The 107,535-nt window shown below is 40.5% G+C and overlaps 9 protein-coding genes across 17 annotated transcripts; 3 read left to right on the plus strand and 6 right to left on the minus strand.

The window, feature by feature from the left end:
- The first annotated feature begins 345 nt into the window (after positions 1-345).
- On the plus strand, positions 346-28,803 carry kat6b (K(lysine) acetyltransferase 6B). 4 transcript variants are annotated; one of them, XM_049563779.1, is made up of 17 exons: positions 346-623; positions 2,743-3,589; positions 8,270-8,378; positions 10,640-10,755; positions 10,974-11,055; positions 11,555-11,684; positions 13,088-14,049; positions 15,176-15,297; positions 17,235-17,347; positions 17,469-17,610; positions 17,748-17,909; positions 20,356-20,449; positions 22,021-22,252; positions 22,529-22,688; positions 23,114-23,395; positions 24,266-24,554; positions 24,678-28,803. In XM_049563779.1, the coding sequence occupies exons 2-17, from the start codon at positions 2,972-2,974 to the stop codon at positions 27,506-27,508; spliced, it is 6,444 nt and encodes a 2,147-aa protein (XP_049419736.1). In that variant the 5' UTR covers positions 346-623; positions 2,743-2,971; the 3' UTR covers positions 27,509-28,803. The 4 variants fall into 4 exon arrangements, with proteins under 4 accessions (XP_049419736.1, XP_049419739.1, XP_049419737.1 ...); XM_049563782.1 differs by having other exon boundaries at positions 347-623; positions 13,088-13,143; XM_049563780.1 differs by lacking the exon at positions 346-623 and adding an exon at positions 1,828-1,994.
- Positions 28,804-30,085: 1,282 nt separating this feature from the next.
- On the minus strand, positions 30,086-32,595 carry LOC125880941 (dual specificity phosphatase 29-like). Its single transcript, XM_049563788.1, has 4 exons — positions 32,439-32,595; positions 32,100-32,319; positions 31,797-32,020; positions 30,086-30,438 (listed from the first exon to the last, which is right to left on the minus strand). Exons 2-4 carry the CDS (start codon positions 32,279-32,281, stop codon positions 30,224-30,226), a joined length of 621 nt encoding a protein of 206 aa, XP_049419745.1. The 5' UTR covers positions 32,282-32,319; positions 32,439-32,595; the 3' UTR covers positions 30,086-30,223.
- Positions 32,596-36,276: 3,681 nt separating this feature from the next.
- Positions 36,277-39,381, minus strand: LOC125880944 (dual specificity phosphatase 29-like). The gene is made up of 3 exons (XM_049563794.1): positions 39,249-39,381; positions 38,805-39,022; positions 36,277-36,929 (listed from the first exon to the last, which is right to left on the minus strand). The coding sequence occupies exons 1-3, from the start codon at positions 39,374-39,376 to the stop codon at positions 36,715-36,717; spliced, it is 561 nt and encodes a 186-aa protein (XP_049419751.1). The 5' UTR covers positions 39,377-39,381; the 3' UTR covers positions 36,277-36,714.
- Positions 39,382-42,257: 2,876 nt separating this feature from the next.
- LOC125880942 (dual specificity protein phosphatase 13-like) lies at positions 42,258-47,380 on the minus strand. 2 transcript variants are annotated; one of them, XM_049563789.1, is made up of 5 exons: positions 47,038-47,380; positions 46,752-46,821; positions 45,307-45,492; positions 43,376-43,596; positions 42,258-42,617 (listed from the first exon to the last, which is right to left on the minus strand). In XM_049563789.1, the coding sequence occupies exons 3-5, from the start codon at positions 45,459-45,461 to the stop codon at positions 42,391-42,393; spliced, it is 603 nt and encodes a 200-aa protein (XP_049419746.1). In that variant the 5' UTR covers positions 45,462-45,492; positions 46,752-46,821; positions 47,038-47,380; the 3' UTR covers positions 42,258-42,390. The 2 variants fall into 2 exon arrangements, with proteins under 2 accessions (XP_049419746.1, XP_049419747.1); XM_049563790.1 differs by lacking the exon at positions 46,752-46,821.
- A 150-nt stretch (positions 47,381-47,530) lies between these two features.
- Positions 47,531-51,751, minus strand: LOC125880943 (dual specificity protein phosphatase 13-like). Of its 3 annotated transcripts, none has more exons than XM_049563793.1 (4): positions 51,479-51,751; positions 51,271-51,308; positions 51,091-51,171; positions 47,531-50,557 (listed from the first exon to the last, which is right to left on the minus strand). In XM_049563793.1, the coding sequence occupies exons 1-4, from the start codon at positions 51,604-51,606 to the stop codon at positions 50,343-50,345; spliced, it is 462 nt and encodes a 153-aa protein (XP_049419750.1). In that variant the 5' UTR covers positions 51,607-51,751; the 3' UTR covers positions 47,531-50,342. The 3 variants fall into 3 exon arrangements, with proteins under 3 accessions (XP_049419750.1, XP_049419749.1, XP_049419748.1); XM_049563792.1 differs by having other exon boundaries at positions 51,091-51,174; XM_049563791.1 differs by having other exon boundaries at positions 51,091-51,308; positions 51,479-51,745.
- LOC125880946 (sphingomyelin synthase-related protein 1-like) lies at positions 50,466-64,137 on the plus strand. Its single transcript, XM_049563796.1, is given in 8 exon segments — positions 50,466-50,495; positions 50,731-50,766; positions 50,768-50,838; positions 56,831-57,406; positions 58,492-58,587; positions 59,224-59,341; positions 59,437-59,587; positions 61,145-64,137. Coding segments are annotated over 8 exon segments (1,368 nt in total). The 5' UTR covers positions 50,466-50,480; the 3' UTR covers positions 61,450-64,137.
- Positions 52,533-55,462, minus strand: LOC125880945 (dual specificity protein phosphatase 13-like). The gene is made up of 3 exons (XM_049563795.1): positions 55,239-55,462; positions 54,942-55,159; positions 52,533-54,824 (listed from the first exon to the last, which is right to left on the minus strand). The coding sequence occupies exons 1-3, from the start codon at positions 55,385-55,387 to the stop codon at positions 54,631-54,633; spliced, it is 561 nt and encodes a 186-aa protein (XP_049419752.1). The 5' UTR covers positions 55,388-55,462; the 3' UTR covers positions 52,533-54,630.
- Positions 64,138-66,164: 2,027 nt separating the features above from the next.
- Positions 66,165-73,411, plus strand: LOC125880939 (voltage-dependent anion-selective channel protein 2-like). Of its 2 annotated transcripts, XM_049563783.1 has the most exons (9): positions 66,165-66,317; positions 69,107-69,178; positions 69,306-69,355; positions 69,724-69,876; positions 69,962-70,014; positions 70,122-70,349; positions 70,436-70,586; positions 72,409-72,466; positions 72,562-73,411. In XM_049563783.1, the coding sequence occupies exons 2-9, from the start codon at positions 69,112-69,114 to the stop codon at positions 72,651-72,653; spliced, it is 852 nt and encodes a 283-aa protein (XP_049419740.1). In that variant the 5' UTR covers positions 66,165-66,317; positions 69,107-69,111; the 3' UTR covers positions 72,654-73,411. The 2 variants fall into 2 exon arrangements, with proteins under 2 accessions (XP_049419740.1, XP_049419741.1); XM_049563784.1 differs by lacking the exon at positions 66,165-66,317 and having other exon boundaries at positions 69,131-69,212.
- A 90-nt stretch (positions 73,412-73,501) lies between these two features.
- Positions 73,502-81,907, minus strand: LOC125880940 (catechol O-methyltransferase domain-containing protein 1-like). Of its 2 annotated transcripts, none has more exons than XM_049563787.1 (7): positions 81,767-81,907; positions 79,445-79,569; positions 79,207-79,312; positions 78,362-78,480; positions 77,180-77,234; positions 73,984-74,117; positions 73,502-73,895 (listed from the first exon to the last, which is right to left on the minus strand). In XM_049563787.1, the coding sequence occupies exons 2-7, from the start codon at positions 79,547-79,549 to the stop codon at positions 73,743-73,745; spliced, it is 672 nt and encodes a 223-aa protein (XP_049419744.1). In that variant the 5' UTR covers positions 79,550-79,569; positions 81,767-81,907; the 3' UTR covers positions 73,502-73,742. The 2 variants fall into 2 exon arrangements, with proteins under 2 accessions (XP_049419744.1, XP_049419743.1); XM_049563786.1 differs by lacking the exon at positions 81,767-81,907 and adding an exon at positions 81,307-81,456.
- Between the last annotated feature and the right edge of the window lie 25,628 nt (positions 81,908-107,535).

Here is a 107,535-nt window from a genome sequence, read left to right on the forward strand (position 1 = left end):
TTATTGCTAACAACTATTGCTCTTCCTTGGGCGAGTTAATTAGCAGATTATGGTGTTAGTGTATGATATCCTATACTGCCCTGGGTGGTGCTGGACAGTGCGAGGAGTGGTTCTTTTTCAAATAAAATATGTGTTTATGTCAGATTTACATTTGATATCACTCACTGCACATCAATGGAAGTTAAAAATGCCCATGGGGGATAAATGTTAATATGACATAAAAGTGAAGCTAATCCAACCCCCCTAAAATGTGAGGTGTTAAAAAATGTCCCACTTGGCTCGATCAGTGGATGTGTTGATGGAGGGGGGAAAAAAGTGAAATTGACAATATCATTGTAGGAGCGCACTAAAGGGGCGACGGTCCGCTCACTACACTGAAGTAGGGATGTCTACAGTGGAAGAAGAAGAAGGGGGAGGGTACCACTTTGTCACAGGCTGCTATGTAGATTAACCTTTCAATTAGTTGTTATCAGGTCCTCTCCATGTCTCGGCGCAAGCTTTTCAGCCTTCGTTTCAAGAGATCAAATCCCACGAAATCGCTCGGATATGTCGCCGCACATGTATCCTTCGACGTTTCCCCGATAATGAAGAGGAGTATCCGAGGGGGGGAAAAACTTGAAGAGGTAAACTACCAGCAAATATTTACGCTACACTGTGCCCTCGTTTTTTTTTAAATATCTCTTCTTTCATACTACTTATATGTTCATCCTTGCATGAAACTTGGAATTTGTTGTGTCTTCTCGCCCACGGCGGCGACACATTACATAGGTAGGTCGCTTTTTTGCGTAACATCTAACACAAAAAAACGATGTGGAAAAATCCCGAGGAGGCTGTGTGTATCATTTCCTAATAAAATATGGAAAACGAGAGCGGAGCTGAAGCTGAGAAATGGGAGCTAAAGAAACTAGCGATACATAATTGAGAAGCAGTGATGAAGGAGCTACTCTCCCGGCAGTCGTGTTAACTTGTATTCCCCCCTGAACGTCTTTTTTCCCCCCTCCAGGGCTCACTATTTTCCCTCATTGGAGATATTTGATAGTTAATGGTGATAAAGAGGTCATGCCATCATTGCACAGCGCAACACAGGACGTTTATAACACCGCCTGGCGAAGACGTTGGAAGCGAAGCTACTTTTTTGTAGCTTAACGGAAGGTTTATTTATCGCCGCCAATTGAACGTCACACAGTTTAAACGTTAAATATCAGGAGAATTACGGCTCCTCTCGGGGAAATAATGAAAAGGGGAGGAAGATAAAGAGGAAGGGGGAAGGAAAAGGCGATAGCTTAGACACATTTAGCCTGCAGGAGTCTTGAATATGCTACCTGGAAGCTGATTTTTATTGAAAATATTAAACGTGTGCCACTTTAAATCAGCGCCGCAGCTTTATGCAAACAAATGATAGATTTAACAAACAGCCAATTAAAGTCTAAAATGTTCCAAATCACTTTCAAGTGTAACCAACTGTTTCAAGGAGGAATCTAAGTAAAGGTGGGCCGGCGTTAAACGCTTTGCAAATGAGGTTAAATATTTATCCCGTTTAATCGTTACTCGAGCAGTTCACGCCCGTTATAGCGTATTTATGACTTAGTAATGTCCCGTCGCCGCGGTTGGAGCTGTAAGTTCCGACATTATGAGCGCTGGAGGTAAATGATATCAATTCATCACTGAAGGCACCTTAAGAGGCGGGTCAATTGAGTGAAGTGACAGATCATACAGCCAGTGCCGTGCCTCTTAGAGTGAGCTCATACATAAAGATTGACATGTGCTTTATCAAACCAGAAATCGGATCTTGTCTTTACAGCCAATATTGAAGTTGCTAGGGAGGGCACATTAGTGTAGGTAAGGTTTAATGAGACTCCATTGGATTGTAATCAGCGTCATGTCGGATTCATGTAAACTACAACATTGTAACAAAATGGCGACTGTTTAGGTGACATCAGTAATGCTGGCAACACTGTCATTTATCAGCTCAACTCAGCGGAACACAACTCTAGGTTTGTCACGTAGTTATTACCGGTTCCCTCCGTCGTTAAACGGCTCGCGCAGTTGTTTGCGGACGTGCCTCGAGCGTCGTAACGGCAGCTGTCAGGAAGTGAACATTGATTATACATCTGTCATGAGAGGCTCGCGCTGATCGGTTCGTCGCTGCGGACGTCGAGCTGTCAAAAGTCGCGTGCGGACAAGTAACGGTTAAACTTTACGTCTGATACCATCTTCCTTGTTTTGTGTGTTGTTTTTTTTAAAGCAGTTTGTGTGTGAAATGTTACGGTGACATTTTGGGAAAACTGCGTGCTGCAGAAATAAAGGTGAACTTGTTTTTTTTTTTTTTTTTTTTTTTTTAATGGCGAAGGGAATTTGAAAATATGTACGTGTCAAACAGACTGTTTGTACTTTCCCAGAAGTCAGTAGAAGTTTCTAGCAACCTGTCATACTGTTAAAACTTATTACTTTCACGAAAATAGTCTCTTTTGAAATGGACATCTGGTTTGGTGTGTGGATTATGGTGTCAGACTGTGGATTAAGTCACTCGAATTTCTTTAGCAACCATGACAGCTCCTTCATCTGTTTTTATCCATCTGTTTCTCATGTTTTAACACATTTTTGACGTCCTGCATTCCTCTGCTTTCGCCTTTATGTCCAATATGTTGTAAAATAGCTTGTGAATGTGACTATAAGGAAATAATTAAAGGGGAGGCTGTATTTTACACATGTATTTGACCATATTTTGTTTCCTTCTTTTAGAATTGAGCTGGGATTAAATAAATAAACCTCCAGGTCAGCTACCATTGTGGAATTTACTTGTGCCAACTTTTCCTCAACTTCTACGTCACACACACCCAGGATTGAGATGTGGATGCAGGCGTGGAACATAACTTTTTGACCTTGTTAAGGATGTGGATGTACCCAGTGTTCAGCAGCAGAAAGGGGGAATCTTTATGGATCACATTTTTGTGAGTCTAATTGTTCAATCATGGTAAAACTTGCAAACCCTCTGTACACGGAGTGGATTCTCGAAGCAATACAGAAAATCAAAAGGCAAAAGCAGAGGCCCTCGGAGGAGAGGATCTGTCATGCGGTGGCCACATCGCATGGACTGGACAAGAAGACCGTCCTTGAGCAGTTGGAATTAAGTGTTCATGATGGCTCTATTCTCAAGGTTACAAATAAGGGGAGCGCCTCCTACAAGGACCCAGGGAATCCCGGGAGGGTTGGATCAATCCCGCCTGCAAACGTGTCTGTGCCATCAAAGGAATCTATATGGAATTCAAGCGATCTGCGCCATATTGATTGGAATAAAATACTTAAGAGGGCCATCGAGGGCCTGGATGATACCCATGGCTCCTCGCTAAAGAACATCGAGAGGTACCTAAGGAACCAGGACGACCTCTCAAACATTGTCGATAACCCTGCTTTCCGGCAGAGGTTACGACTGGCGGCCAAGCGGTCAGTCAACAACGGCAGGTTGCTAAAGAATGGCCCGCGGTATAAGCTCAGCCATGGCAGTGCGGAGGGAAGGGGCTCCAGGTGTCCAAGTGCTTCCCCCTTGGTCCTGTCATCAGTGACACTCCTCCCTCACGAGCGAGACCAGGTACACACACCTTGGCCTCTGCATTCTCACCCTGCATGTCACCCTGGACTTGGGTCTGTCATAGCCACAAGGCCACAACATGTCTGCCTAAATATTCTTGTTAGTAATGCGTTATTGATTTCAACCCTCTTACCCAGCCCTCACATGTAGGGAAGCTTTGTTTCGCGAGAACTTAAGACTTGTTTTGGAGGGTAAACGCTGGCATTTCCATGATGTCATTACCAAGGAGGAAGTTTGAAAGTTTGGGCCACCACTGAGCAGCATTTGCTTAATAGGAATTTTATGATTGTGGTTTTAATCTTTGCAACCCCAGCTTGGCAGGTCAGAAACAACGCCATCTAGAGCGTGTCCCTTTGGGGCTGTGTTGCTGTTGGTCTTCATAATATGAGAGCTTGGATAATCAGAAAGTCATGCTGACAGTGTGTGGTAGGCAGTCTTCTGTAGGCTTCCCACAGGTTATGTAACTCTAGCCTAATGACCTTAAGGGATGTGGCTGGCTGTCTTGTGAGTAGCAAAGCATTAGAGAACAGATTTGGGGTATTTCTTTTCGGTTATTTACAAGGGCACAAGCCGAAACTAGCCGTCACAAATAGCGCTGAGAAATGGCAGCTGAAGTATGTGTGGTAGGACAGAATATTCTCAGGCTGCATGCAGCTGGTGTGACCTTTGTGCTAACAGAGATGCCCCAGAGAGGAAATAAAACCATATAAACAAACTTCCAGGTCGCATTGTTTCTGCTGCTTTTGGCACCTCAGGGCTGGTTTATAGTTTGCAGAGATTGTGTCTCTATTACTGGCACTTAGCTATAACACACACTGCAGACAAAAGTCTATAAAATTACAGCACTTTTGTACTCGCTTTGCAATTTTAAGACACTGTCGAGCACAGGAAAAGTGTTTCATGGAAAATAGTTTTCATTGCGTGGCCCTAAAGTGCAGTGTACAGTCATTTTGATAGTTTGTCGTGAGGGTTTTTTTTGCAGATGGTGTGTCAAGATGAAGTGCGGTCTAATAGCTTATGCACAAGTTATGCAGCTGAAGCGGCTAGCAGCATCAGGCTATAGAGATGTCACCCTGCTCCTCACCAGTTTCACAGTGAATAATCAGGAAGCGACACCTTGATACTGCAGCCACAACTGTGACTGTGTCTGTGGTCAGGCCAAAAGTGAAACTGAGAACTGTTTAGAGACACAGTGTCCTGCGATGGTTCTCATAACTGAGGAGGGCCTGCTGTTTTCCATTTAGAACATTTCAACCTATTGCTCCCAGCCTGATGACATCACCTAGCCCAGTCCAGGTTTACCGTTCACTTCAAAGGATGAGACATCTCTGCCTGTTCAGTTGTTGAAGTGTGTGTGTGTGTGTGTGTGTGTGTGTGTTGAGAATAAGAGATACTTTGAGGTAAAAAAGAGCAGTCTTGGTTTAGAGTTTATTAGATTCTGAAGAGACTCTGGCAGGAACAAAGGCAAGGAATGAGTTTTTTTTTCCTTGCTGCGTTATGCAACCACTTGAGCTCTCTCTCTCTCTCTCTACCAGCAGTTTTCTAATAGGACCCCACCCCCTCACTCAGGACAGCCTGCTCTTTTGAAGCAGCATAATTTCCTGTAATGTACTTAATTTAGAATCCCCAAGTAAATCATCAGCATCTCTTCAGCTGTGTTTGTTTCTCTATTTTTCGCATTTTTTTGTGCTATGCAGATTGCAAATTGCTATTGGTTTTAATCACCAGGCCTGAGAATATTCCTGATGGAAATTAATTCTCCAGTTCCTGGATTAGACTTCATAGCTCAGTCAGCGGAGACTGTGTTATGAAGTGAAGTCTTATTAAAAAAAAAAAAAAAAAGCTTGCCTATCAGCTCTGAGCATTTCATCAGCAGTATGCACAGGCTGCATATTAGCACTGATGTCTTATTAATTTCAATCTCTTTACATTAATGTTCTTGCTTGTATCTATAATTCTCTTGTATAAATCATATCTATGATGTTTGTTAGCCCCAAATCTGAGTTTGAAGGCTCTCAAGAAAATTGTTTATTCATTGATTTTATGATTATATTACATGATAAAAAAATCAAACACACTTTTTGTACATAAACAAAAAGTTATAGCCACAATACTGAGGCCTTGTTTGGCTGCATCCTTAAGCAATGATAGCATAGAACAGCTTGTGATCAAGGGCAAAATAATAATGTTTCTCCATGTATCCCTGCTCTGGGCATATGTGATTTGATAAGCGCTAAATGGACAGACTTTGTGGAGTCCAGTAAACAAAAGTAGGGCTGCAACTACTTAGCAATTGTTTTCATGATTGATTGATCTTTACAATTCGTTTAGTCCATGTGATGTCTGAATATAGTAAAAACATTCTTCAAACTGAGTGTGTTGTCCGACCAACAGATTAAAAATCAGTTTATTACAATATAAACACAAAAATCAGCACATTTGAGAAGCTGAAAGCAGAGTATGTTTAGCATTTTAGCTTGATACGTGACCTAAACCATTTATAAGTTTATTAGCAATAGTTATGTCCATTTGAATTATGAAGAATACTTTCATTTAGGGATGTTACTTAGGACTAGTTTCCCAGATGTTTAAAGTGAAGTTGAAGCTTAGACTAGTCGAGTCGTCTAAAAGTAGGAATACCCTCATTAAACAGTCAAAATTAATGTAAAGCACTTTAATGTTAAACATTGTCCACAAAATATACCGTGTACTTTAAGAGTCGTCTGAAATCTTAAAACACATTTTTCAGTAACAAAATCATATATTAAATGCAGCTGACTTTGCATCATGTCTTTTGAACATAGCACATATCCTACAAAACATGACAACAACTCACCAAATAAAAGTTAACAATAGATTAACAACAATATTCTTTAGGAAAATATATATTTAGGCATTTTCATTGGGGGATTGCAGTTCCATAAAGTAATAATAGTTTTAATAATAGATTTAACCGACTAGCATCCCTGGTGTCAACTACCAAGGGTAGCAACCAACGTTGGAAATTAACTTTTGTGTCCACCTGCCACTGTGGCTGGTGGATTCCAAAATCTACCAGCGATTACCAATGGCTGGTGAGTGAAGCAGATCTAGCAGCGACTTGCATATTTCACCAGCCTTTGACTGGTGGCTGGTGCTAATTTACATGTAGCAACGTTTAATCGACTAGTTGACAAATCACCCACACACCTGCTCACCACCAGGCCTGTTCAGCAACATTGTTTGCCTGCCAGACCTGCCCAACTTCAATCTAAGCAATCATTACATTATTTGTCTTCTGTTAAACGAAACAATACCACAATCACCGATTACCTCTGAGCCACAGAGTTGCACTCTACAGGTGCAGCCTCATCACACAGTAGCATTTCACTGTTTTTACGTCCATAATCACAGCTGTGTGAGCAGCTTCTAATGCCAGTGCCCGCTTTCAAATATTGACCTGGCAGGTTGGAAAATAGAGTAATCATTGATGTGGCAGTAAACTGCTTCCCCTCTCCGTAACAACTAATTGATACAACAGCCAGGAACAATGACCAAATCCCTGCTGTGTCCTTGCTGCATTTCCCCCTGGGGTTTGTTTGGATGCTGTGGCAGGTTGAAAAGGATGCTCCTGTCTTGTGTTTGTTGACTAATGTAAAAGGGAAAAAAAGTATCGTAATTTAGCTGTGGGTCAGAAGGAGGTCGGGACCGATAGTGATTTGGAGGTTGCAGATTTTGTTGAGGTCAGGATGCTGATCTGCGTCATAGAAACCAGGAACTAATTATGGGCATCCCCAGAGTGCCCTTCAAAGCTCCAGTCAATTGACGAGGACTTAGTGTGTAAACTGATGATGAGGTGGGTTATTTATGGTCACACCCTGTGAGTGTTATTTTCCGTTAAGAACTTCCTCTCAAGCAAGGAAGGAGGCAGCAGTGTGTTTGATGCTCCTCTAGAGACTTGTGTATGTGATCTCATATTTAAAGGGACACCTTGTGAGAGCCATGTTGTGTCAGCGTGGGTCGTGATTTCAGCCAGAGATTGGTCTGATTCTGACTGGCTGTTCTACGAGGAGATGACACTAAGTCTTTCCCAGTTTCCTCTGTGTGAAGCGAGCCTCTCTTCATTGCGAGTGATCAATGGGGAAATCCTCTTAAACCTTGAGCTCATATTTTACTTCTTCTGAACTTAACCGTAAGCCCTTAAATGAGTGTTTGTTCTGAGACTTGCAACATTTACAGTGGATCATGGCAGCAACAATGGGAGCATGTTTTATTATTGAGGTAATTTGATTACATGCTGGTTAATCCTTTCAGACTGGAGTGCAAGCTTTAAGAATTGGATTAAGCCCTTAAACTATGATTACTAAGATCACTTACCCATTCAGATGTAATGGATAAAGGAGGTGGATCTCAATATCTCTGAGGATGAGACTCATTTATTATTCATTCCTGGTCTGTGAGAACTCCTTTTTTTTTCATTCTCTGAGCTTATGCTTGTAGTTCATATTTCCGTGGCCATTTCATTAAATCACATGCTGGCGTTATCATCCTGCATTAGCCAGCAATAAGTCCACAGTGATCTCAGAAATCCCGACATGATAAAACATCCGAAAACAAACAGGCTTTTTCAGCCACTTCATACACAGCCTGTGCCCGTTTCTGTTTTTTAAACAGTTTGTCTCTGTTTGTGTTCCCACCCAGCTCCGGGTCGACCCCATCCCAATATGCAGTTTCTGTCTTGGAACGAAAGAGTCAAATCGGGACAAGCGGCCAGAAGAGCTGCTGTCCTGTGCAGACTGTGGGAGCAGTGGTAAGTCGCCTTGGATGTTCTTACAAGCATACAACATACTGTAGTCTGGACAGAGCTGGTAGTATGTCAGCAAAGGCTCATGTGCAACAGTGTCCATGCATGTTGGGAATAGAGGTGGCCGATATAGTTAGAGTCATTAAAGGCAGTTATTCAGTATATATCACAATAGGGAACATATGTAAAATCCCATGTAAAATATTATAATAGTGTGTTAAAGGAGCTGTATGTGACATTGGGAGCATATCTATCATTCACAGTCTGGGGTGGAATTGACTGCACTTAGTTCTCAACATAGAGGTGACAGCTAACAGTGCTAACCCCATTAACAGAGCTAACAACAGCAACAGTGCCGGCGGGGCTAACTAATTGTCACATACAGCTCCTTTAAGTGCAGGGTTACTGTGTTACTTTGTTCTGCATTAAATCAGACAAAGCTCTTAAAACGTATAAAGCGAAATCTTGCTAGTTTTTAACTTAAATTTGCTTGAAATAATTTGGACCACAATATTTCTACAGCATGTAAAGACATAAACTTATATCATTGTAATTTTGTGACAGTAATATTAAATTAATACCCTTTCTTATTAAGAAATGGTAACTTAAAAATAGCAGCAAGTAGAGGTGGGTGATCTAGATTACATCTTCTATTCCATCTCTTATGGTAATTTAATATCACAATAGAGTTATATGCAATTATTGTATTGCTATGGAGTTATAGTATGATGTGTAGGGCTGTTTTTCTGTACCCAATACCTTAAAGGTATCGACTGAAATAAACCAAGCAGTATCAAAACTTCTCCAGTCAAGCTATACCTGCATTCGATTTAGAAAAAAATATATATATATTGTTATGGTTTTGCTTGCATCCACTCACCGCAGTTGTGAATAGATTTAATGTGACGTGATTGGCCCACTACCACATCAACTACAACCTATATGGTCTTTGGTGTGGTTAAGTTAAGCTCAGTGTGCTGACATGCCACCAAAACATTCAAAAGTATGGCTGTACTACACACCTGTGGCATCTTGTGGTTTTTTTACATAAGTAAATGCTTCCATTTATTGAATAAGGTAGAAAATAAATGTCTCAAATTAAATACTACATTGATATTGGTATCGCTTTAAGGGTACTGGTATTTTTTTTAAATACCCAGCTCTAATGATATTTTGCATTTTTTGGACATTTATTTGTCCAAATGTTTATAAAACCAAGTGAAATTGTCTGTTTTATCTGTCCATAATCACACTGATGCAAAAATCTTCCAAATCCAATTTTTCCACGAAGCACTCCTGCTGATAGATTTTCAAAATTGCCTGCAATAACATTATACAACCAGATTTATCAAAGCTATCTCTCTTGTATTATCTGACAATATACAGCTTATTAGAGTGTCACCCGACGCTGGTAGCAGCAGCAGTTCTCAGCATCGGTTAGGCAGATGTCACATTCTTGCTCCACATTTTTCACTTCCCTTTAAGGGATTTATTGGAAGAACAATGTTCAAATTGAGTGGCTGAAGGGATACAAATTGCTTGCAACCCTCAGCGGGCTCAAGAAGGGCAGATGCTCTATAAGTGGCCATTAGAATCTGAAATCGCCCAAGTCATTTTCGCTCAATTCAGATTCTTCTTATAGAGTGTGCTAGGCACAGCGGATCAAAGATCAACCCTTTTCCCGCTGCAGATTGGTGGCATTTCCTTTACTGTTCTTTTGTTCCAGACAAAACTGCTAACCCCCCATAAAATTACCTCTGCCAAGGAGTCATTTATGTTTGAACAATTATTTTAAATGCCGTAAGGAATTGTTCTCCTGGTGACATTTTTATAGCTCAAATTTGACTAAGTAGTGTCGAGGTGGTTTTCATTAACCGCTCGTAGTGTACACAAATTGTGCTCTCACTGTAAAACAGCTGTTTTACAACCATGAGAGGGAGCCGGGTGAGGGTGAAGGCAAGCTTTTACATGACTTTCATGGATCGGCTTCCATTAGAATGAGTGCTGCTACTGTTTCTGCCTCATTAAGATCAAATTATCTGTAATTAGCGGCTCAGATGTTTGATCATACTGTTTTTAGACACAACTTGTGGCGAGGGGAAAATAAGTGTTGCGGACACACAGGCCCCGGCATTGTTTTTGATGATGTAATGTGTTAATATTTAACCTTACAGTGTGAATAAATGGAAAGCCTTGTCTCTAGCTGTGTGTGTCAACGCTGGTGAAAAATGTGTCAGGCTAATATGTATTTTCGATTGCTCCTGAAGGGCATCCATCATGTCTGAAGTTTTCCCCCGAATTAACCTCAAATGTGAAGAGATTACGATGGCAGTGTATTGAATGCAAAACCTGCAGCTCCTGTCGAATACAGGGGAAAAATGCTGTAAGTATAATGTTGCATACATTTTAACACACACCATTATCTGTGTCGTTGGCTTGGAGGTAGATCCCATTTTGTGCATCCCTGAGGATTTGTTGGTTTCCCTCAGATTTGAAAAGCCCCTCTTGTGCTTATTTTTCCAAAAGACTTTAAATGACGGGGGGGTGTTAACATGTATGCAACAGGGACATCCCTTACACATGCCTGCTGTTCCCTTTCAGGATGAGATGCTATTCTGCGATTCATGTGATCGGGGCTTTCACATGGAATGCTGCGACCCGCCGCTTTCAAGAATGCCAAAAGGTGAGGTGTTTACACTGTCTGGCTTCTCTGTTTCCCTCTCTGCTGTCAATTCAAAGCCTTTTCTTCACAGACGGCCGTTTGGGGCTGTCACTCAGCACACAGAGAGGCAGCGATGGCTTATTAGAAGCTTTGCATGCATATCAAATTATTCCAGCATCCCCGGGGAGATTCGCTATCTCTGGATTACAGTACTGACCCTACAGCGAGGCTTGTAATGATGGCGCACGTACTGTAGTAGGACATTTGGCAGGCAATTCATACAAGTCACATAGCTTTGCTCAACAAGCTGACACGAAGTCTATTTCACTGGACAGAGAATTGACCCAATGTTTTTCTTATGGATTTTCGCTTTGTGCTGAGTAATTGATTGTCATTGTGAGCTGGCGGGATTCTCGCCAGCTCTCGGTATTAAAGGAAATGTTTCAAATGAATGTACTGTATGTCCTCTGAATTGATGAACCCACTCAAACGGTACTCTCTGTGTTTGGACACCCTCCAGGTACCTGGATCTGCCAAGTGTGCAGGCCGAAGGAGAATGGGAAGAAACTGCTGCACAAGAAAGCCGATCAGATCAAACGTCGATATGCAAAGCCAATCGGAAGGCCCAGAAATAAGCTCAAACAAAGAATGTAAGTGTGCAATAATCTGAATATTAGCAGTTTCAATTTGTTAAAGGTGTATTGGTAATAATAACGTTGTATTCTCAGTTAATTGTTAAAATCTGGCAACACTGCTGAAAAACATTGCTGAGTGCTGCGCAATTACTTTGGTGAGCCCAATGTTATCATGCCAGTCAAAGATTATGGTTAAAACTACTAAAATATGTTGTAATAAACTAGAATTATCCTTTACAGAGACTAAGAACACACCAACCAAACAATAAGTAATAAAAACAACAGTGAAATCTTTTCAAAATCATTTAGTGTTTATTTACTGAGGCGCAATTAAACTTCACAGTTTTTTGGATTCAAACTGTGTCAGTTTCTTCCAAGAAACACTTACTACTCATGCAGAAATTAAGAGTTAAAGAAACAACAATTTATAGTACATTACATTGTTTGATTTTTAATATAGTTGATGCATGAATGTGTAAGCAGTGTAGCTGTTTGAGGCGAAGTTAAACAACTTAATATTTTTGTTGGTAGGTTTATCTATAGCATTGCATCATATTTTAGTAGTTGGTATCATGCTTTGCCTGTAAAGTCCTAAGCTGTGAAGTAACTCTACAAGTCAGAAATATGCAATGGAGTAAGAAGAACTAGTTGAGTAGAAGGATAAAGCAGCATAAAATGGTAATACAGGTACCTACAATTTGAGCTTAAAGGGACAGTTCACCCCAAAATTAAAAATACATATTTTATCTCTTACCTGTAGTGCTATTTAACGATCTAGATTGTTTTGGTGTGAGTTGCAGAGTGTTGGAATATCAGCTGTAGAGATGTCTGCCTTCTCTTAAATGTAATGGAACTAGATGGCACTCCGCTGGTGGGGCACAAATTGCCAAATAAAGCACATTTTAAAAACTCAACAGCAAAGTGTCTTTCCAGAAATCATGACCCAGTTACTCAAGATAATCCACAGACCTTGTTGTCAGCAGTTTAATGTAGGAACAATTTTCTTTCTAGCAAACTACACCCACCAACCATATCACCACGCAGAAGGAGGTGTGCATCTACTGCTAGCTCACCTAGCACCACTGAGCTAGCTAACCTTACAGCTCAGCCGAGGAGGACGCCATTAATGTTTACAACTTGCACTGTCATGAGCATGAGCCTCCTGTCCATGAGTAGATGCACGCTTCCTTCTGTGCAACTATTCAGTCGGCAGGTGTAGTTTGGTAGAAAGAAAACTCACTCTCGGCAGCTCGCACCAAAACAATCTAAACTGATAAATAGTGCTACTGGTAAGAGGAAGAATATGTATTTTTGATTTTCAGGTGAACTGTGCCTGTAAGTACAGTATTTGTATAAAAGTTACACTCCACATCTGGCGGTGAGATCTGACCTTCCACACCAATTTCTTGTCTTCACAGGTCTGTAACCAGTGGTGACGGCTCCATGGTAGCACTGGGAGGAAGGGGGTCACCTGGTAGGGGTCAAAAGATTACCGTCTGTTCCACACCTTCATCTGGTCATGCTGCATCTGTGAAGGACGCCAGAGACAGATTGGCTGTTGCAGACCCCTGTTGTGCGGTCGACGCCACCCAATTCACCACTTCCACCCCCACCACCACTCCCCCCCTCACGCCCACCTCCACCCCAGCTACACTCACCGTTAACAAGAAAACCAAAGGGCTTATCGATGGGCTTTCCAAATTCTTTACCCCCTCCCCTGTGGGCCGTCGCTCGCGAGCTGTAGCCGTAGAGTCGCCCGGCAGACAGTTAAGCTCTAGAGACAAGGGTCCGCCCAAACTGTCCAAGCCACCAGAGCCGTTTGCCTTTGCTGCTGACGCCACTCAAAAGATAACCCCCTCGTCCTCTGCTCTTCCTCCCGCTCCCACGTTGCCGGGACTTAGCCCGCCCTCGCAGGTTTCCAGCAGCTCCACCTCTGCTAACTCGCCACAGAGCTCCTCCAGCCAGTCTAGTGTTCCTTCCCTGAGCAGTCTCTGCAATAGCAGCCAACTTAAGGGACTATTTGACGGACTCTCTCACATTTATACTACTCAGGGACAGTCGCGGAAAAAGAGACTACCTTGCTACGCGCCGCCTAAGCGCATGCACCATAAGCAGGATTCACCCCATGCGTCCAAAACGGGGCCCCAGCGCCTTGGAAAGAACGAGTTTAATAAAAATAGGTTACGCTCCACATCTGCTGGGCCGGGCCGACCCAGAGGACACCCATTTAAGATGGTCAGTCATTTCAAACGTAACCCTTTCCTTAAAAAGCACAGGACACTAGGCAGGCTGAGGTATAAAGTGAGCCCTCAGAAGGGAGCCCCCTCGCCAGGAAAGGGAGACATGACAGATGGAAGAATTAAGCCTGAGAATAATCATGGTAAGCAAGGCTCGAAACTCCAGCCAAGACCTGCGTCTCCACACCTTTAAGCTTCTTCTTTATTTTTTTAAAGCTTGACACTCGCAGTTATTTTTTTTTTTTTTTTTTTTCCAGACTAGAGCTAATCTTTTTTCTTTGAAAAGACACCCTCAACATTCTAACAGACTACTAATCTTCTGCCTAATTTGAATTCTTTTAGTTTCTTAACCCAGTTTCGTTGCGTTTTTTGACTTGGCTGCGGAGTTGACGTGGCTTCCATCCTCTCGCCCGTTGGCTTTTTGTCATAGTGCATGGCCCACTAACTCCCTCATGTTGCTCTTTGCTCTGTCCTTGACCCCTCTGCAGTAGTGCGCACGTTGTGATCACTACCTAGTAGAGGCTGTAGTCACATCAGCGCTCTTCCTCATCCCACCCTCACTCTTGAAATCACTGTCTCCACTCAACCTCACTTCCAGCGGTCATTAGACATATACAACCCAGTGATTCACCCACCCAAGTTGACTCAGAGCTGACATGATGATTATAGCCAGAAGTGCAGTAACCCTTACATTTCACTGTCTTCAGGGGTGAAGTCACAGTTTAAAGAAATAACACGCAGCAAAAACAAATGGATATATCTCTCAAGCAGCTTTAAACAATATACTGCACAAACACTACTTAGCCCAGCAGCACATTTCCATAAATATGTTAATGACACATCACGTCCACTTATAATGGGTTTTTGTTTTGGTGGTTATGTCATGGTGTTGATGTCTTTCATAAAATTACTGCCTGCTTTCCAACATCAGTTTCTTTTCATGTCGACACTCGCTCCCTTCACTGCATCTGCTTCTTCATTCATGGGAAACTGTCTTGGTGGATGACTAAGCACATGAAAGCGGTTACGCAATTAGAGTGATTTAGTTTCACTTCATTACATTAGGGATTTTCATATAAACATGCAAAGATGATACATTATGAAATTCCTCAGAGACACGGCCTCAAACAGGCTCAGCAGCAGCACTCACAGTATAAGCACATTTGCATAGAATGCATTTATGAGATTATTCAGCCACGGTTGCTTCAAACAGGCCGGTGCTGATGTGCTATCTGATGTGTTGATGTTGTGTTATTGTGCCTGTAACAGGCCACAACGGGGAGCTGCGTGTGAAGCAGGAGGCCCAGGCAGACTTTGCGGCCATGTCCAGAGACCACGTGACAGAGGAGGACATTGAGACGTTCACTCATGTCCAGGAACTCGCCGTGCAGGTGAGAAAACCAGGCAAAGGGCTGAACGTCTTACACATCAGCAGGAATTTAAGGGTTAACTGAGCAGTTTACAACTTAATTTTATTGATTATTTAAAATTAAACAGCGGGGTTGACACGGGCAACATGTGCAGGAACATGGTCTTTCAATAACATATCTATATCTTACATCTTATAGACACATTTATGTAGTCAAATATTTGCAGTATTTTACATATTCAAGTCATATTCTTAAAGTTTACTGAAGATAAAGTGTATTTTATCAACAATTTCCTACTTTTGAGAAAAGCTGACAGAAGATTGTGTCAGACTTCTTTATATGGTCATCTGCTCCAAGCATGCAACTCCAAGTGTTTACATGACATACCCTGCTACAGGTAGCTACATGCTAATGTCAAGGAAACATGTAATCTTGGTTGCCAGTGTTTTTGGATCTGATTCCTGCTGGAACAAGCTTTAATTAGTGATTTGTCTTGGTAGAAAGTGCCGCTATTCGCAGATACAGTCATTCCTAAGATGCAATGACGATACCCGATACCCCGGTTTAAAAACACAGGTGCTAAAATAGAGCGTTTCGGACGGGTGTTCCAGTACAGACAGTATGAGGAAAATGAAGTGTTTTTTGAACATTAAAGCATGTAAACGTGTTCTAGTAGAACCCAAAATACTTATTAATAATTTGAAAGAGATATTTATGCTGAACCACACAGTTATACAGGTATAATGTAACAAAAGAGCAGTCAGCTTCTTTTCCAAATGTTTTCATTTTCTCTTGCCAGAATCACAAGCCCAAGAAATATGGAAATAGCAGCCTCATGTTTATTTATTTAGGTTTTTTATTAATCACACTACCACCAGAATTGGTTTGGTACTTGAGAACCTTTTTGTGTAAAATTTTACAAAATATCATCATGTTCTTCCAGTTTGTAGTCCTAGTGTGGCTCCCCAAAATATCATACAGTCATCTTCAGTTATTTCCTTTGCAGATTCTCTCTCCTGTTCATTAGTTTTGTGGGTAACTGGACAGTTTGATGTGTTAAGGGTAGGAGTGGGTAACAAAGGTTCCTCAGCCGGCATTATCTTGATTTACTGTAAATCAAGATAATGCCGGCTGAGGCACCCTTAAAGGTATATGCATGAGTTGTCGGTTACTGTTTGTAAACACAGCATCCAAATTTGGCCCCTCCTCTCTCCACTGCTAGCACGTACACTGTAAGCTTTAGCTGTGTGTTTAGCTTTAGCAAGCTAGCTAAGCTAACTGCCAACACCTTCATGTCCAAAAGAAAACAGGCCAACTCTGCATTGCTCTACATCCCCATCCTGTCCTTCAGTGCTCGCCAGGGAAAGTGAAAGGGAACCCCAGATTTACTCTCGTTTTGGGACGAGCTTTGGATTTTTCCTTGCAATATTTGCGTTTTTTGTCACTGTGTTCACAATTTTTGTTGCTTCCTCTTGGATGTGTACTGCACATGGTCTGGCACCTGGTCGCTTGCGTTTTATAAGGTCCTTACATCACCTGTACACTGTTTTTAGCTGGGGGCTATACGCCCATAAACATCTTGAATACATTAAATAAGAAGAAAAAAGGGAAAATGATTGAGAGAGAACTTCTGCATGAGTCGCAGTTTTTATGTAAAATCTTGCATAGTTTACATTACTCATGTCCATCCTATGTGTTTTTTAATGTATCCCTATTCTAAAAGCCAGTTGATCTGAAGCTAAAGCAGTTGAAAAATTAGCATTTAAGATCTTACCAGGGACATATTTTGGTCAGACTGAATTTATCTTCCATTTAAACACGAGCACTGTGAGCCACAATCTTGATTTGAGAATTTTGTCACAATATCATTTTTATGGACTGGTTATTAGAGACACTGTGAGATTGAATTATCTGGGTCACCACATTTATCCATTTGCTTTTATTCCCTCTTTTCACAGAGAACTGGATCTCTGATGAACACAGACTCCGTGCGATGCCCTGCCCTCATTGAATTCGGAAAGTATGAGATTCAAACCTGGTACTCGTCGCCTTACCCTCCTGAATATTCAAGGTAATGTTGCTTTTACGTGACGAATAATGCCAGTGTCTTTGTTACTTGAGTTGCATTTCATTTCGGTGTCCTTTAAAAAAAAAACCTCTCATGCTGCAGCTCTTTCTTTTGTCTTTGTCAGATTACAAAAGCTTTATCTGTGCGAGTTCTGTCTGAAGTACATGAGGAGCAAAAACATTCTCCAGAGACACACAAAGAAGTGTGGCTGGTTCCACCCACCAGCCAATGAAATCTACAGAAAGGACGACCTTTCTGTATTTGAGGTCAGCTTCCCTTTACAGCAATAAAGCAATAACTGTATGCTGCATGAGATTTCCACTGAATGGGTTCTGGGAGGAGGAGGGAAAAAAATGGGAACTGTTTGAACAGTGTCCTCTTGGTCTTTTTATTCCGTGTTTAGGTTGATGGAAATGTCAGCAAACTATTCTGCCAAAACCTCTGCCTGTTAGCCAAGCTTTTCCTGGATCACAAGACCTTGTATTATGATGTGGAGCCTTTCCTCTTCTACATACTTACAAAGAATGATGAGAAAGGCTGTCATCTTGTGGGCTATTTCTCCAAGGTAAGAATTACAGACTGATTATATGGGAAATGAAGGAACACCGCACATCATTTCTGAATGGTGATACTGATACAGTGAGACCTCGCTGTAATTTGTCCACTTTTGTAACGTGGATTGAATTTATTCGTGGTGGTGGTTAAATGATGAGTCAGTTAATTGATTATCCAAGCAGAAATGCCAAACATTAGTCAGTTACAGCTTCAGAACTGTGAGAGTTTTCTGTTTTTGTTTAACATTGTTGTAAATTGATAACAATTATGTAGGAAAAAAGTAGATTTTGAGGCAAACTGTGATGCACATTTTTCACTATTATCTAGAGCTGCAACAGTTAATCAATTTGTGGTCAGCTATTTAATTAATCACCAACTGATTTGATAATCAACTAATCAGTTTTAATAATGGTTACTTTAATCCTCTATGAGAGTAAAGTGAATATCCTTGGGTTGTGGACAAAACAAGACATTTAAGGACATCATCTTGGGCTTTGGGAAACACTAACTGTCATTTTTGACCATTTTCTGACATTTTATATGCCAAACAACTAATCGATTAATAGAGAACATAATCGACAGATTAATTAACAATAAAAATGAACATTAATTGCACCCTTGCAATTATTTAGGGCTGTGTATTGGTTAGAATCTGGCGAGACGATATGTATCATAATACAGGGGTTATGACTCGGTATATTGCATTTTCTTTTTTTTAAACCTAATTTTTGGAAAACTGTCAGTGCTAGCATTGTACCCTTATGACTCTCAAGGTGTCTACAGGTCCTTTAAAAGTCCTAAAATGTCTTATTTTCAGTGTTACAACAATAAAGCCTTGAAAGTCATTAAATAGTCTTAAATTTGAATTTGTGAGGTCTTAACTACTACAAACATTTTATCTAATTCAATTTGTACATCTTTTATTGTCTTTTTGTGAAAATGAGTGAAGCCTTTCTACGTAAAAGTCCACATTTCTAATGTTACACATCTTTAAAAAACTATACTAGTCATTTTACTTTATACTTGCACTTACCTGTTTGCAAAATGTAGATAAACTTAACTTACTCTAATAACCATATTCCTATGTAACACCTGCCTCTGCACAAGACATATAAATCACATACCTGCAATGCTTACCTGCGATGCGGAAAATAATTAAGACATAATTACCGGTAATCGAAAACTCTGTCCTAAATTTGGTTAAAGGGTGTTTTGAACTTAACTATCTGATTCCTGTAGACACCCTGGACTCTGCCTGTTTCATAGGCTTGTGTTCCTTGTGTTTACACTAGCAATATATTGTTACATTGGAGGGGAAGAGTCAAATGGCTGAAGTTAGATTACAACACTTCTCGCTGTCAAGGGTTTAAACCATAGACTGTATAAAATGATGGACGTAGCCACTGTGGCATTACACCCATTGGTTTGTGGACTCCTGTTTTGAAGTCTCAAGTTTGGCATTTTTGCAGTGGCCATCTTGGATTTTTTGTAGACAAAATTTGACCATATTTGGACAAGAGGGTGATGCTAACCCTTACACTAGCTGCTAGCTTGGTTAGCACTGTGCATTTACAGTCTGTGGTTAACAGTGACAATGCTACTGCTAATATTTGCTAGCAAAAACAGGCTTAAAACCATTTTGAAAAAAATGCACTTACCAAAAATGAAACATCTGACTCCTTCAAGGGTTTTTAAGTACAACCAAATGCTGAACAAGACTTTTTAGACAACCAAATAACATTACAGTTAACTTTCATCACACTGAAATAGCAATAGCTATGGCTACACCCACACTCAACAGCCTGCCCTTCATTATGCATAACTTCACACCTTAATAACATTTAAATGGGTGAGTAACATGAAAAATCACCCCCCGTTCAGTTGTCATAAATGGGAAAATCAGGTTGTAAACATGTTTATTTCTGCTGTAAAGTTGGGCATTTTAAATGGGTGTCTATGGGGATTGAGTCAGCCTCAAGTGGCCATTATAGGAACTGCAGTTTTTGGCACTCCAGCATTGGCTTCATTTTCAGCCCCAACAGCTGCCGCTTGGTTGAGACACAACAAAAATGAACCACTGCCACGAATCTTTGCATGTTAACTATTAATTAAAAATCAATACAGTGTTTTTGAGAATATAGTACCACCAATTATATCACAATAATCAAATGTGTGCATATTGTCTTACACTCCTGCTATTATCTGACATTTTCTGAATCAAACAAGTAACCAAATAATCAAAAAAAATAATTGACAGATGAACAAGCAAAAACACAATTATCATTCGTGTAGCTACAGTTCAGAACAGAGTGATACTTTTTAGTGAAAGCTCATCACCCTGTGTGTGTGGTGTGCACGTGAGTGTGCACAGCTTTAGACAAGGACAATGGCAGGTGCAGTAAATTGCCAGCTTCAGCAGAGCTCTGACATACTTGATCTGTTTCTCCTTCCCTCAGGAAAAGCTTTGCCAGCAGAAGTACAATGTCTCCTGCATAATGATCATGCCTCAGTACCAAAGGCAAGGATTTGGAAGGTTCCTTATTGATTTCAGTAAGTTCCTTAATGCTTTTTTAGACCACTGCACTGAGGTTTGTTTTTTTTTTCACTGGTCTTTACAAACAATTTCAGATTAAGGGGTGAATTTGTAGCTTGTGGCAAGGTGCTGTTATTTGGTTAAGGCTTTGAAGTAGCCTAATCAAGAGCCTTCATGTACAGTGTTTAGGCAATCACAGAAGATTAGGAGTGAGAAATATTACATTCTGGCTGCATACGTTATTCGACAGCCAATAGTACTTCACCTAAACATTGCCTGCAGAGCGTTTCCGTAGAAAAATACCCCTGATTCTCTGTGCTTGACTCGTGATGAGGTGTAGATACTGCTTTTATGTTTTAGCCCCTTAAATGCAGCACATACAATATTTAAAGCCTTGCGGTCCACTTTTGAAAACAGTTGCTGCCTTGAGTGGATTTCTGTGTTTAGGCAGGCAGTTTTTTTTGTCATTATAGGCGTTTTATTGTTTTTGAAGAGTTGTCTCTTTGCCGAGTTTGTGTGTGATGAAGAGAAGGAAAAAAGGGAGCGAGTGTGGGGAGGGCGGGCGCTGGTAATGGAGCATTTGATTTCCTGTTCACTTTGGGAGCCATTGAGACACAGAGATGCAAGAGGATCTGTGATATTGAGAGTGTGCTGATAACAAAGACAGGGATTAAGGGAGATTGAACACAGCTGAGTTCTGAGCTCTTTGAAGGCTTTATTGGAAAATGTAGCTTTGGAGCTGGAAGTTGTTTAGATTAAGATTTTCTGTTATATTGGATTGTATTAGAGGAACACTTTGTCTCAGGTAGCTGTGAGAGCGGAGCATTAGCGGGCGCCTGTGTGAAAAATGTTCCCTTTCAAATCATAATTCAAAGGGCTCAGAGCAGCTCTTTTGTTTTGCTATATTAATGATGATATACTTGTAAAGTGACACAGAATGAAATATGACTTTTTTTCAATTAATTTATTTGAATATTCATCGCTAAGTGTTTGTTATCACAGGCTCCTCTTCTTAGCTTTAGTAATGAATATTGTCATGATTACTGGAATATTATGTGTTCACTGTTTGGTGATTAGATTTGCTTGTTTGGTTCTCGGTAGTGGGTGCACATTAAAAGGCATTAATTAATTTCATGCCACTCATAATGGATGACCCTTGACAGGGCCGCTATAAAACTAATTACACACAGATACATATTAGTATTAGTTTTTTTTTTTCCTTGTTGTTATCGCTCCTAAGTGCAGTCTCTTGTGAGCAATGACATCCAGCTGCTTCTCTGTTTCGCTCTGTCGCTTTGTTTCCTCTTTACTCCCCTCTTTCAACCTCCTTTGTTGCCCTTGCCAGCATGTATCATAGCTTCTGACAGAGGTTGAAGGAGAGGAAAACTGATTGCCTCGCCTCCCTTTATACTATTTGAAGGTGAAATCCCAACCAGGGTTTGGTGTCACATCCTTACATGAATATGTAATCCATAAGGGAGGAGGAGGGGGGGTTGGTGTAGGGATTGAATTGCAATCTGAAATAACCCAGCAGCAGCCTCCAGCTTGACTAAAGCATTTTGTTTTTGTTTGAATCTTGTCTTTTTAGGTTACCTTCTCACCAGGCAAGAAGGACAAGCCGGCTCCCCGGAGAAACCGCTGTCAGATCTGGGTCGCTTATCCTACCTGGCATATTGGAAAAGTGTCATACTGGAGTACCTTTATAAGCACCCAGATAAACACATCAGTGTTAAAGGAATAAGCAGGGCCACTGGGATGTGTCCACACGACATCGCCGCTACTCTCCAGCAGCTCGGCATGATTGACAGACAGGATGGCAGGTCAGTTTCCTAGCCGCAGTCTCCTTCAGCCCGCGCTGCCTCTTCTGTATGCTGTCTGACTTATCCAGGCCAGCGGGTATTTTTAACAGCGTATCCATTAATGCAGCTGAATATTGACAGAAGTAAGTCAGGTTAAGCACCCCCAAGGACACGGAGCACCTGCTGTCCCAAAGAGCTCGTCTTTGTGCTCGCATTTAACCACACATCACCTTCTGTCTACCTTCTGTCTAGCGCTCCACTCTTTTGTTGACATGGGCTTTTCTCGCTGTGACTTAGGATTGTGTTGATCAGAAGAGAGCGATTGATTCAGAGGCACATGGAGAGCCTGAGGGCTAACCCACGTCGGAATGAGGTAGACCCCGACAGCCTGAGATGGACACCTTCCACGACTCCCAACGCTGTCCTGTCTGAAGAGGAAAGGGAGGCAGAGATGGATGTAAGCTTCCTCGTTCATCAGGAGACACTTATTTGTTTACACTTGCCCGCAATGCTGTTATTGGATGTTTGTTTGATTAGCTAGAGAGTTCAAATAGAGGCCATTAATGGGGAAAGCATTATCACTGTCAGCAGGCATCTAATGTTGTGCAAAATTGCCCTAAATCAGTTCACTACATAATTGATAGTGCTGAATATTCCATGAAATGCAATCTTTCCACGGTTGCTTAACGGGGAACATTTCCTCCATGACGGGCAGACATCCAATCAGGACTCTGCTCTTATTATCAGGAGGAACCTGCAGTGATTCATTTGTCATGATGTTAATTCCAATCTCTTGTTTTCCCATTAGCCTCATTGCTCAGATGTTGGAGCCGTGCGTGCGCCTTTCCCAGAGATAATGCGTCTTGTCTGTTTAATTACCAGGCTGAGCGGCTGAAGGAGCAGGCCAGTTGCTGGGAGAAGGAGGAGAGAGAGGGCTTCATGATGACTCATGGCAGTAGGCAACCTCTCACGAAGGTCCACTGCAAGGTTCCGTACAGGACCTACGAACGTCGCCCCGCGCTGTCATGGACCAGGCGCATCCAGCAGTCGCAGGAAGTGAGCGATGACGAAGCCGATGATGACGACAACGACGATGATGATGACTCCGATGGCTCACCACCCATCCTAACAAAAGCCCATGCGATGCTTGCAGCCAAGAGAAAGGTGACTTTTATTGTTTGTTGATGTGAATCACCTCTTTTGCATCACCACAAGTCAGCTGTTTCCCCCTGCTGGGATCATCTCATTGATAATCTGGAGTTTTATTCCAGAGCAAAGTGGAATTGAATGTATATCATTAGATATTTTCCTTCATTAGAGGCTGTGTTGTGTACTCTGGTGAGATGGAAAGGTTTGATAAATATTCATGAATTCAGTGGAGGGTTCAGTGGCTTCCTCCTGTCATCTGGAGCCTCCCTGTGTGCCTGCAGCTGTAGATAATAGATTGTGTTTTCACTGCTGGTGTCGAGACTGTGCAGGCTAAACCTTGTACTATTGTCAATGGTCATGGTTAATTTACTGCCCTCCTCTGTGCTTCTCACATCTGTTCTGTCTATATGGCACTGCCCCCTTGTGCTGGAGATAATATTACAGCCGGCTGCATGATGTCAGGGAGACCTTTTCAACAAAAACAGTATGGAAACCAGGAAAGAACGACGTTGGCTGTTTGAGTTTATTTAGTGCATTAGTTACAGTATTGATTTCACATTCCTCTTGCGAAGGATTTCGGAGAGGAAAGCGGTTAAGTCGTAGGCAGCCGGTGGGAAACAACTGGAGAATGTAAAGTATAGACTGTGGTTTCTGCTTACTCTGCCCATCTCATTTGTGGTTTTCCACACCAGGCTGCATCGCTCAAACATTTAGTCTCACAGTGTGGTTTCAACATTTTACATTTAGCACAAAAGCCTGAATGAATTTCTGCTATTTCCTCATGGAGGTCATCCACCTAGTGCCCTTGTTTTCAGTCTCTACAAAACCGCTCTGATGGGGCTTTTTATTCTGTTTTCATTGGCTCTCCCTTTGTTTGTCTTGCAGAGAACCATTGTGCTCAAGAAGAGAGGGCGTAAAAGAAAGAGAATAAACAGCAGTGTAACAACAGAAACCATCTCGGAGACGACAGAGGTGCTGAACGAGCCGTTCGACAACTCCGAAGACGAGCGTCCTATGCCCCTGCTGGAGCGCACCTGCAGAGTGGGCGAGATGGAGGAAGAAGAAGAGGAGGAACAGGAGGACAAGACTCCAATTACACCAATGAAACGGCGGAGAGGTCGCCCAAGGCTGGAGAAAAATGCACAGAAAGACAATCTTGAACACTGGAATGAAGGTATTTGCATCTTGACTGTCGTAGAATTACTCTGTACTAAATTATCTCTCATAATTGTTTTATAACAGATTGTTTTATCTCTCTGGCAGAACAGTAAAGCATATTTTTATTTCTGATCTGTAGGAGCTGACGTCCTCTCTAAGAGACCGAGCAGACCCCGTCCAGTGAAACGGAAGAAAGGCTGGCCCAAAGGAGTGAAACGCGGCCCTCCCAAATGGCGGCTTAAGAACGAACGAAAGATGGGCTTCAAGCTCAACCTCTACACACCCCCTGAAACCCCAATGGAGGCAGAGCAGCACCATATTCACACTGAAGAAGCGAAAGAGGAACCAGACCAGGATATTGTCAGCGCGGACGAGGGCAGCAAAGCAGGCAGAGGCCCAGCAAGTCCAGATATAACACAAGAGAGGCTTCTCTCTGAGCCCCCGAGTCCTGTTGACCACGGCTCACAGAAGTCAAGCTCCCCTGAAGGATCGCCTGTGGCTTCTCCGGTGTGCTCGCCTGCCGCCTCACCGGGCGCCATGTCTCCCAGGCCTGAGGACAGAGGGGATTCCCCAGAACCACCTGAAGACGAACAGCAAGAGAGTGAACACGGGCAGGACTCCCCAGCCAAAGATGTGGAACACAGTGCAGCGGGTGTTGAATCACTAGAGAATGAAAATGCAGAGGAGGAGGAGGAGGAGCAGAGAACTCAAGTAGAGGATCAGGATGCAGATGATGAAGATGATAGTCACAGCAAGACAGCTGAACCTGAGAGCAGCAAGGAGGAGTTGGGAGAGAGCTCGAAAGAAGTACCCGAATGCACCCCACCTTTTTTAGATCCAAAAGAAGACAATGACTCAGAGTTGAGTCAGCAGGTTTCTACAGTGCCGTGTAGTGAAGAGGAACCAGCTACCGCTGCAGAAAGCATCCAGGAGGCAGTGACAGAAACGACAGTAGCAACACCACCACCGGAAGCAGTAGCAGTCGCTTCAGTAGCAGCTGTAGACTCTGATAATCCTGTAGACTCTGAGTCAGAGGAAGAGAGCACGTCCAGTCCTTGTCCGGATCACCCACCTCCTCAGCCTGCCGAGAGGCCACCGCTCAGTCCCGTGCTGAGGGAGGATCCCCCAATCTGCACAGAGATTGACTCAGAGACAGCCCAAGCTGTTCAGTCACTGACGCAGGAGACTGAGAGGGAGAATGTTTTCCAGGACTGTGTGGAGAGCCAGGAACCCTGCAGGACCCTGCAGACCTATGCCCACGTTGCCCAGAGCCCCCAGCTCACCTCGCTGGATGACTGCCCCCAGTCAGACCACAGCAGTCCCCTTTCCTCTGCACAGTCCCATCCCAGCCAGTCAGTACGCTCCGTTAACAGCCCGGCGGTCTCCATCCTGGAGAGCGGCTACACTCAGATCAGCCCTGACCACAGTGCCATCTCAGTGCCCTCGCTCCACAACATGGAGACCAGCCCCATGATGGATGTGCCGTCGGTGTCGGATCACTCACAGCAGGTGGTGGACAGTGGCTTCAGCGATCTGGGCAGCATCGAGAGCACCACCGAGAACTACGAGAACCCCAGCAGCTACGACTCCACCATGGGGGGCAGCATCTGTGGGGCAGGCCCCTCCCAGAACAGCTGCTCCTACGGCAGCATCCCCCCCAGCGGCCTGGCCCAGAGCAGCTGTGCCGTGAGCCAGCAAATGGCTGCCGTCAACCCCGGCAGCTGCGGGATGATTCAGCAGAACAGCCTGAGCTCGCCGCCGCACTGCAACGTCAAATCGCCGCAGGGCTGCGTGGTGGTAGAGAGGCCTCCCAGCAACAGCCAGCATAGCCAGCACAGTCAACACAGCCAGCGCAGCCAACACAGTCAACACAACTCCCACAGCAGGCACGGCCCACACAATCAGCACAGCCAACACAATCAGCATGGTCCACACAATCAGCTAAGCCAGCACAGTCAACACAATCCCCACAACCAGCATAGTCACCACCACAATCACCACCTGCAGCACAATCAGCTCAGCCAGCACAATCAGCACGCTCAGCATAGCCTTCACAATCAACACAGTCAGCACAGCCAGCAGCAGCCCATGGCACAATGTGCCATACCCACCAACTTCACCACCACCATGCAGCTGGCAGACATTCCTGAATCTGGCAACCCAAATTTCGCCCTCTATGAGAGGATCAACCACCAGGGGGAGTACGGCAGTGGGCACTACTCTCAGTCGTCTGGCCTCAGTCTGGCCAAACTGCAGCAGTTCACCAACACGTTCATAGACCACCCTCACTCGCTGCCTTTCAACCACTCGGCCTCACACCCCATCACATCTTATGCAAACACCCCCTCGCTGTCATCTCAGCACTCCAGCCTGGTCTCCTTGTCCCAGACCCCGCATCGAGTCTCCAACCCACAGGTGCAGGCCACCATGACCCCGCCCCCGAATCTCAGCTCCCCACCACCCATGATGCTGCAGCGCAACATGGGCATCCCGCCATCGCAGCGGATCCAGCCCCAAATGGCCTCCAAGAGTCACATCTCTGCACGCTCCAAATCCGCCCCGCTGTCACACCACCAGCAGCAGATGTATGCCCGGCCGCCGCAGACTGTGGCCATGCAGGCGCCATCCAGGACGCTGGCCGCCATGCCGCGCATGAACATGAGCGTGAACATCATGCCGGCACCAGCCTACAATGTCAACTCCATGAACATGCCCTCCCTCAATGCCATGAATGGCTACAGCATGAGCCAGCCCATGATGAACAGCGGCTACCATGGCAACCATGCCTATATGAACCAGTCACCCCAGTACTCTATGCAGATGGGCATGATGGGAACACAGCCATACCCCCAGCAGCCCATGCAGGCTCCACCACATGGCAACATGGTGTACACTCCAGCTGGTCACCATGGTTACATGAACACAGGCATGTCCAAGCAGTCCCTGAAAGGGCCTTTCATCAGGCGGTAACTCTCCGCAGGACTGAGCTGGTCCTTCTCACGTGCATTTTGCTGTTTGAAGATGCACTGATCTGGCCTTTTTTTCCCTTTTCTTTTTTTGGTGTCTTTTTCTTATTGTTTATTACTTAAAAACCAGCAGCAGCACTTGGAAAGAATGCAAAAATTTTCATCAGTGAGTAAACTTTGAAGCTAATGTTAAAAAGTATTTTTGTTTCTCCAGATGGGAAGCCTTACATCATTATGATGAAAATCTATTTAATTAGTGTTAGTGTCTCTGATGTGTCTTTAGAGCAGGCGGGTTCAGAGCTCAGCGGTAGAGATTTCATCAGTGGTCTTGCAGTCGTGTAGCAGCCTCAAATGAAGCCATTTAATGTGCCTGCTACAAGTGGAGTTAGTGGCTGTTTGAACCTGTTCAGTGTACCTGTCTAACAGTGCTGACAATTAGTTTGTACTATACTCATGCCTTTGTATATTTAAATTATTGTACTTATTTTGTAAAGTGACAACTAGCATGCTTCAGTCTCTGTTAGTGACAGTGCATTGAGTAGTACTGTACAAGTGTTGTGCTTAATAGCAAGCCATTTTAAAGATATCTGGCCTTTATTAGGTTTCCCTCCACAGGGAGAAAGATGAAACTATATTTTGTTAATTCTAATAATGTAAAAAAAAATGTAAACTTAGTCCTGTTTTCTGTTCGGTTTGAGAGGTTTTATTGCTATGTATGTATAATTCTGAAGTCTTTTTGTAACAGATCTCCTTGAGGCAGCTTTCTGTTTAATAAAGCAGACTGATTTCTGTCAAAATAACAAAGCATATCTCAGTGTTTGTACCCTGAAAATTCTAAAACATTTCAAAATGTCCAGAAGTGTGGCAGAATTTAAAAAGAACTAAATGATTATAACGATGAATAACAATAAAGAAAATATAAATTTAGTCCAAAGTTGATATTTTACATAATGCCTTTAAAGCTACGTTTTCATTCCATCTGTAGATTTGTTTTCTATCTTTATAAAATGTTGGATTTATATTTTACCGAAGTGTAGAAGAATAGAGCCTGTGAATAGACCAAACTAAGCTAATGGATTGCATGTAAAACGCAACTTGTACTTGTGTTTTTGTTTATATTGCTCTTTTGTAGCCTTTGTACCTGTACAGAGTTGCTGGTAAGAACAGGGGGGAAATACCTGGCTATGTGCACAAAAATCGGACAGAATGACATTCTTGTATTTATGACTTTTCTCCTTTTGTCAGTCACTTAAAATGCTGTACATTTTAGCATAAGAATAAATTATGATTGACCATGTACTTGATTGTTTTCCTTTAATTTGAAACGTTTACTAGCCCGAGGCGTGACACAGAATGAGAATGCAGTGATAGATTTTGAATTCGTGGTGATTCAGGCAGCTTTTTTTTTTCTGCGGGACAGTATTTTAAAATAAAAATAAGTTTTTTTGAAAAAGGGGGAGACTTGGACTTGAGATTGAGACTTGATTTACTTGAAAATAAACCTTGGTTAATACAACTTAAAAAGGAAAATGTTCAAATGCTTAATACTTGACTTTTCATAAATTACTTGAGACTCCAAGTGGATTTGTCCCAAATTACTTTTGACCTGACAAGGATATGTTTCAACTGACTTGAAACTTGACTTATTATAAATTACTTAAAACTTGACCTTGGACTTATCTCAAATTACTTGAGACTTTAATTGGACTTGATTTTATTGACTTAAGACTTGCTGTTATAGACCTGGCACTTGACTAGGACTTGTATCGAATGACTTGGGGTTGGACTTGGATTTGTCACAAATTACTTGAGACTCCAGTTGGACTTGTCTCAAATGACTTTTGACCTGACATTGATTTTTTTCAAATGACTTAGATCTCGACTTTTCATAAATTACTTGAGACTCAACTTGGACCTGTCTTGAATTACTTCAAAACTAAATTGGACTTGTCTTAAATGACTCGATGCTTGCTGTGATAGACCTTGCACTTGACAAGGACTTGTATTGAATTACTATGGATGGACTTGGACTTGTCACAAATTACTTGAGACTTCACTTTGACTTGTCTCAAGTGACTTGAATCTTTTCATAAATTGCTTGAGACCTGATTTGGACTTGTCTTGAATTACTTGAGGGCTAAATTTGACATGTCTTGAACAACTTGAGGGTTGTGATAGATCTGGCACTTGACTAGGATTTGGGATTAGTTGGGATTTAACTTGGACATGGCTTAAATTCCTTTCAGTTGTTTCAAATTACTTAAGACTTGCCTTAAGATTTGCTCTTATATACTTGAGGCTTGACTTTGACTTGTCCTGAATGACTTGAGATTTAACTTGAACTCGTCTCAAATAATTTGTTACTTAAATTGGACTTGACTCACATTACTTATGACTTGGCTAGAGATTTGCTCTGATGTACTTAAGTTTTGACGACTTGTCCTGAGCGACTTGTGATTTAACTTGAACTTGTCCAAAATTACTTTTTACTCGGACTTGTGTCAAATTACTTCAGACTTGACTTGAGATTAGCTTGACATACTTGAGAATTAGACTTGTCCTGAATAACTTTTAATGTGACTTAGACTTGAATGACCAGAGATTTTTATTAGTCCGACATAACTTCAAACTTGACTAGAACTTGTCTCAAATCTCTTGAAACCCAACTTGGACTCGTCTCCATAGACTCGAGGTTCAACTAGTCCTTGGAGTGCTAACATCAGCTGTCCTCTGTCGAGTCTTCCCCTCTCCCCAGGAGCTGCATGTCCAGCTCTCTCAGCTGTTTCAGGAAGCCCCAGTTGGGGATGATCCTCCTGCGTTTCTTCACGTGCTCGATGGCGTCGACAACCGTCATGTGCTCACAGATCATGAGGTAGGCGAGGAAAAGTGTGGCGGACCGACTTCTCCCCATCACACAGTGCACCAGCAGTTTATCTGTATATATGTGAATCATACAGTCAGGCAATAGCAGTGCACATTGCTTCTTATTTTTGTCAATTTAAAGGGTCAGTTCACCCAAATCACATGTTTCATTTCTCTACTTGTGGTGTGAGCCATGCAGAAAGTTTCAGTTTAGAAATATCCATCAGTGAGATTTCTGCCATATCTGCATGGACAATCCACAACAGTCGCTCTGAACAGTCCCTGTGAAACTATTGACAGCAGTCCGAGCACAATTCATAGAAACCAGCATTCAGAAACCTGAAATCTTGCAATTTGGTTATTTAGACTTGTGACGGTCTCACAAGACTTTTCATAAATTACTTGAGACTCAACTTGGACATGTATAGATTACTTGGGATTTGACCTGGACTTGTCTCAAATTACTTTTGACCTGACATGAATTTGTTTCAAATTACTTTAAACTTGACTTGAGGCTTGAGTTTTCATACATTACTTGAGACCTGACCTGGACTTGTCTAAAATTACATTAGACCTAAATTGGACTTGTATAGATTACTTGGGGTATGACTTGGACTTGTCCCAAATTACTTTTGACCTGACATGAAGTTTCAAATAACTTGACCTGAGACTTGACTCTTTATTAATTACTTTAGACTCAACTTGGACTTATCTAAAATTACATTAGACCTAAATTGGACTTGTATAGATTACTTAGGATTTGACTTGGACTTGGCACAAATTGTTTCGAGACTCCACCTGGACTTGTCCCAAATTACTTTTGACCTGACATGGATTTGTTTCAAATGGCTTTAAACTTGACTTGAGACTTGACTTTTCATAAATTACCTTAGACACAACTTGGACTTGTCCTGAATTACTTGGACCTAAATTGTACTTGTCTCCTTGCACACATGCTCACACACTATCTCTAGGTGCCATTGTCGGAGTCTGTCAATTGAGTCATCAGCTGATTCACAATCAGCCAATAGCACGGCGGCACACCTTCTCTGTCAGCCTATCAACTCCTTATTTTGGTTCCTTCTCTGCTGTAGTTCTTTCTTGCTGCAGTCATGCATGCCCTCCACCTCCCCATCAGCACCTAGTTTTGACAGGTTCATCAGCCCCATCTGCCTCAGCAGCCTCAGAGTCATCAGCCACCACCAGTGTCTGGACTCCATGGGGGAATTTATTCTGCTGCTGCTCAGATGTCCCTCGATCACAAAATAAGACTTCTGTTTAATCTTAATCCGTGAAATCATCTGCTAATCTGTACACATATTCTGTATGAAATATTATCTTTTCTTCATTCTTCTGTGTCTCCTGATTGAGCTAATCTCTGTGATGTGGCTGAAATGACCCTTTAACTTTCACTCTACGTGTAGTCTTACTCAGAGGATTGCTCAGCGTTTTTTCTATGAACCGGGAAGCAGAGAAGAAATACTGGCTGAGGTCAAATGTTGTGACATCTTCTGCTACCACTCCGTAGTAGACGATGTCCATGTCTCTGTAGTAACCAGCTCCAGTGTCCACGCTGTTCCACGTCCCCTCTGCTGCATTCAAGATGTGCGTAATCCCCAAGCTCCTCAGCTTATACTTGTCCCTCGCAGTGTCCCTGCAAGGAGTCGGCGTGAATATTATTTTAATCCTCCGTTATTTTATTCAGTTTATTACTTTAACACATTTTTACTCACTCGTCCCCGATGTAGACATTAGGCCAGACCTCGTTGACATGAGTGTAAGCCACACTCCCACGGTTTAGGATTTTCTCCAGCTCATAGCCCCCAGGTGTGACATATTCATCCACTGGACTGGATTCCTCCGCTGCCTTTCTAACATTTATCTTGGTGCCAGTCTTTGACTTGTGAGAAGCCATTTTCTCACTGTGGCTTCCTTTCACACATGATTTATTAGCTTAAGGGGGAAAAGAAATACCACACTTGCTTTTTTTTTCTCCCTTCCACTTTTCTCCCTCTGCAATCGTGACAAAATACAGTTTTGTTTTTCACATGCATCTCCACAGTGCCACTCACCAAGAGACTGAGGTCCTCCGTTTTCCTGCTTGGAAATTTTGTTTTCATCATTCTGGCAGCTTGTTGTGAAGCAGTCCTTAAAGGCAGAACATGGTAAGGTTTAATTCTGGCAGGCTCAAGCGAGGGCACAGATTGTATAACCGCTCTGTGACGGGCATCAAATGCTGAGGATATTTTTAGGGCTGTGATGTGGCGGGCCCTGACCTTAGCTGCCACGTTCCCTGCCTGTGGGGAAAACTTCCACCCAGCCAGTCGCAGCCATCCACTTCTAAACACACAACTTTAATCTCTTACTGCTGGCAGGAAGCTGTGCTAACCCAAACTTTGCACTTGCCAAAGGATACCCAAATTCACTGGAGTGAACAGGGCACTCTGAGCCGTGTGAGCGACTCCTTGAAATTGTGTCAGTCTCTTTTAGCCTTTCTGCATATCTTCAGACGCTGGGAGAGAACGTGTAAGCGCTGCCTCACAACACCCGTTAAGGATGTTCTGCATTTTCTGGAGCCTCTCAGGGCCAAAAGAGAACTGAAATGTGTCAGACTGTTAGACAGATGAGGTTTTCACAGGATGGCACATGTCTTTGATTCCCCGTTATATGATATGCATGGTCCATTCAGTGATCTAAATGCAAGCCCCCAAAGTGAGAGTGTGATGATGACTGTATTGCAGAATGGCTGGATGAAGCTGCTAACATGTCAGACAGAGTTTTCACACCATCAGACTCCTTTATTTTTCCCTCATATCTTCATACTCTGCCATCATTCATTCTGACAGTGAAATCATTAAACCTGTGATATCCAATTCCTTTTATTTTGACAGCATCTCTCCGTCTCTCTCTCTCTTTCCCTCAGCGTGCTCTGGAGAGCATCTCTTATTAAGATGGCTTCAGTGTTTCATCTCTTTTCAAAGTCTGACCTGAATCTGTATACACACTCAGAACCATGCTGGCATATTTTTATCATCTTGTATCAAGCCTCTTTAGACATCACAGTTTTAACTGTACAACGCTGGATTGCAGCAGTTCAGACGCAGTATTTTGAGAAATGTGAATATATAAGTGGAGCATTGTTTATTTATAGGAGTACACTGTCTTTGTGTTGTTCAAGAACGGCAGGGGGTTTTGGCAGTTGTGCTACATTTGTTTTAATGGCCTCTGTGATACTGACTGTGCTGTGTGTGTGACCACAGCTGCGTTTCTGTATGTTTCAGCCCCTTAACTTCAACTCATGTATACTTTACATTTCTGCTGACTGTTTTCAAATGCATGCTCTACACATTTATTTGATGCATTTTTCCTGACATTGCAAACAGACAGTGGTTTCAAATCTGTCTGTACAATATGAGAACCAGTCCACAGCAGATTTGGCTTTATCATTTTTTCATGTGAAGTCTTTGGAGACAAGTCCAAGTCAAGACACAAGCATAGACTGTATAAGATAATAGACATAGCCACAATGACGTCACCCATTTGTTTGTGGGCTCCCGTTTTGAAATCTCAAGTGTGATTTTTTTTGTAGCCAAAAGTGACCATATTTGGACAAGACGGTGGAGCTAACCTTAACACTAGCTGTTAGCTTGGTTAGCATGGTGCATTTACAGTCTGTGGTTAACAGTGACAATGCTAATGCTAATATTTGCTATCAAAAACAGGCTGAAAGCCATTAAATGAAAATCCACTTACCAGAAAAACTGAACATCTGACTCCTTCAAGGGTGTTTCAGTACAACCAAATGTTGAGCACAACTGTTTTAGGCAACTGAAAAACATTACAATTAACTTTCATGAACTGAAATAGTGATAGTGATAGCTATAGCTAGCGACCTGTCAACAAATAGAACCCATTTCTCACTGGAAGCGGCCCGCCCTGCCCTTTTAAGCCTTAATAACATTTGAATAGGTTGGTTACATAAAAATTCAAATCCTGTATAGTTGTCATAAATGGGGAAATTAGCAACATCGACCACAACTGCTTTTTGTACCAGGCTGTAAACATGGTTATGTTGTAAAGTTGGGCACGTTAACATTGGTGTCTTTGGGGATTGAGTCACTACTGGAGCCAGCCTCAAGTGGCCATTAGAGGAACTGCAGTTTTTGGCACTTTAGCATTGGCTTCACTTTTCAGCCCCAGAGGCTGCCACTTGGTTTAAAGACAAAGCAAAAATGAAGCACTGCCATGAATCTTTGCATTTAAACTATTAATTAAAAATCAATACAGTGTTTTTAAGAATACATTATCACCAATTATATCGTGATACTCAAGTGTGTGCATATTTGCTTACATCGCTGCTATTATTACCAGGCTGTAAACATGTTTGCTTTTGCTGCAAAGTATTTTAACATGGGCGTCTTTTGGAGTCAGCTCCAAGTGGCCATTAGAGGTACTGCAGTTTTTGGCACTTTAGCATTGGCTTCATTTTTCAGCCTTGGAGGTTGCCGCTTGGTCACAGAAAATCCCAGAACCCCTCAGCTATCAATATAGCCTTTGAAGGAATGGCCAATATATTGGGGTTTGCGGGTGCAGCCAGTAGTTACCCAGATAAGACTTCCTCCTTCGTGCGCTTTTCATTGTCTAACGCCCAATTAGCAACTTGAACAGATATCTGCATATGAATTCAGATAAACTAATGAAAGCTCACTAGTGATCATCTTGCAATGACATCACACCAGCAGAGATACAGCGATCTGTGACAGTTGAGATAAGCATTTCTCCTCCATCCTTTTTACTCTTGTTTTATCATGCTGCTCTTCCCCTGTATATCCTGTCTGTCCCTCCATCTGTCTGTGAGTGCATCTGTGTGTCTGCAGGGTGTGGCTGGCAGGTCTACTCCCTCTGCTTGTTCCCGCCTCCTCTCCTGCTCACACCTGCTGCCCATCATGCAAGCAAGACACCTGCTAACTGGTTTTATTGTAGGACACCAAACACAAGACACCAATTCAAGGACAAATTTTCAACTCGATACAAATGACAAAATGTACTGCTATTTTGGTAAGTCTCAAAGCCGATAAAGCTTTTGAATTTGAACTTTCTGTATCTAGTATTAGAGTGGTTTTGGATTCAACAAAGACTCGATTTTTGCATTTAAACTATGTATCAAAATCCTACTGCTAGATTAAAAAATGCTTTCTGGGCCACAGGGGATTTTTTTGCTGCAATACCACAAATGGCCACTGGGAAAATTGCTGCACGGCTTAGCAGCCTTCCTGGGCTTCTGGCCGCAACTAGTAATAAAAATCTAAATCTCTGTCAAACGGTAGCTGATGGGTTCTGAGATTAAGTTTCAGCCAGTGAGTTCCAGTTCATTTGCTCTCCACATAGACTGTTTACCTGCCACTCAAACATGTCAGTCAGTACTATTCGGACTACTAACAGAAACCAGAGCGCTTCAGATACCAAATTCTTGTCCCATTGCCTTTAGATTCTGCATTCACATGCAAATATCTGTTTATAGAGATGAAGTCAGAAGTAAATTGACTTTAGTCCAGGTCAACTCACATGTCATTTGAGATGAGTCCAAGTCACACCTGGACCCACCTAATCCTAACAACACATGTGATGGCCAGGTGGACCAACGACTCACATGTGACCTCAACGACTCTGTAAGGGTTCACACCCACACAGAGTACAAAGCCTGCAACTCTGCACCAGTCCGTTAGAACTGAAGAAGCCTCTTGGATGAGGTGAAATGTCTTCAAGACACTCAAGCAAGTCCAGTTGCCTACGATATAGCACTTAAGAATACCATGACCTGGATGGCTGAGAATCTTCACCAACATGTGGTTCAAGACTAGTTCAAGTCATCTGAGAGAAGTCAAACTAGTAATCTGAGACAAGTCCATGTAAATTCTCAAGTCAGTATTATTTGTACAGCACATTTCATATACAGGTAAACTCAAGGTGTTTTACAGTAAAATATAAAGGTCCTCAAAAGCAAATTTCAAATCAAATCAAGCTCTGAATGTTGAAAATAACACCGCATTTGAACATTTCCTCTTCAAAGCTGTTTCAATCTGAGGTGAATTTGTTTCAAGGACAGCCATGAAAATAATCACCAGTCCTGATACTCCTCATTTTTCTTTTGTGAATCTCAAGTTTTGAGTCGACGGCGCTCTTCTCTTCAGCAGGCTCTTGTAACTTGCTTGAGTCATGCCTGCGTGTACTTGTCAGTTACAATATTTTTAGGAGGTGATACAGTGTGAGACCTTTCAACTGAATCTGCGCTTAAACTGCACTGTACTGCAGTGACCTTCCAAATTCTCTCCACAGTGCTCTATTTCTTCACTCCTTGATGTTGTGTTGTTTCCTCTGCAGGGCCAAGGAAGAGTCCAACCGACAGAGCTGATTCAGAAATCCAACATTTGGAAGAATGTTTCTGTGTCTGCGAATGGCCTCCACCGCCTCAACCAGGGTAAGTCTTTCTTTGATCATGAGGAAGGCCAGTGCTAAAGTTGCTGAGCGGCTGATTCCTCGTGCACAGTGGACAAGCACTTTACCTAAACAGACAAGAAACAGAGTCATTTAAAATGTCAGGATGCTTACTGCAGCTAAATTGCTAGATAATCAGAATGTAACTAATTGGAAAGGACATTTTACTTTTGTTTTTATATTTCATTCCTCATGTCAGAGCGTAACATGACAGTGGTTTAATATTTTCAATATAACAAAGATGGGATGAAGACTGTACAGGCATAAAAAGTGAAAAATCTGATGTTGCAAAACTCAAGTGTCAGGTTTCTCCATTTATAACTTTTTTAAAATTGATTTTTTTCATGGATTTTGGTGCTAAATGTAAAAACTAGATTTTCTTAGATGAAAAAGCAGATCTTTATTGACATAAAATAAGTCAAAGTAATACAAAATGTCTGGATGAAAACATCTTCATGAAGATAAAAGAACAAAGTTTGAGTTTCTGGAGTTGCCAATCACCTCAGTTGGCCACAAACTCCCTTTTAAACCCTGCAACACAAACTTATTTTAGACTTTTTTGGAGAAGGAGATCTTTCATGTACACGTTGTCCAGCAGCAGCAGAGTTTTATTATTTGATATCTATATACTCCCTCTGGCATTTAAAGGGATAGCTTTTTGAAGTGGGGTAGAATGAGGTACTGATACATGATCAGTGTATCACCTGCAGTAGATGGCAGTCGGCACGCCTCCAGTTTGGAGAAGCAGGCAGGAGTACCACCACCACAGAAGCTCAGCAATACACAGCTGTGGATAGGGGTTTGCAGCAAACATATTTTAGCCACCTGAAAATGGACTACCTAAAAAGAAATTAATATCAGCTTAAGTGTACACTATATTTAGAATATTCTCTGTAGAAACTGGAGGCCCAGAGAGAGTAGAAGCTAACTGTGAACTGTAAATGCATGCTCACAGACCCAGAGAGCTGCTGCTGCCATTAGGATCATTCTGAATCAGAGAATCCCAGCACTTCACACTTTGCCTGTTTGGTAAGTTGTTACATTTATTTGAAGGTAGGTGTAATTTTACCTGATGGTTTGGTACAGCAGTGCTCTTTACCAAGTGTCTCTCTTGCTTATATGGCACTGGTTTTACTATCAATTTCCTTTATTTCCCTTTCCTGTCTTTCTTTCTTTTCTTTTTTAGAACCCTGATTTTTTTGTTTCTTGGGGAAAGAAATAAGCAGTATAAGCAGTCACTCACTTGGCTGTAGCTGAGTTTAGAGATGAATCCTAGTGCAGGGGCGGACTAAACCGTTTTGCGCCTCTAAGGGGAGACGGGCCTCCCAGAGAGCTTCCACTACTTTTTTTAAACAAGGTTCAGTCTTGCAGCTGATTTATTCAGCCAGTTTAAATATATATATGGCACCATTTTTGCATGCACCATCTTAGAAATCTTTACAAAAGTGAAGTTTCATTTCAGTCTGATCACAAACAACAGCTGCCTGCCAGCAAGGTGAAAATTTCCTCAATATAGTGTCCACTTAAACTGATATTGATTGTTTTAGGTGGGCCTTTTTGTGGGTGGCTAAAATCCATTTTGTTGCTGCCCTCGTCCACAGTAGTACATAGCTTAGCTACAGTACTCCTGCCTGCTTCTCCAAACTGGGGGTGCCAACTGCTATCTACTGTTGGTAACACACTGACCATGGATCAGTACCTCACACAGTCCCACTGTCCCACACAAAAAATCCAATCTATCCCTTTAATATGTAAAAACAATATCTGCCTTTTTGGGTCATAATTTTTCAGATTTAGTTAAAATTATAATCAGATTTTCAGCCTGACAATGCATCTTGTCACATTTTTATACCATAGTATTTTGTGCTATTATATACAGTATTATTACACCCTATACCAATGTGTCTTTTGTTTTCTCTGGATCTAATGGGCTCAAACGGTACCTTTCTGACTCAGAGCACCATGAATGAAATCAGCCGTCTCAGTGAAGAATGGGCTCAAGTCAAAGTCTTTACAGTCTGGTGCCTCTACTCCATGATACTGTATGTTGGTGTCTTTGTAGAAATGTGGCCCAGTGTCAATGTGCTGGGGGCCATCTGCAGCATTCACCACATGAGTTATTCCCAGATCCACTAACAGGGTTTTATGCTGAGCTGTAGCCCTGTGAACGACACAAGAGATGATACAACAAGTGTAGCCTTTAGCGGTTTCTCTCGCCTGTGGCCAGCTCTGTGAGCGTATGTTTGCAAATGCATCACTGGTGACTCAAATGTACAGATTTTATATTTGTCCCATGAGCTGGCCAAATACAGAACTTGTTTGCAGCAACAGTTTCACAATCAGGTCACCATATTGCAGTGGGGTCCCGAAGTGAGAATGTCACTTACGCGTCTCCGATGTAGAGGTTGGGCCAAACCTCGTTGACAGCTCCAGTGGGGCGTCTGTTCTTCAGCAGAAGGCTGAGCAGATCGCAGGTGGGCGGTGTCTGATACTCTGGCTCCTCCTCTGGGCTCATGTCTGCATCTTTCACTCCAGTGTCACTGTATAATTATCACAAAATATATTCAGCTCAACACTTAGATAACAGTTTGATACTTTTCCCAAAGACTTGATGTTCCTGGATGGAAGATTTGAGAAGTTGCTGCTGCTAGTTTTTCTTCTTCCTGTAGGCATTTGGAAAGGAAGCAGGGTAAACTCTAACCTTATTCGTACAGCTCGCTCTGTTTGCCATCTGAGCTGAGTATCAGTGTTGTTTAGAGGCTGAGCCCCGCTGGAACGAGACAGCTGAAGATGCCAGAGTCTGGGGCAGGAGCAATGTGGACTATTTATTCCTCAGATGACTGTGACAGAAGCCAGGCTGCTTGTGTTGTGACAACTTTAACTACAGAACCACAGCAGTGATTACAGTTGTAATAGTGTTAGTGATGGAAAGCATGCTAAGGAAGCTGTAGTGATGAACATCACAGTTTTATTTGCACTTTTATCCCCATTTCTGTGCTGGACTATTAATTCACTGCCTTAATTCATTGGCACTTTTATCTTATACCTGTACTGGGCATTTTTAACAGTTTTATTTGTTTTTAGGGACTGTGTTTGTTTCAGTGTTTGTTTTTACTGCAATTGTCTGTTTTCATACTAGTTTTATTGCTGAGGGTTTTTTTTAGTGTTCAGCGTTTGTTTTCAGTGCTATTGTTCTGTTGTGATGATATTTATGTTTGTATTTTCCACCTGAGATCTCTGAGAAACGCTCTCTCATTCTGCCCTGCACAATGAATGTATGGTGATATGACAATAAAGCTGTATTGAATTCAACTGAGCTCTTTTCATTGTACTGAATCACTGGCAGCTGTTCATTAAATAGATTTGTTTAAAAGATTTGTTCATCAGTTCTTTAATGCAGCTCCGACTCCCACTCATGCAACTGAAACACGGCTGAATATGCAGTTCAGCTCACTAACTAGTGAGCTGAGAATGTAGAATTCAGTTGGATAAAGATAACGTTTGCAAACTGAAAGCTTAAGTCCTGCTGTGTTATGTACAACACAGATTTTTACAACACCTAATTATTAAACAAAATATTTGGTACTACCTCCCACTTCAAGATATCAAGACATGAGAGGGAAGGAGAGGGTGAGAGGTTCAGTCACGGCTCACGTTCACTGTGTGGTACACTAAGGAAACCAATCACCTCACAGTGAAAGAATCGGAAAGAGTCTCAGAGTCAGATCACTTACTGGCATAGACATGGATGCTTGCCTCTTGCCTCTTGCCTCTTTGTCTGCTTTGCTAAATTTGTACTAAATTTAGACTCTTATGTCTATTTTGCATGTTTTGGAGATGCTTTTTGTGATTGGCTTGTGGGTGCGAGTCACTCATCTAGATGAGGCAATCAACTCACAAATCTGTAAACTCTCTGTCTGCCACTTAGCTAGCTGCTAGTTAGCCAAGTCGAGGTTTTAATATGTAAACATTAGTAAACATTGGGGAAAAGATGGACAGGATATGAGCACCAGCTGAACTAGCATCCTGCTAACCATTGGACAGGCATTGGAATTAAACCGAATGACATCCGTGCCACATCGGTTTCCAACAGGATATCAGAACTGTGATATCCTCTGATTCAGGGAAACTTGCCTAAATACAGGAAAGCGCTGTTCAACCAGGAGGCTCTTTTTCTATTTGCCGATCTGACAGAGTAGAAGACTCTGGCGAGAGAGAGAATATAGTAGTATAGTAATATCTAGCATACAGAAAAAAAGTGGTATCAGTCTTCTCATCTCTGTAAGAAAGCTAATGACCATATTTCCAAAAATGTTGAACTATTCTTTAAATGGCTTCTCTTTCACAGGGACTTAAAGGTTGTAGATGTGACATTCAGAGCAGTAATACAGCATGGTGTCCTGATCAGGGAATAAAGTTGCCTTCCCTCTGTGTGTTGTGATCCAAGCTTCTTTGTGGTCTGTTTTAGTAGCATTGTAGGCCATGCATGCATGTTAAAACTGACATCAAAGAACTAGTGGCAAAAAAAGCCGACTGCGTCAGCCAATAAGTTAAAATTGACAGACTGCAAAGACTACAGCCGATGGCCAACTTATGTTTTGCACCTGCATGACAGGACAGATTCAAGGCACTAGTTAGCCAGTTAGCACACCAGTTAGCAAAACCCAATGTTGACAGGACAAAGGATATTTATTGTGTGCTGTTGAACAATAACACAAAAAATTACACACTGTTTCTGTTAAAGAGCTCAAGGGCTAAAGAAAAATAATTTTATGTTATGTAACAAGTTTGTTGTGATCTCATGTCGTCTTGACTTAAGCTGTTTGTTTACTTTCCTCACTTCGATTTCTCTTCTCATGTGCTGTCTGCCTATCATTAGACATTAGACAAGTGCAACAGATACTCACGGACAGCCCAGCATTGACTGACAGCCAACCATCAGCTTGGTGTGTCAGGGCCTTTTAGTGCATATGAGTCCCTGCATGTGCATCCCACCTGCTAGCTAATCGCCACCACTTAACGCTGATATCAGGAAGGTGTTGGAATGGAAGCATAGCCCTGCCTCTGGCTCCCCTTAGGTTAACAATGTTAGCTCTTTTAGCACTGTTGCCATTGTTAGCACTGTGCATTGAATTAGCACCGTTAGCTCCTAGCCACCAGCTCAGCCAAAACTATTTCACTGTAAAGTCCATTCAGTAGCTGCTCTTTCTTTATACCTGTTGTGTTTATTGCAAAGACGTAATATGTCACCCAGTGCAACTTCACTGTGCTCTTATTTGTTGTTATTAGTTTTTCAAAAATAATGAACCTATGTCTACAAAGACAGTACTCTTTTTTGGATAGAGTCATCATTGGTTTTGTTAGTATTTGTTCCTTACAATAAAAAGCCTTGAATGTAATATAAATCACTTTAATTCTATCACAAAAAAATGGAATTTGTCTTACAGAGAAACTACAATTAGAACATTGTTTGACATTCATTGTAATATCTACTCAACTTCAAACTCAAGCTCAGCAATGGATTTTATCTCATGTCCGCCCATTGGTACTCCAGCTCCTCGATGATCCCTGGCAGTACAGCTTTTGGTCCAGCGCTCGTAGCTGCTCCAGGAAACCGCTGTTAGGTGAGATGTTCCTGTTGGCGCTGACAGCTTTGATGGCATCCACCAGCGTCATGTTCTCGTGGATCATCAGGTAGGCCAGAACCAAGGTGGACGAGCGGCTGATTCCCATCGCACAGTGGACGAACACTTTACCTGCAAGAAAGAAAAAACTCAACATCCACCCAGAGTTTAGCAATCCCCTACCAGCTCAACGTCTACATTTACAAGCATGCAATGACTGGATTATTGTGGTGAACTTTATTCTAACTGTCTAATTTGTTACTCCTCTGTGGATTAAAAACCATGCACATCACAGAGAGGAGTCCTTCTAACTCCTGACTAAAAGTTTTCAACAATATTGCAACAAATGTTTCTACACGCGGTAATCCCTGGTTGCTTATCGGGCCCGAGGATTAGGGCGCATAGGAGCACGTAATTGAACTGTCTTGGCGTCTGTGTATTTCTGCTGGGGATTACTGTAGGCCCCGCCACACACTGGAGCCCCCGATCAGCCAGCATGTGAATGAGGAGGCCTCATCTTATTACTGTCATGTCAGATACCGACTTCACTTTGCATAACAGGCCAGGCAGGCACAGGCCACAAACATAATTGTGTAATTTCCATGTCCAATAAAAGTGTTGCTTACAAATTACCAGGGCAATCCATTTAAAACCAATTTTCCTGGCCAAGGTCTGAGCTTATGAGAAGATTACCGTGGGGGAAAGATATTAGCTTGATATTATGTTTAGTGTTTGATTTGCATTTTAATGACTAATACAACTGGGGGCTGCTGTAATGGGAATTGACTGACAAATGCTTCTGTACTTTGGCTTGCAGGAAAAAAAAGTCTCCCTCAATTTAATGTGTAAAAATGATGAGAAATACCTTGAGCCCAGTGAGAGCTCCTCACCTGTGGGCGAGCTCAAAGCATTCTTGATAAAATTGGCCGCTGGGTAAAAGAAGGGACTCAAGTCAAAGGATGGCATGTCAAAAGCTTCCACTCCATGATAAGTGATTTTGGTGTCTCTGTAGAAGCTGGGGCCCGTGCTCACACTGTACTTCCCATCAGCAGCGTTGAGCACATGGGTGATGCGGTGAGCCTGGAGTGTCCTCTTGTCTTTGGCTGCATACCTAAATTGAAACAAGAATAATCATGTCAGTGCAGAGAAGTGAAAGAAGAATTCATTCTTTTAATGATCAAACATATGACCATTGTGCAATAAGAAATACTTAAATACTAAATTTTTCTTTTCAGCAGTTTTTCTTTTGTTAAACACCGCTAACAAATTTCAATTCACCTCCATCATATCAGGGTGGTGACAAGAATCCCAGAGACAGATACAACTAATAAAACATTAACTATCTTCTGTGTGAGTGCACCTGCTGTGTACCTTTTGCAAACATTTAGCACGTTAGCTTTATAGCATGTTCACGTGCTAATGCTACATCCATGGCTAATTTGTGTAAAGTTAAAGTCTTAAGGTTTAGCGTGTAGCTTAATGTCACCAATGCCATAATAAATGTTGGCATAGTATGTTTTTGCAAACTACAAATATGTTATATTTGTATCTATCTTTACTTTATGTTTCCTTACCCAGTTTTCAATATTACTATTACTTTTGTCTCCACAAATACAGCCAGAAATGTCCCAGTATGTCATTAAAAAATACCTGTTTTTGTCGCCTCAAACACGGCTGGAAATGTCAACACAATGTGTTGTTAAAAAATACCTGGTTTGATCGCCACAGACATGGCTGGACATGTCCAGACATAAAAAAATACCTGGTTTTGTCACCAACGGCCAGAAATGTCCCAGTATGTCATTAAAAAATACCTTTTTTGTCACCTCAAACACAGCTGGAAATGTCCTGATGTGTTGTTAAAAAAAATACCCGGTTTGATCGCCACAAACATGGCAAGACATGTCCAGATATGTTGTCAAAAAATACCTGTTTTTGCCACCAACGGCTGGAAATGTCCTGACATGTCATTAAAAAAACACCTGTTTTTATTGCCTCAAACACGGCTGGAAATATATCGATGTGTTGTTACAAAATACCCTGATTTGTCGCTACAACACAGTTGGGAATTTCCTGATGTGTTGTTGAAAAACACATGTTTTTTTCGCCACAAACACGGCTGCAAATGTCCAGACCTGACATCAAAATATACCCGGTTTTGTTGCCACAATGTGATTGGAAATGTTCCAATGTGTTGTTGAAAAAATACCCTGTTTTGTCACCACAACACAGTTGGAAATGTCATGATGTGTTGTTGAAAATAACTGGTCTTGTGTCCCAAACATCGCTGAATATGTCCAGACATGTTATGGCATCACAAGCGTGGCCGGAAATGTCCCAGCGTGTCATTAAAAAAATACCCTGTTTTGTCACCACAACACAGTCAGAAATGTCCCGAAGTGTACTTAAAAAATATCTAGTTTTGTCATTACAAACATGGCTGGAAATGTCCAGACATATTGTCAAAAAAATACCCAGTTTTGTTACCACAACACGGCGGGAATGTCCCGACATGTCGTTAAAAATTACCCGGTTTTGTCACCACAAACAGGACCGGAAATATCCTGCTGTCATTGAAAAATGGTCTGGCTTGGCAGCCATCTTGCCTGGTGTCACCCCATCCACCATCACCTTCTCCCTCCTGATGTCACATGTAATTACAACTATGTCACTTTAACATATCTGTGCTTTGCAGAGATGTACAATACCAACATTTTATTCAGGGACTGGGCTGACTTTTACCTTTAATGCATTATTGTTAATTGTTTTCTCAACCTTTGGTGACAATTTGTGTATCCTTTAACAGCATGCTTGGTCTCACATGTCTCCAATATAGATCCTAGGCTGAACCTCATCCAGACGGTTGCTGCTCCCACTCTTTGTCCACATCAGCCTCTGGAGCTCTGAAGCCGGGGGGGTCTCATACCTGCCGTCTGCCCCCTCAGGGCTCCCCAAGCAGCTGAAGCCTCTGGGCATGTCTGGATGCAGCAGTCTCTACTTTTACAACCTGTCGTGAAGAAGTACCACACATGATATCAACTGTGAGTTTAAACATCATTATTGAAACTGACAAAACTGCTCATTGATGTGAAATTTTGACCACACGAGAAGCTGAGAAGTCGTCAAAAGCTTTGGAGATGATTTTTTTCTTTGCTCCACTCATTAACAGTTAAGAAAGGAAACACAGAAACAGTTTCAGACACAATGTGATGCCCCTTTGAATGCTTAATAATTCTACTCATGACTTCTAATAGGCTTTATCAACTAAAGAGAGGTAGCACTGAAAGAGAAATACAATGCGGGATTACAGTGAGGATCGTTAATTAGAACATCAGGTAAAGAGGCCTGGCTATTGCCTTTAAATATAGACTATAATTACGCCAATAAATGCACTCCACAGCAGCAAAGGACCACAAGAACACATAATTGTAAGATGACCTTATGATGCTCTCATTATTTTATCTACAGTTCAGCAGCACTTGGGTTTATTTATCTCCAGAGATACAGAAAATTGGTATTCAAGGCCTATAAACATCAGCTTTTCATTTCCTGCAGGCAAGTCCAACCTGTGCATTTACAATTTACACACTGGGCTTGTGAGAGACTTATACTGTGCATACTGTATACATTAGCATCCATTTAGGCAGCTATGTGATTCTGCTCCAGGCTGAGGACGTACAAACGATGTGTATGCATTGTTATAGTAAAGAAACCCATGGCAGCGGCTCAGCTTCTTATTTGCATTCTGCTGGTGCGCGGAGACATAATGTGGCACTCAGGGTTTGGAGACGTATTGTCGCGTCCACAGGGAAGAGTCGTTGAGACCAAATCTGTTTCAGTGACCTTTTGTTAAGCTGCCGTGGCATATGGAGGTGCACTCAAACATCATGATGGCTTTATCCATCTCTGCATGGTTGCGTGTGTATGCAAGAAAAGCTGCATCTGACCCAGCATATGCTCCATGCATAGAGTAAAGTGTGTCTTTGCAGAAGTACAACATGTGCCCGGAGTACCTGAGGCTCTTCTTTCTCCTCATTGATCTATAAGTACAACCCTTCCCTCCCTCCCACAGTCAGGGCAGAGAACTGATTTCCCTGGTGCACATGTTGAGCTGCAGCGCTGCTTTCATAGCCTCCCCCCTTAGGCTAACCTGTCCTTCCTGCTCTACTTCTGTGTAATTAAAGATGCTATGTATGGGAAAGTGCCCACGGTTAACATGGAGGGCAAATAAAAACTGCTTTTTTTTCTCTTTCTTTTTTTTTTTACCTCCTCCGGGCCTCTTCTTGGTGGTTTTATGAATTACACTTCCCTCTTTAGCCTTTCGGATGTGGTTCGTCTGGATTTGTGAGCAAATTAATAAAAGCAGAAAGTGTGATCATCCATCAGGCAATGCATCACAGTACATCCTTGTTTATTAAAGTGCTTTACAAACATATTTACCTTGCAAACAAAGGTATACAGTACCATAAATCCACACACTACAGTCTAATAAACATTTCCCAACAAATATCTGCAACGAATTCGTAACAACATATTGTTAGCAGACACTTGCCTTGGCTGGAAACGTTGCTTTTCAAGGTCTCTCTGTACAAGAGCTACATGTAGGTCGACAGCACAACTGTCTGAGTTCTCCTTGGTAATCTACCCTGCAACCTTTTTTGCTATTTTAACATCTGAATCTCAGCCCAAAATAATTCTGGCATCATCTTCTACATTCCTTTAAGGTTACCCGAGCTACCAGGCAGCACAGGAGGGAGGATAGGACACGGCTTTTTCAATAGCAAGAGAATTAGATCAGTGCTGCTGAGCTTAAATCTCACACAGTCTCTACTGAGATTTGGCTCCACAGTTAAATGTGTGTTAAATCAACACCTGGATGTTTGGTCAAGTCAGGAGCTTCTGATCTCTTTTACTTTATATGAGAATGAAAGCATAAACACTGATTAAAGGTTCACACTTTAAACTTCAGTATAGAGATGTAAAATCTTGCCTAAAGCATAAAAATAGTACGTCAAGAAGAATTATTCAAGAAAGATGAAGACATGTACAAACAATACAAGCATTTATTTTTATCATGCAAAGTTCATTCTTTGCAAAACACCGTTGTATTCTGTTTCTTGCACCCAAATAAAATATTCATAAAAGAAATCCCCACTGTGTATCACATGTTGGGAGATAATGATTTCTAAAAGGTCCGTCAACCCAGTCAATTTTCATTTGTCACATGTAAACATATAAGTTACACTGACTATTTATTAAGTATGCAATCAACTGATGAACCATCCTAAAATCATTGCTGTCAGACTACTCTACAATAGACATGTGTGTCTTTTTGTGTCTGACGTTCCTAATGTTTCTACAGATGATTTCATAGACAATCAAAAGATCTGAAACCTTTTGATCTACAGCGACGATCATCTCAACTAGCTTGACGAATACACCAAAGGAATTTCACACTGTGAACACTGACGGGTTTTGTCTTGTTAAAGAGACGGATGAGATTGATTCCCATTTTGAGTTTGGCCGTTGAATTGCAGAAACAAGTATCTTTTCTGAGTCATCTACAGAGTTTACAAAAAAAAAGAAAAGACATTTGGTCCATTTTGCTGTAATACAAAGTGAGGTGCTAAAGAAAAAGACATCTGACAAGAATGAGAGGTAACTGAAAGACATAAATACTGTAGCTTTAAAATCTCCTTATCATTAGCATTCATTGTTCAGTCTCTGTTTTCACTTTGCATTGCATTAAGTCTCCAAACTGTCTTTTGTTAAGAAGTTCTTTGTTGTTGCTGTAAAAGTTTATTCATTAAGATAAACCCCTTGAAATGAAGCATCTTGTTTTCGATTGTGTCCTAGTATTCATACAGTTTGTTTTTAACATCGCTGCCTCCAAAAACATACAAAAATACATAAAAGTCTGTAGCCTAATCATGGTGGCAGGTTCACGAGAAGGTAATGCAGCTTATTAAAAAACAGACAACAAAACTGGATTCTTACTTAAAGACAACTCTCCAATTCTGTGTGAGATCTTTACCACTAGAAAGACAAGATATAGCTTGGTCTGATGGTGGCGCCAGAGGTAAGGCCATGTTGTAGCCAATGTATGTTTTTATCGCCACATCTCTGCGTTGTCAGATTTGGCACAGTTTTCTTCCAGTTTGACCATACAGTCTATGAGTTAAACATGCCATCTGTAAACCTTTACTGCACTTAGGGTCAGCTGTACACTGAGCTGAATGCTAATTTGTGTTAGCATGCTAACTTCCATCCTACTCCATTGCACGTTAACAATGAGCCTACTGGATGATAACCATGATGTTAATGTGCTGTTAGCAATAAGCTATATCATGTTAGCATGGAAGATGTTAAGATACAAAGGCAAATGAGAAAGTTGCACACAAACAGTTACTGTAGCTGCTCTGCCCTAAGTTCTTATTAGCATGTTAAATGTTGACATGCTAACATATTAACATGCTAAATGTCAGTGGAACATTCATACCTGTTAGCATGCTATTAGTATTGTGAATGCTGGATGCCAACATTAGCATGTGAATTTGCAAAAGTTTAGCATCTAATGTTTAGTATGTTAACATGTTGGTGTAACATGCTAATATTAACAATAGCCTCAAAAAGGTAATATGGGCTAAAACAATGATTATAAGCTTAATGAAAATAGTTAATAGTTATGAGTGTGCAGATTTAGGGCCTGTCCCAATACCCCCTCTTCGTTAGCTCGCACTATCTGGTGTCTGTCATCTGTCCTGTTCTGCAAAATTGTCAGTTTTTTACATTACGATAACACGCCAGCTAGTATAATTATGCTGCCTCATAATGTTAGCTGGTTAGCTAGAAGTCCCCGTCGTCTGGGGGGGTATTGGGATTGGGCTTTAGCTCCTTCTGTTAACTTTTAGCATGTAAATATATTATTAGGTCAGTGGTTCCCAACTGGTCCAGCGTTAGTCATTAGTTTGTGGTCCCCACAGTTTAATATATTCAGCGTCATAGTTGCGTTTAGCTATGTTGTCAAGCTAGTTTGCCGTCTCTGTCAGATAGCTGTCCGTTAGTCACTCACTCTAAAGCAGGAAACAGCACTTCAAAATAAACGCTTTGTGCTGGAAATCCACTGTACTTAAAAATAAAGTGTGTTTTTTACAAACTTGACACATTCACCAGTCACTTGCAGTCCATTCAGAGTGGACCCACGACCCACTTTTGGACCGCGACCCAACAGCTGGGAACCACTGTATTGGCTAAATTAACATGTCAGCTTTTAGCATGCTAATAAAAAATTGAGGGCTGAGTGAGATAAATGTTAAATGAGCAACTTTACTATTGTTTTTTTCTTAAAGGCCCAGTGTGGCAGATTATATTAATAATTATGTTTTTATTAGTGTATAATCACCTGGAACTAAGAACTGTCATGTTTTTGTCACCTTAGAATCAGCTTTATATCTACAAACAGAGCGAGTCCTTTTTCATGAGGTCCGCCATGTTGTTTCTACAGTAGCCCAGGATGGACAAACCATGCACTGGCTCTACAGAGGGCCTTTTGTGTTTTTGCTTCAGCCACTGTAGTTCTCCTGCATGCTTGGCACACAAGTTTCAGTCAGTTGCAATCCACAACCTCACCACTAGATGGTAATAAATTCTACACACTAGAACTTTAATGTTTAACACGCCAACATATTAGCTAATGTCAAAGTACAGCTGAGTTTGACAGAAATTCAGTCATTAACTGCACCAAATTTCATGACTGTCCATCAGAAATATTAGAGTCTGGACCAACAGACTGACCAGCCCCACCGTCCCTACAGACACCACGCTGCTGTGGGGCTGAAAAATGTCATCTTCCCTTGACTACAAGATCTGACATGTTTTTTTCTTCTTTCTCATCAGCTGGAGATCCAGATCCAACAGCAAAGCCAGAAAATTCCTGTTGGGGTAGATTGCTCTCTTCTGGATCAGTTTCTGCAGAGCCTGTTTGAGCGGGAGGTGATGGTAGATCATGAGGTACGCTAACACCAAGGTCGATGACCGGCTCATTCCCATGATGCAGTGCACCAGAACTTTCCCTGAAGAACAGACAAGATGAAGGCAGAGAGGAGGGGGTGTGAAGGAAGGATTAGTGAGAGGCCTCAGTCTTATTAATATCATACATGACTGCCCGTCTCATGCTGTGGCCTTTCTTTTCTCCCACTGTGAGCTAAAAATAGTGCCTACAATTCATTGCCTTTGTTCATTTAAGGTCCCTTTGCAGGCTGGGCCCAACTGTCTCTTTAATCCCAACTCGTCCTCTGCTTGATAGCTTCTTTGAAAGGAGCCATGGTCACATTATAGACATAAATTCTGCAAGGTAAGACCCTTATTACTACTGCTGGCTCAAAATACACTTACATACCTTTACAAGTTGTGTTAGTGTGATGACAGGTGACATTGAAAACAGCATGATGGGGGAATTTATGAGTTTATTAAGGATTTATAGGGTGAAATAAAAGGTGTGATGTGCAGAACTTCAAAAAAACTACCACATTTTTGCAGCAATTAAACCTCACAGTGCAGAAATAGGACGATTCGTGTGAAAAAAAGAAGCCTTGAGGAGTCTTACCATCAGGTGACTTCAGAGCCTTATGAATGAAATCAGCTGCAGGCTGGAAGTAAACATCCAGATCAAAGTGTGTCGAGTCATCTGCTGGAATGCCACAATACACAAAGCTGTTGCCATAAAAGCTTTGGTTCCCTATGCTGCCTTGCTTGGAGTGAGCAGCGTTTAATACATGAGTTATACCTAATTTCTGCAAGGCAGTCTTGTTTTGGGCTACTGCCCTAGCAACACAAAGAGACAGAAACAGGTTCAAGATGTATGTGAACGCTAAGCATCACAGAACAATGTTTTTGCACCAGAATAACACAATCATTTGCAAGAGCTATATAAAAAATACACAGGTTTCCACATATCCTTGTGAGCCAAAGTGTGAAATAAAATGTATACTTACAAATTTCCTATGTAAATATTCGGCCAGACCTCATCAACTTGACTGAGATGAAGCTTACATGAGTCCAAAACCTTCTGCAGATCCTTCACACTTAGATACTCTTTTCTTTTGCCTTTCAAGTTTGACATTTTAAGTCCAAATCCCCACGTCTTGGGTCGATTACGGTCCAAATGTTTGTTGTATCAAAGCAGTTCCCATCAACTCCGGCGCAGGATGATCTGTACGAGCAGGTGTTTGTCTGCTGTCACTGGACAGTTACCCAATTTAGTGCTTAACCTAGCGTGTAGTCTTACTCGTGCAGAGGGCAGAACAACAAACAGAGCAGCCTGAGCTCTGCTTTTCACACCGCGGTGGGACTCTAATTTAATAAGCCTCAAACAGAGATGAATCATCCCATAAAGCAGTGATAATTGGATGCAATTATGGACAAAAATGTTTAAGTGCATTGCTTATACTGGATGACAGAGAGTCCGGGGTAATGCGGCGTTTATGGAACCGAAATACTGCAACAGATTCATGCAGCTGGTTTACTGCTCTGACATAAATATCTTGTGAAAGCAAATTGGCTAAAAAAAAATTAAGCTTTGCCGCTGGCTGCACATGACATCAAACAGCCCTCACACTGCTGCAAGTGTCTCTTTTAACCCTCCTATTATGTCGCAGGTCAATTTTCAACCATCCCAGGTTTCAAATTGAAGAAAAACATAATTAACCTCCATGAAATGTAATGACCTCTCTTCATACGGGGTCATGGTTGTGTTTGTAAAATGTGGGTGTGATGATGTGTTGTGAAAAGTCAGTGCTGATGTTGTATACAGTATCATTCAATAAATGTCTCCGGGTCATTCCAACCTGCAGACAGTTATTGATTCATTATTTAAAGTGCAGCTTCTGCTTACTGATGTTTCTCCAGTGGTGTGTGGAGGGGGGGGCAAATTCCAACTGATATGTACGTACAAAAATAAAATCCAGACCTGCTGGTAAATGTGTGATTCTGGTAAGATCCAGATGCAGGTGTGGTCTGACAAAGTATAGCTGTGTGTCTGCTGTTATCAAAGCCTTTATTAGAAATGTTGAGTATAGACTAGAAATATTCCGAAACTTCCAAATCTTTGTTGACATGGGAGTTACAAGATGAAAAAAATTACATAAAATGATAAACATGAAATACCGTAAAACTTCAATTAATAGCCCGGGCTATTATTTGCTTAAATCACTCAAATCAACAGGCCTATATTTAGGACAGGCCTTTAATTCCTTTCACACAAAACTGTTGTTCAGCAAAAATCAGGATATACAATTAAATTTCATTTAAACCAGTATGAATATTACTTTTATAAAGATTAGACTTCGGATAATATATCAGGTATGAATCACTCATTTGATCTAGCTCAGACAGACAGCACATGAGAGAGAGAGAGAGTTATGACACTTGAGGGCTACGGCACTCGGCACACTGACACAACACCACTTTATCCTGTTAAAACAATCCTCACAACTTGGATTAATTTTTATGAAAATGCCTTTTGATTCTTTCAATCTGAGGACCCTTACAGACTAAAGGAATATGAGTAACTTACAGGGTAATCAAGGAATAGACAAATAATTTGAGGTAGCCAACGACACGGTTTTAAACATCTGAAGAACTTATATTGAAAAATGAACTGCTTGGCAACCAGACCAGGCCTCTAATTGAGACAGGCCTTTATTTGTCAAAACGTGTAGCCACACCGGGCTAGTAAAAGGCACTGGGCGTTTAATTGGGACTAGGGTTTTAACTGAAGTGTTAAACAATGCAGCATCACCATCACAACATATCGGCATGCATGTTTTGTTATACTGCCCTGCCATTCTGTCAAAGTATTTGTTTTTTCCTGTGTCATCCAGGTGTTTTCCATCTGCTGCCCACCATCTGCCTGATTCCATGTGAACGCAGCATAATTGGGTGAGGAGACTGGTAAGTTCAGAAAGTTACATCACTTTACTGTGATGCAGCCTTTATATTATATTACAATATCCAAAATCTAAGAAAATATCTAGTCTCATATCATGATATCAATATAATATGGATATACTGCCCAGCCCTGCATAGCAGTAAGACTACTGAAGACACAGATGACTGGTTTCTCATGGTTTTAAGAACCTGAATGATGAAGAATCATGATGATTTTCCAAATACTTAAGTCACAAGTACAAATTCTACACCAGCACAGCTAAACATATTGGACAAATGTCCGGGGGAAAATCAAATCATAAAACTGCACAATGTATTTATTTATTTAACTGTGAAATTATATTTTAAATAAATTTGCAAATGTGCAAATTAAGTTTTTATCTCCCCACATTTTTTTTTAATTTTTAAATAAACAAGATTATTATCTTAGAATTATGAGACAAAAAAAGTACAGAAAAAAAATCTGCTCGTTTTTCTAAATTAATGAGGTAATAATGTTGCTAATTCAGAAAAATAAAATCTAATTTAAATAATAAATAAATTTCATTAAATCAGAAAAGCAGGCCAAATATTTTTTTATAAAGTAAATGAATTATGCTTCCCTGAAAATCATTGATGGATATGTTTAAAGCTGCTAATAAATGATTCAGAACTGATACAAACATATTTTTATATATGATTATAAATGCAATGCTGTCAATCATTCATTATCCGATCACATACCAGTTATAGATGCTTCATATAGTGAGGTATAGCCTATCTGTAGACAATTAAAATGTGCTAAACCTTTCTTACAACTAAACGATACTAAATAATTTTTTTATTGATTGTTCATGTTGTTCTAGTGTAAATACACAGCACAACATAGTGGATGTATATTTTCTTTAACATAAAACAAAAGATTAAATGAGTCATTTTGTCTCATAAAATGGATTCTGCCTGAGGGTGAGTTGATTACACAGATCTCCTACTAATATAAGGGTCAATATCCTGGGAACAGGCAGCATGATACACATTTAACACAGCGCCAGGCTCAATAATAGTTCAATACCATTCTTGAAACAAATTGATTAAAGTCAAAGTACAGTATCTCCCTCCACTGGCAGGTGCTCAATTCTTCATTTATACTGAGGAAAAACAGGCATCTGAGGCTCTGTAATTTAGAAAATCTCTTTCTTTTTGAGGTGCAGAGGATTACTCAGGATGTCTTGCGCAGTTTCAGATCCAAAGCACGAAGCTGTTTGAGGAATCCTCTGTTTGGGAAAATCCATCTGTGCTCTTTGACCTTATTGATGGCTTCTAGCAAGGTGTAACGGTGGTGGATCATTAGGTAGGCCAGGACAAGGGTGGCAGACCTGCTCACTCCAACTGCACAGTGGACAAAAACCCGAGCTGGTGAAGGAGAAGATTACTATTAGTTTAAAGCACGAGTTGATCATGGGATTTTATTCAGAGTGAGAGGCCTGAGACAAAACTGAGTGACAATAAAACAACATGATGGGTATTTACCACCAGCTGTGTCAAGTGCACTCTGAATATACTCAGCAGAGGGAAAGAAATAGCGAGAGAGGTCAAAGGATGGTGAGTCATCTGCAGGCACCCCATAATAGTCCACAGTGGAGCCGTAGAAGTCATGACTCCCCTGACAGTGCATCCTTCCATGAGCTGCATTCAGAACATGAGTGATTCCCAGCTTCCACAGACTGTAGCGATCATTGGCCACTGACCTGTGGACAAAGGAAACTGGAGTTATAGCAAGAAACACATAGGGTTACTTTTATTCTATAGGTTGCGTCAAAAACTTACATGTCGCCAAGGAAAAGGTTAGGCCAAACTTCATCCACATGGTTGTCAAACCTTTTTCCTCCGTACAAAACCTTCACCAAGTCTTTCACAGATGGAGTGGTGGGTGAAACTGCAATACTTTCTTGTAGATTGCTCATAGTTGACAGCATTTACCTACATATCAACATGTTGCTCTGAAACTACCTATTTGTAAGAGTTCTTCTTCCATTTGTTTTCTGTTGAGGCTTTACTACAACCATGTTGGTACTGACAAGGACAGGTGTCCCTGGTCTAAAATTAAATCAGTGACCCAACATCTAAATGTAGGCCAACCTAATGCTTCTAAATCTTTATAATATACATCTATGGTAGTTTGTAGCATTTAAGTGCACATATACTTAGGTTTTTTAATCTTAACAATAACACTACTGCACAATTGAAGACGCTGCAGTACCCCGTTTTAACCATTGGGTGTCACTGTTGGTAAGCTAGAGCTAAGCACTGGGTAGCTGAGTTTCCCCTGCGCAGCTACTCTGAGCATTACCGCCCTGTGTTGTCAACATAATGCTAACCAGCGCGAAGCCAGGGCGAAATGATTTCCACCAAGCCCGTGTTGTTGCAGCAAACGCTAACACGATTTCTCCAGATTCTTGTGAGATGCCATTTAGCTAGCTAGCTGAATAAATACGTTTCCGAGTCGTCTTCTGTCACATCTCAGTCCGGGTGAGTGAGCGTGAGGCGCACGCATTGATTAAGCTAGCTAGCTAATAGCTTGTTAGCTAACCACTGTTAGCTGTGGCTGAATTAGCTTGCTTGGGAAGAGTTGTTTTGATAAAAAAGAGAGGATGCTTTGGCTTGGTTTCATGTCTGCCTCAGGCGTACGTGTGGTTACATGCACAGTTAACCACCAGGTTGGCGTGTTATGTTAAGATAATGAGAGGAGTTAGCACAGTTAGCTCCTGGCCCCACCTTAGTGGTAGCCGGTGATGTAGGTTAGTGCAGGTGGGTGTTTTCCACTGGACAAAGTTGCTGACCTTCTGTTGCGTTAAAGCTGCTCTGTGTACAATACAAGCTATCATACCATGCAATCCCTCAACAGGTAGAGATGCTAACATGGTATGGATATCTGTTGTTGTTTCCACTGACACTGAAGTTAATCTTAAATGAGGATTATTCCATTTAGTGTGTGGGATAGTGTTGACTAATAATAAGATTAGTCATAATAGCCAGAAGTCATTATTTTTAACTATTGCAAAAGTCTGTCTGCTCTTTTACCTACTTTTTAGGGTGTGTGCAAACTTGGCAAATTGTTGCCTCATATGTTTGCTCAAGATGTGACTGCTCAGCTTGCCCGTGTAGCTCAAGCATTGTCTTAAACTTGTTTATCACTTCTAATTTTGTCTCAAAGTGAAGCTGTTTTTCTGTCTATGTGGCACTCTTGCATGGTTGGTTTAGAACTAGTATTGCTGATTCAGTGGAAATAAAGTGTGCCTATGAGTGCTTCCTTCTCCTTAAGATTCCTTTAATCGTTGGGGGAGAAGTCAGAGAGGAAGTGATATTGACAGTGAGGGGGAGCTCAGTGGTCTGAGTTGATATTCTGTACTTTTCTTCAGCCTTCAGAGTGAGGAGGAAATGACCCAGCTGAGTGTCCGTCGCTGGACGCCCAAACACGTCGCCAAGTGGCTGAGGGAAGAAGGCTTCTGTGACTATGTGGACCTGCTGTGTAACAAGCACCGACTGGATGGCACCAGTCTGCTTGCCCTCAGCGAGTATGACCTCCGCTCGCCACCTCTGGAGCTCAAGGTGCTGGGGGACATCAAGCGTCTGATGGTGTCTATTCGCAAACTACAGAAACAGAACATTGACGTGTTGGAGGAGCTGGGTCTTCCCTTCGACGGCCACTCTCCCACAGGCTCAGGAGGCAGTTTGGACTGGTTGTGTAATGGAGACCCAGGTAGAGACTGTGACAGCACTGACACTGCACCAGTGGGAGAGGAGTATCACCAGTACACTAATGGGAAGTACAAACAGCAGACGAGGCGCCTGGATCCAGAGTACTGGAAGACAGCACTTAGCTCCATCTACGTGGTGTTTGTGTTTGGCTTCACCTCCTTTGTCATGGTCATAGTGCATGAGAGGGTGCCTGACATGCGCACATACCCTCCACTGCCAGATATTTTCCTAGACAGGTGGGTGTGACACAGGAAAGACACTCCTAAAGTCTTATTTTTCTGGCCTGGGGCACTGGGTAACAACACAAACATTTGTCAGCTGTGAAAGGCCAAAAATAGTAATTTTTTTTTTTAATCAACTGTCAGAATATCACACCAGATGGTGGACACTATAATTGCCCTACTTCCTTGTAGCATGTTTCTATTATTGTCCTCACATATTCCTGATGGGCTAGCTTTGGTTCAAAGAGACCTTTGAGTGTGTTTTTAAAGTGACCTACTTTGTAGTGTGACCCGTTGTTTATGACCAGCTTTGAGCTTTTCATGTAATTTCTTTTCATGTTTAGTGGGAGAGCTGATTTTAGGGGAGATACCAGTGTGTATTTGGTTTGATAGATCATGTAGAAGCACCACTGAGTGATTTTAGGGTCCATGTTTTACTTCTTAAAATCAATTGTGATGTTAGAAAGTAAGAACATAGAAATTAGTTTGTAATATTTAAGCTTTAGCTGTAGTTTATTTTAACCCAAATGATGTTTCAAGGGTCTTTTTTATAGGTCTGAGACTAATGGCTAATTAATTAGTCAGTTAGCTCTTTTTAAATTAATGTATTTTTTTTTAATCACTGGTTCGGTCTATAAATTGTTTGTTTTTGGCCATAACTCAGGAATTCATAAGCTTATTATGACAAAATTCCACATAAATGTCTAATAGGATGTATTGATGAAGTGATTGCATTTTATATCCAAAAGGTCAAAGGTCAGCTTCACTGTGACATCATAATGTTCTGCAAAAACATTTTTCTGGCCGTTACTCAGCACCATATCTCAGGAACAGAAGGGAGACATTTGGTCAGATACTGAATTGGTGACCCTAATCTTGCGTGCCCACTTTGAAACTGTGCTGATTGTATAGATATTCTGTGCTGCAGGGGAAAAGATGTGCATGAAACATCCATGAATTTACAGACATGAATGTAAACTGTGACATACAACAATGAGGCAGTAATTCTAGTTTTCATTTAGAAATGACCTGAGTGAATAAAAGATTAGTAATAGTTGCCAGTTAACTTTTTGTTAATCGTTCTTTTCTCTTTTCAACAGTGTGCCTAGAATACCTTGGGCCTTTGCCATGGCTGAAGCATGTGGAGTGATCCTCTGTAATGTCTGGTTGCTGGTTCTATTGCTCCATAAACACAGGTAGAGTCCTGCGGCCTGTTGCACCAGCTATACACAAGTTTTCCTGAAGTTAGGCTGCAAAGTTTACACTAAACAATCATGGAAAATAGTTGATTTGATTGTACAGTGGTGTTGATGTTTGGTTGCACCACAGAGACATAGGGTAAGCTATTTTGGCGTAAAGTCCACACTAACCAAAATATTGTCGCAGAAAATGACAGTTTCACTTTCCTTGGGCAATTACTGGAAAGCATTATTCTATCTACCGGCTAAAAATAGGGATCATTATTCACCAACCAACATAAAAAAGGTACATAAAACTAGGACAAAGCATTACAGTTAGGTGATAACAACCCTGACCTTCAGCGAGTGTAGAGTAGCAACACATCGACTGGTAAAACTGTAAACACAGGGTAATATAATGGTAACCCATAGGGCAGGTGGAATTAAAACATTACAAACATATAATGATAGTTTACACTGGCAAACTCGTAAATTAGCAGTTGTTAATCTGAGGGTTATATACTGTAAGCCTAGATATTTGCTTTCCAATGTGGCACAAAGGATATTTATATGTTATTGCCCACGTACTTATGTGTGTTATTTCATATGTAACGCCATAGAAGATCTGGGTTAACTCTTTCTCACGACTTGTAGGTCTATCCTTTTGCGGCGCATGTGCAGCCTCATGGGGACGGTGTTCATGCTCCGCTGCATCACCATGTTTGTCACCTCCCTGTCTGTGCCGGGACAACACCTGCAATGCTCAGGAAAGGTAACACTTACAGTAATGAATTTTCTGTATCTTAAACACAGCGTCTTTGCCTCCTTAAAAGATCGCTGATGATTCCACTTCCTCTTTCCGTCTAGATGTATGGTGACATGTGGGCCAAGCTGCAGCGAGCTGTGGCCATCTGGAGCGGTTTCGGGATGACGCTGACGGGAGTGCATACATGTGGTGACTACATGTTCAGCGGCCACACTGTGGTCATTACCCTGCTCAACTTCTTTGTCACAGAGTGTGAGTCGCCTTTACATCTGAAGTTGTCTTTGTAAATTTGTGTTATATTTAGGGGGGAACACAGCAACTGAAGAGGAATACTTCACGACCCAAATCACCATCTGTATATCAGTTACTCACCCTGTGTTATGTTGAGTTCACAAAGAAACATGTTTTTCTCGCATGCCTCCGCAGTGAGAATCAAAAAACTGAGAAAATTCTTGATGATGTCATAGGGAAATGTGTTTTGGAGAAGCTAACCTACGGTAAAACACATGACTCGTGCAGTATAATCCAAGTCTCTACACAGTCGTAAGCTCACTACTTCCCAAACTGACAGCCCTGTCTGATGGGGGCCCCACTGAAAGTAAAACTTATTCATGCTTTTGTCAAAGCCAGACTCCATTGATGAAAACATCAATTTTAACTCACCGAACATGGCAGCTTCTGGTCTACCACTGCCTCGATCATTTTGTTTAATTGTGTTATTGTGTGACTTTGGTGTTTTCAAGGGTTAGTTTGGATTCACCAAAGTCCCACAATAACATAAACTACCTAACTGATTAAGGCAGTGGTAGACCAGCAACTCCTGTGTGCAGCAAGGTAAAATTACTGCTTTTGTCAATGTAGTCTGGCTTGAGGAGAGCATCGGTAAGTTTCACTTTTTGTTCAGTTCCCATTCGGAAAGGGCTGTCTGTTTGGGAAATGCTCAGAATATGACTGGATAAGTGAGACTTTTATCATCTGCACAACTAATGTTGAAGTTTATATATGAATGTTGTGGTATAGTTTTGCTGTTGTTAAATGCGGACCCTCTTTTACTTGAATTCATCAAGAATTTTCTCAGTTATTTGATTCCTTGCTGAATGTGAAGGCGTGCAAGAAAAACAAAGCAAATGGTCATATGGGGGCTGAAGTATTCCTTTTCGTTTTAAGTATAATATGTGATGATCAAGGCATTTATTTTTTAGCTTTTCAGAAGATGTTTGTCTGCTGGTGATTAGGTTTGGTATTTTTTTACCACCCAAAATAAAGTTTTGAAAGCACAAATTCAGCTTTATCATTTTGGTTGAAGGTCTGAATTGAAGGTTTGAGGTCTACTAAATGTATTTGAAGTTTACATTCTGCAATATTTTAAGTTTTTTTTATCTGTTAAAAAAAGAAATACTTCAAAAGAAGAATATTATTTTGTGTTTGACTTGGGATTTCAAACTCAAATCTGACTTTCACTAATACTTTTTGACATTCAGTTCCCTTTAAGTTGCCACATTCATTCATGAAAATCATGATTAATTATGAGCTGTAATTAAAAGCTGTGACATCAGAGTATTAAAGTAAATAATGAGGAAGACATATGAAGAGCAACAAACACTGTGACCACAGTTGGGAACATTGTCTCTTTGTTGCCATCCAGTGTCCTTTGCTGGTATTACACCTGAAATAAAAACAAGCCTCATCAGTCTGATCTGGACAGAAATAGTCTGTCTCCAAAGAATATGATTGGTTTAGTGGTAAAACAACAACCAAAAATTTGTTGAACGTATCTTCGTCTTCTCCTGTTTTTAATTTTACAAACAGACACCCCACGAAGCTGGAACTTCATTCACACGTTGTCCTGGGTCCTGAATCTCTTCGGCATCTTCTTCATCTTGGCTGCACATGAACACTACTCCATTGATGTGTTCATAGCCTTCTACATAACTACCAGACTCTTCCTCTACTACCACACTCTAGCCAACACCCGGGCCTACCAGCAGAGTCGACGTGCTCGCATCTGGTTCCCCATGTTCTCGTTCTTTGAGTGCAATGTCAACGGGCCCGTCCCCAACGAGTACTGCTGGCCCTTCTCTAGACCTGCTGTGATGAGGAGGCTTATTGGATAGTGAGCAGCAGCAGCAGCAGTACTGTCAGACACTTCTTAGCCTGTGCGGTTTAGTCTGCTTTGTCAAGTTGCCAACTGAGGCTGTGTGTGATATCTTCATCAACAAAGACTTCTGTTGTGATCCTGTTAGCACCGAGGCCTGATGGGATACACAGAGCCATACCTTCTTATATTCTGGGACTTATCTTCAAACCTGCTTCCTCTGTCATCATTTTTAGGCGGATTAAACGAAATCCACAAAACCATACAGAATTTCTAAAAAGCCCCATCAACACTCTTTGCTTGACTTTGAAAAGTGAACACAGCGGAGATATGTTTCATTCAACGGTTGCTTATTTGTCCTAGGAATAGGAATGTCATTTTATGTAGCATAAAGTGCATTTATCAGTACCTCCCGACTTTAAGAGATGGTTCAGATTTTTTTAAGTTGGGTTGTATGAGGTACTTATCCATAGTCAGTGTGGGAACTGAACAAAAAGTGAAACTTACCGATGCTCTCCTCAAGCCAGACTACATTGACAAAATCAGTAATTTTACCTCACAGAACACAGGAGTTGCTGGTCTACCCCTGCCTTGATTAGCGAGACTTTTTTTTGTCATTGTCTGACTCCAGTGTTTTAAAGAGTTAAGGCCTTTGCACCCTGAGTATGTTTGTTTCAGATCCGTTATTTTAATTTAAAAAAATCGTTACGTACACTGATTCTGATGCATTTTATTGTTCTATTCGTTGTGAAAATTCACAACACGTGACAAAGTGAAAAGACACATTTCCTCCTTTGTCTCTCAACTAAAGTCACCTATCTGGCCGTCCATTTGGCACCACAACTGCACCAAGTGGTGGAGCTGTCCTTCCTCTCTGTCCTCCACATTCCGTGTGCGGTCCACATCCTCCTCCTCGTCATTATCCCCTTGAATATTACGATCTGACCTGTTGAACGTGAGCTATCTGAGTTATGAAATGATTCTGTGCGCCCCGTTCCTCTGTCTTGTCGTGGCTGTGTCCCACTGCCACATTTTCTTCACTAATTCTTGGTCAAACGTCTGTAAAGGCTTCTGACGGACACAAAAAAACGTAGAAAATTAAATTGTTCTGAAAATTTTAAAGACAGACAAAAGTTTTGGACTCATTGTGCAAACGTGATTGACACTGTGAATTTGTCTTTATTTTCTTAAGATGTGTGGCAATTTTGGACGGAAAAACAAAAACAGACTCTGTGTGCAAAGGCCTTTAGTTTGGCTTCACCGGTGTCATTCAATAACAATAACTAACCGACCGATTAAGGCACCGGTAGACCAGCAATTCCTATGTTCTGTGAGGTAAAATTACTGCTTTTGTCAAAGGAGTCTGGTGGCTTTGCAGAGAGATCATAGATGGATATGACGGCTTCAGTTCCATGTCAGAAGGGGCTATCTGAGGGCCAGGTAAAGCTGTGAAAATCTTCTAAATACAGCATACACTTAAACTGATATTGATTTTTTTTAAGTGGTTAAAAGAAGTTTAGCTGCTGCCCCTGTCAACAGCAGTAAATTGCTTAGCTTCTGTGGCCGTACTCCTGCCTGCTTCTCCAAACTGAGGGTGTGCCGACTGCAGGTAATACACTGACTATGGATACATACCTCACACAACTCTGCCTCAAAATCCAAACTGTCCCTTTAAGAATATTTACATAACACATAATAACATAAAGCCACATCAGAAAACTCTCAGGCAGCGGTGTACCTAACCCTTCACAGCAGTTTGCCATTTTCTGTGCAATTAAAACACCTGATCATTTCAAGGTTTGTATCCGGATTCACGACTGACAGTTTTGTCTTACCTCCCACTTTGTAATGTATCAAAGAATAACTCTATGGACCACTGTTAAAGCAATATGTAAAGATCTACCTTACACTGTTGCTTTGTTTCTGTACAACAAAATGTCGTTCATTATTTTGACAAACAGATGTTATTTCTTTGCCATGATTGAAGTCTTTTTCATTCCTCCAAATAATGCTTTCATTTTGACAGTGTTACTAAATGTTAACAGATGAATTCATAGCTCATTGAAAGATACAGTAAAGTACGATAATGTCATTATCAGCCAAAAACGTTGAATCAAAGATTTATTTCCAGCTGTCTTAAATATAATTCCAGTTGCCAATTACCTTGAGTGTTACGATAGATTTCTCTGTGTAGAATGTCCCAAATCTTTCATGTTTACTGTTGGATAGTTGTATAGTGCTTTTTTTAATCATCATACAGTGTAAATTATAATAATCTTTTCACATTAATCTGTAGTGACGGTTCTCCAAAAGGATCCTTAAATTTGTATGTGTTTGTTTGTATTAATTTATTTCATTTTGTAACAGTCAATAGGTATTTTTATATTTCGTATATGATGTTACAGCAACATGCACACGAAGAAATATGTTTACAGTTGCTCTTAACTATTTATTTGAAACACTATGTGCTTTCTAAGTGTAAATGTTGATTTCAGATTGGCCTCTACATTTCATAGAGTGAAACTGTTGTGAGAGGGATGTTGTAATTGATGTGATCATTACAGCATGTTAGAAACATGATTATTATAAAGGGAGCTGGCAGTATACGACACGTCCTGTCACTGAGGGATGATGGTGTTGTGCTCATGTGCTCATGCAAAGCCACATTACTTGTTTCATGTCTCGTTCATTCATTTCCATCATTAAAGAGCTGAAATCAAAGACCAGTTTCTTGTGTGTATTTCTCCACTCACTGCACTACCTCATAATGAATGTGCATTATAAATAGACTGATACAGTGCAAAGTCTTCAGGATGAGAGATTATTAGTTTATAAAACTGTCAAAAGCTGATGCTTGCTGTGTATTTTAGCCAATATTAAGCAGTGGATGATGAGTGGACATATATAAGGTACTTTAGTTTTATATTGATTTTACAGGCCATCCAGTAAAATGTGTCAGAAAAGGTTCAGCTTTGATTTTAACTAAAAAAAGAATCTATTAGTCATATGTTCTAATGTGTGCTTTTGGTATACACAAAAATAATTTGTACATATGGTGATTATTTTTTAAAGTGTAACACTGAGCTACAAGGACATTTTTTATGTTTTACAAACACTTAGATTTACTATTTTTAGTAATAGCGTCATTTATACAAGGATAGCTCCATAGACACCTGAGCAATGGAGCAATTGAAGCAAATGCATCCCCGTTATTCAGTCAGGGGGAGTAAAGTTATGGTTTTGCTAACTTTGCGACATTTTCATCAAACAGTCCCTTTGGGATTAGTTGTTGTAAGACCATTTATGACAAGCGTTATATAAATTAAGTTTATTATTATTTTTAATTTTATTATTTAATTCATCCAAAGTGCTTGTCCTTTAAAGCAACTGTTAGACTTTGAAGATGGCCATGTGATGATTGAAAATAGCACCCCTCAGGTTTAATATTGTTTAACAAGGTTGAAATTATATTGTGATGTGTTGTTAGGCTATTTCATTTACATAAATTGTTTGCCCTTGAAGATGCTCTCGTAGCATCCCACTACCAATTTAGGTTACATAATATTTTTATGAATATAATTTCAAATATAAAACAGCCATTTTTCTAAAAATCAATCCAACTAAACTGGTATTGATGCTTCCTGGTTTTCATATCACCCTCAATCTGACTAATCTAGACTGGTGCTGGTAGTGTAGAAATGCAGGAAATTTGTTTTAGATTTAAAATTTTCTGCAGGAGGTCACTCATGGTCTGATTCCCCTCCCAGCTGATGCCATGCCCCCACGCCAGATCAAGGCCACGAAATCTGAAACTGAATACAATCTGAACATGAAAAAAGACCTCAAAGTAGAAATTAAGATATAAAACAGTGAAAAAATAAGGTGTATAAAATTTGCATCCAAAAAACATAACACCTCTTGTATCAAAATATATATGAAAGTGAAAAATTAAAATAACTAATTTAAAGACTTACAGAACTGAATCAAATTATATTTAACCTGATTTTTTTTCTATACTTCTTTTTAGTTTTTTAATTACATTTTTTCCCAAAAGTATCAAAACTTTTGGCCCTGATTTACCTCAATACGCATGAAGATCTGTGGACTGACAAGTGACTGACAAGCCACCAGGCAGCATAACAGCGTGACATTTCCACCTTGAACGGGCAGTGTAAAAGAGGCTGATGAATGGGAGCCTGATTTTGTGAACCTACAGAACGATTGTTTTCTTTTTATACACAAATGAGCTTTGTTATACTGTAGAGTTCTCAGTTTATGAAACAGAAAATATGCCTATATACTCAGAATATTAGCTTTGGTGCTCTTAGTGTAGTAGGTCACTTTTCCCAGTACATTATCCATGGAGCAGCTACAATATTCATACCCTGTGACATCACAAATTTGAGTTTTGGCAATCTAGTTTTTGGATTTGGGCGATAGTTTTTCATTTTTACTAATATTTTTGTAGTGTCTGAGAGCATGAGAATAAACTGTATGAATTTTGAAAATGGACGAACTTCCCCTTTAACGTTACATAGCGTATTGGTTACCATGGTGATGTAGCGGTCTTCCGGTTGCCGGTGTGCCGGTAGTACGCACTTGCCACAACTAAAGTTGACTTTTACAAATGGCAAGAATTACGTTACTTTGCCAAGCCATAGAACAAATACTTAACTACTCGACCGAAAATTCCGAAACTGTCATCTTGTTTTTATTTTTGTCAGGCACAAAACAAACAGCTATATTCGGGGGCCTTCGGCGCGGAGGTCAGGAGGGTGTTTGTTGCGGTGTCTCCTCCATATCGTCCTACACCGGCCCCTGCCGCTTTTCTGCCGCTTTTCTTAACTCTCAAGTTCACAGCAACTTAATCGGCAACCGTAACACTCGGTAAGTAGCAGACCGTGTAATTACACGGGCTGCTTAAGTTGTATTTTGTTTGGATGTCGACAAGATGGTTATCAAACGTCCCTTTTGCTAGCTAGAAGACGCCCCCTACCACCCTCATGTGTTCAAACTCCGCCAAAATACTGCAGCAGGCACCAGTGACAGTGTGTATATCTTATAATTCACTATTTGAATAGTCAGAATGGCGAACGAACAACCTGCAATCGTGTTCGCATCTAATTCAAAGTAAATTCCTCTAATCTGACAAGTGTCACCGTTATTCCCCCATTTTCTAAGATGTTATTCTACAACCGGCTGATTTAACAACTATATTCATGTCGAATTATGCTAGAAATTGTAAATAAGAAGACACATATCAAATGGTGGGTTGTCAGGTATGCTGTTTACCGTCGTGTTCGTCCTTACTGTAAGCAGACAGTTTGAGAAAAGCCTCCGGTCTAACCTTGAAACTGAGGAGACGTGACGACACAATCTTGGAGTAATGGAGACTGTAGGACTCTGAGTCAACTGGTGCAGGTGTCTGGCAACACAAACATTAATAAGACCAGTGACAACACGTTGTAACTATTCAGTAAAATATGTCATGTTGGACTTTTGAACGTTATTAAAAAACAACTTTGAATAAGTGTTGACTAAGCTGTAGCCAAGACTTGAGAAATACAGTCAAGTTTCAGTTATCATAAGTTCTCTGTATGCAGTGTTTAATTATTGCCCCAAATTTTGTTTTAAATACTGACTCCTTTATTTCATTAACCATTATGTTTTGTTGTTGGCCCATAAACAGTCAATTGTAAGTAAATGTAGTCCAAAAATTAATGGAATCTGCCTACAAATTACCATTATGACTTAAAGAAACAGTGTGTAAGATTTAGGGGGATTTAGTGCCATCTAGTGGTGAGGAGTGCAGATTGCAACAAGCTAAAAGTTCTCATGGTTTGAATTCCTGCAGTGTTAATTTTCAGGAGGGTTTCACCTGGAGTTGAATCATCCAAAGAGGTGTCTTCCTTTCCAAAACAAACAGACCAGGGGCCGTATTCACGAAGCTTGCTAGTGCTAAGAGTTGCTACTAGTGACGATGATCTTAAAAGATTCTTAGAATTGGAACGTTTCCTTAGAATCTCCCCTTAAAGTTAAGATTAGGTCCTTGTGAAGATAAAAGTTATTCACAGAGCATTATAGACCTCAAAAGAGACCCTAAGGTATAAAACTGTTAGGAGTAGGGAGGAGGACTTTTAAGAGACTTTAGAGTTTGTTAAGCAGAGGAGAAAATGGTGGAAACACAAAGAGGTCGGAGAAATAGTCTGGATGACAGTGAGTTAATTAAATGCCACAGATCAGATCGTGCAGGTATAATATGTGTGGTCGATCTCTCCCACCTAATGCTCTAATGCCAGAAATAAAATTATCACAACACCAAGATATTTGGAAATCTGGAAAAATGCAACAGTGCAGTAGTGATGACTTTGGTCTGTCTCAACCTTCCATCAGCAGAGTGATTGCATTAACAATGACATCACTTCTACAGTCAGCAGTTCATTTCATTTCCACTGGGTGTCCACACCTTGCAGGCTCACAAAAAGGGCGTGTCTCTGACAACCAATCACATCTGTTAAAAGCAAGCATCACACCCAGCAACAGGTTCAATCACACCTTCGCACCTTTGTCGCTCTGAGAACTTTGCTAAATCACTCCTAAGCTAGGACTCCTTACTATAAGTTTTTAGGCTAAGTTAGGAGCTCTCTGAGAGGATTCTCAGAATGATTGTGAATACGGGCCCAGGTGATTCAAACAAATTAAAACACAGTTTTATGATTTATTTAAAAATCAGTGCTAGCTTATCTGATAGAGCAGGCGCCCCATGTACAAAGGCTGTGTCCTTGCCACTGTGGCAGCGGGCTTGTTTCGAACCCGCGGCCCTTTGGCGCATGTCATTCACCCTTTCTCTCTCCTCCCATAACGCTATAGCTGTCCTGTCAAATAAATGCCAGAAGTCCCAAAAAATATCTTTAACCCCCCCCTACACTGTTCAGCACATTGCAGACGAACCGTCACTAGCCCAGCACCTGCTAATGCACGCTCAACTTTTTGCTCTGATAACTTAAGATCCAGACATTAAGGAGGTTTTTACCAAGAGCCGAATTATCCATGGAGGTCTCTTCCTCTCCAAAACAAATGGACCAACTAATTAAAACTGGTTAAAACAAAGAGTAAAGCAGTTTCACAATGCAAATTGGTGTTTTTTCTGATGCTCTCCTCGCAGAGGGGCTGCTAACTACAGTGAACAATGTGAAAATGCAAAAATGCGGAAACACAAATGGCCATTTCTAGAGCCAGTGTTTGGTTTGTCTGTTTTGGGCTACTGTAGAAACATGGCAGTGCAACATGACGGACTTAATAGTTGAGGATCCAAACCCAATGTAGATATAAAAGGCTCATTGTAAGGTAACAGAAACACAACAATTCTTATTTAGAGGTGATTATACAGTAAAGAAAACATACTTATATTCCATTTCTGCCAAATTATCCTGCTAAATCATACAATCTGAACATTTCATTTTTAAAATTATATCATGTAAATTCCCTCAAAGCAGCTATAATGTACAAATTCCAGACAACATGCAGAGAACATGACCCCAACATCCTTATTTATAGCCACGGCCCTTGTTAACTCAAAAAATCCTGTCCTTTTATAGTTTACAGATGCATATTTTTCTGACATGTCTGTACACACATGCATGCTTTGATCATTTACGCTCTTTGCTTTTTGACAGGCAAAATGGCAGTTCCTCCAGCATATGCAGACCTTGGAAAATCAGCAAAGGACATCTTCAATAAGGGATATGGTAACTGGAAGCAAGATAAAAGGCAGTTTTATAAGTGTGTACTTATTGACCCTCGGAGGACAGGCAGGCTGTTTGACATGCACTACGAGGCACAGGAAGTTGTTCCTCACTGTCATTGTCCTTGCAGGTTTTGGAATGGTTAAGCTTGATGTGAAGACAAAGTCTTCAAGCGGAGTGGTGAGTTTAGTTCTTACTATTAATATACAGTAATGCAATGCAGGTGTTATCACCTGGTTTTAGGTTATCACAGATAGGATGTTATCAGCATGTATGTTGGTGAATAAGTATCAAAAAAAGTGCTGTACTAAATGCCAAATATGTGTGTAATGTCATAATTTGTCCATCAGAGAGCACTGACAAGTTGTGTTCAGGACATATTTTGGTCACAGTGCTTTGATAACCAGTTTTAAGGGCTCACGATGGAAAATGTTTGTTTAAGTAATGTATTAATGTTTGAGAATGAGTGTCAGCTGTAGTGGATGAACTTGCTCCAACTCGCTCTGTTGTTTCCACGTTTGATTAATTTCCTCCCGTATTTACTTTAGGAGTTTAAAACATCCGGCTCATCCAACGTGGACACCAGCAAGGTTACTGGAGCCCTGGAAACCAAGTACAAGTGGGCCGAGTACGGGCTGACGTTCACTGAGAAGTGGACCACGGAAAACACACTTGGAACTGAAGTCTGTGTTGAGGATCAGGTAAATTGAAAGTGCTCTGTTGCTGATCATCCCACAAATACAACAGCTCTAAATTAAGTGTGACTGATGGACTCATCTTCTTTAGATCACCAAAGGGCTGAAACTTACTTTTGACACTACATTTTCACCAAACACTGGGTGAGCTACAGTTTATACGTTAATCGTAAAATCATGACGTGCAATAGTTGTATAAAGAACGCCCTTCTAACTTCTTCACTTTTTATTTTCTGTTTTTAATTTCACAGCAAGAAGAGCGGCAAGGTCAAGACAGCTTACAAAAGGGAATACCTAAATGTCGGTGTTGATGTGGATTTAGATTTCGCTGGTCCTACCATTCATGGAGCAGCAGTGGCCGGCTATGAGGGCTGGCTGGCCGGCTACCAGATGACTTTTGACTCGGCCAAATCAAAGATGACTCAGAGTAACTTTGCAGTCGGTTACAAGACCGGAGACTTCCAGCTCCACACTAATGTGTATGTTTTAGGATCAACATATATTCAAACAAGATGGGTAAATTAACTGAAAGTGATGTAGCTCACGTTTTGCTTTTTCCCCTCAGAAATGATGGTTCAGAGTTCGGTGGATCCATTTACCAGAAGGTGAACGATGAACTGGAGACTGCTGTGAATCTTGCCTGGACAGCAGGCAGCAACGGCACACGCTTTGGAATTGCTGCCAAATACCAGTTAGACTCCAGTGCCTCCATATCAGTAAGTGTCTTCTTCTGTTTTTACCTCTCCCAAGGAAGTTATGTTTTCCCCCGTGTCTGCCAGCGGGCTGTCTGAAAAATGTGTTAACAACAGTTCCATGAAATTTTGTAAGACAGTAGGCCATGAGCCAAGGAACAAGGGATTGGTGTTTGCAAGTTTTTTTTTTCTCCAAATCTCTGTATTGTTCTTTGCACAGAAATCAATAACAAACACATTTGGCAGTAATTTTAAAAGTGTTTTGGGGTTATCCATTGCAAACCCCACTCCAGCCCACTCCCACCCATTATCGTAGACCACACCGGTTCCTTGTCCCTCTCCAGGAGCCTCATTCACACACATGCATATCAGGACAGGGAAAAAACAAAACAAAAAAGGAACATACAATAAAAAATAAATAAAGAAAAAATAAAATAAAATTTAGATGATATAATAGTAAGAAAAATAAATAAATTCAGATAATATAAAATAAAGTAAAAATAAATAATAAAAATACAATTGAGATCATGTAAAATAAATATAAATGAAAGGGAGGTGTTTGCTCAGTTATTTTTGGATTTCTTGGTTTGTGAGAATTAAAAAAATGTTTAGATAGTAAGACTGCACCCTATGTAAAAAAAAATTTAAAAAAAATTGCAATTGCGATATGAGTTACAGTTTTAGTGGGAATGGTAATTTTTGCATTTCATTTTCACTTGCAAAAAAAAAAAGATGATGTGATTTTTGCTGGGGTCTGTACCAAACAAGCATGTTCCCTTACGTCATGAAAATTATTTGTAGACTACAGTGATTCTGCATTTTCATTTTTAAGTGCAGCTTCTCTTATTTGGAAATTGCACTTGCCCATATTGTGAATTCGATAACATTTTGATTAACTGTGCTGCCTATCCTATCTGCAGCCAGAAAGGACATTTTTGAACATTCCGCTTTTTCTCTCAACTGTCGTTTGCTTCTCAAATTTGAAGTACATGCAGTTTGTGTAGCCTTGCAGGTGGTTCAGTATGTATTTTTATTTATTTTGCAGCACTTTTTATTTTACGTCCCTATTAGTATGTTTATTGTATGCACCAAACACCAAGCTTAGTTCCTTGTAAATGGGAAAACCTGTGTGACAGTTAACCTCATTCTGAATCTGGTTCTGATTGTGACACTCTTAATCTTAGTTTAAAGCCCAGTTCAGACCAAAGATCATGACGGGATTAGTTGAATAACACAACTACTTGCAAAGCGCTGTTCTGCAACGCTCTAAAAACCTGCCGGTTCACACCAATGCAATGAGACGGTGTATCAAGTTGATGCAACAACTCTCTGTAGCTCCGCTCTGTTTGCAGCTTTTCAGGCTTATTTTGTGGCTGAAAATAATTTGTAGCTTCTTAAAATATGAATGAGGATAGTGATAGTGAGATACTGGATACAGTTGCATTTGTAGTAGTGATGAAATGGTGAAAAACACAAACAAAATGAGCATCAGATGGACTGTATTCGTAATAAAAACAGCAGAGTAATATGAGTAAGCAGCGCCAATTAGTTAGTCGATGGGAAGCGCAGCAAGTGAACATGCCGTCTGCAGTCATTTTGATTTGACCAGCGGACTTCACTACAAGCTGATTGGCTGTAGAAACAAGTGACAAGCCTTATGTTCTAAAACTAGCCGTTGGTGATTTGACACGCTAAGTTGCAGGTGACACCATCAGCCAGCTTGAGTCGAACTCAGACGGTCAGTTCACACTGATGCAACTTTTTTCTGCAGTGTTCTAAAATGGTTTCCTCTTGTCACGAATCACTGGTCTGAACTGGGCTTAACGATTTGATGCTTTCTCTCCAGGCTAAGGTGAACAATGCCAGCTTGGTAGGAATTGGGTACACCCAGACTCTCCGGCCTGGTAAGAACCGTCCCTTGTCTAATATACAGTTAAAAATGCAATGGACCCTTTTTTTTTGTTAAATACAAATGTATTTTTTTATTTTTGTATCTCAGGTATGAAACTAACCCTTTCTGCACTGGTGGATGGGAAGAACATCAACGCTGGTGGTCACAAACTTGGTCTGGGCCTGGAGTTGGAGGCATGAGGATCTGCTCTGTTGTTCCATAACAAGAAGAGAAGTATGAGCTGAGTCTGATCCTGAGCGTTCCCATCTGTTCAGCAACAGATATTTTAAAGAGATGAGGCCAAAACAAAAAAAAGGAGCCCAGTTCCCGAGCACTGTTAAAACGGAGACCTTTCCACCAGCCTCCTTTTATCGTGGTTCCAATAAGTAGTCATGTTTCAATCACATGTATTTATCAGTTACTCCTTCTGCCAATATATCCTCAATAGTGATAAACTCTCCTCTGGGTGCACCTTGTCCAGGAATGGTTTAAAAAAAAACCTTGTTATTTTGCTGAAGTGTGATAATGTAGAATGTAAATCTGAGCCATTAATTTGCACAGTAGAATATATCTTTATTTAAGCTCTTTCTCCTTTGTTTTATTTGCACATTTTCTTTGTATTTCAGTAGTGATGTTCTACCTGTTGGGAGGTTTACTCCCAACAAAATATGCTTATCAAGATCGAAGCCACTTTAGCGGCTGGTCTTCACTTATCTTCCTAGAGAGGCTTAATCACGCTGTGTGACGACTTTGAGACCTCAGCTACCTTAAATACCTGCTTCTAAGTTGCAAGACAATGCTAAATGGGTTTATTTTTTTCCTTCAGTGTGACTCGTGTGAAAGAATATCCGAGTGAATCATCCACTTTTCTTCCCATTTCTGAAGACTGTGACACTAATCAGGAAGCGATTTGTGTGTTGGCGTGTGTCTAACCTTTGCAATAAAGTCCTGAAGTCAATCTTCATCCTCTCCTGTTATTTGGCAACATTATATAATTACACAGCATGAAAGCAATTTGGGGAAATGATAATGCAGGACAAAAACAAAATGGAGTGTACAGTTAGTTTTTTAATCAAATGTTTTCACGATGCCATTAATTACAGCACTTTCTGTTATTACTGTTAAACAAATTATCATACTTAACAATAGTGTTCATTAATTTCCACACTAATCTGTAGTGAGATGTTTCAGCTACCTTCACCATGTGTCATCTAACATTAAAAGGACATACATGATCTTAGAGTTAACTTCCAGAGCCTACGAATCACTGCGCTTATCAGACTTATGTCCTACAATTTGATCGCAATTGTGAGCCCATCTCCCACTGGGAGCATGCTCAGGTTGATTCGAGCATCTCGGTGCAACTTCTTGTTCAGCTTGTCAATAGCCACTGTGTCCTCATCACCGGGGCTCGGATTCAACACCTTTCCACCCCAGAACACCTGCGAGACCAGAAAAAAAAAAAAAAGGTCAGACCATGAGGTGGTTTACTGCAAGAAGTCAAATGTCGTTCTTGGGTGAAGGCCTTACATTGTCGATGGCGATGATGCCCCCTTTCCTCAGCAGTTGCAGGGACTTTTCGTAGTAGCTGTCATAATTGACTTTGTCTGCGTCGATGAAGGCAAAGTCAAATGTTTCCGCCTGGCCGTCTGACAAGAGATCATCTGAAACAAGATGGATGCAAATCTTTTGTGATAACACTAGATGACATAACGACATTTAATTTTGATGAGTGAAATTATCAGTGCTGAATAAAAATAAATAAGCACTCCAGGTACGGAAAGGCCACGTGATCCTGATAACTTTACTGTTTAATAAACCTTATTCAAAAATTTTGAGTTACACCAATAAAAATTGATCACTCCCTTTCACATTTACGTTGGCATGTTTGTGGTGAGGTAGGATCACCCATGCATCTGTTGTGCCATTGCCCCCCAGTGGGATGTTTTTGGGACAAGGTGATATTAAGTTTGTCTTCTATCCTGGATGTGAAAATACCCCGGTGTTCATCAGTCTACCGCATTATTGCTCTAGCTTTTATGACAGTTAAACGAATCATTATGATGACCTGGAAAACACACAAATCAAATTGTTTTAGTTTAGATAACTGATTAGAGGCTTCAGCTCTTTGTGAATCACCATGGAAAAGATGGACCCTGGTTTTCTACAAGATATTATCTCAGGAAAATGGTTTATGAATGAACTTTATTGTATTTACTCTGCACTGCTGCACCATTTAGTTTGATTTTGTATTTGTGTGTAGTGTCCTTGTGTTATTATTTATCAGTTTGTATGCTAACTGTAGTATGTCAGTGTGCTGTCCTCTGTCATATGTCAATTCAATTTAAAATATTTATATATATATATATATATATTTTTTTTTTCTCTATGATTACTGTTTGCTCTGTACTGTTTTTTGTGTGTGTCTTGTTTATTTCCTACTCTGGTTTTCCCTTGTTGAATGTGCATTAAATCTAAAAGAAAAATAATAAAAGAAAAAATAAAAATAGGGCAAGTCCACCATATTATCAAAGCATGAGACTGAGTAGGAAAAAAAAAGAAATAAAAAAAAGGATGTCAGCCAAAATAAAAGGAAAAATAAAATACTTAACTGATACAAATTTAAATAAAAAGTATAAATAATACAACATAAATAATACAAACAAGTTATTTGCTTACATTACATTCAGGGTGTGTTGTGTGCATATTTCTACACAGCTGAGCAGGTGATGCTGATGATTAGCACATGACGTCACCATACGTTGTGTCACGGTCACTCCACCGTTTAACAGTTGATTCACGTAGAAAAAAAATAACTCCAGAAACTAAAGCTAAAATGCTAAAACACGAATATTCGAGTGTTTTCGGGAAGAATTAAGTTTTTAGTTTTTAAGGACCGCGAAGGATAAAGAGAAGAGCAGCACCCGGAACTTCCTGACGGGACAACCGTTAACGTTACCCAGGTAAGTTACCTAAACTGACGTAGCCGTTAGCTGCCGTTATCTATGCTACAATCTAGTAGCTTACCGTGTTATATGAGTGGGTAAAACAAGCTGTGCTAATTAGCATCTGGGTTTAGCAACAACGCAGCTGCTCGCATGTTGGACCTGGCTAATTAAGGGTCTTGATTTCATCTGTCAGAGCAAGTTGACCGGCTTCTACCGCTAATTGCGAGTGAAATAGTTCAAGAAAAACCATGAAACTAAACATTGAAGGTTACTTATCTTACTTGAAGTGTAGCTGAACTTTTAATTGTAGTTAAAATGAACCCTTGAGGCATTAATCTCACCTTTGCGTCGTTTAAGAAAGTTTTGTAGCCTGTGGGAAACGCAGTTGTGGTTTGTGTTTTCCCTCCACCCGCCACAAGGGGCAATAATGAGCCCATCCCACACTTAAAAAACAAAGTTTGACAAGCTGAATCCAAATGACACCCTCTGGACTACATTTACAGTACCAGTCAAAAGTTTGGACACACTTTTTCATTCAAGTAAATGGGAAAGTGTGTCTAAACTTTAGACTGGTACTGTAAGTTCAGTCACAAAAAGGCTATACATGGGATTTATATCTTTGTTATCTGCAGGGACTCATGAGTAGGCACTGTTCATCAATTTACTGAACTTGTAAACGTTCAACTATAGCTGCTGTAATATTCATATATATGTCATAGAAGTTGATTAGTAGTACTTCTCATCCGCTCCTGCAGATAACAAGATATAAATCCCATGTACATGTTTCAAAAAAGAAATGTTTGTAAATAAGAACAAGATTGTAACTTAATATATTGGGTATTACTTACACTAGAAGACCTTTTTTTTTGTTGTTTTTCGGACAGTTTTTCAACCCATTATACTGCCTGCCTGATAGGAGGCAATAATAAAATGCATTTTCATTACCTCTACAGCCTATACTTATAGATATCTCTTAATCATGATGTGGTCGAATATTATTTCTGGCCTACTTGTACTTGGTCTACAATGGTGTTTGAGTGGGTGGAACATGCCAGGTGGTATCCACATGGATACCTGAACCAAAGGTTTCCCAGCAGAACAATGCATTGTAACAAAATAATCAAAGTTATTCACGTCACCTGTCAGTGGTTTGAATGTTTTGGCTGATCGGTGTATATGATGAAAGATTTTGACCTCAAGTGGCATTTAGATGACACACTGGGTTTAGACAAAATCACATCTGGACTTCAGACTGTACCAAATAGAAATACTATGAATCATATTGAGATGTGTTATTTCAAAAATCAAATTAAGGCACATACAAGCCCTCTGGAATGACTGTGTCTCTAGAAAATACACCATACTGACATGGTCATGCATACTTTTTTTTTGTTCAACTGCTAAAAACTGCATAAACGTTAATTCTTTTGCTAATGTTTTTCTCTCCATGTAACACCCTGGTACAGCACAGGATTTAACATATAACTCATGTATGGAAGGTGCTTTAAGGTAGCGATGGACTCAAGGTTAGGTAACAAATTCAAAACCCTCAATGCATCACTTACATTCTAACCTCATAAATATCATAACCCCCAAATTGAAAAGTTTAAAGTATGAAGAAAACCACAGTGATGGTAGTTCTGTCAGACTCACTATTAAAAAATCATTTAAGTTTCATACAAGCCCTCTGGAATGACTTTATTAATTTTTCATTGGGAAATTATATATCTTCTTTAAAATTTATAACAGTAAGTAAAAAAAGAGATGTATTACTGTACCTAGAGTTTTCATTGCTGGCTGGATACGTAGGTCAATTTTTTGCTCGACTCCAGCCTGTAAACAAACAAAGACAAGAATATTTTTGAAAGTAAAAGTGCAGTAGATACATTGTCTGGTAACAGATAAGAAATTATGTATTGCAGTATATCAGGATGTCTTTTGTTAATGTATTTACATGTTTGACAATATTCATTCTGTTTTTTAATCGGTTTTGCATACATGCCATTTGCAGTACCCTGGTTTTGCCTTTTTCCTGAATTAATCAGAATTAGGTATTGAGTTATCAGCATGGTTACAGCTGACTGTAGGATTACGTATTGAACATAAGCTAAAATATATATATATTTTTAATTGCTCAGAAATACAAGAATGTGTATGAACAAGCATGTAATCAGATTTACCATTAAATACCAGAAAATAATAACCCCGTAATGAGCAGTCTCTCTTCAAATCATTTTTAAGATGACTGGTTTTATGATTATTAAAGTAATACATCACTCACAATGTGACCATTTGTACTTCAGTTAGTCACGCAGTGTTACCTTGAAGCCCTGAAGAAAACTTAATTAAACGTATTGATTTATTGATTGATTGAGGACCACAATTAACAACAGCAAAACTATATCAAACCATCTGTTTACAAATTCTCACACAACTCGTACAGTATAATCCAAGTCACATTAATCCTCAGTACTTCCCAAACACATGCATTTTTGCAAAACCTTTACTATTTAAAACTGAAAGCAAACCTTAGAAAAGCTCTATTCAAAGCCAGACTTTACCTTGTTGAACATGAGAGCTGTACAGGTCCCCAGTTAATTAATAAATCAATATGTTCACTGTTTTCCATGCAGGCATGCTCATGAAGTTTTCTTCAGGAATTCAAGTTGACACAGCATCACTTTGATTTAGAAATGGTGGTTTTGTGGGTTAAATATTCCTTTGAAAGTCTTGGCAGGATTGTCCAATAGTAGTCTTTATCACACAAAATACTGTCAGACACTGAAGTCTGCTCCACATGCAGATGCACAGAGTTACATCTGTTACCTGTGGTGTATGAAAATCCTCTGCACTGATCAGCACTTTGCAATAATGAAACAATGCAGCAGTATTACACATCATACACTGAATCCCATCATACCAAGTCTTGACAAATACTTAAACATAAATATAAATAGTACCTCTCTCCAGAAAGGTTTGCCAATGTTGGTGAAGTCTTCACTGATATCACATGCCACTATGACTCCATCGTCAGGCAAAGTCAGTGCAATGTTCACAGTGTTGTAACCTGTGTACACTCCTGCAATGAGAGGGCACTAAAATCAGCATGATGGATGACAACAGAAAGGGCAAAAAAAAGTAAATCCAGATAACATTCTGGTTTTGTTCAGGCAGTGTGTTAAACTTAATTTATCAGGTTACGGTAAGGTTTCTGAAGTTATCTGATTTCTTAAATATCATACAAGAAACCTGGATTTGTAGTCGTGATAGGGAAATAGAGAAACCTGTTTGCCCCAAGTAGATTTCTAATGAAGGCTGGTTTCCTGGCCACAAAAGAATACCTAGGTTTCTAATCAGCTTTAGACATGTGCATGTGCCTGAAAAAGACTTCAGACAGGGGAAGTATAGGTGTGACTTGTTATTATAGATCCTGCTACTTGTCTTGGAAAAGCAGTAGGACTGTGCTGGTGCGACTGGCTATTACTCGCCAGGTTGACGTGTCAAGGTTGGAAGTGGTTAGGGTTAGAGCAGAGGGGTCATGGTCTGCTAAGAAAAGTGGTAGCAGTACTGTGACAGCACTGCAGCACAATGAAAGGAGAGGTCATTACACTGTGTTGTGTCCTTGTCTTTAAGATAAGGCAAAAATACATTACAAAATGTAATGTGACATCTTGTGGTTGGTTGGTTGATTGGATGGACAACCTTCCTCTGTGTAAAGTTACTTGTGTGGCTGAACAGGTTATCGATTGTTGAATCTCAATCATGACGTGTACATGCTTCAGAGACTAGATGTGATGGCCCTTACCAATCTCTAATGCTTTCTTGGTTTTGATGAGTTTTGCAAGATTGGCCATGAACTGTGACTGCTCACAGGAGACCATCATGAAGTTCATGGACTCTTCCATTGTCCTCTGAAAGTAATGAGCGGAAACCAGTTGCATTAGATTCACAAATTACACTCTGAAATATGATTGCATCTTATGACATAGAGTGCTGAATTATGCCAGAGCACATCTGTATTCCAGACACAGAGACGTGCTTACCAGTCTGAGTTTCTTCAGGACCGGATGTTCCCTCAAAGAGTGATTGACGACATATTGAATGAGTGGGTTGTTTTTTCCCCCGCTGTGACTTTTGAAGGTGTTCATTCTGAGAAATCTCTTTTTCCCTGAGGGCAAACATGATAAACCATGAAACAATTATAAGAATGTTACAATCGTTAACATCATGCCATTCGACCTACCATCCAGCTTAGACGTCTTACAGGAAACTGAGGTCTTGTCTAGTTAATGTACAGTGGTTATTTGATTTAGATTAGATCTAACTTAAATGATCTCAGAGGGGAAATGTAATTATTGTGCCAGCAGCAACAGATCCAGTTAAAGACACGAAGACTGGAAATTGTAAGACAATATAGATTTACGTCTTGAGGAAAATACAATGCATCAGTCTAGACTAACACATTCTGAGTATGTCCGTGTCCCTATGCTTTCACTGCCTGGTCATCACTGGATATTTAAGTTTTTCAGAGGTATTGCAGCTTTGTATTTACCATTACAAGAATCAACAGAAGCTGAAAGGACAGTGAATAAGTAATAATGATTTCGTACTGTGCAGCGCTGTACAGGGTTTTTATTTTACACAACTCTGTAAACTTCAGGCAGTGTCTCTGGAAGTCACACCACACTGTATGAAGTGAAAAATAGGATTGATATGATCATGCATACTTTTTTTAGTTCACCTACTAACACCTACATAAATCTTAATACTTTTGCTCATATTTTTATGGAAAAGTTCAAAGTATAAAGAAATCCACAATGGTGGTAGTATATTATTGTTGCATAAACAAAACCTAAGGGAGAATATTTATTTTCTAACTGCCTCATTTTCCCCTCTGTCCACCAAGGCTATTAAACCCTGTTTCCAGCAAACATTTTTGGTACACTGTTTTTAAAAACCAAAAGTTATGCGCTGACATTTTCAGAACAAACTAAAACAGGCTGCAGTGAGAGTCTCTCTCATTGGGATATTTAAAAGTTGTGGGTTTGTGCCTCAGGCAAGCTCGGGGGTTTAGTGTTGCCGAAGCCCACAGGAACGTTGCTCCACAAAGCTTTGTTTTTTCTCTGAGTGAGGATTGAGATATATGCCGTTCACATAACCCGGTCAGACTGATCTATATAAACGCTTGGAGATCCACTTATTACTGAAAGTGTATGTCATATAAAAACTAAAGTAATGGTCAAAGTTGTGTAAAAATTTACAGGAAATGTCATAACCTGGGACTAAAATAACTCAGAGTGTGATGGAACCAGCCAGTGCCTCTTTGTAAAAATTACACAAAGTGTAGTGACTCCAACTAAACACAGGGGAAATGTGTTATAAGTCAAATGCATATTTAATAACTGCTAAATGGACTAGACAGATTTCTTTAAAATGAAAAACATGTTGCAAAGACATGAAATAAAACCCACATGCAGCTGTTAATGTGTATATGACTGTCGGTCACCTGCCTAAACAAAGTGTTTCTGAACTACTTCTTTCCCCTTACAAATACAACCAAGTACAATTAAGACAGACTGAAAAAAACTAAAACTTGATATGGCTAACTTAAACTAAACTAAATCTGAACACTTTCAAACAATTAAAATGAAACTGAAACAAGGAAACCCACTGTGGAAATCATCTGTAACGTTAACTAAGCTGACCTGAAAACAAAAATTTAAGGAACGAAATGAAAATACAAAGCGAATTAAAGTAACTATAATAATCCTAACACTGTTATTTCTCACTGCCATCTCCAGGTTTAAATCCCCCTACACACACTTTCATTTCCTGCTAGGTTACCTCAATGTATATTAGCATCGTTATAAAGCTTTAAAGTCAGGCCTGTCAGCTTCGCCCTTACCAAAGACATAACCTGCGACTAAAATAACTCCGATTGTGATGGATCCAGCCAGTGCCTCTTTGTTAAAATTACGAAAAGCCATCACTTCAACGACAACTGCGATACATGCAGTTAATCTGTTCCCAAGCTCTTCCGTGTTGGTTTAGCGCTTTACCGTAACACCGCGAATAGAGGCGAAGCAACACTGCGATGGAAACACTATGTCCAGCCTGGTGTGGCGGACGTATGTTGTGTTTCCCAAAACCATCATGTGACTGACATAGGGCTTAGCGCCGATTAGAGAAGTTAAGAGTGTAGCGACTCCAACTAAACACACGGGAAATGTGTTAAAAGTCGAATTCATACGTAATAATTGCCAAACGAAGTAGACAGACTTCCTTAATATGAAAAACATTTTTGCATAGCTGAGACATGAAATGAAACCCACATGCAGCTGTTAAGGGTTTAAAAAACGACTCACCACAAAGTTGCGTCCAAGAAGGTGCCCTCTAGGGTCTGAGAGAGTGTCTTTATAAATTCCTGCTTAAATGAACCGAAGTATGGGTTGAGCCATGTAGGAATAATAACAGTCACATGGCCAGCTGCAGGTCTGATGATAGGACTGCAACACAGATACTCACTGTAATGACTCACTGCTGTGTGCAAGTGCATGTCATATCGTGTTGGATGTCAAGAAGTATTGCAATGGTTATGTGTCCAACTGAACAAAATATTACATTATTTAGTTTATTAAAAACGCTGAAATATTATCAGCAACATATATATTTAAAGTAACAAAAGTGAAAGTACCTTTTATGCAGAATGGTTTGGCAGCTGTGGGAATAAAAACATTGCTGGCTCCCAATTCCATCAGTTTGCTGTTACAGATGTAACCCGTAGGCAACTTTGGCTAACCCACCACCAGAACAAAGCAGAGACTCATGTCACGGATTTAGCACTATAATAAACTAAATGCCTACGGTAAACAACGTATAATACTCTCCACAACACAACAGGCTATTAGTTCAATCAAACATTTTGTTTTACAGACAATCAGTTACAGACATAGAGTTATATAGACTGGTATTAGGTAATATATCTCCCTTTGGGCACAGCAGTGCGGAAATTGCATTTTCTCTGTCCGTCGGGATCTGTGGGCAGCTGAAGTGAGCTTGACATATGCGCAGTTGCTTCACCCTCGCTGGCTTGGTAGCGAGGTTCATCCCAATTGACACAAGCCAAAGTTGCCTACGGGCTACATCTGTAACAGGAAACCAATGGAATTGGGAGCCAGCGATGTTTTTATTCCCAGAGGTGGGGAAATCACAAGTTTGCACCATTTTGGTATTCCTCTGTTTACCTACAGCAGCTGACGAGGGTGTGTCGTGAGCCTGAGCCGGTTTTTGCGCTGTAGTAGTAGGTATATATAGGGTTAGTACAGCTTTTTCCTCACTAATAATAGCACGGCGTGGTGATGAACTGTCTTATTGATTTCTGTTGCCGCGCTGTCTTGCGGGCCTGCACGGCAGAGTGATACTGGCCAGAAAATAGTCCCACTTGATAGCAAGGTCTGACGTAATGCAGGGATGTTTTAAAATTATTGAAATAGTCTAACAAAACACATGCATACTTTTTTGTAGCTTAAAACCTTTTGGTTACGTGTCCCCCGTACATCTTCAGAAGTACTTTTTCTCTGGTAAGCTACGGGCGATTTCTCAGAGCAGGAGGCTCGTTGAGAGTAGTGACACCGTCACATCAGAACTACAGATGGTCAGCGTTTCACACAACTTCATGTCCAAAAACCTGAACTATCACTTTAAGTCTAGTCTTAAATGTGGAGACGGTGTCTGCCTCCCGGACCGTAATAGGAAGATGATTCCACAGGAGAGGAGCCTGATAGCTGAAGGCTCTGGCTCATGGAAACAGGGGAACTTTTGAGTAGCTCCTACTGTACGTGCTGCCACCACAGAATGCGGTGTTAAGAGGTCGTGGTCATTTCACATATTTCTGTGAGATCAGGTTGTTCTATTCACAAAGGATATTGGGCTAATGATATACCAAGGCAAAGTAAGACAAGGCAAGGCAATTTTATTTCTATAGCACCATTCATACACAAGGCAATTCGATGTGCTTTACAAGAGAAATACATTAAAAACAATAGATCATTAAAAACGAGCTAAAAGCAAGAAAAAAAATAGTTAAAAACAGTGCAGAAAATGCATTTAAAAAGCAAACATAAAGCAAAAGCTACAGCAGACAAATTTTAAAACAATAGCTACAGATTATCCCAACAATAAGTTACATATCTAGTTCACTGGTAAGCTACAGTAAATAGTAATGTTTTAAATGGGTTGACAGTTTCAGCCGACCTTAGATATCCTGGAAGTTTGTTCCACAGGCGGGGAGCATAGAAGCTAAAGGCTGCTTCACCTTGTTTGGTTTTGATACTGGGAACACTGAGTAAAGCTGTTCCAGATGATCTGAGGGGTCTGGATGCTTCATAACGAACAAGTATATCAGAGATGTATTTAGGCCAGAGACCATTTAGTGCTTTATAGACAAGTAACAAGATTTTAAAGTCTATCCTTTGACAGACAGGAAGCCAGTGCAGTGACTTAAGCACTGGTGTAATGTGCTCCACTCTCTTGGTGTTGGTGAGGACTCTGGCAGCAGCGTTCTGGACGAGCTGCAGTTGTCTGATTGATTTTTTACTCAGGCCTGTGAAGACACCATTACAATAGTCCAGCCTGCTGAAAATGAAAGCATGAACAAGTTTTTCTGTATCTTGTTTAGACGGAAATTCTTTTATTCTTGCTATGTTTTTTAAGGTGGTAGTAGGCTGATTTAGTAATTGTCTTAATGTGACTATTGAAATTTAGGTCTGAGTCCAGAACTACACCAAGATTTCTGGCTTGATTTGTAGGTTTTATTGTCATGGCATGGTGAGCACTGACTATTGATCTGTATTGATTTCGTCAATGCACTTATTTAGCAGATGTAGGGGACTGTAGTCATCTGGTGACACTGTTATGTAAAGTTGTGTGTCATCTGCATAAGTATGGTAGGAGATGTTATGATATTCCATAATCTGAGCAAGAGGGAGCATATAGATGTTGAACAGAAGAGGCCCAAGAATGGACCCTTGAGGAACTCCACATGTAATTTTTGTTCGCACAGATTCATAATTGCCAAGTGACACAAAGAAATCCCTGTCTTGTAAATAAGATTTAAACCAATTTAGCACAGTGCCAGAAAGTCCCACAAACTTTTCTGGTCTGTCGAGCTGTATCTTATGGTCAACTGTGTCGAATGCAGCACTGAGGTCCGGTAATACCAGAACCGGAATCTTTGATGCATCACTGCTCAGATGAATGTCATTTAAAACTTTTACAAGTGCAATCTCAGTGCTGTGATGTGCTCGAAATCCAGACTGAAAGGCATCAGAGGAATTGTTTTGCTCCAAGAAGGTGTTAAGTTGCTGAAAAACAACCTTTTCAATGATCTCTCCTAAAAATGGTAAGTTTGATATGGGCCTGTAGTTATTTATTACTGACTATTACACTTTTGAAGTGCGTGACAGAAGTGCGTTTTGAGAACGACCGCAGACTGTCACCTGTTTAACGCATCAGTATCTTCGGATGCCATTAAAGTAATAATGATTATAATAATAATAATAATGTCAAAATATTATTTACAGAGTGATTTAACAGATGATCACTGCTGACACGATCACTGGAAAGTCTGGGCGAGAGGCTTCCACAGAGGAGCCGCCAGTTTGCAGCAGCTTTCTAAAGACGTTATTTACTTCACTCAAACTGCGTGTGGCTATTAGCGCTGGTGTTAGTGAATTAGACATTGTTTATCAGTGAGGCTCATTTGCATAGAAAGGGGCCATTTTTCCGCCAAATATATGCATATTACGTCATTTAAATCCGTGCAAATAACACCGGAGCACCGAGACGCAATCTGCTTGGCAGCGCAGTTAGTGGAGCATTTCACCCTCTGCGCATGCTTTGTGAATTAGACGCGATCTGTTTGCTCCATTTTTACCCGTTTAGCGGCTGCAAAAGCCACGCAATCCTTTTGTGAATTCGGCCCTGAGCCTTTTAAGGCTATATGGAGTTTTTTCGATGATTTTGTGATTTTTCGTTTCGTAGCTTTATTAACTTAATTATTCTGATATTGTAAAATAAACAGCCTTCGTTTCCTGTCAGATTGCATGTGACTCGTTCATCCAAACTTGGTCGGGATTTGTAGAGGACATGTAGGCTATATGCTGCTCACTATAAAATGTGGTTACTATAAAGAAATGCATCTCTGTGCAGAGAGGGAAATATATGCTGCTTGCGTCTGAGCAGGAGGCTACACAGTAGAGATGCGCATCCTGGCTAACGCATGGCTATCTCGCCATGCAGAGATATCTGATATTGATGCCTCCACCCTCCAATACGGTGGAAGGCATTTACATTTAACAGATTCAAAAGCACCACATCTTTTCAGAAACAGTCCCTATGACAAAAAATCTTGACAGTGAGGTCTGTGGATTATCCAGAGTACCAGGGACACTCTTTCTACAAAGACAAATTGCTGGTGAACTTATTAAATAACATTTTTACCAGCCGTGACACACCGCAACGCCTGAGTGAGTGAGTGAGTGAGTGAGTGTGTGTGTGTGTGTGTGTGTGTGTGTGTGTGTCATTGTGGCAAAGTGTGGTCCATGGCTGCCTTTTACGCACAGAACACACATAATCATTATGCCATGTCTTAGTGGGACTGTCCAGTGATTTCAGGCTTTTTAATTCCTGTATAGTAACTAATGCCGAAAACTAAGTAGTGAACCAACTGCATGTCGGTGCAGGGTGGCAGCGCGTCTCCCTGCTCCAGCTGCAGGTAGCTCGTACGGATCGATGTTATTTATTTCTTGCATCTTCTCCAAATACCTGTTTGAATCATGATAACACAGCAAAAAAGTCACACAAAGCACGGTAAATGAGTTGGAGTTTAATTACACTGGGGTAGCCTAATTAACGGGAAGCACAAGGACAAGTTTTTGAAAGATAAAAAGAGAGCGTCCTCTTGGCTTTTCACATGGTAATATTATTTTAAAAAATATGGGTTGCATACAGTAGTTTTAATTCGACCTAGTCATAAAATCCTACTAGGCTAAATAGTGGCTCCGTGGAGCCATGGACCAGCTGATAAGCCGTCTTTGCCAAATCTGCAGATATTACAGTATTTTGGTGATAATCACTGCTTCTCCCCGTGGACAAATGAAGCATTGCAACTGGTTTTCACACAGGTCTCTAGGGGCGTTACAAGTCAGGGCTGCATTTCCTACGTCATCGCGGGGGATTGAATTAACTCCACGGAGCAGGCGGCAGCCTTGCACGGAGCTGTCACGGATCTGGCACGGACCTGCCGAGGTTCAGTCATCAATCAATCAATCAATCAATCAATCAATCAATCAATTTTATTCATAAAGCCCAATATCACAAATCACAATTTGCCTCACAGGCCTTTACAGCATACGACATCCCTCTGTCCTTTGGACCCTCACAGCGGATAAGGAAAAACTCCCCCAAAAAAACCCTTTAATGGGGGGAAAAAAACGGTAGAAACCTCAGGAAGAGCAACTGAGGAGGGATCCCTCTTCCAGGACAGACAGACATGCAATAGATGTCATACAGAACAGATCAGCATAACAAATTAACAGTAATCCGTATGGCATAATGAGAAAGAAAGAGAGACAGAGTGAGAGAGAGAGAGAGAAATGCAGGATAGACAGTAATGACAGTAGCTTACAACAACATTAATGAAAGTAATAATATTATAGTTATAGTTCTGGCTACTGTGGTACAATATGTTGAAAGTATATATTAATATCTGGCGGTATACATATGTGACAATAATCATATGTGTATAATAACAGTAGAAGTATGACTAATGACTAATGATGGCAGCAGCAGCAGGAGGCATCTGGCAGGACCACGGCAGCAGCACAACCACACACTTCACGCTATCCAGGCACCGCTGTGATATGAGTTAATCTGAGAGACAGTGGAGCACAAAGGCTCCAGAAGAAGCCGAGTTAGTGACATGCAGTATAGCCGAGTTAGCAAGATGCAGTAATAGGATGAGAGAGAGAGAGAGAGAGAGAGAGAGAGAGAGAGAAGGTGCCCGGTGTATTATAGCGGGGTCCTCCGGCAGACTAGGCCTAAGTCAGCCTAACTAGGGGCTGGTACAGGGCAAGTCTGAGCCAGCCCTAACTATAAGCTTTATCAAAGAGGAAAGTCTTAAGTCTAGTCTTAAATGTGGAGACGGTATCTGCCTCCTGGACCGTAACAGGAAGATGATTCCACAGGAGAGGAGCCTGATAGCTGAAGGCTCTGGCTCATGGAAACAGGGGAACTTTTGAGTGGCTCCCACTGTATGTGCTGCCACCACGGAATGCGGTGTTAAGAGGTCGTGGTCATTTCACATATTTCTGTGAGATCAGGTTGTTCTATTCACAAAGGTGATATTGGGCTAATGATATACCAAGGCAAGGCAAGGCAAGGCAAGGCAATTTTATTTCTATAGCACCATTCATACACAGGCAATTCGATGTGCTTTACAAGAGAAATACATTAAAAACAATAGATCATTAAAAACAAGAGCTAAAAGCAAGAAAAAAAATAGTTAAAAACAGTGCAGAAAATGCATTTAAAAAGCAAACATAAAGCAAAAGCTACAGCAGACAAATATAAAAACAATAGCTACAGATTATCCCAACAATAAGTTACATATCTAGTTCACTGGTAAGCTACAGTAAATAGTAATGTTTTAAGCCCTGATTTAAATGGGTTGACAGTTTCAGCCGACCTTAGATATCCTGGAAGTTTGTTCCACAGGCGGGGAGCATAGAAGCTAAAGGCTGCTTCACCTTGTTTGGTTTTGATACTGGGAACACTGAGTAAAGCTGTTCCAGATGATCTGAGGGGTCTGGATGCTTCATAACGTACAAGTATATCAGAGATGTATTTAGGCCAGAGACCATTTAGTGCTTTATAGACAAGTAACAAGATTTTAAAGTCTATCCTTTGACAGACAGGAAGCCAGTGCAGTGACTTAAGCACTGGTGTAATGTGCTCCACTCTCTTGGTGTTGGTGAGGACTCTGGCAGCAGCGTTCTGGACGAGCTGCAGTTGTCTGATTGATTTTTTACTCAGGCCTGTGAAGACACCATTACAATAGTCCAGCCTGCTGAAAATGAAAGCATGAACAAGTTTTTCTGTATCTTGTTTAGACGGAAATTCTTTTATTCTTGCTATGTTTTTTAAGGTGGTAGTAGGCTGATTTAGTAATTGCCTTAATGTGACTATTGAAATTTAGGTCTGAGTCCAGAACTACACCAAGATTTCTGGCTTGATTTTATTGTCATGGCGTCAAGGTGAGCACTGACTATTAATCTTTGTTCTTTGGGGCCAAAAACAACTATCTCAGTTTTGTCTGTGTTTAATTGTAGAAAATTCTGGCACATCCATGTATTGATTTCGTCAATGCACTTATATAGCAGATGTAGGGGACTGTAGTCATCTGGTGACACTGTTATGTAAAGTTGTGTGTCATCTGCATAAGTATGGTAGGAGATGTTATGATATTCCATAATCTGAGCAAGAGGGAGCATATAGATGTTGAACAGAAGAGGCCCAAGAATGGACCCTTGAGAAACTCCACATGTAATTTTTGTTCACACAGATTCATAATTGCCAAGTGACACAAAGAAATCCCTGTCTTGTAAATAAGATTTAAACCAATTTAGCACAGTGCCAGAAAGTCCCACAAACTTTTCTAGTCTGTCGAGCAGTATCTTATGGTCAACTGTGTCGAATGCAGCACTGAGGTCCAGTAATACCAGAACCGAAATCTTTGATGCATCACTGCTCAGGTGAATGTCATTTAAAACTTTTACAAGTGCAGTCTCAGTGCTGTGATGTGCTCGAAATCCAGACTGAAAGGCATCAGAGGAATTGTTTTGCTCCAAGAAGGTGTTAAGTTGCTGAAAAACAACCTTTTCAATGATCTTTCCTAAAAATGGTAAGTTTGATATGGACATGTAGTTATTTATTACTGACTATTACGCCTTTGAAGTGGGTGACAGAAGTGCGTTTTGAGAACAACCGCAGACTGTCACCTGTTCAATGCATCAGTATCTTCGGATGCCATTAAAGTAATAATGATTATTATAATAATAATAATGTCAAAATATTATTTACAGAGTGATTTAACAGACGATCATTGCTGCCACGATCACTGGAAAGTCTGGGCGAGAGGCTTCCACAGAGGAGCGGCCAGTTTGCAGCAGCTTTCTAAAGACGTTATTTACTTCACTCAAACTGCGTGTGGCTATTAGCGCTGGTGTTAGTGAATTAGACATTGTTTATCAGTGAGGCTCATTTGCATAGAAAGGGGCCATTTTTCCGCCAAATATATGCATATTACGTCATTTAAATCCGTGATGATTTTGTGATTTTTCGTTTCATAGCTTTATTAACTTAATTATTCTGATATTGTAAAATAAACAGCCTTCGTTTCCTGTCAGATTGCGTGTGACTCGTTCATCCAAACTTGGTCGAGATTTGTAGAGGACATGTAGGCTATATGCTGCTCACTATAAAACGTGGTTACTATAAAGAAATGCTGATAAGGGTTAGGGTTAGAATGCTGATAAGACGGCATTCATCCCACTTTGGATGGAGCTGCTCTCATTTCTAGGAACCTGGCAAACTTTATTAGTAATTTAAATCCCTGACAACCCAGAGTTGAGACCAGGACTCGGAGACGCAGTCCTAAACGCCTCTCTGAGCTTCTAGTTCAGTTACCCAGCCATAGTTTTAATAGTTTTATACAAACGGTGTCTGTCCCCCGACCGCCTAAATTATCTAAATCTAAAATTAAACAAAGAGGAGTTGTGCATAACAACCTCATAAAAATTAAAACCTCTTCTGTGACAGAAAGACAAAACAGGAGAATTAAATGCGGACTGTTAAATATCAGGTCTCTATCGTCTAAAGCAGTGTTAGTAAACGAATTAATATCAGATAATCACATTGATTTACTCAGTCTCACTGAAACCTGGCTGTGTCAAGATGAATATGTCAGTCTAAATGAGTCCACTCCTCCCAGTCATAATAATACCCACATTCCTCGAGGCAGCGGCCGAGGAGGGGGAGTTGCAGCCATTTTTAACTCTAGCCTGTTAATCAGTCCTAAACCTAAACTAGATTATAATTCATTTGAAAGCCTCGTTCTTAGTCTTTTACATCCGACCTGGAAAACCTCGCAGCCACTTTTATTTGTTATAGTGTACCGTGCTCCTGGCCCGTATTCTGAATTTTTTCTGAATTCTCAGAGTTTTTATTCAGTTTAGTTCTTAAATCAGATAAAGTTATTATTGTAGGCAATTTTAACATTCATGTCGACGTTGATAATGACTCCCTGGCTACCGCGTTTATCTCATTATTAGACTCCATTGGCTTCAGTCAGGGTGTACATGAACCTACTCATTGTTTTAACCATACCCTCGATCTAGTTCTGACGTATGGAATTGAAATTGATAACCTAAAAGTCTTTCCACAGAATCCTCGTCGGATCATTATCTGATTACTTTTGATTTCTTTTACTCGATTACACGCCACTCAGCAACAGTTACTATACTAGATGTTTATCAGATAGTGCTGTCATAAAACTTAAGGAAAAGATTACTTTCGTTAAATTCAATACCAATACCTTCAGTAACAGAGGTTTCCCGTGCCGACTTTAACCTCTCCCGAATTGATCATTTTGTTGATAGCGCCGTAGGCTCGCTACTTAACAACGCCGACTCTGTAGCTCCTCTTAAAAAGAAGTTAAAAAAGCAAAGAAAGTTCGCTCCTTGGTATTACTGTCAAACCCGTAAGTTAAAACAAATATCGCGAAAATTTGAAAGGAATTGGCAATTAACCAAACTGGAAGAATCTCGTTTAATCTGGACAGACAGTCTCAAAACTTATAAGAGGGGCCTCCGCAATGCCAGAGCAAACTATTACTCAGCTCTAATAGAAGACAATAAGAACAACCCCAGGTTTCTTTTCAGCACTGTAGCCAGGCTGACTGAGAGTCAAAGCTCTATTGAGCCTTGTATTCCCTTAGCCCTTCGCAGTAATGATTTTATGAGCTTTTTTAATGACAAAATTCTAACTATTAGAGGCAAAATTCATGACCTCCTGCCCTCAGATAGTACCTATCTAACCTCAAACACAGCTGTAAAATCTAATATATATTTAGATTGCTTCTCCCCAATTTCTCTTCAAGAATTGACTGCAGTGATTTCTTCATCCAAATCATCAACGTGTCTCTTAGACCCCATCCCAACTAGGCTACTTAAGGAGGTCTTTCCTTTAGTTAACACTCATATATTAGATATGATCAATATATCCTTATTAACAGGCTATGTACCACAGTCTTTTAAGATAGCTGTAATTAAACCTCTACTAAAAAAGCCCACCCTGGATCCAGAGGTGTTAGCCAATTATAGACCAATATCTAATCTTCCCTTTATGTCAAAGATCCTTGAGAAAGTAGTCGCAGACCAGCTGTGTGATTTTCTCCAGGATAATAATTTATTTGAGGAATTTCAGTCAGGATTTAGAGTGCATCAGAGTGCAACAAAGGACTCGTCTCTGTACTTGTTTTATTAGATCTTAGTGCGGCGTTTGACACAATTGACCATCAAATTCTGCTGCAGAGACTGGATCACTTAATTGGCTTAAAAAGTTCAGCACTAAGCTGGTTTAAATCTTATTTATCTGATCATTTTCAATTTGTTGACGTTCGCAATGAATCATCCTTACGTACTAAAGTTTGTTTTGGAGTTCCGCAAGGTTCTGTGCTCGGACCAATCCTGTTTACTCTATATATGCTTCCTTTAGGTAACATCATTAGAAATCACTCTATAAATTTCCATTGTTATGCGGGTGATACTCAGTTGTATTTATCTATGAAGCCAGAAGAAAGCAATCAATTAACTAAACTCCACAATTGCCTTAAAGACATAAAAACTTGGATGAGCACCAATTTCCTGATGTTAAATTCAGACAAAACTGAAGTTATTGTTCTTGGCCCCAAACAACTCAGAGACTCTTTATCTGATGACATAGTTTCTCTAGATGGCATTGCTCTGGCCCCTGCCACTACCGTAAGAAACCTCGGAGTAACATTTGATCAAGATTTGTCTTTTAATTCTCATTTAAAGCAAACCTCACGGACTGCATTTTTTCATCTGCGTAATATTGCGAAAATTAGGCCTATCCTGACCCGAAAAGATGCAGAAAAATTGGTCCATGCTTTTGTTACCTCAAGGCTGGATTATTGTAACTCTCTATTATCAGGTAGCTCTAGTAAGTCCTTAAAACTCTCCAGCTAATTCAGAATGCAGCAGCACGTGTACTAACAGGAACTAAGAAACGCGATCATATCTCTCCTGTTTTAGCTTCTCTGCACTGGCTCCCTGTAAAATCCAGAATTTAATTTAAAATCCTACTGTTAACTTATAAAGCTCTAAATGGTCAAGCTCCGTCATATCTTAGAGAGCTCATAGTGCCATATTATCCCACCAGAACACTGCGCTCTGAGAACGCAGGGTTACTCGTGGTCCCTAAAGTCTCCAAAAGTAGATCAGGAGCCAGAGCCTTTAGCTATCAGGCTTCTCTCCTGTGGAATCATCTTCCTGTTACGGTCCGGGAGGCAGACACAGTCTCCACATTTAAGACTAGACTTAAGACTTTCCTCTTTGATAAAGCTTATAGTTAGGGCTGGCTCAGGCTTGTCCTGTACCAGCCCTTAGTTAGGCTGACTTAGGCCTAGTCTGCCGGAGGACCCCTCTATAATACACCGGGCCCCTTCTCTCCTTCTCTCTCTCTCTCTCTCTCTCTCGTATCCTATTACTGCATCTAGCTAACCCGGCCATTCTGGATGTCACTAACTCGGCTTCTTCTCCGGAGCCTTTGTGCTCCACTGTCTCTCAGATTAACTCATATCACAGCGGTGCCTGGACAGCGTGACGTGTGTGGTTGTGCTGCTGCCGTGGTCCCGCCAGATGCCTCCTGCTGCTGCTGCCATCATTAGTCATTAGTCATACTTCTTCTGTTATTATACACATATGATTATTGTCACACATGTATACTGCCAGGTATTAATACATACTTTCAACATATTGTACCGCAGTAACCAGAACTATAACTATAATATTATTACTTTCATTAATGTTGTTGTAAGATACTGTCATTACCTGCATCTCTCTCTCTCTCTCTCTCTCTCTCTCTCTCTCTCTCTCTCTCTCTCTCTCTCTCTCTCTCTCTGTGTCATATGGATTACTGTTAATTTATCATGTTGATCTGTTCTGTATGACATCTATTGCACGTCTGTCCGTCCTGGAAGAGGGATCCCTCCTCAGTTGCTCTTCCTGAGGTTTCTATCGGTTTTTTTTCCCCGTTAAAGGGGTTTTTTTGGGGAGTTTTTCCTTATCCACTGTGAGGGTCTTAAGGACAGAGGGATGTCGTATGCTGTAAAGCCCTGTGAGGCAAATTGTGATTTGTGATATTGGGCTTTATAAATAAAATTGATTGATTGAATTGATTGAGATATTACAGTATTTTGGTGATAATCACTGCTTCTCCCCGTGGACAAATGAAGCATTGCAACTGGTTTTCACACAGGTCTCTAGGGGCGTTACAAGTCAGGGCTGCATTTCCTACGTCATCGCGGGGGATTGAATTAACTCCACGGAGCAGGCGGCAGCCTTGCACGGAGCTGTCACGGATCTGGCCCGGACCTGCCGAGGTGCAGTCATGGAAACAGGAACTTTTGAGTGGCTCCTACTGTAGGAGCAAGACACTCAGAGTTTGTGGTTTTGCATCTTTTAGTGGTTATTATGCATCTTTTACGGTTTTGTGTCTCCTCATGGTGGTTTTGCATCTTTTTGTAGTCGTTTGGGTCTGTTTGAGGTAATTTTGTGTCTCTGTTGGTTGTTAAGTGTCGTTTTGTAGTAATTTTGTATCTCCTTGTGGCTGTTTTGAGTCTTTTTTTTTTTTTTAAGATTTCTGTTTTGGCTTTTTACTTTTATTATTTATTATATTATTAGGACAGTTTTTAAGCATTAGGGGGAAGAGAATGACATCCAGCAAAGGGCTGCAGGTGGGAATCAAACCCACAGCCGCTGCGGCAAGGACATTGACTTTGTACATTGGATGCCCACTTTTCCCACTGAGTTACTGGGCACCCCTGTTTTGTATCTTTGTGGTTGTTTTGTGTCTCTTTGTGGTCATTTTGAGTCTCTTCTTGGTCAGTACGTGTTAATTTGACATATGACATTTCGCAAGTGAAGGCCAGGGGGCCCCTGGGCCTGTGCCTGGTAGGCCCGTTCAGTAATCTAGTAAGCTAGTTACAGTTGTCAGGTTAATGTAGTGGAAAAAGTACATGTAGGCCTATCCTCTTAATTACAAGTACCAGTCATTTGTGATTTTCTTTCACTGTCTGTTTCATCATTATTGAACTGCAAGTGATGGTTCTTCTTACTAAAAGATGTTAGGGAGTTTAATACACAGAAATACAATGTCAAAATGAAACTAAAGATCAAATATTATAAAGAGAGTCAAACAGTTTACTGGTTTGCCAGGTTTGCTAACTCTTTACTATACTATGCCCCCTGCAGGGAATAAACGGCTAAGTCTGTTAAGTATAACTGGATATTTCACATATTTGCCAATAATGTTAACAGTCATTATTTGGCTCTGTAGAGTTTAGGTTAGAACTTTGAGTGAGTTTTAGTACTGATGGACCAAAGAAAAATTGTTTGGGATTTGCCTAATAGCTGTATTTAATTCCTGTTAGAAACAGTTTTAGACTCAAGTATCTCATAGCAAACATGAGAATCTGCCTTTAGACCATTTAGTCACAATAGAACTTTCCAAGCTTAGTTTCTTTACAAAAATATTCAACAATTCTATAAGCTACATCATGTTCGGTGGCAGCAGGATGCATTTACGTGCTTTCAAATAGGAATTAACTGACAGAGAACAGAACAGATAGTTTTTAAAATATCAAATATAAAAACTGAATTAATCCTGACTGACTTTGTGTATATAGAGTAGGCGGGATTAGTGAGGAACTGCAGTTATATAACACAGCAACTGACCATTAATACAATTCCAGTATTGAACTTGTACTGTGTGCATGCAGACTTCATTTCAGACAGCATTTAAAACTCAAACAGAGTATGATAAAATAAGACATAAAAATTTCTTTTATAACTAGATGATAATATAATTACTGTGATAAAGGTGATAAATCGACTTTGCAGCTAACATATGGGGCTTCTCCTTACTGGATGGAATTAAATGGACACTAAATAAGTTGAAGTTGAAGACATGTAATAAAGGTGTTCATACAGAGAGGGGCAGTGTTGTCAAGGCAGTGAAGCTCTCTTATGCTGATGTTACACACTTTGTTTCCAGTAAATAATACTGAATATATGGAGAAAATAGTTGGTTGCTTGACTGATAAGTGCATTTAATTTTATGATTTTAAATAATTGTACCCGATAACCAACATTTTGTGCCCTTTTTCAGTATTTTTTTGGTGCAAGCTTTTAGTTTATTTGCAAGTATATCATCTAGTGGACCTTTAAGGGAATACTTCACCCCCCAAATGACCAATTGTCAGTTACTTACATCATGTTATGGTGAATCTGTGAAGAAAACTTTGCTTTCCTTGCATGCTTCTGGTGAGTAAAGAATTTAAAAATGAGGTGACTGTGTTGAATAACAGCAAAACTATATGAATTCATCAGTTTACAAACTCTCACACAACTCATTCAGTTCATTATAATCTAAGTCTCATTTATCCAGTCGTATGCTTATTACTTTCCAAACAGACAGCCCTTTCTGACGGGGAACTGAACTGGAGGTGGTGCTCATCTATGTGGTCTTCAAATCCAATCTCCATTGACAAAAACAGTTATTTTACCTCACTGAACAAAGGAGCTGCTGGTTCACCACTGCCTTTATTAGTAGTTTGTTTCTATTATTGGGTCACTTTGTCTTGTTTGTGTTTTTGGCATCACCATGAAACTAAGGAAGTGTGTTTGTGTTACATGTAGGTATGTTTACAAAAAGGTCCTCAGACAAATGTGCTCTGTGTATCCACTGTCATGCTACCTCCCCGACATGATTCCCTCAGCTCTGTACCATGGTCTGATGCCATGATGAGGGCTGACGCTTCGTTACATCTGTGTAAGACACATAAGTGGGGGTCAGAGCAGAGGCACATCACATTATTAACTACAGTGCAGGGATAAGTGCTGTGGATAATTGACTTCAGGGAGAGTATTGGCCGATTAACCAAGGAGACCAGAGTTGCCTTCTTCCTTTTTGTTGCATACTGGGATATTTTTTGTGTCATACTGGGACATTTTTTATTGTGTCATACTGGGACATTTTTTTATTGTGTCATACTGGGACATTTTTGGGAAAAGCAGAAGTTAAAAGTGTTATGATTAAGCATATATCTCCCATTACCACTGACAGCTGTTACTAATTGTTGTTGTCACTAACATTATACTCTCATAGTTATTATCAATCACATGTTAAATGTATAACATATAATGTATAAGTTGGGTTAACTGTTACATGTGCAGCTTTTGACCTTTCAAATATAATTTAAATCTTTACACAAGTAAGACACTGAGCTTCTCTCTCATTTAAAAAAAAATAATTCAGGTTTAAGCATAAAACCTTAAGTCACACACAGAAACAAAATGCTTTCATATTTTGACTTCTCTCTTAAAATTACTATAAGCTTACAGTGCATTCAGCAGGCATAGCTGCAGACCTTCAACCCAAATGACAAAGCAGAGTTAGAGGTATATTTGTGCTCTCCACATAAGCAGGTGGTGGTAGTCTGTATTCTTCATTCAAAAAGGGAAACCTTAAAACAGGATTGATTAAAGACGCTAGTTAGCAGTTAGCGTGTTAACAACATGACCAGATGTGGAAAGAGTAGGATATTTACTGTGTGACCGCAAACAATAAAACAATTACAAACCGTTTCTGCTGAAGAGCTCAGTGGCTAATAAATATTCTTACCTAATAAAACACTTTAATTAGCAGATAAACTATCCTTAAAAAAAATATTCAGAATGCCTTTATCATCCCAAAATGTACATATGTCCCTAAATACATAAATCTTTTAATAAGTGCCTCAAGCTTTCTTTAATCAGCAATTAGATATACTTTAAGTTTTCAAATAATAATCATTTATGTACATAAGACTGAGGAGCAACATTTAGTGCTGCACTTTGTTTTACTGTTTGATCTTCCATGCATATTTCATTTTAACCCTAACATAAAAAGTTTTAAGGTTTTTAATGCTCAGAAGATAAAAGTTCTTTATTGTCAAATGTACAACAAGTACAATAGCAGTTATTGCCACTGAAAATCTTTGGACTCAGGCTCACTTCCACAATGCAATTAAATATGTATAAAAAGAAAATCACAAGTACAAACCAAAAGAATCTAAAACATGAAGCAGTGCAAGTTAAATCAGGGATCAGGGATGCCGTTTTTTTGTAGGCCAACGTGGAAGTTTGTGTCACCATGGTTTCCTCATCAAAAAGCCAGTGGGTTTTACTTGGATTTGGATTATTGCTGAAAATATGATCTGTGGCAATATGAAGATTTATGATACTTACATGCTCTGTTCAGCAAGATAAACTTAACAAATGAGTACTACTTTTATTACTTCTGAAGAGTAAATGCAACTGCTAGAAGCAAAAAGCTAATGTTAGGCTATAAACGAACTACACCAGGGTCACATGACTTAACATCGCCACCACAACAACACTTTCAAGCCTTGCGGTGTGATGACACATTCATTTAGTTACGCGTTAACAACTGCCTTTTTTAAGACACTTTTAAAAGGTATTTACTAATGTATTTTATGTCATGGAACAAAACGTGAAAATCTCGAGCTTGTGTTAACCACAGACCTTATTTCAGTCATCTAACCAAAATGCCATTCAAAAAAACAGGAGTACAAAAATGCTAACTTATTTCTGGGTTGTAGGACTCATTCCTGCACGACTCTGTAGCCTTTTGCACTTAACGTCAACTGGAGTGGACAGATGTATGTCAGTCCCAGACTTTTTCTTGCAATTTGTTTTCTAGCATCTTATCAAGTTAAAAATATTTGTTTTGCCCGTCTGAGAACAAAAGGATTTAACAGTTATTCCTGAGGTGCATGTCCTCTTCCCTCCACCATTTTGAATACATGATGCAAAATATCAAAATGGAATCAAATGGAATTGTAGACAACTCTTTGGGAGTCACTGGTTGGGACAAGACATTACAAGCTACATGTAAATAGTTCAAAATGGGCTGTAAATATCTGTCCACTGCATGAAAACATTATATAAAAGGTAAAGTAAATGTATTTCAGTCCCTCAGTTTGGAGGTACTGCTTTTACACTTTTTTGTTTTCTTTATTTTCCTATTTTCAACTTGGTGAATATAGGGAAGATGCAGATATAAATGCATCCACTAGAGGGTGGTAATGAGGACTGACAGGTTTTTGATGAGTGCTGTATTTTACATTAATATTTCTCAATAACAGAAACTGTGTCATATGCAAACAGTGTCAACAAACCCAGTGCATGTGAAGGCCACAGTGATGGCACAGGTTTCTGACTGTGTGCAGAGATTAGTAAAAAGTCACAGAGAACAAGATTTGGATCAAGTGCTGTAAATTACACCTCCTTGTACCCGCTCTACCTGATGGACTGTTTACAATCTGATGCTCTCTCTTCTCACTGATCTCCAGTTCTCAGGAAGCTCTGGCTACTGGCCCTGCCGCCGCTGCTGCCTCTTACTGACAGAGTCTGGACAGCAGGGGAGGGTAGAGCATTCCTCCGGGGGGCTGGGACACTTCCAGCTGGGCAGCTGAGGTGTGGAGCTCGCCTCGGGGTAAGCCTCTTGTGTGAGTAAACACCATAACAATCCAGCAGAGAGACACGCTCCCCGGGTCGGGGAATTTTCTGGTATGCCAGAACAATGTCTGACACTGTTGTGATGATTGAATTTTATAGGGTGGCCTGACTCGAGTCTACTGTCTATGAGAAGAGCTGTTTTATGACGCCTGGATGATTAATGTGCTCTGAAATGTGTAGGCCTTCTTTGTATGTGTGATGAGGCAATATTCAGTTTTTATCACAGACCACAGTGAACTTTATGAGTCCATTATCCTCCTATATGTAGTACTTGTTAAGCTTTAAGTGACCTTCTGTATCAACCATCCGTCTGGTTATCCGCTACTACACTTTATTACTTAGCAAACATGCCCCTACAAATTTTAAATCAGAGCTGAACTGTTCTCGTCAGACTTCTCTGCTCTCCCAGACAATGAAATGCCATGTAAGTCAGCTCCTCAACTCTTCGAATTTGACTTTGGCAGCAGTCTTTCTCTCTGACTGACAGATGAGCGAGCGATACGGCTCCATCAAAAAGTGCAGCCTGACAGTTCGATTTGACAGCCCTCTTCAAACCAAATATACTCCTTGTTCCTGGCACTACATCAACTTGACAAGAAGAAAAGTGGCAAAAAAAGATGGAGATATCTATAGTCTGATATAGATTTCACTATGAAATAATGAAATGAATGTCCATATTTACAATGGTGTCACCTAGTGTTTAGCTCTCCTATCATTCTCCTGTCATTTGTGCTGTTACACAGTGATTGTGCCTGTCCAGCAAGTGATTGAAATATCTCTTGTATTGTTCTAGGGCTGCAACCACCTTTCCATTATTGATTAATCTATTGATTCATGTTTTAAATCAATTCTTTAGTCAAAAAAAGTGAAACATTAGACTGACAATTAGACTCATTTGCTATTCAGTACATTCCATTCACTTAGCCTTCCTCTTCATTTTAGCCAGTGTCTGTTTGGTGGGAGTGATTTTGTTTTGTTTTCACCCGACCGAGTGACACGTCTGCCCTGCCACTATAATTTTTTAGTTGACAAGGCTTCTGATTGGTCCTTCTCCAACCAAGGAAAACAGCAGTCAATAACATAAACACCAATTACATAGAGATGTGATGTTGGCAGCCGTTCAGTCGCCTGATATCAGACAGAATTGTCAACTCGTTACACTGAGTTTCTATCTTGAGTCTGTGTGTCAACTATAACCAATTTCCAAGGGAGAGTGGGGATTCTGACTTTCCCTAACTGATCACAAGAGGCTTCAATCCGCCTCAATCTTCATCATTTTAAGTCCACTTATGTGTGGCGACATACCTGTTTTGCTGGGGTTTAAGTATGGAGCGGAGCAAAGTAAAAAAAAACTATGATGTGGAGCTATATTGAGCAGACATGTCAATTTAGAACAGCCTTGATAGCAGCATCTATTTTGTCTGTAGTGCTCGTTGTTATTACTCCTCCGTGGTTCCATTGCACTGCTTGACAATAGCTTGACAATGGTGTTAGTCCTTCTTATGGCACTGATTTGCTAATCAAGTCCCCCTGCAGCGCTCACTGGTCGTTTTTTTTAACCAAGAAACCACTGTTTCATACCATGATGCCAGACAAATCAGTCAACTCAAACCTGGTGGAGTGGGTGGATTCAAAGGTCTGGACCCAGGCAAGCTGTATAGAATAGAGCTAAAGTCAATTAATGGATAAGGTCATCGACAAAAAATCAATCAGCATTGTTTGAATATTCAATTTTTAAGTAAAATTAGCAAAATATCTGCTTCTTAGATGTGGATATTTTCTGGTTTTGGACTTGGTCAGACAAAATAAGACATTTAAAGATATTACGATGGGCTCTGGGAAATTATAATGGGCATTTTTCACTTTTTACTGACATTCTTTAGACCAAACACTTAATGGATAAATGATGTAACTATGAATTAACTGAAAACAATTGTGAGTTGCAGCCCTAGTTTAGTATTTGGAATCCGGCTAGGCTAACCATCAGACATTCCCGGAGGCCAAAGAGATGTATTTAAGTACTGTTTTGTCCAAGCAACTGTCCAAAAACTAGAGGTATTTAATTTACAATTATATAAAATGGACAAAAGCAGCTAATATTCACAATTGAGAAGCTGAAGAAAGATTATTATCATTATTATTATTATTGCTTAAATGACTTGATTATCAAAATTCTCCCCATGTGAAAGCATTTAGATTTAAAAAATAGGCAAATAAAAGTCAAAACGGCTCCTCTTCTTGCTGGTGCAACACTGTCACATTGCTCTGCATGGAACTTAAATGGATGGAATACATGATGTGAATTATTTTGTTAATAATGTATAAATGCAGTGCTTAATGTACACACCAAAGAACTTTTAAAACCTAAGACCTCTGGGTAAACATGACCCTTTAATAGCCATTAAAAAACATCTCTAGTCAATTATTAATCACTGCGAAATGTTTCTGCCATTAGCAGGGGGCCGACATGAAGTTGTGATCAAGTCACTAAATATTCTTGTTCTTGTGCTGTCATCACTCAAGTGTGTAAATCCTCATCATTGTGATATGCCTACACTCTGCTCTCCCATTTAGCTAATAAAATGCATAGACCTAAATGATTCATGGCAACCATTTACATAATTCATAATTAAATCACAACGTGATGGCTTGGAATTTATTAATAGTGAAAATGCATGTGCCGCCATCATGATATACTAATTAATATCTTTAGTTATCATTGGCACATTGCTCACTCAGCTGGGGTCTGGTTATGGGGCAGGAATAATGCAATGCAACAACAAATTATCTGTGCATTTAAGTGGGAATGTCTCGGAGTGATGGCCACAATATGCATTTGCCCGAAGAACTTAATGGGGGAATCTGTTTTATCGGAGTTGTCACGTTCTGGCTAATCATTTTGAACACTGTAAAGATTAGGGCTAATGCATTTCCATCCTCGAGCTCCCGCGTAGGGCTGCAGGGCGTCACTAATCGTGCTGCACACTGTTCCCACAGTCCACGAAAACATGTGCCACACATGCTGTCAGACACACACTCTGCCCTGTAGACAAAGGGAGACTGAAACTCAAAACAGCATTCATAAGAAAGCACATAGATATTTTGATTACTCACTAAAATGGTTGTAGTGCTGAAACATTTAGTCGAGGAATTGACAGAAAATTTAAAAAAAAAACACAATTTTGATGAAAAAATTGTTCATTTTTCATGCTGGTTTCTCAAATATAACAACTTTTATTTGTTTTAAATCCTTATATCATGGAATATATTTGAATTTTTGACTCACGAATTGTTAGGGCTCTGACAGGCCAAGCTGGTCAGTCCACAGTCAACATCAGGCTGTTGGTGAGCGTCTTGTCGCCCTGGTTTTTGTGGTGTGTCCTGCACTGTTAGCACTAATTTGCCCTTGTCATCTGTTTTACAGCCAATTCAGCATGTTGAATTGATGTTGGACCAGGTGGAGCCTCTCTGTGAAGTCACTCTGATTGGTGGTTCAGCTCAGTGAACGAAAAGAGAAATGGAAGTGAGGAAAGTAAACAAATAGCTAAAGTCAAGAGGATGTGATAGGAAGAAAAACTTTGTTCTTTCAACATCGGGTTGTGTTGTTAATGTGCTAATTGACTAACTAGTGCCTTGAATCTCTTCTGTTGGTCTTCAGGTTTCTTTTTTAAGATGATTTTTTTTTGGCTTTTTGCCTCTATTAGACAGGACAGACTTAAGCATGAAAGGGGGAGAGAGAGAGGGGATGACATGCAGCAAAGGGCCACAGGCTGGAATCTAACCCACAGCTGCTGCAGCTGTGTGGCTTGATGCTACAAAACTCCCAAGACTGGAGCCTAAAAAGCCGATGGAAAAACACAAAAGAGTAGCTCCCAAACATGCATGTTAAGAGCTTAAAAAATTGATGGAAACACACCGACGGGTAGCTGCAGAACACCCACAACTGGTGCCTAAAAAGCCGATGAAAACACAGAAATGACTCGCTAGAAAATAACCGTTATTGTTTGTCTTTAACAGCGGTCTCCACCATTCCCACCTCCTCAAGATGACAAGGTGAGCTTATATATTCCATCAGTTTAAAAATGTTGATATAATATGTATGAAACGAGCAAATGTAACGCATTCGTGATTTGCAGGAAAGTATAATGCCAGATTTTCAACAGCGTTTGGTTTGTCTATTCTGGGCTACTGCTTATATGTCCTCCTAAATCCTACACCGACATGATACATATGAAACGTGCAAATGTAATGTGTTCATAGTTTACAGAGACATATAATGCCAACATTTTCTTCTGGTGACTGGGATAGTCCCAGTCCCAGTGTTTTCACAAACACACGGTTCAGGCTAATGAACTCGTGTCACCATGCACCTTTCCCCTTTCTCTTATGAGCTCAATGTATTCTTAGTTTCGACAGTTAATTCTGAACCGAACATCCACTAACTCTCCCCACCAGTGGACAAACAAAGGGGTCCTCTTCACTAATGGTCCCCGAGGCTTCACCACTATCTATTGATCTGCTGTCACCCAATTTCTCCGTGACTTATGCCCTGCTTAATTCCCATTACTGTGCACACTGAAGCCTTATCAGGGAGAACAATAGGCTTGTTGTCACTGAGGGCAAAAATATGAGCGGGCCTGTGACAGTGTGAGCGTAAACTCATGACTCTGACTCCTCGAGCCCTCTCAGTGACCTCTACGCTCATGTGGGCTGGTTTGAGGCCCGGCGTCAGAATACTAAACTCAATCCGGACCGTTTGCAGATGAATCAGAAAATTGGATCTCGCTTGTTTCATAAAAACGAGCCCCCAAAATACAGAGGGCCGACTCCTTAGCCATAAAACTGTCGCTGTGATATGTCTCCAGCAATGATGATTCTCGGCTCCTGCATGCCCCCTCTCGTGCTCCCCCACCCGCTAGCTGCTATCTCTTCCTTTCAATTATATGTTTCTCTGCTCTTTTAGACAAAGAGTAATAAAGCTATAAATCGTGTATCCGGCAGAAGGTATGGACATTCTGTCTCTGAACTGCTGTTGAAACTGCCATAAACCACCCACAAAGTCAAAGATAAGGATTTACAGTTATTTAACATCATGCTTGTCCCCTAAATCACGCTGATAAGAGAATTAAGTGATGGCTATAGGTTCTTTGTCCTCTAGCTATTGATTTTTTTAACAGAGAGGGCCACTGCAATGTTTTTATTGAGCCTCCTATTTGCTTTAAGCTTGAGAGTGGAAATTGAGCTATTTGGATTGTTTTATTGAGCTACAGATTCTGCACTCTGAATTAATTTATCTGATAACAGAGCCTCCTTCTTGTTTAATTTCACAGTGGAAATGTTTTCAAATGTAGAGTCCCAAAACATGACGAAGATGTTGCCATTAGAAATCTGCTGTATTGGAGTCAGAATGTTTGCCAAGCAGAGGTAAATGAGCTCTTGGAAAGGCTATTGCAGCAATTGTTTTATATGGTTGAGGACAATTTGATCTTTATGCCAATTGTTTTCTTGTGTTGTGCAGCTGTAATGGTCCTCTACATTACAGTCACAATAACTGAATATATCCAGTCTAAATAGGAGTGACTGTCCCTTCTTATCCTCTCTAGACAAAACACATGACTCGATATACAGGAAGACATCCATCTATAATTGTAATTGGTATTAATATCAAATGCAGCAAATAATCTGCTTGTTAAAGCCGCCATTGTCTCACCAACCCCGGAGTATATGTCCCTCTTAGCGCATAATGCCCCAGTTTGGACAAAGACGTGTTTAGCTTAGCGGAAGTTAGTCACTTGTTTCAGCATGAAAACACTTATGTCAGTGCCTCCGAGACAGCCAAGTTGCAGCCGTTCATATTTAACGATTCAATTGCTGTTTAGCTTCAAGTTCATGACCCCGGAGCTATGATAAATGTCAAGCGCAACAATGTCCCGCTAACTAGACATGCCACTGCCAGCCAATCATTTTGTTATTGACTGGGAAAGCACAAGGCGCTGTAATGTGACTCTAAATGCTACGTTACAGTGTATCTATGTGGGTAACCATGTGGGCCGGTTATTCAGTCTGATTCAGTCATGTTCATTCGGCTCAGAGCACTGCTGTCACTTTCTACTCCAGATCATCCAACAGGCGTCAGGGCAGATCTCTGATTATGTGTCATAAATTGCGGAAATATCAGGGTGGAGGAACGGTTGTTCATTTTGAAAAAAGCTGTAGTCCTGTAGGTTTTTAAAAGCTTATCTGATCCCAAGTGGTTCATATCCTTTTTTTGTCTGATGTACCTCCATCATGAGCTCATGATGGAGGTACATCAGACAAAAAAGCACCCCTTCACTGATACCAGTCATCAGGATGGACACCAGTCGTCACTATTTGTTATATAAAACTGGATATTGTTACTTTAGGGTGGGGCGATATGGACAAAAATATCCTATCACAGCATATGTATTTTATATGTATGTAAATTTGATATCACAGTAATAGTATAAAACACAATACAGTAATTGTTCCATCAAATCAATTAAGAAATGGTAAAGTTCCTTAGAACAACAATTTGAAGTGTTTCAGTTCTGTTGTATTTACAACTTCACTCCATGTCTGCCCAAATCATGTTACCTGGCAAGGCAGATTGATATGCGAGAATCCCAACATCACATTAGAATCCAGCCCCTGGTACAGTACATAGCTGCCACGGTAGAAACATAGATGTATAAAGAGAACTGGATACAGCGTTAGAGGCAGGGCCCGTTCATTCCTATGAAAGTTGCTCAGTGGTACATGAAGCATCTCTGAGCAGTTTCCGTTTAGCTTGCTCACTCAGATGGGGATGAAATGATTTAATTGTGTGACTCTTGTAGGATTTCTAAATGATATTGGAAACATTGGATCAAACTCTGATCAATTAGCAGGGGTTGTGATGTTTAAAAAAATGTATCCACTGATTTAAAGTCACCTCTTTCACAATGTAAGTCTATGGAAAAATGTCTTTGGGCTCAGTGACATCACCTGACGAACTGAAAAGTTGTTACTCCACAGTTAGGCCATTATGTCTAATTTGCTTCAGAGCCTGGTGCTGTTACTGAGGGCTTGAGTATAAATGGTAAAGCCAAATCTCTACCAGTGGGCACATTTCTACCGTTGCATAGTATAAACTGTAATGCCCATTCTATGCCATTTTTTCATACAAGATGTGGTAATCCTGAATTGTCTATGTTGTGGTTTGGTCTCTTTTTTTTAACTTTATGTTTCCATTAGGTCTGCTCAAGTTTGCGTTTGTGCTTTCTAGCAATGTATCCTACACTTTTAGATATTTATTCTGATTTGCTTGCTTGCTAACTAGTTTTCACATACTCTAACTTGTAGCATGCAGTGTTCATATGTCACAAGGAAGGAAAAATAAACGCAACAGCCTATTTGTGTGTTTATTTTCCTCTTACACGTGGCCTTTTATATCAGCAATCGTGAATAGTTGGCATCCTACTGCTTTTAGAAACACGTGGGTCAGGTTAATGAACTTTCCTCCCCTCAGTGTATTCTTAGCGTGAACAGTTAATTATATTAATTATGTCCTAGTTATGGAAACATCAGCAGTGCAGGAAAAGACTGATTTACACCAGTACGTAAATTTGGGCACTGCGCCATTCATTTCTATTTGTTCCTATAGAACAATACACTCTCCACTCACTTCACTTTCCAACAGCTGTTAGCTTGTTTTAGAAGTGACATTGTTTATACAGTATTTGTTGAAAGCTGTTATTTCTGCCCGGGTGTCATCTTCTTTAACGTAGCCTTGGATTGATGTGATGACAGCAATTAATGAATTTAATCCTGTGTATCAAAATAGCCCTGTTTGTGTCACTGCCTAATCAACATAGCTTTCACATAAGAATAAAGTGGTGACATCAAGGCCCAAGTTGTTGATGAGTGTCATTAGTGACATTTGATAGATAAAAAAGTTAGACTAAATTTGAATCTAGGGGTCAGTGTGGTGATTGAAATCAGTATCTCTATTAATAAATTTTTTTTTCCAATAATGACATTTGACACAACATGGGAAAAGTATGAAAATCACACACAAAGTAAAAACGCTGGTGCTGTGCAGACAAAACATAAGGAAAACAATCACTTAAATATCTCAGTTTATTAGTCTTTGATCGCAACTTGTAGCCCCCAAGCGAATGCCTACGGTGAAG

This window comes from Epinephelus fuscoguttatus, linkage group LG20, assembly GCF_011397635.1.
Source record: "Epinephelus fuscoguttatus linkage group LG20, E.fuscoguttatus.final_Chr_v1".
In the NCBI taxonomy this organism is placed as follows: Eukaryota; Metazoa; Chordata; class Actinopteri; order Perciformes; family Serranidae; genus Epinephelus; species Epinephelus fuscoguttatus.

Bases quoted from the DNA above. Each gene is read 5' to 3' on its own strand.
- LOC125880944 (XM_049563794.1), bottom strand. From the start codon at position 39,376: ATGAGCCCAGAGGAGGAGCCAGAGTATCAGACACCGCCCACCTGCGAT. The intron at 39,023-39,248 runs GTAAGTGACATT...TGTCGTTCACAG, and splicing joins AACCTCTACATCGGAGACGC to GGCTACAGCTCAGCATAAAA. The intron at 36,930-38,804 runs GTACCGTTTGAG...TTGTCTGTTTAG, and splicing joins TGGTGCTCTGAGTCAGAAAG to GTAAAGTGCTTGTCCACTGT.
- kat6b (XM_049563779.1), top strand. From the start codon at position 2,972: ATGGTAAAACTTGCAAACCCTCTGTACACGGAGTGGATTCTCGAAGCA. The intron at 15,298-17,234 runs GTGAGAAAACCA...CTCTTTTCACAG, and splicing joins TCCAGGAACTCGCCGTGCAG to AGAACTGGATCTCTGATGAA. The intron at 22,253-22,528 runs GTCAGTTTCCTA...GCTGTGACTTAG, and splicing joins ATTGACAGACAGGATGGCAG to GATTGTGTTGATCAGAAGAG.
- LOC125880945 (XM_049563795.1), bottom strand. From the start codon at position 55,387: ATGCTGTCAACTATGAGCAATCTACAAGAAAGTATTGCAGTTTCACCC. The intron at 55,160-55,238 runs GTAAGTTTTTGA...CTTTGTCCACAG, and splicing joins AACCTTTTCCTTGGCGACAT to GTCAGTGGCCAATGATCGCT. The intron at 54,825-54,941 runs GTAAATACCCAT...CTCCTTCACCAG, and splicing joins TGCACTTGACACAGCTGGTG to CTCGGGTTTTTGTCCACTGT.
- LOC125880940 (XM_049563786.1), bottom strand. From the start codon at position 81,388: ATGGCTTTTCGTAATTTTAACAAAGAGGCACTGGCTGGATCCATCACA. The intron at 79,570-81,306 runs GTAAGGGCGAAG...GTTTGCCCTCAG, and splicing joins AGTCGCAGGTTATGTCTTTG to GGAAAAAGAGATTTCTCAGA. The intron at 79,313-79,444 runs GTAAGCACGTCT...CATTACTTTCAG, and splicing joins TCCTGAAGAAACTCAGACTG to AGGACAATGGAAGAGTCCAT.
- LOC125880943 (XM_049563791.1), bottom strand. From the start codon at position 51,606: ATGTCAAACTTGAAAGGCAAAAGAAAAGAGTATCTAAGTGTGAAGGAT. The intron at 51,309-51,478 runs GTAAGTATACAT...TTGTGTTGCTAG, and splicing joins AATATTTACATAGGAAATTT to GGCAGTAGCCCAAAACAAGA. The intron at 50,558-51,090 runs GTAAGACTCCTC...TCTGTTCTTCAG, and splicing joins GGCTCTGAAGTCACCTGATG to GGAAAGTTCTGGTGCACTGC.
- LOC125880939 (XM_049563784.1), top strand. From the start codon at position 69,131: ATGCAGACCTTGGAAAATCAGCAAAGGACATCTTCAATAAGGGATATG. The intron at 70,015-70,121 runs GTGAGCTACAGT...TTAATTTCACAG, and splicing joins ACATTTTCACCAAACACTGG to CAAGAAGAGCGGCAAGGTCA. The intron at 72,467-72,561 runs GTAAGAACCGTC...TTTGTATCTCAG, and splicing joins CACCCAGACTCTCCGGCCTG to GTATGAAACTAACCCTTTCT.
- LOC125880942 (XM_049563790.1), bottom strand. From the start codon at position 45,461: ATGCCCAGAGGCTTCAGCTGCTTGGGGAGCCCTGAGGGGGCAGACGGC. The intron at 43,597-45,306 runs GTGAGACCAAGC...GTTTCAATTTAG, and splicing joins AGGATCTATATTGGAGACAT to GTATGCAGCCAAAGACAAGA. The intron at 42,618-43,375 runs GTGAGGAGCTCT...TCTTTCTTGCAG, and splicing joins TGCTTTGAGCTCGCCCACAG to GTAAAGTGTTCGTCCACTGT.
- LOC125880941 (XM_049563788.1), bottom strand. From the start codon at position 32,281: ATGGCTTCTCACAAGTCAAAGACTGGCACCAAGATAAATGTTAGAAAG. The intron at 32,021-32,099 runs GTGAGTAAAAAT...GACTCCTTGCAG, and splicing joins AATGTCTACATCGGGGACGA to GGACACTGCGAGGGACAAGT. The intron at 30,439-31,796 runs GTAAGACTACAC...ACATATATACAG, and splicing joins AACGCTGAGCAATCCTCTGA to ATAAACTGCTGGTGCACTGT.